We start from the raw sequence: 144,179 nt of genomic DNA, 5'->3' as shown, positions 1-144,179 counted from the left end.
TTCTTTCTTTCTTTCTTTCTTTCTCTCTTTCTCTTTTTCCTCCCACATCTGGCTGTTCTCAGAATTTATTCCTGGCTCTGCACTCAGGGATCACTTCTGGAGGGATTTGGGGGACCATATGGGGTGCAGAGATCAAATCCACGTTGGCCACATGCAAGGCAAGCACCTTACCCACTGTACCATCTCTGTGCTCTCTCTCAGGCACTGTGCTTTCATTTTCTTTCTGAAATATATGCTTAATTCTTCAGGATCCTTACAAAAATTATTTTTGAGGAAGGCATGAGAAGTAGAGCCTGAGGGAGCTGATCATAACGCTGCCCTAACCCTCTTATATTTCATCATTTTTTTTAACTTTTCAAAATTTTTATAATATCACTTGGGCTGGAGCGATAGCACAGCGGTAGGGCGTTTGCCTTTCACGCGGCCACCTGTGTTCAATTCCTCTGCCCCTCTCGGAGAGCCCAGCAAGCTACCGAGAGTATCTTCCCTGCACGGCAGAACCTGGAAAGCTACCCGTGGAGTATTGGATATGCCAAAGACAGTAACAATAAGTCTCACAATGAGAGATGTTACTGGTGCCTACTCGAACAAATCGATGAGCAATAGAATGACAGTGACAGTGACATTGATTTATAATACTAAACTTCTCATTACTTCACTTACAATAAACTTATTACGTTAGTGTTGACACAGCTATTTCTCATGAATTATCAGTAGATTCAGAGATAAAAATTTCCCAGTCCATGTTCGACATTTTTGCTTGTAGATAATTTCTGCTTGAAGTATAAGAGTATATTCTGTGGTGAGACTTTAAGAAAGGCTGCAAGAGCACTGTAGAGATATCAGTGTTTCATTTGGGTGTGGATATCGCATGACTAGCTCTGGTTATTCTGTAGGAATTGTGGCTGTACCCTCTGAGCCTTCCCCCCCCCCACAAACTTCACCATTACTACTACACTTCAAAGGCAGATATTTGAGGGAAAGAAAACCAGATGATGTTTGGTCTAACTGAAAGAAGAAGCCAGTTAATTATAAGATGTGTATGGGGGGTTGGAGTGGAGGTCAGGGGTGATTATCACAATAAAACAAGTAGGAACTGGTGCCTCTGACTATTCAGCAGGGTCTGTGGCAGAAAATGAGGCTTAGCTACCTTGCCTTTTATTAACTACAACCTCCATTTCCTTCCCCCTTCCCATCACATACACCATTGGTAAAGAGTTACTACATAGAATAAAGGACAAACTATTTGCGTAGTTGTGGGAGGGGGACTAGAACAGATAAGCAGTAGTGCTGAGCCTAAAGGAATGCGCTGCTCTTCTTGGCAGCATTTTCCCTAACAGACTCTGTGCTGTAGCCCCCATAATTCTGTCTAAGCCTGAACTTTCCCTAGCGGATGTTTCCTGCTTAGGCCTGACTCTCTTAGCTGGATGTATATCTGTCTAAACTTAAACTTTCCCTGGCAGGAAGTTTTATGCTTTCCTGCATATTTGCAGTTCTTGTGACCTTACCCTAAACTGATTTACTCAGGATACTGCCTAGATTTTAGGTCCTGCATTTATGGGGTGAATACCCACAACAGAGAACTGGCCACAATAGATCAGGTCCTGAAGAAAATCCAACAGTCTTTTATGGGAGTTCGGAGACAGCCCTTCTCAGACACACCCCTTTGGACTCTAATTCTCTGAAAGGCCAACAAGTTATGTGATAGTTTTCTAACAGACAGCTCCAGACATCATGAGGAAGTTACACTTTGGGGAACCAAAATTCTTCTGGCTCTTTGACTTCTACAGCTATGATCAGAATGAGGAGGAATGAGGTAAAGAGAGAGCGAAAAAGGAGAGAAGGCAGGAAGAATCACCCAAATCCAGATTGCAAACTCTGTCTGGAACCAAACTCACCCAGACACCTTGATCTGTATGTGATAGAATGAACTTCTGGACATGAAATTCCCTGCAGTTCAAAGGGACATTAGAAACAAACTCATCTCCTTTGATGGCTCTCCAATAATGAGGTTCTTCACTCCAGCTGCTTCCAGAACAATCTGGGCGAGGACAAGTCAGGGCAATAATGTGCAAAGCAGGAAGGGACCATATGGATTTTAGTAGACACAAGTGCCACCTAGTCTGCATTAATCTTTTTTGGACCTCTCCCAAATGTCCTGTCAGTGGCTAGAGTGGATGAAAATCTTAAAGGAAGGTCTACACCTCCTCTTTGCTCTTTGTGGAACAAAACTGTATTTATCCACCAGTATTTATTCATCCCAGAACCCCCCAGGCTTCTTCTAGGAAGAGAGGTCCCACCTTGTTTTTAGTTGAATCCTAAATATTATGAGTATTCATTCTGAGATTGAGAAAAGAAGGGGTAGGGGAGTAGAGAAGACACAAAACTGAGAATTTATTAGCCGTGATTAATTCTGAGGTCTGGTCAAATGACATTCCAGATGAGCTATTCCAGTCACTATCATAAAAGTACATCTTAAGGACTTTTACAGTAATAATAATCCTTAATGCCAAAAGAAAGAAGTGAACTAGCAAGAAGACCCTATTAAAATATTGTTAAAATTTTGATTCTTAGTACCTAGCAACTCCCCTTGAAATAGCTCCATTTAAAAGAGAGAAAGAGAGAGAGAGAGAGATGGAGAATCTGATTTGTCCAAAAATCTGTGGACAGTTACTGAAGTGTTACTGTACACATCCACCATTCTTGGTAAAGTTCCCCAGAATTTTGCAAGTTTACAATATTGTTCTGGAGTATTTGGGGGGAACACAGAGATGATTGGACTACACCCTGAAGCATACAAGGACTGCTATTTTGAATAGTGTTTGGGTGAATCATCTTTGATGTCAGGGATTCAAACCAGGGGCAGCTGATGCAAGACAAGCACCTTAAAATCTGTACTATCTGTCCAACATCCTACACCAGCATCTGACCTGGGCAATCCTACCCCAGGAATTTAGAGTTTGCTCCCATATTCTATGGATAGTCCCTAGACTTGAACAATATTGTAAACTTGCAAATTTCTAAGGCAACTTAGTGATCCCAAGGGTCTAATATTTGGAGTTTCATGTTGACCCCGGGGGAATGAGGTCTCTCCTAGAAGAGGGTTCAGGCTATAAGCTAACTGCCACCACTTATCACCAAAAAGCAATCATGTGCATTTATGAGGCTTATAGGATATTGATATCATATAGGATATTGCTTATTATGGGTACTGAGGTACAGGATTATGGTTATGCCTTTGTTTGATGCCATTAAGAATTAAGAATAGGAAGTAAAGGGCTGTACTTGCTAGGATCTGAAACAAAATAAGGCCTTGCTTATTTAAAACAAAAGCTCCTGAAAGCCCCAGGATAAATGGAATGGAATGGAAAAGTCACTCCACTACTAAGAAAAAGAGAATAGCATAGAGACTATTCACAGAATTTGTGAGCCTTATTAAAGAGCTGACTGAAGATTTATCTTAGAAATTAGACACAGTAGCTCAGAGGTGGCTGAGATGCCTTAGGACAATGGCTGCTAGAGCAGCATTGATAGAGTAATCATCTAATAAGGTTGAAAAAACCCTCTACAACATTGAAGCTAAAGTTATCTTTAAAGGTGACACTCGACTGGCCAAGCAAGTGGAGCTTCTACACCTCAAAAGATACAGTGACCAGAATACAAAGAAAACCTATAGAATGGGAAGAATATTCACCCAATACCCATCTTATAAGGGGTTGATATCAAGAATTTACAAGGCACTGGTTGAAATCTACAAGAAGAAAACATCCAACTCCATCAGAAAATGTGGCCATGAAATGAAGAGAAACTTTCTCAAAGAAGAAATCTGAATGACCAAAAGGCACATCAAAAAATGCTCATCACTACTCATCAGGGACATGCAGATCAAAACAACAATGAGATATCATCTCACACCACAGAGACTGGCACAAATCCAAAAGAACAAAAGCAACCGGTGTTGTTGGCATGGATGTGGGAGAAGGGGACTCTCCTTCACCACTGGTGGGAATGTCAAATGGTTCAGCCTTTTTGGAAAACAATATGGACTCTTCTCAAAAAACTAGAAATTGAGTTCCCAGCAATACCACTTCTGGTATCCTGGAGATGCAAAAATGTATAGTAGAAATGACATCTGCACTTATATGTTCATCGCAGCACTGTTTACAATAGACAGAATCTGGACAAAACCTGAGTGCCCAAAAACAGATTACTGATTAAAGAAACGTTGGTACATATACATAATGGAATACTATGCAGCTATTAGAAAAAATGAAGTCATGAAATTTGCATATAGGTAGATCAGCATGGAAAGTATCATGTTAAGTGAAATGAGTCAGAGAGAGAGGGACAGACATAGAAAAAATGCACTCATTTGTGGAATAAAAAGTAACAGAATGGGAGAATAACACCCACGAATAAGGAGAGAGAAAGCAAAAAGGAATATCCTGCCACATAGGTGGGGTGGAGTGGAGGAGACAGGGTGGGGTGGTGGGAGAGATGCTGGGATCACTGGTGGTGGAAAATGGGCACTGGTGGAAGGATGGGTACTTGATCATTATATGACTGAAAGGCAAGCACGAAAGTTTGTAAGTCTGTAACTGCACCTCAGGGTGATTTACTAATAAAAAATTTTCAAAAAAAGAATAATCGTCTAAACTGATTATGGGCAGATCCTGGATATCTTTACTCCATATCAGGTACCCATCAGGCCCCTCAGGGATGACTGACACCAAGGATGATAATTGTGACAATATGACCTTCTTAATCTGGATTCCTTTCTTCAACTGAGAGAAAAGAGCTGTGCTAAAGTAATCACCCTGATACTTACCAGCAGGAAAGAACTCCATGATCTACCTTTAGGCAATTCTGATTTTGTGTGTGTGTGTGTTTATGTGTGTTCTCATGGGAGCAGCTGTTTTCAAATGGAGATTACCAGGCAACCTGTTCAGTAGTGTTCCTGTCTGACCCATTCAGGCTGGGGAACTTCCTCCAGGGACTTCAGCATGATTAGCTTAACTGGTCTCACTAATTCAAGGTCTCTAGAGAGCAGAGAGGTGAAGGACCACTATTTATACTGACTATAATATGCCTGTCTAGTTCTCGGTGCCCATGCACAATCTGGAAGGAATGGGGGTGCACATAGCTAAAAACTACTCCACTTCATTATTGGTCCCAAATTCTGAAACTCTTGTGGTAGTTCATCTATGCCAGTAGTACATGGCAAAGGACATCAGAGGATAGATAATGAAACAACTAAGGGAAATTGAATGGCAGAATAAGCATTTGGGATGAGCACGGGGCATTCCTGCCTTCATAGGATCATTAATATCCAACTTCCATGATTGCTTGATGTTCAAATCCCAGTAATCCCAGGAGGAAGGAGAATGGGCAAAGATATTTGGGAGGTTTATGCTTTAAACCCCACAAGGCAATCTATCTCAGACATAAACTCCATTTGTTAAAATGTAAGCAATAGGCCTTTCCGCTGCTGCATGAGCATGATCCTGGAGGCCAACTGAACTACGTTGGACACTAGAAGCTTCCAGAGATGCCTCTGGACTGTGAACTGAGCCGCTGCCCCATGCAGTGCCGAGAGGTAGGATTTCTCTCTCCAGGTTTTTCCATCTTATGAGTACCACAAAAGGGAAGTAAAAGTTTGCAGTGATGCAATTTCTGGAAGAATTTTCCCTAGACTTTATACAGAAATCCAAAACCATGCGGCCGTGGGACTTAACATCACATGTCAGCAATGTGAAACGGTTCCTTTTTAACAGGTCTGATTTTGGGGGAAAACTCCACACAATAACAGTGAGTTTTTTGTTGAAATACTGAAGGTAATCAGAGTAGCAGCCATTTCTCTAGACTGTGAACTAAGCCATAGCCCCACGCCGGCCAAGGAGAGGAAATATCCCTCTTTCCCGGTTGTTTCCCATTTTCGGGGAGAAACGCAGCGTGGTGTCCACCATATTATGAGGTCTATTAAGCAGATACAAACTGGGCAGCGTGGAAAGGGTGTAAAAAAAAAGGAAAAAGAAAAAAAAGAGTTATGTACTTGGAGCAGCAGGACTTCATATCTCTTCATTCTCAGCAATTGAAAACTAATTATCAAATGCTTCCTTGGCAGTAGGGTTGTCTTTTTTTGGGGGGAGGGGAAACTCCAACAGCAACAGTGAGTTTTGTGTTGAAATATGGAACGTAATCAAGGTAAAGAGAAAATGAAGTGAAATTCATCAGTTATGCAGGTGGGGGTGGGGGGACAGGAGGTGGGAGGTATACTGGGATTTTTGGTGGTGGAATATGGGCACTGGTGAAGGGATGGGTGTTTGAGTATTGTATAACTGAGACATAAGCCTGAGAACTTTGTAACTTTCCACATGGTGATTCAATAAAATAAAACACACACAAATGTAAGCAATAGAACTTGTCATTTTAGGAAGGACAGTTTCTCCTACCTGGGGATATTTATAGGTAAAGAACTCTACCATCATATAGAATGCTTTTGTCAAGTTTATTTCCTGGGTAATGTAAATAAGATTTTGTTGGAAGAAGAGGGGAATGGAGTGACACAAGTTAATCTCTGTAATCTAACAGGTCCTTTTAAAGTTCACCCACTAAAGATGTAGTCAGTTAAATTGATAATGGAAACTACTGGAGGTGGGGAATGGTAATAAGAAAGTTTAGGTCAGAATTATCTTTGATCCCTCTCCTGTTCTGTGGGCAAATGGCAGGTCAGCAGAATTTCTCACTCACATATACATAGCCCTGGTCAGAGAACCAACCAGGGTACAGGAACCAGCCACAGATCTCAAGAGAAAGGACCAAAGCAAATGTCATAATACATGAGGAAAAGGAAAGAGATCTGGACAGTTCAAAAGGACCCAAAACTACCTATATTGAACATCTGGAATTTTGTATGCAATCAATTAGGGAATGAAACCATTTTCAGGGTAATAGGAATCCTCAAAAGTCTAGAGCCCTCCCATCAGCTCAACCTGTTCAAAGAAAGGGAATGTATACCCTAGAGAATACTGGCAAATTGACTTCATTTAGTTTTCTTCCTCTTGAGCTCTAGGTGTCTTTTTAGGTACCTTCTCAGGATTGATAGAGACACTGCCCACCCAGACAGAAAGAGCATCTGAAATTGTGATGACCTTTTTCATGTAGAGCCAAACCTACAGAGTGACAATGGACCCCCATTAGTTATCAGGTGAACAGATGGTGGTAAGGCCTTGGGATGAAATCTTTCTATCACACATTCTAGAAACCTCAGTCTTTTAGGAAAGCTGAAAGGGCAAATTAGATTTTAAAACATACTCTGAGTCACTTTGTTAGGAAACATTTTGATTCTGATGGGAACTTGTACCTATTGCCCTCCTTATAGTTCAGACTGCTCTGAGATATCACATAAGGCCCAGTGCATTTGAGTTCTTATACGAGAGGCACTTTCTATATTGCGACTTGGCCACAGATTTAGGGGCGGCATCCTAAATGCAGTCTACCATAACTTTGGAACAAGTTCAGCAGGTTCCCTAAACATATAGACAATATGTGGAACCCCAACTTCAAACTAGGAATATAATAAAACTTACTCGCCAGATGATTTGGTGCTTGTCAAGATATATGGAGACAGATCAGACTTACATTTAGCATCTTTATGAAATATCCTCTTACCCTTCTCTCCACTTAGTATATGGTGCAGAGAAAGGGCTAACAAGACCCTGGGATCAACAAGCTGGAAACACTACTGATTTTGACCCTGGAGAGAAAGGAGGTGCCTTGGAGCATGGAAGACAGGAACAGCATGACATACTAGTGATTTTAGTAAGGACTGCAAATTCTTCCTCATGAGAAAATAACCTGATATGAATACTTATTGCCTACACATCTTGTGGGTCACAGTTCTACAACACAGTGGGAACATAGGATCCATTCTTTGTCACACCAAAAATTCTTGTAGATTTCCCCAAATTTCCATACATCATGTTACTCTCCATGAAAATATTCGTTATACTTCCCCATTTATAATATCCAAACAAATGAAAGAGTGGGCAATTTTCTAATAAATATCTCTCAAAATTAGGCCACAAGGGGAAATAGCCAGTGCTGAATCTGTCAACCTCATCTGAAATCAACCAATCTGAAACCTCATCCCAGTTAGACACCATGATGAAAGTTTACCAAATCACAATTTCCTCTCTCCTTTGACCTTAGAATTCTCAATTCTATAAAAATCTCTCTAGTAGCCCTTTGTCTGTAAGTTCATGGGGGAACAAAACCCACCTTTATCTCTTAGTTTAACTCCACTCTAGTTAAAACTACCTAGCAGTTCCCTCATATGCAACTTCATGAGAGACTGTACCCCTAGTTATAGACCCACGTAGCCTACCATGGACTCCTTCGCAGTAGTAAAATGGTATTAGACATCCTCTCGGTCATAAAGGGCAATATATTCAAAGTACTCAACTGATTACATATCCTTTGTCAACCTAAATATTCTTCTTGTACACTTAACAAAACCCATTGCTATCTGGACCTCTATAAGGACCCTGACACTAACGGTTTAGGGTGCTCTGGTTGGATATTAGGTCAGCCCCTATAAGAATTTTACTTAATTTCAAGGCTCCTCCAGCTGATGTCAGTGGGCCCCATGGGTGGCTTATGTGAAGCAGGAAGGAGAAAGATGGTCACTTTATCCCCTCCGCCTCTGCCACCCAGAGGGTTTCTTGGTTCTTGTCTCACCTCACAGAAAAGAATTTCAGGAGTAGACAAGCAGTGAAGTGAAATAGATTTTATTTGGAGGTTTTTTGAAGGGGATGAAGTAAAGTGGGAAAGAGTGGAGAGTAATGCACTCAAGAGAGAACCCGGGCCTTTCCAAGAATAGAGAGAGCTTCTACAGACATTTCGGCATTAGGACATGAAAGCGTGAAAGCACATATCTCAAGAGGGGAGATGTGAGTGACACATGTGCTCAGACACCACATGTGCTCAGCCACGTAGACACAAGCAGCATATGAGCTCACGCGGTGTGCCCTTCCTTTGTTCAAGGTGGCCTTTATAGGGTTTCTCCTACCTACTCCCATCTGGGGCTTCTACTTAGGTAAAAGTTCATTGCTAAAGAGGTTGCCAATGGGATTAGGGTTGGGAATGGTGATGGTCTTCTTTAAAATTCCTTCCTGGCCTTTTGTTTCTGCTGGAGCTTCTCTGGGTTTGTTGCTAGCGCCAGGTGAGGGTCTTATTGGGCCTTAGTTCCTGTCTCCTGCAAGGTTGGCTTTCTCAACTTCAGGGATATCACTTCCCAAGAAATTTACTGCCATTGCCTTGGGAGGGGCCTTCCCTATCTGCCTGTCTAAATCACAGCTACGACAATCAAATTTCATATTCACCTTAGCAAGACTCTGATGATATAACCTGCTCTCACTCCTCGCCCCAACCCACAATATTCTCTAGGTGCTGGAAAGCAGCTCCTGAAGAAAATCCTGGGGTGACATTCATACCCATGTTACCAAACCTAGCCTGGTAATGTAGGACACCTACAAATTTCCTCAATGCTCGTCAAAGTTATGGAAGTTTATAGCTTATGTATATGTAGATAATCCTCTCCATGGTGAGGGCTAGAGACCCTGAATACAGAGGACATCAGACATCAGAATTTTTAATATCTTCCATAAATCCCACAGTCCAACAAAGTGAACCTTTGAACTGACACTGAGACAACAGCGATAATTGCCTCAACTGCCCCAATGGTGGGTTTACCCTCATGAGACTACCGTCAGAGCTCTTTCAGCATCACCAAGTGTGGAGCATAGCAACAGGCACCAAAACAGGTAAGATCTGTCCCTACATAGCAGATAAAACCTGTCCCTGCATAGTGACCCAGTAGGGAGTGTCTGGGTGCATTTTAGTAGCACCAGGTATCCAGTGTTGAGTCTCATCCCCCAAGAATTGTCACCTAACTGCATTCCCAACTGCAGCATCTCGCCTTAATTGGGCTAGGGCAAAGCAGAGTTGGAAAGGTCAGTAGTGCTAAACTTTATGTGATTGGACCATCCTCTTAAGCCAAGAGCCTCTATAAAATATGTGTATAATTGGCAATAAAGCGAGTGGCCATCAGCAGTCTCCCAGAGTGGTTTCTCCACGCACCCATCATCCTTTGCCTTAGATCTGCCCAGACCCAGAGCGCAACGTGTCTGGGCACGTTGTGGAAAAACTATTCCCCAACAACAAGGAAAATAGCTGAGATTGAGGAGGACTTGAGAAGTCACTGAATTCCCTAGCAAATGTAGTTATGGAATCTCAATAGCTCTGGATTATCTGTTAAATTTGGAAGAAGGAGTCTGTGCAGTCATGAGTAAAACTTGCTTCACATACATCAAGAACTCAGGTCAGATTGATACTCTTCAAAGCAATGTATGAACAAGCTGCATGTATTTAAGATCAAGGATAAGGCCTCAGGGACACCTTCATTCACTGTTCACAGGAATAACACGGCTCTTGCCTTTCCTTAGAGCACCTGTAGCAATCATATTAGTATTACTCTTCAGTCCCTGTCTGGGGGAAAATTTACCTCTTCTCCCTTCCAGGCTGTTCACCTTAAAATGATCCTTTAACAAGGACATCAACTGGTTCCTGATCAGACATTCCAGACATACTCCAGGCAGCCTCATCTCCTGCTTGACAGAAAGCAAGAGACTCCGAGGAAGGACTGAAACCTTGTCATCATAAAGCACCTCCAGAAGAACCCATTGTCCATTTCCCCAGATGGTTTAGTATCTGAAGCATCTGAGGGTGGAATGTTGGAGCAGATGTGAGCTAGGACAGGCAGAGAGTGGAGGTGAGAATTAATGCAACCAAAAGGACTCTCCTGAAGCCCTCCGGAATATTGCCACAAATTGGGAAATATTTCAAAACCAAATACCACAGGGTGTGACATTTTAAGTCCAAGGATACCAAAAACAACAGCAAGAACAAGACCAGATTCTTACAGATTGCTCTTCCTGAGGGTTGGAGGGTGCTACTTGCAGCTGGGTCATTCATCCTAAGGGATAAGACCACCTGGAATTAGGCACTTACCCACTTAAGAGGCAATTAGCAGAGAAAAAGTTGGGAAATGCCAGATACAGGAAGAAAGGAGGATAGATAAAAGCCCACACAGCATGTTTGGTGTTGCTCCCATCTGCAGCCAGCCTAATCAACACTCAGAACATCTTCTAGTCAGTACTATTTTTCTATTCTTTACCTTCTCTGTCTCTCTCTGTCTCTCTCTCTTTCTCTCTCTCACTCTCTTTCCTTTTTGGTCTACAGTCTTTGAAAGGCCCAGCTACATTTAGGTATCACTCTGCACGCAGTGCTAAAGGAGCTGGGGATTGTAACCAAATCAGTTGCATGCAAATCAAGCACCTTACTCACTGTGCATCTGTCTGACTTCATCCATTTTTTTAAAATAATATCTGTCACAGTGTCCAATGATAGTAGGATATTCACACACCTTGGCTGTGGTATGTGCCATTTTATACTTTTTTATTATTTATTTATTTATTTATTGAATCACCATGTGGAAAGTTACAAAGTTTTCAGGTTTAAGTCTCAGTCATACAATGCTCGAACACCCATCCTTTCACCAGTGCAATATTCCACCACCAAGAGTCACAGTATACCTTCCCCCACACCCCCACCTCCCCGGGCCCACCCCCTGCCTGTGTAACTGATAAATTTTACTTTAGTTTTCACTTTACTTTGATTACATTCAATATTTCAACAAAAAAACTGACTATTATTGTTTTGATTTTCTCCCCTAAAAGTCGAACCTGCTGAATAGGAAGCATTGTTTTCCATTGCTGAGAATGAAGAGCTATGAGGTCGAGTGGCCGCAATAACGGCCGCACGGTTTTGGATTTCTGTTTCTTAGTATTTAAGTAACTAAGTCCACAGAAATATCTTCCAGAAATTGCATCCTTGCAAGCTTGTACCTCTCAGCTACTTTATATTCCACATATGAGTGCAATCTTTCTATGTCTGTCTCTTTCTTTCTGACTCATTTCACTCAGCATGATATTTTCCATGTTGATCCAGTTATATGCAAATTTCATGACTTCATGTTTTCTGAAAGCTACATAGTATTCCATTGTGCAGATGTACCAAAGTTTCTTTAAGCAGTCATTTATTTTTGGGCACTCTGTTTTTTTCCAGATTGTGGCTATTGTAAACAGTGCTGCAATGAACATAGAAATGCAGATGTCATCTCTACTATACCTTTTTGCCTCTCCAGGATATATTCCCAGGAGTGGCATTGCTGGGTCAAATGGAAGCTCAATTTCTAACTCTTTGAGAATTGTCCATATTGTTTTCCAAAAGGGCTGAACCAGTTGGCATTCCCACCAGCAGTGAAGGAGAGTGCCTTTCTCCCCACATCCACGCCAACATTGGTTGCTTTTGTTTTTTAGGATGTGGGCCAGCCTCTGTGGTGTGGGATGATATCTCATTGTTGTTTTAATTTGCATCTCCCTGATGATTAGTGATGTTGAACATTTTCTCATGTGCCTCTCAGCCATTCAGATTTCTTCTTTGGGAAAGTTTCTGTTCATTTCATCACCCCATTTTTTAATTGGGTTGGCAGCTTTCTTCTTGTGGAGTTCAACTAGTGCATTGTATATCCTTGTTATCAACCGTTTATCAGATGGGTACTGTGTAAATATCCTTTCCCATTCTGTAGATTGTCTTTGTATTTTGGTCACTGTTTCTTTTGAGGTGCAGAAACTTCTTAGTTTGAGATAGTCCCATTTATTTATCTCTGTTTTCACTTGCTTGGCCAGTGGCATGTCAGCTTTGAAGATACCATTAGTTTCAATGTCGTAGAGGGTTTTGACGACCTTGTCTTCAATGTACCTTAGGGATTCTGGTCTGATGTTGAGGTCTTTAATCCATTTCTATCTGACTTTTGTACATGGTGATAGGTGGAGGTCTTAGCCCATTTTTTTTTAATGTAGCTGTCTAGTTTTGCCAGCAGAGTTTGTTAAACATGCTTTCCTTGCATCACTTCACATTTCTTGCTCCCTTATCAAAGATTAGATGATTGTATATTTGGGGGTGTGTGTCAGAGTATTCAACCCTGTTCCATTAGTCTGCATCTCTGCCTTTGTTCCAGTACCATGCTGTTTTAATGACTACCGCTTTGTAGTAGAGATGGAAGTTGGGGAGGTTGATTCCTCCCATTTTCTTTTTCCCAAGAATCACTTTAGCTATTCGTGGGGGCTTATTGTTCCATATGAATTTCAGGAGAACTTGCTCAATTTCTTTGAAGAATGTCAAGGGTATCCCTATAGAGATCGCATTGAATTTGTACAATGCTTTGGGGAGTATTGCCATTTTGACAATATTAATTCTTCCAATCCATGAGCAGGGGATGTCTTTCCATTTCCTCATTTCTTCTTTTATTTCCTGAAGTAGCGTTTTGTAGTTTTCATTATACAAGTTTTTTACCTCCTTAGCTAAGCTGATTCTGAGGTACTTGATTTTTGAGGAACAATTGTGAACGGGATTGCTTTTATCATGTCGCTTTCTTCTTTCTTATTATTTGCATATAGGAAAGCCATGGATTTTTGGGTATTGATTTTATAGCCTGCAACTTTACTATACGAGTCTATTGTTTCTAGGAGTCTCTTGGTAGAGGTTTTAGGGTTCTCTAAGTATAGTATCATATCATCTGCGAATAGTGAGAGCTTGATTTCTTCCTTTCCTACCTGAATGCCCTAAATATCATTTTCTTCCCTAATTGCTATTGCAAGTACTTCCAGTACTATATTGAACAGAAGTGGAGAGAGTGGGCATCCTTGTCTCGTCCCTGTTCTCAGAGGGAAGGCTCTTAGTTTTTCCCCATTGAGGATGATGCTTGCCGTAGGCTTGTGATAAACGGATTTGACTATATTGAGGAAGGCCCCTTCTATACCCATTTTGGCAAGAGTTTTCATCATAAACGGGTGCTGGATCGTGTGAAATGCTTTCTCTGCCTCTATTGATATGACTATATGATTTTTATCTTTTCTTTGTTGATATGATGGATTATGTTGATTGATTTCCGGATGTTAAACCATCCTTGCATCCCCGGGATGAATCCCACTTGGTCGTGGTGTATGATCCTTTTGATGAGTTGTTGAATTCTATTTGCTAATATTTTGTTGAGAATCTTCACATCTGTGTTCATCAGGGATATTGGCCTGTAGGTTTCTTTTTTCCTGGTGTCTTTGTTTGCTTTTGGTATTAGGGAGATATGGGCCTCACAGAAACTGTTTGGGAGGGTTTCTGTTTCTTCAATTTCCTAGAAAAGCTTGAGAAGAACTGGCAATAAGTCCTCTTTAAATGTTTGGAAAAACTCGCTAGTGAATCCATCTGGATCTGGGCTTTTTTTTCGGGAAGAATTTTGATTACCATTTCAATTTCCTTGATATTAATAGGACTACTCAGGTACTCCAGGTTTTCTTGGTTCAGCCTTGGGAGATTGTAGGAGTCCAGGAATTTATTCATTTCTTATAGGTTCTCTTGTTTCTTGGCATACAGATTTTCAAAGTAGTTTCTGATGATCTTTTGAATTTCTTTGGTTTCTGTTGTGATGTCATTTCTGATTAGGCTTATAAGGGTTCTCTCTCTGTATTTCTCTGTGAGTCTTGCTAGTTGTTTATCAATCTTGTTTATTTTCTCAAAGAACCAGCTCTTGGTTACATTGATCTTTCAGATTGTCTTTTGAGTTTCCATATCGTTGATTGCTGCCCTAAGTTTTATTATCTCTTTCCTTCTGCCTGGTTTGGGCTCCTTTTGTTGGTCCTTTTCTAAGGTCATGAGCTGTGAAGTCAAGTTATTTATGTGGGCCCTTTCTTCCTTCCTGAGATATGCTTGCAGAGCTATAAATTTTCCCCTTAATACGGCTTTAGCTGTGTCCCACAGGTTCTGGTATCTCGCGTCTTCATTCTCATTAGTTTCCAGGTACCTTGTGATTTCTTCCTTTATTTCCTTCCTTATTCACTCATTGTTCAACATCAAGCCGTTTAATTTCCAGGTGTTTGATTTGGTTTTCTGCATCTGTCCATGATTATCTTCTATCTTCAGTGCATCATGGTCTGAAAAGATAGCTGGCACAATGTCTATCTTGTTGATTCTGCTGAGGTATGTTTTGTGTCCCAGCACATAGTCTATTCTGGATAATGTTCCATGTGCACTGGAAAAGAATGCGTATTCCTTTTTTTTTGGTATATAAAGCTCTGTATAGATCTATTAGCCCTCTCTCTTCTATTTCTTCATTCAAAGCCAGTATTTCCTTGGTGAGTTTTAATCTTCTTGATCCGTCCAGAGGTGATAGGGCAGTCCTCCCTATCACCTATAGAAGTCTCCAACTATTATTGTGTTACTCACAATGTCCTTCTTAAGGTCTGTTAGCAGCTGTTGTAGGTATTTAGCTGGTCCTACATTGGGTGCGTACACGTTTAGGAGTGTGATTTCTTTCTGCTGTACATATTCTTTGATTGATAAAAAATGGCCTTCACTATCCCTTCTAATCTTTTTCAACCTGAAGTCTATGTTGTCCGATACTAGTAAAGCCACCCCAGCTTTTTTTGAGGGAGTTGTTTGCTTGCAGGTTTGTTTTCCATCCTTTGACTTTCAGTCTGTGTTTGTTCTGGCTATTCAGATGTATTTCTTGCTGGTAGCAGAATGTTGGTTTCTGTCTCTGAATCCATTTTGCCAGTCTGTATCTCTTAATTGGTGAATTAAGGCCATTGACATTGAGAGAGATTATTGTCATAAGGTTTTGTGACATCTTTCTGTAAGTGTTTGTTGTGTTTGTCGCGCCACCAAGTTCATACCTGTTTAAAAGTCCCATAATATACAATTCTCAAAAAACTTGAGGTTGAGCTCCCATTTGACCCAGCAATACCACTGCTGGGAATATATCCCAGAAAAGCCAAAAAGTATATTCGAAGTGACATATGCACTTATATGTTCACCGCAGCACTGTTTACAATAGGCAGAATCTGGAAAAAACCCGAGTGCCCTAGAACAGATGACTGGTTGAAGAAACTCTGGTACATCTATACAATGGAATACTATGCAGCTGTTAGAAAAAATGAGGTCATGATGTTTGCATATAAGTGGATCAACATGGAAAGTATCATGCTAAGTGAAATGAGTCAGAAAGAGAGAGACAGACATAGAAAGATTGCACTCATCTGTGGAATATAGAATAATAGACTATAAGATGAACACCCAAGAATAGTAGAAATAAGTACCAGGAGGTTGTCACCATGGTTTGGAGGCTGTTCTCTCATTCTGGGCAACTCAGAGAAGGGAACAGCAAGTAAAATGTGGTTGTTGGTCATGTGGGGGAAAGATGATGCGGGCCAAATATAGACTAGAGACTGAACACAATGGCCACTCAACACCTTTATTGCAAACCACAACACCTAATCAGAGAGAGAGAACAAAAGGGAATACCCTGCCATAGTGGCAGTGTGGGGTGGGGGGAGACGGGACTGGGGAGGGGGGGAGGGATGTTGGGTTTACTGGTGGTGGAGAATGGGCACTGGTGAAGGGATGGGTTATCAAACTTTGTAAGGGAGAAACATGAGCACAAAAATGTATAAATCTGTAACTGTACCCTCACGTTGACTCACTAATTAAAAATAAACTATTAATTTAAAAAAATAAAAAAAATAAAAGTCCCATAATATGGCGGATGCTGCGCTGTTTCTTCACACAGAGGGAAGAAAAACCAAGGAAGAAGGATATTTCCCCTCCTCAGCTGGTATGGGGCAAGAACTTAGTTCACAGACTGGAGACAAGGCTGCAAGCACCTTCTGGGACCAGAAATAATGTATCTGGTTCTGGATCTTGGTCATTCAGCAGCAAAGTGGCCGTGCAAAAGCATGGCCACCCGTGTCGAATATCGGCAGCGAGCAGGTATCGGCCCTGGCCCAAGACTCCCATTTTATTCTTAAGACCTATAAATTAGTTCATATGCACTCTTGAATGACAATTTCATTTTAATAAAAATAAAGTTTTTTTTAAAATATCTGTTACTTTCCTGCTTTCCTCTGGTCTCCTGAGTGAATTCATCTTACTTGGGAAGATAATGCCCAAGGCAAAACAATACAGTCACATCTACCTGAAACAGTGTCTTTCTTGCTAGTCAGAAGCAACTCAGAAGATTTTCACTCTTGCAGAAAAAAAGGTGAAGAGTAAGAAGAGGACTCGGCATTTGCTTCTTACCAGAAGAAGCAGCTCTACCCTGAGCAGTGAGACTAGTCCCCATCTAATATGAACACTAACGAATCTCTAGTGTTACAGGATGCCAGGGTGATTTAGATTGATTTGCTATTTGGGCATTATATGAAAAATTACTTTTTTAGTTTGGAAACAGTAAAAACTTTTCCGTATAAATTTTATGGCAACTTTTTACCATTTTGGTTTACAAACGCTCATAGGCTGCTCTGTTTTCAGACAGGAAAGAAACCTATGATTTATTTTTAACAGTGTAAAACTGAGCCTAAGAAACTTTTGTAGGTAAGACTGCTTTTGATTCACTTTTCCCCATAGCCTGGAGATGAGACCTTATTTTCAAATGACTAGTCCTTGCATTATTGAATTTTACAGAGAAAAGAAAGTGAACTTCAAGGAAATCAGCCCAGGGGGAAATTTTTTTATTCTGTTTCTGGTACCAACTGGTATGCAACTCATTCTTCTTTTAACTGTGTATGTCTGCTCCCTTTCATTCCTTTCTCATGAAAACCCCTTCTTGTGACTCTGTGGACATGAGTTCACCATCACCAAACTACCAACTAATTGCCAATCATGTTCTTTCTTGACTTGTCACCTGGTTTCTTATGGATTTGCCCTCTAAGTAGCAGTGAAATCAGACTCTGATGGTTACAAGTACAGAAAAGAAAAATTATTTTACTCGTTCTTCCCAGCGGTGCTGCATTGAAGGCTCTGCTCTTTCAGGGTAAGGGGTATGAGACCCATCATTGTTACTGTACTTGGCATATCAAATACACCACGGAGAGCTTGCCAGGCTCTGCTGTGTGGGCAGGATGCTCTCGGTACTTTGCCAGGTTCTCGAAGAGGGAGAATTAGGTTATAAGAAGTTGTGTGGCTGCAAATGCAGTCACGTGACCACAAATGCGGCTGCACACTTTCAGGAGTGTTGTTTTATAGTCTCTGGATTTTGCCCATTGATGAGATTACATGGCGCTGGGGGCAGTTTTTGGGTGTGGCTGCCGAGCTACTGGAAAATGGGGGGTCTGGGTGGAGGAGGCCCAGTCCCAATCTGAGCAGGCTTAGAGATCTCAGCCCTGGGTCCTGCACACCTGGGTTCCTCTGCCCAGTTCTTTCATGAATGAAGCTCATCGGAACGTGTGGAGAGAGGCCTTGAGCATGGCTGTGGCTGGGTTCCGGAGGTCTTCGGCTGCAGGGCCTCTGCTCAGGGAGGGGAGGGAAAGTCAACCCGCCCCACTCTGAGGGGCCCTGGTGAAGACAGCCCGGTGAAGACAGCCAGGCGCGGAGGCAAGAGGCTCTGCATCTCTCTCTTCTGGGATGATGTTTTATAGTCTCTGGATCTTGTCCATTAATTGATCCTTTCAATATCACGATCACAATCACAAAATCCCGTTAATCGTCGATTTCTCAAGTGGGCTCAGTAACCTCTCCATTCATCCTTTCCCTGAGATCTTAGAAGTATCTCTCGACTCGGCCCTCCCAACGATGTCGCATTGGAGGCTCTTTCAAGGTGAGGGGAATGAGATCCAGTTTGTTACTGGATTTAGCATATGAATATACCATGGGAAGCTTGCAAGGCTGTCCCATGTGGGCAGGAAACTCTCAGAAGCTTGCCAGTTTCTCCCAGAGGGAGAAGTAGGCTACAAGATATCTTCTGGGAGCTCACTTTTAAGTTTCTGGATGTTGGCCATTGATGGGATTAACACACACCTGGGTTCCTCTGCCGGTACCTTCATGCGTGAGACCCGTCCGAATGTGTGGAGAGGGGCCTCCAGCATGGCTGTAGCTAGGTTCCAATGGTCTTCGGCCGCCAGGAGCTCCGCTCAGGGTGGGGAGGGAAGCTGGAGCCCCTCCCCTCCGAGGGGTGCCGGGGAAGACAGCCAGGCATGCTGGCAAGACACTCTCTTTTCATTGCTATAGCCCAATAATCAGTATAATAAAATGGCATTTTGGGGGGTGGCTGACCTACACTTATAGCCATATTTTGGAGTGGCATGTTCTACTACTAACATTAAGCAGCAAATGCAGAATATATGTTCTCACAAATATTGATATCATCAAAAAGGAATCAATATAATTTTGTAGAAACCGTAGCCATCTCAAGTTAGTGACTTGTGAAGCTAGTAAAGTAAGAGGCATCTGCGTGATGTTGACTTCCCGCCAACTTCCAATACCCCACAGTAGTGCTTCTGAATTTAATTGTGCTGTACAGTGTCTTGGCACTTAGAGAATCACAGACCAATTCAAGACATGTTGAGGCTAGAAATAGTTTTGAAGAAAATTAAGCCAGTGTTATTGGTGGCAAGTGATAGGAATTTGTGAACTTCATGTTAAGATAAGTAATCATGATTTTTTTTAAAAAATCATTGCAAATTTCAGTTTGTATCTTATGTTTTCAGCTATGAAATGTGCCTGTCAAAGTGGCAGGTGGGATGGGGTAGTAGTGAGGGATGAAGTATGTGAACACTGGTGAAGGGAAGATGACACAGGTGGTAGAATTGGTGTTGAAATATTGTATGCTTAAAAATCAACTACCAATACTTTGTAACACACTGTTCTTTAATTAAATAACATTTTCAAAAGAAAATTAGATACAAAGTCTTCAAAGCAGTTTGGGATCATCCAAGTGGTTGTCTAAACAATTGAGGACATTAAACAGACCTATATTTGTTAATGACCAAAAAAACCTTAATCTTAACTTTGATGTCATCTACAGATAATTACTACAAAAACTACTGGAGCATCAAACTACTACTAGATCTATAATATAAGACATATGTTAACTTCAAAGAATGTTTAAACTAAGTCATATTAATATAAGGTAATACATATCCTCCATAAAAATATTATTTTTTTGCAAACATTGTCATTATTAAAAGTACTTGGCTACATCAACACATTTATCTTCAGTTTAATCTCATGGAATACTATCATTATCCTCATTTTATTGATGTGTTGTCCAAAAGGCACAGAAACAACTGAATAGAAAGGAGGAATTTTACTGGCACGAAAACATGTTTTTTAAGCTGAAAAACGTGTAACTAGAACAAAATGGAGAATTAGTTTTGAGAAGAAGTGGGGATCTTATTTTTATGCCCAGCAGAACTAGGGTGAAAATAGTTTATACACATTTATCAGTTATTCAGGATTCATGAGGGGGGAAAGTTAGCATGAACAGTTGAAGACATGCAATGGAAACGTACCACATGTCCAGTATGGCAGAGAAACAAAGTTGGAGATACGGAGAGGTGTGGTTTTTAGTTGACAGAGAAAAGAAAGTTCAGTGAAGACTAAGAAGTGCTTCAATCCACTTTCCTCACTGATTGGCAATGTATGGTTAAGTTCTTGGTTTCCTCATCAATAGAAAAGTGCTCCCAAGGTTCTTTGTCCATTCAAAGACTAAAATAAGGTGAGTTTCCAGGAAGGGGCTATTATATCCCCAAACTACCAAACTCAGGGACTCAGATAAATACGCCTTTACTTTTTCCAAACACAAACAGTCCTTCTAAACTGGGGAGAAGGAAAGGAATGGGAAAAGCTGCAAAAAAACTTCAATGAATAAATAGCTTAAAAATTATTAAATGTGCTAAGGATTCTGCAAGGAAGTTTACCTCATCACATCCTCTTGGCAATATTGAAGATGTTCTCTCTTCATCATATCAAATTTACTGATGAAAAAACTGAGGCTCAGAGATACAGAATCTTTTAGTCAGGATCTATAGGCTAACAAAGAGCAGATTAGTAGATTGTCTAGTCTATAACTATGAATGTATTCTTAACTACTCAAATACTGCACAGGGTTTACAAAACTTGATCTGTTAAACAATATGCTTCAGTTCCAGGAACTAGAGAGAGTTTTCACTGATAATATTGAAAAACTTCATCTGTTTTTGTATAAAATATAATGGTGACTATGATCTTCATTTGGAACCTCATGCACAACTGGAATGATAGTATGAAGAAGTCAAGAAACATGATCTTTTTTTGACTTGACTTCTTGTTTAATCTGCTTAGTGGAATTTAAAGAAATTTAAATGTCAGCAAGAGGGAGTGGGGTGTTATCTTTAAGGGATGGATGGGGTATATTGAATTCAGTTCCAGACTCTGTGTACATGCCCTCAGCACCATCAGATGGGCCCTGGGGGCTCCTACTAAGCCTGAGCAACATTGCAGGGCCAACCCAAGCTCTAAACCCTACAGCTTCCCCCAACTCTAGCAAAGCTGACAATACCCCAACTTTTATTTAAGTGACAATAAGAACTAAATTTGCAAAAAGCAGAATCAAAGGCAATGAACATGTGTTAAATTTCTATGGTATACCAATGAAATTTACCTCATTTCTAACTCAGAAAAAAACCCAGACAAGAAAGCCTGGAGTGTTTTGTTTTGGTTCCGTTTTTGTTGGATTATAGGTAAGGAAACTAAGCTTATGTGGTTTAACACAGTAATCCATCACAGTGAGATGACTGTGAGTGAAATCTCCAAGCGGAAGCTCTCATCCTGAAAAATTTTTTAAGATAAAACTTATAATGCAAACATCAAGGAATGATTACATGTGAAAAATAACATACAGATCACTGTCCTATAATTCTTTTTAAATTGTAAAGAAATAGCATCAAACTGCTAATTTGAAGATCTTGTTTCACAGAGAAAAAGGCAAGCGATCAGGTTAGAGAAAGGTGTGTTCCTCACATCTCCCAAAATACCACATACATATTTGGAGAGGTGGCAGTTTGGGCCATACCTGGTGTACTCAGGGCTTAATCCCGACTCTTTGATCAGAGATCACTCTTGTAGGTGATCAGAGAGATGTAAATAGTGTCAGGATTCACAACATGGTTAGTTACATGCAAGGTAAGTCCTAAACCCTGGATTATTTCTCAAATTCTCCAACACACATTTTAAGAATATTATCTTGAACTAAAAGCAAGAAACCAGGCTATATCTTGTCTGTGGATCATTCCCAAATACAGCGTTTAGACTGAAAAATAAAAACAAAATACTACCACTAAATTTGTATTAAATCTAATTTTTGTAGACCTAAAGTATTTGAAAGGTATGATCACAAATCAGTTTATGCAAAAATAAAGTTTTGGAGATATAAACACAAAGACAGAAATATTAAAGAATAAGAAAGAAGAAAATAGTAAACAAAAATTAAAAGGAGAAGAAATAGAAAAATAAAGGAAAAATAAGAAATTTAAAATTCATTTTATTACCACAATTTGTCAGAGGAACATATTATTTTTTTATTGGTATTTGTCAATATAATCTATGAACTCCATATTTTTCTCCAACAGAAACTGACATGTACCTGTTCAAATAAAAATAGCTGTCACAAAGTCACCTAGGTACACATAGGAAACCCCAAGAAAGCAGACTAACTGAGACCTACTGAAAAGAAATGATGCTGTTCTGGGGGCTGGAGCAATAGCACAGCGGGTAGGGCGTTTGCCTTGCACACGGCTGACCCGGGTTCTAATACCAGCATCCCATATGGTCCCCTGAGCACCGCCAGGGGTAATTCCTGAGTGAAGAGCCAGGAATAACCCCTGTGCATCGTCGGGTGTGACCCAAAAACCAAAAAAAAAAAAATAAATGTTGCTGTTCCATGGTAACCTTTATATAAGCTAAAAAAAATTAGAAAACCTTTTTGTTTTCCTTTCCATTTTTTTCCACATTAGCATTCACTTCATGTGATTATTGTTAGAATAAGTCATTAACTTGTCTTAAGAGAGTATAAAACAGTGTAAACACAGAGTATGAACTTCAAACTAATGTTGTCTAGAATTGTTACTATTAGCAGTCTCATTTTTATACCCATAGAGCAATGGAAATATACCCAAATGCCAACACAGCTGACATTCTGTGTAAGGTGCATGTAAGAAAAGTAATGAGATGGTGCTTAGATCAACACTTGTTTGCCTGTATTCCAACCAAGAAGCTCTATTTCTGTAGGAACATCTCTTTTTTCTTAAATTTTATTTAATCACCTTGAGATAGTTACAAGCTTTCATGTTTGGGTTACAATCACACAATGATCAAACACCCATCCCTTCACCAGTGCACATTCCCCACCACCAATATTCCCGGTATACCCCTCCTTTCCCACCCTCCCCCTGCCTCCATGGCAGACAATATTCCCCATACTCTCTACTTTTGGGCATTATATCTGCAACACAGATACTGAGAGGTCACCATGTTTGGTCCATTATCTACTTTCGACACACATCTACCATCCTGACTGATTCCTCCAGTCATTATTTTCTTAGTGATCCCCTTCTCTATTCCATCTACCTTCTCCCCTCTGCTCATGAAGCATGCTGCCAGCTATGGGGCAATCCTCCTGGCCCTTTTATTTACTGTCCTTGGGTGTCAGCCTCATGTGATGTTATTCTATACTCCACAAATGAGTGCAGTCCTTCTATGTCTGTCCCTCTCTTTCTGACTCATTTCACTTAGCATGATACTCTCCATGTCTATCCATTCATAAGCAAATTTCATGACTTCATCTCTCCTAACAGCTGCATAGTATTCCATTGTGTAGATGTACCAAAGTTTCTTTAACCAGTCATCTGTTCTAGGGCATTTGGGTTTTTTCCAGATTTTGGCTATTGTGAACAGTGCTGTAATGAATATATAGGCACAGATGTCATTTCTGCTGTGCTTTTTTGCATCCTTGGGATATATTCCTAGAAGTGGTGGGGTCATATCGGACATCTTTTAAGCTTTTAATTTCATCATTTTTGTTTTTACAACAGCATTCTAACTGTTAGAGGACACAGTGCATCAAAATTGAGTCTGAAGACAGAATTTTACTTATGAGTACTAATTTACTTCCACTTTAAACTTAAGAGCATTTTGCTTTCATGTAATATTTAAATCCAAAGACTTTGCAACAAAGAATATATAAAAAAGATAAATCCAATGTGTCTGATTTCATTTGCTTCTTTCTGGTATTTTAAAGAAAATTCAAATCATGTATGAAGGATGCCCAGGAAGAAGGAAGCCATGGAGATGTTAAGAGTTTTTTTTTTTTTTGGCTTTTTGGGTCACACCTGGCGATGCACAGGGGTTACTCCTGGCTCTGCACTCAGGAATTACCCCTGGCCGTGCTCAGGGGACCATATGGGATGCTGGGATTTGAACCCGGGTTGGCTGCGTGCAAGGCAAATGCCCTACCCGCTGTGCTATCTCTCCAGCCCCCAAGATGTTAAGAGTTTAATAAGAAGTACTACCTGATAGTGTCTCATGTTCCTGCCCCAGCCCAAAGCAACATGGCTACTATATAATGTAGAATACTGAATACTTCTAATATAAACCAGAAGCTTGAGCACAGATGTGTTGTTTTACACAATTAACCCAAATAAACCTTGATATGTACTACTCTTGAGATTCTTCTTAGCAATTCTATTTAACAATAATTGTATTGCACAGTTTATCTTCCCAAACAGATGGATAACTCCTTGTAAAGATTACTTTTATATTTGAATTGGCACAATACTTATTCCTTTTTGTGCTTTCTAGCATAAGAGTCTTTAAATTACAGTTTAAATGAATAAGTTACTCAAATTCAGTGATTATTTAATGAATATTCACTACTTATAATGTCTTATGTCAAACCTATGGAGAAAATAGAAATATGAGAAATAGTATCCATCTTAAAGTGTTCATAATTTGATAGCCTAAATAAGACTCACTAGAGAACCAAACAGATGAAAAATTATTCATATTTATGGATGATTAATAATGAAAATAAAATGGAGATTGTAGGAGTACAGCCCCTATCTCCTGCTCTCATCCTAGAACCTCATGATGTCTAGGATTATTGACTGTATGTGGCAAGTGTCCAGACATTGCTTGGGGATTGAAACAATAAATGTAACACAAGCTGTCAGATTTGAATGAGAATGTAGAACTTTCGAAGTTTAACCTCCTCATATTACAGATAAGAGTTGTTCTTTAATAAGGTTCCTCCCATCCTCCTTCTACATTTTTCAAGTCCCAGGTCATATTTCATCTTCTGGCAAAGTTTTCTCTCTCTGTACACAAAGTAACCATGCAGCACAATGAATTATCAAGACTCAAGTTATTTTTTTCTTTCTTGTCTTTGTTTCTCTTCTCTCACTCCTTTCTTTTAATTTATCCTTTCTTTTTTTCCTTCCATGCATTCTTGTCTTTCTACTTTTCTTCCTTTATTTCTTTATATTTTGGGGGCACTATATATGTTAGGTACCATTCACTTACACTAGTTTTAAAGTCAATAACCAATTTAGGTACCATGATTTATAAGACAATTAATGATATGTTCTCATGTATACAATGTTCCAACATCACACCCTCCACCAAAGTGTTCCCTCACTTCAGTCCTCCCATCCCCCAAAGTGTTTTAAATTACAAAATGCTACAAAGATAAGATACAATAAAATAATAGAACTAAATACACACTATTAAGATTTATCAAATATTTACATTATGCCACCTTTTTTTAGTTCTTTATTTAACCATATATAGTGAAAACTTGCTTGAAAAGTTCTGCTCTATTTGGTGGTAGTGGGAAAGTAGTGGGATGACTGGGCTCATTGGGAAGGCAAGGTTGAGAAGTTAGCTACAAAACTATCCTTGAAAATTTGAAAGCAATGAAAATATTTTGGAAACTGTTTTTTGTTCCCCTTCATACATCACCTCAGCCCATTTCACATTTAACAACTAGACTGCTGTTTTATCTCAGACTGAAGCTATCTGGCACTGTAATGCAGCTTCTCCATGTTTAAGTCTTGTCTCAACAGTCAACCTGATTGCAAACTCCCAGAGGACAAGGGCCAGGACTTACCCACATTAGTCTTCTGCTCAGCACACACCGGGGATTCGTTTCATTTAATAAACCAACGTATTTCTGTAAATGTGGAAAAGATTCTTGTTTTAACTTTTTAATAAGAATTTCTTTCTCAAATTATTAATTTGTTATGTCTTCATTTATCATCTGGTCTTCCCAAAAATGTTGTAAGTGTAGCAAGTCAAATTTACATATGATCTCTAACATGTTTCAAAGGGATTCTCATTACAACAAGGTTGAAAAATTGCTGAAGGCAGTTTCCAACCCCATCTGCACTTACCATCCTTTAGGGATTCATTAGACACATATTCTTAGTTTATTTTGAAGATAAACTATTGCAACATCTTCGTGGTAGGGCAGATGTAATCTTCCCTGGACAGATCCTCTGCAGATGCTTAGTTGCATGGTGGAATTGAATGTCTCAAAGGTCAATAACTCTTCCTATCATTTTTCATTAAAGTGCTTGGAGCAGACAGTTTCTGGAAGAAATAATTACTTGAAATCTGGCACGTGATTCTTGTTCACCTCGGTGAGTTAACCTTGAGCATTCCACTGAAAAGCCAGCTCTTGACAGATTTTTGTAGGAGTTCCATCTCACACCTTGGGACAACTTTGAAAAACTACATTTCCAAAGCCAGAGAGTCAAAGACTTGGTGCAGGTACTATATACTGCAATCACTAAGCATGAGGGTAAGCAGATATTTCAGACAGGGAACAAAAGAGGAAATGGACAAAGAGAACGACCATGTTGCTTGCGTCATAAAATTGCTTTGGTTGAAAACCTTTACTAGAAAGAGGTCAAAAAAGTTACTGTTATTCGAAACTTCAAGTTTTAATGATATCATCTGACTCTTAATCACAATCTACTTTTAATTAGACACCTGTGGAGTTGCTCTTCCTCACTAACAAAACCTTGCAATCAAAATCTAGTTTCTATAGCCAGAACTGGAAGGTTCTATAAAGCAAAGGCAGGATCAGGATGTGGAGAAACAGGATTGGTGCTTCCTGGTGATCTCTTTCATACTGAGCCAGAATGTAAACCACCAGGAACATTAGAATAGTTGTTCTCTGGCAGAACTATAAAACCATTTGGAAATTTTCCTAGGGAAGAAAATTTCTTGGTTCAGGTTGTTTACTAATTGAAGTCTCTTTGGTTATAGATAAATTGAACTACTCTAGCTAGAGTGCATGGTGGAATGAAATAGGACTGGCTTAAGGCACAACAAACAGATGAGTAACACATATCTGGAGAAACTAGAAGCCTCCATCCCCAAGTGCTTCTTCCATGTTTTCTCTAGAGAAGGATTAAGCAAAAGAAATATAATTATAACCACTTGTGTAATTTGAAATTTTCTATTCACCATATTTTTAAGTAGAAAGCATTAATTTCAATAATACAATTTCTTTAATTTGCTGTATCCAAAATGTCATCATCTAAACCTACAAAGAATAATTAATTCAATTTTAAATCAGTTTTCACTTTTTGAAAGGCCATGTGAATTTTACCCACACAGACAGAACATCTTACTTTACCCTAATCCCATTTCAAATGCTGACAAACAACATATAAGTTCATACTGGTGAACATTGCTTTATAAGGCACCTATTTATTACCAAAAGTACCTGGTACCTGGTACCAGTAAATCCTAGCTCAAAATCCCAAATTTCTGGGAGTAAAAGACATGACTGGGCCAACTTACGTCTACATTTTGCATTTTTAAAAATTAAACTGTAAGTCTAAATTGCAACTCTCTGCTAATAGAGTTGGAGAATCTGGGTCTCCTTCTCTAAGTCTGACTGACAAAATGTAACCAGAAGGTCTGTATCTCATGTGGGGAAATCTGAACAGATCTTTGATTTTCTCCTTGTCACAGTGATGTTCAAATTTATAGGGTATCCTGTAAAACAGCTTCTTTACAAATTCCTTTCCTACATCTACCACTTTAGCTCTCCCACAAAGTTCTCTTCTTTCATTAATTCATTTTTTAGCAAATAAGAATTCAGTGCCTACCATTATAGAATGGTATTGTATATTACTTAAATCCATGTTTTGGTGTGTGAATTTGAACAAGGTAATTCACTTTTCTGTGATATCTGTAAAAGGAGAATAATTACAATTACAATACCACTTTACTGAGTTGATGGAAGGAGAGGACGCTCTAACTTATAGCTCTATCGCTATAAGCTCTGAGTATATGCTGATGATCATGCTTATCACAGTAGCACTGTAGCACTGTCCACTGTAGCACTGTCATCCTGTTGTTCATAGATTTGCTCGAGCAGGCATCAGTAACATCTTCATTGTGAGACTTGTTACTGTTTTTGGCATATCGAATACACTACAGGGGGCTTGCCAGGCTCTGTCTGCAGATGGGATATTCTCGGTAGCTTGCCAGGCTCTCCGAGAGGGACTGAAGAATTCGAACCCGGGTTGGCCAAGTGCAAAGCAAATGCCCTACCCGCTGAAACGCCCTACCCGCTGTGCTATTGTAAGACCCTGAATTCAGATTCTGGAGACAGATACTGTAGAAAAAAAGCAATAATATCTGGTTCATGGAGATACAATCCAAGGTAGACTTTGTCTTAAGTCTGTCAACATAACAATTTTAGATTTAAATCATTATATTTTTATAAAATCTCATTTCCTGCTTACCAGAAACCCAGATGTCTGACTTTCTGATTTGGGGCCAGATTCGTTAAAAGAAGCCCATCTGAGTCAGTCAATGTTTTTCAGTCCTTCAAATCCAATCCAATCCAATCCAATTCAATGATTTAATGCCATTAAACCTACATACCTGGGTATGTAGGAGTGGAATTTGGGAAATGGGTGATGGGTTGGCTGTTTCTTAAAGGATAGCAAGGGTAAAGAAGTTTCAACATTGTCTCTGAATATAAAATATTACAATAAATTAAAAAATTAAGCCACTTAGATCCAAATTAAGTAGAATCAGAGAGACCAGAGTAGAGAATTTGCATGGCATTGCTAGATTTGAGTGACCATCTCAAATCAGTATTTTGGGGAATATGATCTACATTCTTTCACAAGCGTATGTGAAGTGGTAATGGAAATTGTTCCAGAGAGGCAGGCTTAGTGGAAACATCTGACTAGGGATGGAAAAAGCAGATTAGGAATGAAGGCTGCTGAGGGTGTGTGACTATCATAGGTCTCACTTAACACATAAATTAGTTCCTAGAAGAAAAGGGCCTTTTATATGAACTTTATAGCCACCTCCTAATCTTTGCTCACCACAGGTAACTTCCCACTTTATAGAGGATTGTTGGCAAATCTATAGCACCTCAGAGACATGGGCAGTAGAGGAGCAAAGCTGGAGGTCAAATTCATAGGAAAGAGGCTATACAATGCCCTGAGGACCACTGAGTGCCATTCTAAGGTTAGAGAGTTGAAAAAAATGAGTGATGACTCATGGGGATCTCATGGTGACAAAGGATCAATTGATTGAGACTGACACTTTCAAGGATGTCATTCTGGAGGCCACACAAATACTTCATTAGGGATGCTAAATCGATCAAACTCTATTTCATGGCTTCATATGTAGATGACACAATGACTTTATAGTATATACCAAATAATTACATGCATTCATACATGCACATGTGCATATTCATTCACAAAAATAAAGCATGTTTGTTTAGTTGACCCTAAAGAACATGGGTTGGAACTTTCCACTTATTCAAAGATTTTTTAAAAATTACTTCTTATACATTCTTCAAAGAAATGGATCAAGCAATCCTAAAATTCATATGGAATAACAAACGTCCAAGGATAGCTAAAACAATTCTTGGGAAAAAGATGATGGGAGGCATCACCATCCCCAGCCTCAAACTTTACTACAAAGCAGTAACAATTAAAACAGCATGGTACTGGAACAAAGGCAGAGCCGTAGACCAATGGAACAGGGTGGAATATCCCTACACACAACCCCAAATGTATGACCATCTAATCTTTGATAAGGGAGCAAGAGATGTGAAGTGGAGCAAGGAAAGCCTCTTTAACAAATGGTGCTGGCACAACTGGACAACCACATGCAAAAAAATGGGTTTAGACCTTGACCTGACACCATGCACAAAAGTCAGATCAAAATGGATTAAAGACCTCAACATTAGACCACAAACCATAAGGTACATTGAAGACAAGGTCGGCGAAACCCTCCACGATATTGAAGATAAGGGTATCTTCAAAGGTGACACGGAACTAAGCAATCTAGTAAAAACAGAGATCAACAAATGGGACTACATTAAACTAAAAAGCTTCTGCACCGCAAGAGATACAGTGACCAGAATCCAAAGACTATCCACAGAATGGGAAAGGATATTTACACAATACCCATCAGATAAGGGGTTGATATCAATGGTATATAAAGCACTGGTTGAACTCTACAAGAAGAAAACATCCAACCCCATCAAAAAATGGGGCGAAGAAATGAACAGAAACTTTACCAAGGAAGAAATACGAATGGCCAAAAGGCACATGAAAAAGTGCTCTGCATCACTAATCATCAGAGAGATGCAGATCAAAACAACTTTGAGATACCACCTCACACCACAGAGACTAGCACACATCCAAAAGAACAAAAGCAACCGCTGTTGGAGAGGATGTGGGGAGAAAGGGACCCTTCTTCACTGCTGGTGGGAATGCCGACTGGTTCAGCCCTTCTGGAAAACAATTTGGACGACTCTCAAAAAATTAGATATTGAATTCCCATTTGACCCAGCAATACCACTGCTGGGAATATATCCCAGAGAGGCAAAAAAGTACAATCGAAACAACATCTGCACATGTATGTTCATCGCAGCACTGTTTACAATAGCCAGAATCTGGAAAAAACCCGAATGCCCCAGAACGGATGACTGGTTGAGGAAACTTTGGTACATCTATACAATGGAATACTATGCAGCTGTTAGAAAAAAGGAGGTCAAGAATTTTGTAGTCAAGTGGATGGGCATGAAAAGTTTCATGCTGAGTGAAATGAGTCAGAAAGAGAGAGACAGACATAGAAAGATTGCACTCATCTATGGTATATAGAATAACAGAGTGGGAGACTAACACCCAAGAACTGTAGAAATAAGTACCAGGAGGTTGACTCCATGGCTTCGAGGCTGGCCTCACGTTCCGGGGAAAGGTCAACTCAGAGAAGCGATCACCAACTACATTGTAGTCGAAGGCCATGTGGGGGAAGGGAGTTGCGGGCTGAATGAGGGCTAGAGACTGAGCACAGCGGCCACTCAACACCTTTATTGCAAACCACAACAGCTAATTAGAGAGAGAAAACAGAAGGGAATGCCTTGCCACAGTGGCAGGGTGGGGTGGGGGGGAGATGGGATTGGGGAGGGTGGGAGGGACACTGGGTTTACGGGTGGTGGAGAATGGGCACTGGTGAAGGGATGGGTTCCAAACTTTGTATGAGGGAAGTATAAGCACAAAAGTGTATAAATCTGTAACTGTACCCTCACGGTGATTCTCTAATTAAAAATAAATAAATTAAAAAAAAAATTACTTCTTATTCCACATTCAAGGATACAATCAAGCAGAGATGTAAGTCTGGTTAAATCTCTAATTGCATCTCCTCAGGTTTGTCAAAGGTCAATTGTATTTACAAAACTCAAAGCAGGAAAGAGTAGTTGTGATTGGCGACTCAGAACTTTGGCTGTGGCACAAAGTTGAATCAGGGAGAAAAGTAGAATCTCTTGCTTTGTCCTGCCATTTGGCAAGTATACCACCCCAGGCTTCAGATTCTGCTCTTAATTTCACCATCTATTCCACAGAAAGTTCTAAGATTTTCCTCAGTTCCAGAGATTCATGTCATGTCTCTGAACTCCTTTCTTCAAGAAGGTTCAAGCTTCTTAATATCCCCGGTTCCCTTGATAAAGGAAATAGTGGAGTACCATAAAAAAAAGCAAAGTTCCTTATGATAGTTCTGCTTGAACCTGGACACAAGTCCCTAAAAGAATTCCAAGAAAGGGGTCTTTCCCTTTCTTTCTGTCTGCCTTTCTCTCTCTCTCTCTCTCTCTCTCTCTCTCTCTCTCTCTCTCTCTCTCTCTCTCTCTCTCACACACACACACACACACACACACACGCACATGCACATGCACAGGCGCACACACACACACACACACACACACGCACACACACACACACATACACGTACCTCCACCGTCATTCTGGGCTTTGTCCAAGAACCTTCAGAGTGAAAGCTAAAGAAAGATAAAGAGGGGAGAGGCCACACTCTGCCTCTCTCAGCTGGCTTTCCAGACGGTGCCTGGAGCACTGCCAAGTAGAGACTAATTACCCTTCTTCCCGCTCTTCCTCATCTCCTTGAGGGAAGCAAAAATACTTTAGTCTTTCAAAGATTTTGAGAGGGCATTGTCTTTAGGGCTTTTCCCATGCATGGGGTGAGGATAAAAATAAAAAAGAAATAAAGCATTCCAAGACCTTTATTGCTCTCCACACTGGAGAGCGGCTCCTCACTGGGAAGAGGGTTGAGGGTTGCAATGTTTAAGACTCCTCCTCACAAACCCCTCTAATCCAAGGGGGTTAGGAGAGAGTCACTTAAAGGAAGGATAACAAGCAAGAATTTATGTCACTTCTCCTTAGAACTGGCTGTTCTGGAACAAAAGGAACATGATCGGTTTGGGATTTTCTATTAACTGACTTTTAATTTTACTTGCAATTTAGGAACATGGTTATAATAATGTTCAGTTTTATAGTTCTGATGTATAAAGTTAACTGCATCTCCATCCCACAAGGTGCCAAAGGACAAGGATTTGTCTTAATTTAATATTGTATGTTACCTTCTTTTGTGTATACATATACTACAGATTACTGAGATAATTAAATATCTGTTCTCTCTTTGACTTATTTCACTTAGTGTGATGCAATTTAGTTCTATCCAAGTTGCATAAGTTGCAATCCTTTTATGTTTCCTTAAAGATACATAGTGTTTATTTGTGTATCTATAATTTCTTTAACTATTAAATTGTCATTGGACATTAGATTGCTTCCATATCCTTCTATTGTACTTAACATTACAATGAACATCAGTGTTCATACATCTTTCTATATTACTAGCAAAAAACCCAAAACAATAATCCCATCAAATGAATAAACACTTAGCCAAAGAGGATATATCATTGACCAGTATGCATATGAAAAAGTTTTATTACTACTTGTCATCAGGGAAATACAAGTCAAGATGACAATGAGATATAATCTCATGCCCATGAGAATGTCATATGTCAAAAAGATTAACCAACCAGTGTTGACAACTTTGTTGAAAAAAAACATTTTTCACTGTTTGTGGTAATATTAATGATTCCAGCCTTTATGGAAAATAGCATGGAAACATCTTCAGTAATTAAGAATAGAGTTACCATATGACCTAGTGATGCCACCTCTTGACATCGATCCCAAGAACACAAAACAATACGTTTTGTTTTTGTTTGGAGGTCACATCCAGTAGTGTTCAGGATTTACTTTAGGCACTGCACATAGGGATCACTCCTGGAAGGGTTCAGGGCTGTCTGGAGTGCCAGGAATTGAATCTGGGTTGGCTGTATGCAAAGCAAGCAACTTATCCACTGTGTCATCTCTCTAGACCCACAAAACAATTTTATTGCATGAAGTTTTCTAATCATTTATTCTTCCATTCATTTGCTTATCTTTCTTAAATTTTTTGATTGAGTCTATGATTTTACAATACTGTTAATGATGCTTTCACAAATATATATACACATACATAACAACATATGTATATCACAAATCACAAAATCCCGTTGATCGTTGATTTCTCGAGCGGGCTCAGTAACCTCTCCATTCATCCTATCCCTGAGATTTCAGAAGCCTCTCTCCACTCGGCCTTCCCAAGGATGCCACACTGGAGGCTCTTTCAGGGTCAGGGGAATGAGATCCAGTTTGTCACTGTCTTTAGCATATGAATACACCATGGGAAGCTTGTGAGGCTGTCCCATGTAGGCAGGAAACTCTCAGTAGCTTGCTAGTTTCTCCCAGAGGGAGAAGTAGGTTATAAAATAGCACTTCTGGGAGATTGCTTTTAAGTCTCTGGATGTTGGCCATTGATGGGATTACACACACCTGGGTTCCTCTGCTGGTTTGGTACCTTCATGCATGAGGCTTGTCTGAACGTGTGGAGAGGGAACTTGAGCATGGCTGTGGCTAGGTTCCGGTGGTCTTTGGCCACCAGGAGCTCTGCATGGGGTGGGGAGGGAAGCTGTAGCCCATCCCCTCCGAGGGGTGCTGGGGAAGACAGCCAGGCATGTGGGCAAGAGACTCTTTATATATATATATGTATATATATATATGTGTATATATATACATACACACACATACATATATATATATATTTAACCACCTACAAGATGGTCAGACTTCTTCGTCAAAACCCTGAATGAACGGTTTGAGGTTCTTCATGTTCCTGGAGTGAGCAGATACCATTGGGCTACACTAGCACATGACAGGGACGAACAAAGACATTACTGGTGCCCGCTCAAGCAAATCGAAGATCAATGGGATGACAAGTGCTACAAGTGTTAACAACCTAGGAATCAACAAGGAAGATAAAAGTCTTAGGCAGGATTTGCTCTTTCTCTACCTTAACATTTCTTGATCATCTCTTATTTGGCAGTGAGAACCATAGAGAATATAGAATACTAGGGTTCACTAGAGGAATTGAGAAAAAATGACCCCATATGTGTGAGGAAACTGCAATGCTCCTCCTCCCTTTCAGACAGCTGTCATGGAAGACAATTCTGATTCTCCTGATCTTTAAACCCACACTTGGTATCTAGTCCTTTCTCTAATTCCATTCCAAAAGCCTGGATTCAGGAAAGAGTTGTGGTTTAATTTTTTGGTTTTAAGTTTAAGAGCAAAATTTCCTCTTCACTGAAGGGTGATCCGTTTTTGTCCATTTTGGACTTCAACTAATAAATAGGAAGAAGTCCAACTATATTTGCATACAAACAAAATATATTAATAATAAAATAAGGAGATCTACTCATGAAACACCAGTCCTCTTTCCTATAATTGAATACTTGATCATAGTTGTTATTTATTATTGCCTTCTCCAACTACCCCTTTGAATTCCCTTCAGTCTGCATCTCAGTCATGGTTTTGTAACTGTGGGTGTGATCCAAACATTTATTATTGAAGTTTGAACACTTGGTCTTACATAGACAGTTCATGTAATTTTCTTTAGTATTGTTCTTGACCTCAGGGCCAGAGCAATAGTATGGTGGACAAGCCCTGTAAGTGGTAACCTGGGTTTGATCCCCAAAACCCCATGTAGTCTGGCAAGGTCAGGAGTGATCCCTGAGTGCAGAGCCAGAAATAAGCTCTGATCATCACTGGGTGTGACCCACCCTCAATATGTGTTGGATTTGACCTTAATAAAAGACTTTATGTGATATTGATATGTTAAAATATTTTACATATATAATCATTCAAAGTGACCAAAATATATTTTTGTGCATATTTGCTCTTCATTTCTGACATAAACTCCACTGAAATCCTTGGGATTTCATAACAGTTGAAAGTAATTAAGTTGCTTTTTATTATGCAAATGAGGGAACTTTGGAAGAACAACTGGAAGAAGGGTTAGTTGCAGGTAAATTAACCTTACCTGGATTCTGATATTCTCAGCAGTGTGATAATATTGCTAGATGTCCTGAGAGACCTCTGTGTTCCAAACAGGTTTGAATTTCCAAAATAGATGTCAATTTCATACAAGCTTGGCTTAGATGATGTCATGCATAACATGAAGGCAAATCATTTCAACAGGTATCACTGTATCACTGCCATCCTGTTGTTCGTCAATTTACTCAAGTGGGCACTAGTAATGTCTCTATTCCTCCCAGCCCTGAGATTTTATTTATTTTTTTTCCTTTTTTTAAAAAATTTTTATTGAGTCACCATGTGGAAAGTTACAAAGTTTTCAGGTTTAAATCTCAGTTATACAATGCTCGAATACCCATCCCTTCACCAGTGCTCATATTCCACCACCAAGAATCCCAGTATAGCTCCACCCCGCCCCCCCACACCCCTAACCCCCCCCCAGCCCCCACACCCTTAGGCCCCCCCCCGCCTATGTAACTAATAAATTTCACTTTACTTTCACTTTGATTGCATACAATATTTCAACAAAACTCACTATTATTGTTTGGAGAGTTTCTCCCCTAAAGTCAGACCTGCTGAAAAGGAAGCATTAGATAATTTGTTTTCCATTGCTGAGGATGAAGAGGTATGAGGTCGAGTGACCACACTTAGCGGCCTCTCAGCTTTGGGTTTCTGTAATTTAGTATTTTAGTAACTAAGTCCAGAGAGATATCTGCCAGAAGTTGCATCGTTGCCAACTTGTACTTCTCAGTTCCATTATATTCCACATGTGAGTGCAATCTTTCTATGTCTGTCTCTTTCTTTCTGACTCATTTCACTCAACATGATACTTTCCATGTTGATCCATTTATATGCAAATTTCATGACTTCATGTTTTCTGACAGCTACATAGTATTCCATTGTGTAGATGTACCAGAGTTTCTTTAACCAGTCATCTGTTTTGGGGCACTCTGGTTTTTTCCAGATTCTGGCTATTGTAAACAGTGCTGCAATGAACATAGAAATACATATGCCATCTCTACTATACCGTTTTGCCTCTCCGGGATATATTCCCAGGAGTGGTATTGCTGGGTCAAATGGAAGCTCAATTTCTAATTTTTTGAGAATCGTCCATATTGTTTTCCAAAAGGGCTGAACCAGTCGGCATTCCCACCAGCAGTGAAGAAGAGTCCCTTTCTCCCCGCATCCACGCCAACACCGGTTGCTTTTGTTTTTTGGGATGTGGGCCAGTCTCTGTGGTGTGAGATGATATCTCATGGTTGTTTTGATCTGCATTTCCCTGATGATTAGTGATGTGGAACATTTTCTCATGTGCCTCTGAGCCATTCGGATTTCTTCTTTAGGAAAGCTTCTGTTCATTTCATCACCCCATTTTTTGATCGGGTTGGCAGTTTTCTTCTTGTGGAGTTCAACCAGTGCATTGTATATCCTTGTTATCAATCCTTTATCGGATGGGTACTGCATAAATATCCTTTCCCATTCTGTAGATTGTCTTTGTACTTTGGTCACTGTTTCTCTTGAGGTGCAGAAGCTTCTTAGTTTGAGATAGTCCCATTCATTTATCTCTGTTTTCACTTGCTTCCAGCCCTGAGATTTTAGCAGCTCTTCTTACTTGTCTTTCCCAACAATTGGAGGCTCTTTCAGGGTTAGAAGAATGAGACCTATTGTTACTGTTTTTTGCCAGGCTCTGCAGTGCCGGTGGGATACTCTCGGTAGCTTGCTGGGCTCTCCAAAAGGTATGTATACATCTGCTACTGTATTTGGGATATGAATACGCCCTGGGGAGCTTGCCAGGCTCTCCCAAGCGGTAGCTTGTCAGGTTCTCCAAGAGGGAGAACTATGCTATTAGATGTCGTGTAGCAAGCTTCCAGAAGCTTGGTTTTATAGTCTCTGGATGTTGGCTGTTGATGGGATTGCACGGTGCTGGGGGCAGTTTCTGGGTGTGACTGCCTAGCTACTGGAAAATCTGGTGGAAGAGGCCCAGTCCTGATCTGAGCAGCCTTGGAGATCTTGGCCCTGGGTCCCACATACCTGGGTTCCTCTGCCAGTTCCTTCATGCATGAGGCTCATCCGAACGTGTGGAGAGTGGCCTGGAGCATGATCACATGTTTCACCAGTTACTACTTGATAAATTCTTTGTCTTTCTGATGACCAGAAAATATGTAACTAAATTTTGGGATATGTAAAATAATTTAAACATGAGTTCTTTAAAATTTAAGTATGTTCTGTTTTAAGAAGTAAAGATAAGTTGATACCAAGAAGTCTTCAAAAGTCACAAAGATGGGATTAGTGGTGTGTGTGTGTGTGTGTGTGTGTGTGTGTGTGTGTGTGTGTGTGTGGGGTGTGGTATATTAGTGGTACGTGATGTATATATATATATATATATCACTCCATGTTAGAAGGTGATATGTCATTGTTCTCCATTTGTTATATGTCCACATATAAATCCCCAAAATGTATGACTATGTTGCCTTACATGGCAAAAGAGACACTGCAGATATTTATAAACTGAATCACTTAGAATGAAAGCATTATATCTTGAATTATTCTGGTGTGCTTCATATAGTAATATGAATCCTTAACACTTCCCTTGTTTTCATTAATAAAGAGAGGTATAATCAAAGAATTAAAATCAGATAGATGTGACATTGCATATTCTGGAGATAAAGGTAAAGATTGAGGTTAAATATTGCAGACAATCTCAGAAGCTAAGAAAAGACAAAATAAATAGAATGGAGTCCTTCAGAAAAGAATGTAATCCTTCTGACACTAAAATATGTCCATTTTAAGACTTGGACATTCTGGCCAACAAGACAATTGGACTTATCATCTACAGAAGCTTCTACTACAACTTGAAGAGAACTTGAGGGTCTCTGTATCATGCTGTTAAATAAGTCAGAATAAAGAAGACAAGTATTGAATGACCTCATTCAGAGAAAGAAAACGAGGGAATAGGCAAGGTCCAATGAAAACAAAACCTTAGATGATGATAACACAACTGAGATAACTTAAACGTGGGAGAAAAGGATACTCTGGTCATGGAGGGACAGTGACACATTGATAGTGGCCATAGGGTGTTAACAATGTCTGATACATGTAAGCCTTACACTCTCTAAACCTTGAAAATTCATATATATATACATATATATAATTGGTTCCAGAGAAAAAGTTAACGTTTATTGAAATACCATTCAATTGAGCCCTATTTAATTCTATGTGCATTCACGGTGCACATATCACATGCAATACATTCTACCTGAGGACAGGTATTCCACCTGCACATGAAGAGCACTATACTATGCTTCAATTCAATCTAGCAAACTGTGACCACAAAGGTGGTGAACAATGCTAATGGTCATAGGTTGGGCCAGTGAGTTTCTAATTCCTGATATTAAATTATAATTCCCTCTATTATAGTAATCACTAACTCTGCTGCTCACATTCAATTAAATTATTTCAGAGAAAAGAATTTTAATAGCAGTCACATGGATATTCAAGTAAACTGCACAAGGCAATCAAATTTTTTTTTTATTTTTTTATTTTTTTTAAATTTTTTATTGAGTCACCATGTGGAAAGTTACAAAGTCTTCAGGTTTAAATCTCAGTTATACAATGCTCAAATACCCATCCCTTCACCAGTGCTCATATTCCACCACCAAGAATCCCAGTATAGCTCCACCCCACCCCCTCACACCCCAAACCCCCCCACGCCCCTAGCCCCCCACCCTAAGCCCCCCCCCCGCCAGTGTAACTAATAAATTTCACTTTACTTTCATTTTGGGCAATCAAATTTTTAAACTGATTCAATCATTGAAATTTTATTTTAAGGATAATATTTTATTCTCTAACTCAGGTCTGGATAGAGTCAAAGTCTTGAATGATCCTTTTATCTGTTCCCCACTTAAGTTTTCTGGAACCCCTTTTTCCTTTAAGTGGGTACTGACTTCAAGGTGGCCAGACTGAGAATTTGCAAAGCAAAAATAAGTCAAGAGGAAACAATGTAATTCATCAGGGCCTCATTCATACACAGTCTGTTGAGATGTACTGTCATTCTCCATATGTGCGGGAATTGTGTTCTGCACATCTACCTTAAGTTCTTAATGAATCCTGAATTGTTGTTCTCAGGAGAAATACAGGGTTAGTTTCCTGGTAGTTTCAGGACTTATTTTCAACTGATCCCAAATCTCTATATCTGTTTCTGTTTAAAGATACATCACTGATTTATTAGCATTTAACTGAACACTGAGCATTCAACATCACCTTAATTCATTCCTGAACAAATGTTTTCTAACATAAGTATTTTTCTGTTTGACATATCGCAACTTTTTTACTCTTAGGAATACTAGGCAGAATTTCAAGAGCAGACCTGAAATATACCCATTTTATTTTTTGTTGTTGTTTAAAAAATGTTCTTATCCTTTTTGGAGACATTTTAAACATACATAATGTACCTATACAATAGAATCGGTAACAATTAAAAGAATGAATACTGATACTTACAGAAAACAAACTTTAATAGTCATATGTATGAAAGGAGCTATAGGCAGATATAAAGAGCATAAGCTTTTTTATTGCATGTCTACAAAAATTCTAGTGATTTAAAAATTGGTGATTTCTTAAGAAGGAACAATGAGAAAAAAAGGGGAGGCATTTCAAGGATAACAAGTAAACTTCGGGGATAAGGAACATGACAGTTATTTTGATTGAGGTTGTGGTTTCATGGAGTTATGCATCACATGTGCACTTTAAATATGTGAGCTTTATGTTATGTTCATCATATATAAATAATATGTCAAACACAACAGCAAAATCCCAAATACACTAACAGTAAAGTTACAAATAAACAGCACAAAAATGAAGTTGCACTGCAATACCACTGAAAGCTAGCTCCAATGTACCAAATTCATTCCACCTTCCACCCTGATAGTAATCCAATCCTGCCTGCCTGTAGAACTGAGTTCCCTCTCCAATTTCTCTTCCTGTTACACTAGAACCTGCTTCCTAAGTTAAGTTTACTCCACCCTATGCATTCATCACCTCTTCACCTCACTCCCTAAGAGATAGCACAGCGGGTAGGGCGTTTGCCTTGCACGCGGCCGACCCGGGTTCAAATCCCAGCATCCCATATGGTCCCCTGAGCATGGCCAGGGGTAATTCCTGAGTGCAGAGCCAGGAGTAACCCCTTTGCATTGCCAGGTGTGACCCAAAAAGAAAAAAAAAAAACACCTCACTCCCTACTCATACTTCTGTTTTTCCCAGGTTTCAGCACATTGCGTACCCTTTCTGCACTATCACCATGTATGAGGTCAGAAGGTTTCCTGTGACTTTAGTTGTATAGGCACCAGCCCAGCTCAGTTGGAACTGTAGACCTAGCTCCATTCTGCTGATCTTGCAGATAAATCATGACAAAGGCAGCCTCATAAGACTGTGCTACCTTCCAGAAATTACTAGAATAATAAGCTCTAGCCTGATTATGAATGGGAGGACAGATAACTTCTGAGACTATCTAGGACTTATAACTTCACACTGAGCACCCATAAAGCACCATAAATAATTTTTAAAAATTAATAAATTTAACTTTTTCAACAGGGAACATCAAATAAATAAACTCTTGGCCAAAGGGAATATATCATTGACCAGTAGGCATATGAAAAAGTGTTATCATAACTACTTGTTATCAGGGAAATACAAGTCAAGATGACAATGAGATATAATCTCACACCAATGAGAACTTTGGAAGAACAATTGTGAGAAGGGTTAGTTGCAGGTAAGTTAACCTTGGATTCTGATATTCTTAGCAGTGTGATAATATTGCTAGATGTCCCGAGGGACCTCTATGTCCCAAACAAGTTTGAACTTCCAAAGCAGAAGTCAATTTCAGACAAGCTTGGCTTAGATGATGTCATGTATAACATGAAGACAAATCATTTCAACAGGTACTATTTGATAAATTCTTTGTCCTTCTGATGACCAGAAAATATGAAACTAAATTTTGGGATCACTGTCATCCCGTTGCTCATCGATTTATTCGAGCAAGCACCAGTAACTCTCATTGAGAGACTTATTGTTACTGTTTTTGGCATATACAATACGCATGGGTAGCTTGCAAGGCTCTGCCAGGCAGGCTCCATACTCTCAGTATCTTGCCGGGCTCTCTGAGAGGCACAGAGGAATCGAACATGGGTCGGCAGTGTGAAAGGCGAACGCCCAATCTCTGTGCTATAGCTCCATGAGTTCTTTAAAATTCAAGTATGTTCTGTTTTAGGAAGTAAAGACAAGTTGATACCAAGAAATCTTCAAAAGTCACAAAATATAAACACAAATGGCTTACTCTATAATTTACATGTTAGTAATCTCTTAAAAACTGGATTAATGGCTGCCAGGTGAGATACAACAATCTTCACACACTTTCTTCTAAGAATATAGTTTTTGATCATTTTAGCAAACTATAATAAGTAATATAAAATAAATATTCAGGCCTCTATAAGCACAGGCTTGAAGTAGTTGGGAAAATTGAAATAATGATGGTGGGAAGGTGCAATGGTGGTGGGATTGGTTTTGGAATATTGAATGTAACAAATCATCATGAAAAACTACATAAAATAATTTTTTTACATGCTGAGAGATTAGTACAAGGGTAAAGTTTATGCCTTGCATGTGGCTGACCCCAATTTGATCCTGGGCACCAGAAACAGTTTCCTAAGCACTGCCAGAAATGATGTCTGTTTTCAGAGAAAATCGCATATGAGCCATGTGTGACCCTAAGACAGGAAGCAAAACAAAATTTTGAGGAAAGCTCTGACTTTTAAAAGTTGAGCAAAGTACTGTTGAGTACCTATTAGATTAAAGGAAAATTTAAAAGTTCCCTAGTAACATATTAAAATGAAGAAACATACTCAGTTACAGTAAAAGTAGCACCAATGTGCAAGTTCCTAGCAATACAAGTTTACATAGGAAAGAAAATTCAATAAACTCAAATCAATAATTTAACCACACAACTTGATAAGAAATCCAAAGTAACTATAAGTAAGAAAATAAAAATTAAAGCAGAAATAAATAATTCAAAAGTAAAGAAAGCAATGCAAAATGTCATTAAATAGGGGTTGATTTTTCTCTTTTTTGTTGTTTTGTTTGGGGGCTACACTTGGCTGTGTTCAGAACGTACTCCTGGCTCTGCACTGAGGGATCACTACTGGCTGTGCTCAGGAGTGTTTCTGGGGATTAAACCAGGGTCAGCTGCAAGCAAAGAAAGTGCTTTTGTAGTATCTCTCCAGTACTAAGATTTTCAAAAGAATGCACAAAATTGACAAACCCTGAGTTAGAATCATGAATAAAAAATGAAAACAAATAAATGTGATTATAGATACAATTGGAGAATTTCAACAGATAGAGCAGTGATACAAAAGGAGTTTACTGTGAACAACAACGTGTCACTAAGATAAAAAATAAAAAAAAACTAGGAAAGAATGAATTCTTAGAATTATACAACCTCCCAAAATTTAATGTCCAGCATATGGAAACAACCCAATGTCCAATAGAAGATGAATAGATAAATAAGTTGTGGTATATATAAACAATGGAATGTTATGTAGCGTTAAGATAAAATCATGCAATTTGATGCAACTTGACTGGAATTGGAGAGTATCATGTTAAGTAAAATAAGCCAGATGGAGAAGGACAAATACCAAATAATCTCACTCTTCTTTAATATATATATGATACATTATATATAATAAACAGTATCAAAAATGATAGCAAAATTTTTGCCCTCCCTTACAAAATTAATAATGCCAAGAAATAGAAGGCAGTAGTGGATGGGGCATGGATGGTGAATTGAACTGGAAATAACATAGGGACATTGGTCAAGGTTTAGAGCACTTTGATGGTAGTAGGGTAGGTAACTGCATATATCAAAACCATAAACATTAACACTATTCAGTGGTGGAGAGGTCTCGACATGCTGGTATAAGATTTGGTATAGTAACACTGGAACTATAAAACAACTTGAATATGATTGTAAACTATGATACCTCAATAAACATGCAATCAAAATTATAATTAGTAGGTTCATACCACCACCATGTAACCTAAACTATATTTAAAATATTTAAAGATAAAATTATACAATCAAGAGTGTAAGATGTGAAGCTAGTCAAAGGGAAAGTATAATATATAATTAATGATATACTGTCACTGTCATCCCATTGCTCATCGATTTGTTCAAGTGGGAACCAGTAACATCTCTCATTGAGAGACTTATTGTTACTGTTTTTAGCATATCCAATAGCATGGGTAGCTTGCCAGGCTCTGCCGCGTGGGCAGCATACTCTCAGTAGCTTGCCGGGCTCTCCGAGAGAGGCGGAGGAATCAAACTCGGGTTGGCCAGGTGAAAGGCAAACGCCCAACCGCTGTGCTATCACTCCAGCCCAATGGTATACTATACATAATAATATAAAATGATCACTTGTATCACTTGTCATCCCATTGATCTTCAACTTGCTCGAGTGGGCGCCAGTAATGTCTCCATTCATCCCTGTCCTGTGCTAGTGTAGCCCAATGGTATCTGCTCACTCTAGGAACACAAAGAGCCTCAAATCATTCATTCAGGGTTTTGACGAAGAAGTCTGACCATCTCCTAGGTGGGTGGCCACGTGGTCTTTTGACATCCCATAGAATTCAGTCAGTAACAGCTCTAGTCCAGTGGTCGTCTCTAAATTGCATTATGTGTCGGGCCCATCTGATTTTAGATGCCTTGACAAACGAGGCAGCATCTTTAATTCTTGATTGTTGACAGAGGTCGGAACTCCAGATTTCTTCTCTCACTTGAGTGAAATGTGATATTCCAAGCATAACTCTTTCGATTCCTCTTTGAAAGACCCAAATAGTGTTCTCGTCCTGTTTTCGTAAAACCCAGGTCTCTGAGGCAGGAAGAACGGTAGAGTTGAAAAGATGTGTCCAGAGCCAGAGGTTTTTCGTCCTCTTAACCACTTCTTTGACACTCTTGAAGGCCTTCCACGCTGCTCTCTTCCTCCTGTGCAGTTCTGCCACCAAATCATTCCTCATGTTGAGTTCTTGACCCATCATTTGGAGATGTTTGTTTCATTAAGAGCAAATGAAACATCAGGGACTAGTTCGTTTCTCATGAACATTGTCTTGGTGAGATTCATCTGCAGTCTGACTTTTCCACACTCGCATTCAAAGTTGGCCAGCATTGTGCTGTTTGGCTAATGTTTGGTGTTATTAGAACGTGTCATCAGTGAAGCAGAGGTGGTATAGTTGCCAACCATCTATCTTCACTCTCATTCCTTCCCATTCTAGTTGTTGCATGGCATTCTCAAGGGTGGCACTGAAGAGTTTAGGTGAAATTGTATCACCCTGCCGAACCTCTCACTTTAGGTCAATGATTACTTCCTTGTAGAATGGTGAGATCCTGGTGGTGGATCCATAAAACAGCTCACAGAGGATCCTGATGTACTGTTTGAATGTCCTGTTTGGCTAAGGCTTTGATGACAACTTCTGTCTCAACAGAATCAAAAGCCTTCTTTAAATCGATGAACATTAGACAGAACGGCATCTTGAAGTCTCGCAAAACTTCAATGACCTTGGTCACCATATGGAAATGGTCGATCATGCTGAATCCTTTTCGGAACCCAGCTTGCTTGCATGGTTGTCTTACACCTGGTGTTCTTCCTGTTGAACTCAGGATGACTTGAGTGAACAACTTGTAGACGATGGACAACAGGCAGATTGGATAATAGTTGCTGATGTATCCTTTCTTGTACAATAGGATGGTCTTGTAGGAGATGGTGGTCCGATTCCATTTGGAATTTTGGGACAACAGCGACATCAGTAAGGCAAAACCTTTGATTGAATATGATGTGGTCAATTTCGTTGTGGAACTGTCCACCGGGAGACTCCCATGTCCAATGTTTAGATTCAGCCTTCTGGAACTGTGAGTTACCATGGATGGTCTTGGTCGACTTGAACTCAGACTGTCTCTCACCCTGTTCATTCGATTCTAGGCCATGGGTCCCGATGTGGAGTTCTTCGCGCAACCTTCTTCATCCTATCTTGGCATTGAAATCACCAACAGTGACCTTGTAGAAGGTGTGGTCTTCTTTACAGAACTTCTCAGCTCCATGTAGAACTTCTCAATTTTTTCTTCATCGTAGTTGGATGTTTGGTGCATAGATGACAAAGATAGAAGCTGCCAGCAGTGAGCCACATCTATTCAAGTGTAATCATCTAATTTGGATTGTTAGGCATTTGAATGAATCAATGCTCCTGGCCAAGTTTGTGTTGACAAGGACACCGACACCACTGACGCCTCTACTGTCACATGTTCCGAGGAACAGTTCTTCTCCAGTGTCGAAAATGGCATGGTGTGATCGATGCCTTCTTGTCTTGGTCAGACCAATGATGTTGTACTTGATCTTCTGCACTTGCACCATCAGGTCCTTTATGGATGCTTCTGATGCCAGCATATGTGCATTGAAAGTACAGACAGTGGGGGACTGGAGCGATAGCATAGCGGGTAGGGTGTTTGCCTTGCACGTGGCCAACCCAGGTTTGATTCCCAGCATCCCATAGGGTCCCCTGAGCACCACCAGGAGTAATTCCTGAGTGCAAAGCTGGGAGTAACCCCTGTGCATCGCCGGGTGTGACCCAAAAAGAAAAAAAAGAAAGAAAGTACAGACAGTCATTTTAGTCCTTCTTCGTTTTGGCAGTCTAGTTCATCCCTGAGATTTTATCAGCCTCTCCTTGTTCATCTTTAATGCTGCCATATTGGGGCCTCTTTCAGTGTCAGGGGAATGAGGCCAATTGTTTCATCATTTTATCATATAAAATGATAAAATATCAATGATCTCTTCATGAACAAAGATCTAGAGTAGTTCTTGAACACCACCTTGAGGGGCCTCAAAACTGATGCATCCATCCACACACAACAAACTGAATTTATTTCATGTATAAAATATAAAGAAATATAATAAGAGAAAACAAATGGCCAATGATAAGAGTTTGAAAGAAGTTTTGTGTGGAAGAGTGGAAGAGAACCTTGAGACATTAGTAGAGGAACATTAATGCTTTGTTGTGCCTGTGCTGTTGGAACATTGTATGTCTGATGTTATTAACAGTACTGTCAATCAGTGACTAGATAAGAAGTAAAAAGTTAAAGATAAAAATTGCTACCAAAGAGAGAAAACCCTCATAGCATTGGTTGTTCTGAAAATGATAGGTATTTACAGTCAAGGAGCTGGGATGTGCACATAGGCTACTTAAATTTGTCATTGTTCCAAATGTGTCTACAAATGAATGTGAGTACCACAAATACTGCTTTAGGAATTACAAATAAATGTTGTGAGCAGTAGGGTTTTCACATAAAAAAATAAGCATTATGTTGGGGCTGGACTGAGCTATCAGGGCAAGCCCATGTAGATTGTACCATACAACAGACAAGAACATTTTCCCCCTTCAAACTGCCTTCAATTAATAATTTCAGTATATTGAAAGGGGTAGTTTTCCTTTTCTCACAGAAACCTGGCTGGTCTTTGACATGCAGATCTCAGGTGCTAGCCAGGCCTGATCTTTGACATTGTAGATTGCAGGCTCTGGCCCAGCCTAGTCTTTGAGATGTAGGTTTCAGGTGCTGCCCAGTTTGTAATTGAAATGTAGATTTCATGTGGCAGCCCAGTCTTGTCTTTGGGATGTAAATCCAAGTGCTTATAGCCCAAGAAAGCTTTCTGTTTTGGTTTTGTATCTTCTTTCTGGAGGCCAAAATTACTGGCCTGCAGATGCAAGGAAACAATGCATATTCTTCTGCCTCAATGTTCTTCCTGTAACTTCTTTTGATGCCTTTGATGATGTCACTGTATTGTGCTTTTAAGGGGTACCATGATAAATAAAAGAAGATCATGGGGCTCTCTACCTTTGTCTCAGAGTCAGAGAGAACCTAGACCCTCCATGACATACATTTCTTCTGCATTCCTTGTCTCAGCACCTCTGGCTGCACGCATATTCACACAACACATTAAATTTGATTGATTGGAGGTGGTTACATAGTTGCTTACCAGCTTGATCAAATACTGGGACATGCACAGCAGTATAGCAGCATGCATAAGGAAGGAGTCTTGAGGGTCACCACATTGCTGTGTAAGTTGCCAGGGAAGTAGCTACCTTGTTGCTGATAGCTTACCATGTGAGATCACCTAAAGAGTCACTGTCACTCTGGCTTTATCCTGGCAAGGAGACATGTTTTGATAATCTGTTATTTTAAACGGTTCTATTAGCTACAAGAGAATTTGCACTTAGTCTTGGTTACATACTCGTATGTCATGTGACTTTGACAAATACTTGCCCCCAATTTCAGAAGGTTGTTAGGAGTTCATTGTCTTCATCTTCTAAACCAGTTTCATTTTCTAGAGGATTCCAGGTTCAGCATGGAAATTGATTGGAAAAGATGGCCAACAAGAGAGGCTGAGCCCCTTGTTCCCTCAGCCCTTGCTCCAGGACAGCTCAGAACTAACCGTGATACTGCCAGCCACAAGGAGATGGCATTCCCAGCATTTTGGACAAAGATAAGCAAACTGGATTGAGAGGTACCATGGAGGCAATAGAAAGAAGTGACAACATTTACATTATTTTGTTTTGCATTGTTTTGCTTTGTCGTTCACATTTGGCTGAATTTAGGACTAACTCCTCACTTTGTACTCAGTAATCACTCCTGGAGGAGCTGTGGAACCATGTAGGACTCAGGAGATTGAACCCAGGTTGGCCACTTACAAGGCAAGCATCATGACTGCTATACTGTCTCTCCAGGTCTAATGACACAATTTATAGCACTTCCACAAGCAATACCCCTGAGGAACTCATACCTAATGTTTGTTTTTATTTTGTTTTATTTGTGTTTTTATTGTAGGCATTGTAATTTACTATGTTGTTAACGATGGGTTTTATAGCATATAATGTTCCAACACCACATCTTCCACAAGCGTTTGCTTCCTCCTCCACTACTGCTTTAGTTTCCCCCCAACTCACAGTTCTATAGACTGTTTCTCAAATTTTGTTCCTTTTGGCATTTGTTACTCCCTTACTTTGTTTCTTCTATGCCACATATTAGAGAGATCATTTTGTATTATGCCTCTCCCGATTAACTTCACTCAGAATGATGTGGTCCAGAGTCATCCATGTAGTGCTAAGCTGCTTGATTTTATTTTTTTCTTTTAGGTTACTGGTATTGATGTTGGTGGGCCCCACGGGTGACTTCCGTGAAGGAGGGAGGAGAAAGACGGTCACTTTCTCCCCAGTCGCCTCTACCACCCGGGACCCAGAGTTACTGGTTTCTTGTCTTCGCTCGCAGAAAAGAATTTCAGGAGTAGATAAGCAGTGAAGTAACAGATTTTATTTTGAGGGAAGGAGGAAAGGACAAATGGAAAAGAAGAACAGTAGGAGTAATGCGCTCAAGAGAGAACTCGGGCTTCTCCAAGGGTGGAGGAAGCCCTACACACATCCTAGCACTGGACACGAAAGCATGCAAGTACACATCTCAAGGGGAGAGATGCGGACGACCACATGTGCTCGGCCACGTGGGCACAAGCAGCACATGGACTCAGGCAGCATATGCTCGCACTTCCTTTGTTCACGGTGTCTTTTATAGGGTCTCTTCAACATGCCCCCACGTGGGGCTTCTTCCCAGGTAAAAGTCCCTTGCTAAGAAGGTTACCAGGGAGGTTGGGAGTGGTGATGGTCTTCTTTAGGCTGGATCACATTTTAACCAGATTAAGGGAGAGGTTGAGGGAATTTGAGGAACTTCATGGGGAGGGGTCCTGTTGGATATCATTGGTTTGTCCTTTCTCCCCTTGCCACTAGGAGCTTAGGTATATCAGTCACGCCCATCAAAGTGCTCCCGAGTCACTCCCATTCCTTTGTTTATCTGTAACCACTTCTACCAGTTTATCTGCTCTTCCCTTAATATGACTGCTAATTTGTAAGGTCAGAACTTCCTAGGACACTGAATATTATAACATTGCCTTTCTCTCCTCTTTATGCCTTTTGAATAATTTACTTTAAAGCTATGTCTTTTTTGTATAGACACAAGAAGACAATATCATGTTTTTGTAACTTGGGACTTAATTGGCCTCGAATATTATTCCCTCCCGGGCATCTGCTTTCTCCACTTAAGCCTCAGTTGCCCTCAGTTCCTAGCACCCCAAAGTAGGGTCCCCGACGTGGGACGGGAAGGATCCAGGGCAAGCGGTGAGTTATGTGCTACCCTGGCTTCGAGATGGGCCTGGCCAAAGTGCCTAATTCTTAACTATAAGTTAAGAGCTTGATCATAGACAAATGCTGTCATGATCCAATAGTAATTATGAGACTGGGACCCTGCCAGGGATAGGAAAGACTGATCTGGCCTGAACACTGTAGTCTGAGATTGAGATGGCCCCAGGAGAGCAATTCTATAAGCTTTAATGCATCTCTTATTGTGTCCATACAAAATTATTAATATTATGAATTCTTATATGTTTGCTGGCTGAGGAGAAGAGAAACACATTCATGGGACTCTGACCTTGGGTGGATCCTCCTGCTGAAAGAGAATTAAGTCCTAGGAGAAGCATCCCCTGAGGGAAAAGAACCTTACCCTATTGCTGACCACACCTATGTGTATGCCCCAACCACCTCATGCTGTGGAGATTTAACTAGGCTGTAAGAGTGGGTTGGGGGGCCAGATCCACGGGGGCCAGATCCACAGATCAGAGAGAGAGAGAGACCGAGAGCCGGGAAAGAGGCAGAGAGAGAGAGAATGAAGTAGGATGGGGGAGAAAGAAGCAGGAGGAGAATCAGAGGAGAATGGAGAGAGAGTTCCAGAGGAGAGTGTATAGAGGGAAGATTGGAATAAACTGCAAGTGAGACCAACCATCTCCGTTCCGTCCCTTGCCTCGCCGCCCCTTTCTTTTATTTTTGTGTTTTACACAGGGTCCAACCTCCTCAGGGTCTGCTGAAAGTCTTATCAGGTCTGTTTTCTGTATCCACAAGGTGGGTCAGTCTCAGGATTCTCCTTCCCAGAGACTTTGTTAATCTGTTTCATTGCCAAGGGCCTTTACCTATCTACCTGCCTACATCAGTATTACATTGCATAATGTATCATAGTTTCTTTATCCAGTCACTGTTCCTGGGTTCTTTTCAGATTTGGGTTATCTTAAATGGTGTACCAGTGAACATGGGAGCACAAATATCTTTTCAAAATAGTGTTGCAGCACTTCGGGTAGATGCCAGGAACTGAAATCCTGGTTTATATTGTTAGGGCAGGACTGCCCTGGGCAGGGCCAAAGCCAATGAAAACCGTATATTTTCCACTCAGACCTCTGCTATCTGCTTGCTCCAAGAGGAAAGTGCAGGCTCCTGAGCCACAACTATATAAGGGTATAATCTAAACAAATAGCCTCCCAGCCCGGGCTCAGCCCTCGGCCCAAGCAGGTGCTTTGCAATTGTGCCCTGTAAATCTATAGGCTGGACAAGCAGATGGGCCTAGTGGAATTGGAGGGAGAGGCATGTAGAATTATGAACTTATTGACTAGGGAATGCACAGGCTTTTGCGCTTTCACCGTAATGGCGGACATGGGCCTACATAAGTAACCCCTGCGCCCTGGGTTGGGGCCTTGCCTCGAACATGGGACCTGCGTGTCGCTGTGTGCATGTGCACGACCCTGGCTAGCCAGCTTAATAAACTACCTGCTTGCTGATTGCATTCCTGCGTGGTACTTGTCAGCGGTCGGAGATCCAGAACATACCCTAACAATATGAAGCTCAATTTGTTTTTTTGAGAAGTATCCACATTGTTTTCTAAAGAGGTTAAACCAATTGACAGTCCAACAAATGGTAAATGAAAATTCTTTTTTTCCTACATCCAAGCCAAAACTAGATTTTTAATTGTTATTCTTTGAATGTATAGCAATTTCACTTTTGTGAGGTGATATCTCATTCTTGTTTTAATTTGCATTTACCTGATGATAAATGATCACGAGTATTTTTTATGCACTTCATAGCCATTTGTATGCTTTCTTTATGGAAGTGTCTGTTCATTTCTTCTCCCCCATTTTTTATGGGGTGGGGTTTTATTTTCTGATTTTAAGTTTTGCAAATTATTTCTATGCCTTGTACGTTAACCCTTTATCAAATGAGTGGGAGTTAAAATATTTTCTCCTAATCTATTGCTTGTCCTTCTATTATGATCAATCATTTCTTTGCAGTACAGAAGTCTCTTAATTTGATGTAATTCAATTTGTTTACATTTGCTTCTATTTCCTTAGAAAATAATATTGAGTCCTTGACCGTAACTCTAGATTCAGTGTCATTAGAGATTCTCTTTTGACTTCAATATAATTTATGGATGAAGTCTGATATCAAGAGCTTCAGTCTATTTTGAATTTACCTTTGAGCATGGTGTGAGATAATTTTTATGTGGCTGACCAATTTTTCCAAAACCACTTGTTGAAGACATCTACTGCTTTCCCTTGGATGGTTTCTCTCTCTTCCTTCTGTATTTTGGCTCTGAGTTGGGCACCCATGAGGCACTGTGCTGCCACTGTCCCACATGCAGACTCGGGATCCCCTGCAGCTGGTCCCCACTACAAGCCTGGCAGCCTCGCCCTCCTCCACCCCCTGCCTTGAAAAGCTGCTTGGAGAGGGGTGATAGGAGTGAAGCAAAGGTATGAAGAGAAGGATCCACCTGGAGTTGAGGAACCAGACTCCTGCCATGCCATTCCAGAACTTGTCCTGGACAATCGCAAATCAAATGATGGGAAAATTGAGGGCTTAAAGGATGAGTTTTTGAATTTAGATTTACTTAGTTTAATTAATGTATGCTCGATTTCAGTTTTGAATCTCCCCAAACTACCTAAATTGAAAAGTGTGTGAACTCAGTGAAAAATAGTCTGGAGATCTGTATATGTCAGCAGAAAATATCTTAAGTGGAAATAAACTTTCCCGAAAGATATCAGCACCTTGGAACCTTTGAAAAAGCTGAGGTGTCTGACTTACCTGGATGGTTATGACTGAGAGGATGGAGACGCTCCTGTTTCAGATACTGAGGTGGATGCTGAAGGCCAAGAGGAGGGAGAAGCTGAGTGGGAGGAAGAAGAGGAGGATGGTGAGGAAGAAGAGTTTTAGGATGAAGAAGATGAAAATGAAGAGAAGAAAAAAAGCCAGAAAGGTGAAAAGAGGAAGAAAGAAACAACTGATGAAGGAGAAGATGATTAAGACTTCAAATATACTGCAAAAACAGAACTGTTTAGTATTGGTTGAACAGGTCTAATGGATTTGGTGGTTATGATTTTAAAAATAACTTCATAACAATGAATCTATTTTACAAAAAGATTATCTGTCCTATAAAAAGGAGACTGAAAGGGAGGAACAAAATGTTCGCCCCCAGTCACAGCTATCCATGCTACAAGAATCTCACACAAGTCTAAAAATGTTTATGACAATTTGCAGAGGGGAGGGGTTGTGAAATCCCCAAGTCTGGTTGTAGAAGGAGGAAAGTCACTGGAACTGTTCTTTGGCATTTTGGGTGTGTGGGCTTTACTGCTCCTGCTTAGGCAGACAGCACGCCAGCTGCCGTCAATAAACACAATGCCAAATTCTTAATTCGGCTCTAGTGGTCTATGGATTGACACCCCACAACAGTCCCTGGGGATCTGCCTCTAAAAATACCCCTATCTTTTCCCCCAAGAATAATCCCTATTTTGGGAGGCTCGGGAGGGTTTCTTTCTTTTTCACTCCATATAAATGTTTACAGCATTTGGTCTATAACTCTAAAAATGTCAGGTATGATTTTTATAGGAACTCCATTGACTGTACAATTGTAATTTTGACAATTAATACATTTAGTTCATAAAGAGAGGACTTTTTTCATTTTTTGTGTCTTTTTATATTTCATTTAGTAGTGACTTATAGTTTCCTTTGTATAATACTTTCACCTTTTTAATTAAGTTTATTGCAAGTACTAATTCTGAGATGCAATTGTGAATGGGATTTTTAAAAATTCTTTTACAACAATTTTCACAAATTTTCTTTTACTGAAGTGTTTTTTTGATAATTTCATTAGCCAATTCATGGTAACAAGCAATATAAAATAACAAATGCATCATGAACAACTTTGTAAATCATGGTGTCTAAATAAAGTGGGAAAAATTCTCTATTTCATTGTTTACACAAAGAAATGTCACAGAGCTTTGAATTTGATTTTGTAGCCTGCCACTTTACTGTGCAAGTTTACTGTTTCAAGGAGTATTTTGGTAATCTTTATTTATTTATTTTTTTAATTTTTTATTTTTATCTTTAATCTTCTCATTGGCCTCCTCTCCCAATGAGAAGATCAAAATACTATATAACTTGAACATATAGATTTCGGAGATAGACATGAAAACCTGGACTGGAGCGAGAGCACAGCATGTAGTGTGTTTTCCTTGTACTCGGCCAACCCAGGTTCAATTCCTCCATCTCTCTTGGAGAGCCTGGCAAGCTACCAGGAGTATCCCACCCACACAGCAGAGCCTGGCATGCTACCCATGGCATATTCAATATGCCAAAAACAGTAACAACAAGTCTCACAATGAAGACATTACTGGTGCCCGCTTGAGCAAATCAATGAACAATGGGACGACAGTGCTAAAGTGCTACAGTGCTATTGTTATTTTTTTAATTTTATGCTTTTTGGGTCACACCCGGCAATGCACAGGGTTTACTCCTGGCTGTGCACTCAGGAATTACTCCGGGCAGTGTTTGGGGGAGCATACGGAATGCTGGGAATGGAACCTGGGTAGGCCGGGTGCAAGGCAAATGCCCTACCCGCTATGCTATTGCTCCAGCCCCTCTTTTTTATCTTTATGATTCGAAACCTAATTTATTAAAAATGAAGAGAATGATTTCATACTTTCCAATCTGAATGAAATTTAAAATATACATATTAGAACCCTGATTATATTAAAAAGAAAGTTCATACTTCAGAATCATCCTATTTTTGGGGAGTGGAAAACTCAGGATAATCTTTGTAATACTTATACTTAACAGTATTAAATTATAATAAAGAATTAAACTAAAATTTTCTGCTTTGAAATCTGTTTTAGAAATTTTGAAATAGTTGACTGCAAATTATCAGTCCATGTATATCTCCAGTCACTCCGATGTGTTTTTCTAATTAACTGTTACATTTCCTAAGTTATGAAATGATCAACAGGCTTTAGGCCATATTTTAGGTTTTTCATGATAGCATGTCATCTGCAAATAGAAACAATTTCACTTCCCCCCCCCACATGATATCAGAAATATTTTTCTTGCCTTAATTACAATGGCAAGGACCAATAATGGTGAGACTGGGCAGCCTTATTTTCTGGCTGAAATAAAAAGGAAGGCTTTCTCTTTTTCTTTATTGAGTATGATGCAAGATGTGAGTTTTTGATGAGAGACCTTACCTATTGATTTGCCTGTGTATATTAAACCATCTTTGCATCCCTGAGATAAATTCTACTTGATTGTGGTGTATGATCTTTTGATGTATTGTGCATTCAGTTTACTAATATTTTTGAAGAATTTTGCTAGCATTTATCAGGGATACAGGTTTATAGTTTTCTTTTTTTAAATGATTTATCAGTTTTATGTATAAGGATGATGTTTGCCTCATATAAACTTGGAGAATTCCTGTTTCTTCACTTTTTGGAAGAGTCTGAAAAAGATTGGAAATAGGTTTTCTTTAAAATTTTTGGAAGAACTTGTTAGTAAATTCATCTGGGCCTGGGTTTTTGTTCCAGAAACTTGATATTACTATTTCAATTTTCTTGATAGGAATTGGTCTGCTCAGGTGCTAATTTTTCTCTTGATTCAGCCTTGTAAAAATGTATATTTTGTGTTCTTCAATTGCATGATATAAATGTTTTCATAGTAATCCCTCATGAATCTTTGAATATCTGTGACATCTATTGTGACATCTCTTGTTATGTTGCTGACTTGGTTTATGAGAGTTTCTCTTTTTCTTTGTGGGTCTAGCTAGTGGTTTGTCAGTCTTGCTTATTCTTTTAGAAAATCAGATTCAAGTTTCGTTTGCTTATCTTTTAATTTTTTTTGTTTCCCTTTCTTTGATTTCTCCTCTAAGTTTTATTATTTCCTTCATCTGATTTATTTGGATTTCCTTAATTTCTCTTTTCTAACTGCTTAAACTTTGCCAAAGTTTATTTATTTGGACCCATTTTTGCTTCCTACTGAATGCTTGCATTCATAGGAATTTCCTTCTTATGGCTTTCTGTGTATCATATGTTCTGGTAATTCTAGCATCTTTTTCATTTGTTTTCAGGAATGTTTTGATATTTTCTCTGATTTCCTCTTCAGCCCGCTGGTTGTTCAGTAGTAAGTTGTTTAATTTCCAAGTGTTTGAGTTTATTTTTATTTTATTGTTGATGTTAGGGCCACACCCAGCTCTCCTCCAGGCTCTGTATACAAGGATCACTCCTGGCAGGTTCAGGGGACCATATGGTGTGCTGAGAATAGAACCTGGGTTGGCTACATACAAACCATACCTACTACTATCTCTTCTGCCTTTTTTTTTTTAAATTTATTTATTTTTAATTAGAGAATCACCGTGAGGGTACAGTTACAGAATTATACACTTTTGTGCTTATACTTCCCTCATACAAAGTTCGGGAACCCATCCCTTCACCAGTGCCCATTCTCCACCACCCGTAAACCCAGCGTCCCTCCCACCCTGCCCAATACCATCTCCCCCCCACCCCACCCTGCCACTGTGGCAAGGCATTCCCTTCTGTTCTCTCTCTCTAATTAGCTGTTGTGGTTTGCAATAAAGGTGTTGAGTGGCCGCTGTGCTCAGTCTCTAGCCCTCATTCAGCCCGCAACTCCCTTCCCCCACATGGCCTTCGACTACAATGTAGTTGGTGATCGCTTCTCTGAGTTGACCTTTCCCCGGAACATGAGGCCAGCCTCGAAGCCATGGAGTCAACCTCCTGGTACTTATTTCTACAGTTCTTGGGTGTTAGTCTCCCACTCTGTTATTCTATATACCATAGATGAGTGCAATCTTTCTATGTCTGTCTCTCTCTTTCTGACTCATTTCACTCAGCATGAAACTTTTCATGCCCATCCACTTAACTACAAAATTCTTCACCTCCTTTTTTCTAACAGCTGCATAGTATTCCATTGTATAGATGTACCAAAGTTTCCTCAACCAGTCATCCGTTCTGGGGCATTCGGGTTTTTTCCAGATTCTGCCTATTGTAAACAGTGCTGCGATGAACATACATGTGCAGATGTTGTTTCGATTGTACTTTTTTGCCTCTCTGGGATATATTCCAAGCAGTGGTATTGCTGGGTCAAATGGGAATTCAATATCTAATTTTTTGAGAGTCGTCCAAATTGTTTTCCAGAAGGGCTGAACCAGTCGGCATTCCCACCAGCAGTGAAGAAGGGTCCCTTTCTCCCCACATCCTCTCCAACAGCGGTTGCTTTTGTTCTTTTGGATGTGTGCTAGTCTCTGTGGTGTGAGGTGGTATCTCATGGTTGTTTTGATCTGCATCTCTCTGATGATTAGTGATGCAGAGCACTTTTTCATGTGCCTTTTGGCCATTCGTATTTCTTCCTTGGTAAAGATTCTGTTCATTTCTTCGCCCCATTTTTTGATGGGGTTGGATGTTTTCTTCTTGTAGAGTTCAACCAGTGCTTTATATACCATTGATATCAACCCCTTATCTGATGGGTATTGTGTAAATATCCTTTCCCATTCTGTGGATAGTCTTTGGATTCTGGTCAATGTATCTCTTGCGGTGCAGAAGCTTTTTAGTTTAATGTAGTCCCATTTGTTGATCTCTGTTTTTACTAGATTGCTTAGTTCCGTGTCACCTTTGAAGATACCTTTATCTTCAATATCGTGGAGGGTTTTGCCGACCTTGTCTTCAATGTACCTTATGGTTTGTGGTCTAATGTTGAGGTCTTTAATCCATTTTGATCTGACTTTTGTGCATGGTGTCAGGTCAAGGTCTAAACCCATTTTTTTGCATGTGGTTGTCCAGTTGTGCCAGCACCATTTGTTAAAGAGGCTTTCCTTGCTCCACTTCACATCTCTTGCTCCCTTATCAAAGATTAGATGGTCATACATTTGGGGTTGTGTGTAGGGATATTCTACCCTGTTCCATTGGTCTACGGCTCTGCCTTTGTTCCAGTACCATGCTGTTTTAATTGTTACTGCTTTGTAGTAAAGTTTGAGGTTGGGGATGGTGATGCCTCCCATCATCTTTTTCCCAAGAATTGTTTTAGCTATCCTTGGACGTTTGTTATTCCATATGAATTTTAGGATTGCTTGATCCATTTCTTTGAAGAGTGTCATGGGTATATTTATAGGGATCGCATTGAATCTGTATAATGCTTTAGGGAGTATTGCCATTTTGACAACCATATGATCATATCAATAGATGCAGAGAAAGCATTTGACAAGATCCAACATTCTTTCATGATGAAAACCCTCGCCAAAATGGGGTTTGGAGGAACTTTCCTCAAGATAGTCGAAGCCATCTATCACAAGCCTACGGCAAGCATTATCCTCAACGGGGAAAAACTAAGGGCCTTTCCTCTGAGATCAGGCACAAGACAAGGATGCCCACTCTCACCACTCCTCTTCAATATAGTACTGGAAGTACTTGCGATAGCTATTAGACAAGAAAATGAGATTAAGGGCATCCAGATAGGAAGGGAAGAAATCAAACTCTCACTATTTGCAGACGACATGATACTATATCTAGAGAAGCCTAAAGCCTCTACTAAGAAACTCTTAGAAACAATAGACTTATACAGTAAAGTTGCAGGCTACAAAATCAATACCCAAAAATCCATGGCCTTCATATATGCAAACAATGAGGCAGAGGAAAGGGGCATGAAAAAAGCAATCCCATTCACAATCGTGCCCCAGAAAATCAAGTACCTCGGAATCAGCTTAACCAAGGAAGTAAAAGACCTTTACAAAGAAAACTACAAAACGCTACTCCATGAAATCAAAGAGGACATGAGGAAATGGAAACATATACCTTGCTCATGGATAGGGAGAATCAATGTTCTCTTCTGCCTTTTGAAATATTAGGTTTTCTTCTTCATGTCTGTTTGTGATTAATTTCCATTTTCAAAGCATCATGGTGTGAGACAATAGTTGTCACAATTTATATCTTAAGAATTTGATCGAGATACATTTAAGAATTTGATCGGGATCCAGGTCTATCTTGGAGAATGTCCCATGTGCACTGAAGAAATATGTGTACTCAACATTTTGAGGATGAAGGGCCCTATATGTGTCTGCTACACGCATGACTTCCATTTCTTCGTCTAAAGCCAGTGTTCTCCTCAATACCCCTATTGCAAACCACAACACCCAAAAGGAGAGAGAGATATCAAATTGGAATGTCCCCGCCACAGAGGCGGGGTGGGGTGGGGGGTGGGATTGGGGGGGTGGGAGGGATACTGGGTTCTTTGGTGGTGGAGAATGGACATTGGTGGAGGGATGGGCTCTCAAACATTGTGTGAGGGAAAAACAAGCACAAAAATGTGTGAGTTTGTAACTGTACCCTCACTGCGACTCACTAATTAAAAAATAAATAAATTTAATTAATTTAAAAAAATTAAAAAAAGCCAGTGTTCCCTTACTAAGTTTTTTGCATAGTTAGTTTACCTATAACGCTGATGTGTCCTACTACTATAGTGTTGCTGTTCAATATCTTCTTTCAGATCTATTAAAAAAAGTATGTATTTTAATGGTAATCATTAGTGAAATATATGTTTAGAATATTTTATTTTTATATGCTTAGAATAAACATATATGTTTAGAATATGTGAGAGTTTTTTATGTATTAGTCCCCTGATCATTAAGAAATGACCAACCTGTCCCTTATAGTCTTTTTTAAACTTGAGCTGTATGTTGTCGCATGACCACCCGGTCTTTTTAAGGGGTTTGTGCAGGTCCTACAATTTGACTAATTCTCAGCCTGAAAAATCAAGAAATATCACATAGTATTCTAAAATTCAGAATCTGTTACCCTCCAACAACATAGTTTGGATGCTACCAAATGCCCACTTGGCCAGCATCACCAAGAAATAATTTCCTGAAACCAGACCAAGATCCTGCATAAACCTAACAACAATGCACAGACTTGGGTGCCTTCAGACATCAGCTTGTCCCAGACCCAGGTCCCGGGTAAGTTCCCATTGTCTTAGAGCAGCATCTAACATGTACTCACAAATAGAGCATGGATATGGCATTGCCAGATGCCTGTCTAGCCCAGCGTTAGTAGAGACTACAGACTCGGCCTCTGAATGCTTTTACACTAGGGGAGAAAGTGGAACCACCCCCATTGATGAGAATATAATAGCAATAGCAGAGTTCCTTGGAATAGCAATATAACTGTATCCCACATTCACATATTGAAACTAAGAGTGTGACAAAAGTCCAGAAAGATACCCACCTACAACAGACCCTTTTAAGTCTGAAAGATACCCACCTACAACAGACCCTTTTAAGTCTGAAGAAGACTTAAGGACATCAATACTAATGTACTTAATGATCTGAAAAAGTATTTGAACAGAGATTCAATAATCTTGAAAAAATCCCATGGGAAATAAATAAAGTAGCTCATTCAAATAGAAACAAATCTACTAAAAATAGCAGCAAGTCTATTTTTATCAGCAACAGAGCACATGAAGCTTAAAATTGAATCAGTGACCTTGAAGGTATGGTAAATAGCTCTATAAATTTAAAAGATTAAATATAAAAGATAATGAGAAAATATGAAAATAAAGAGATATTACTGACAATACTAGGAAGAACAACACCCGAATCATAGAAATTTTAGAAGAAAGAGGGAGAGGGGAAGAAAAGCTAATTGAAGAAAGAATAATTAAGAGGTTCCCCAATCAAATGGGAAAATGAGAGCACTGATCTTGGGCCAAAGGGCCCAAGGAGTGCCAATCAAAGTAAATCTAAGCATTTAATTTAATTCCAACATACATAATAATCAAAATGTGGAGAACCAATGACAGATTTTTTTAAAGCAGCAAGAGATCAGCAGACCCTCACATACAGCAGAAAAGGGATACAATTTATAGCACATTTTTCTTGTGAGACTGCATAAGAAAAGAATGAAATCATATCTAAAATTATTGAATGAAAAGAGCTAACTTGCTCTTCCCAGAAACATTGCCATTCAGTTGTCATTGAAAGAGGCCCCAAAGCAGAATGCAGTAAAGACAGCCACACTCCTATGTTTATTGCAGCACTCTTTATAACAGCCAAGTGTCCAAGGAAACAACCCAAGAGTCTAAGAACAGAAGATTAGATAAAGAAGCTATGGTACATACACAGAATGGATTACTACTCAGTCATAATAAAAGATAAAGATATGAAACTGACTGATACATGGATGGATCTGGAGAGTAACATGCTGAATGAAATGAATTAGGAACAGACACAGAGTGATCTCACTCATATGTGGGATATAAAGACATATAATAGAGAAATAACTAAAGTCCAAAGGTAACATAAATGAAGACCAGGAGAACTTGTACTTAGTAGGAAGCTTGCCACTGATGGGGTTGGGAGAGGGTAAAGGGAAAGAGGATAGGTTAGGAAAGTGACCATCTACAAAAATGATATAGGGGGTGGTCTCTCTGGACCAGGACTAAGCACTGAAAGGAGATAAAGCAACATGTATAATACCCTATACTAACAGTATTGTAAAACAAAGTGCTTAAAAGGTGGGGAGGGGGAAGGAAAAAAGAACAACATACTTGCCATAGAGGCAGGCTATGGGGTGGGAGGGGCAACTGGGGTCATTGGTGAAGGGAAGTGTACAGTGGTCAAGGGATTAGTGGTCAAGGGATTAGGGATTAACACTATAAGTCTGAAACAATCATGAATAACTTTGTAACTTTGTAATTCATGGCAACTCAGTAAAAAAGAATTTCTTTTAATTTTATCTAAAACAGCAGCAAAGCCAACAGGACCAGAAGTGGAGATCCTCTGCCCATTTTTCCCCAATCTCCGCTACTCAGGAGTCACGCCCATAATCCACCTCCTGCTGGCGCCGGATAATTTCATCATTGGCCACCATCTAGGTCACACGGCTTTTTCTCCCAGAAGTGAGAGGCCTCCCTGCCCCAAAATACTCAGCCCTGGCAGCCAAAAACCCCAGAACCCAACTACACCATGTTCAAGGCCACCTCTCCACACACTCTGGCTGAACTTCACCTATGAGTGAATGTATTCCTTGACCACAGCAGTCGACACATCATAAGACACTCCCTACGCATTCTCCATAAGTACCACACCATATTTCATGAGGTTCAAATAGTAGACAACAAATCATGGAGGGAAATATATATATATATGCGTTCATATATACATATTTTCAGATATATACATATATATATATACATATATATATATGGGCTGGAGCAATAGCACAGTGAGTAGGGTGTTTGCCTTGCACATGGCTGGCCAGGGTTTGATTTCCTCCATCCCTCTCAGAGAGCCCGGCAAGCTACTGACAGTATCTTGCCTGCACAACAGAGCTTGGCAAGCTACCCGTGATGTACTCAATATGCCAAAAACAGTAACAACAAGTCTCTCTGAGAAGAGAGGTCAGCCATGTGCAAGGCAAAAGTCCTACCCACTGTGCTATTGCTAATGTAAATATCCATAAATTCACAAAATTAGAAATTTCATATTTTATTTTTCTGGTAGCAAGATGTATACATAGATCATAAAAAGGAAATTGAGAAAAATTCCAATATTTGGAAACCAAACAACAGTTTGTTTAAAAAAATAATTTGATTAAAGAGAAAAATCAAGAAGAAATTTTTAAAAATTCTTGAAATCAGCAAGAAAAAAAACATAAGCTATCAAACCTGTGGGGAAAAAACCCAAAAATAGCACTAAAGGGAAAGTTCATAGCAATACAAGCATATATTGAGGCTGGAGAGATAGTACAGTGGGTATGGCGTTTGCTTTGCACATGGTCTACCTGGGTTTGATTCCCAGCATCCCCTATGGTCCCACAGCACCACCAGGAGTAATTTCTGAGTGAAGAGCCAAGAGTAACCCCTGAGCATTGCTGGGTGTGATCCAAAAAGCTAAAAATTAAAATACAAGCATATATGAGGAAAGAAGAAATGGCCCAAATAAATAACATAACCTTACAGTTCGAGAAACTTGTAGCCAACCTGGGTTATATTGCTAGTGCTGTATATGGTCCCAGAGCACTGCCAGGAATGATTCCTAAGCATAGAGTCAGGAGTACAGCAAATATGATTCCAAAACAACTACAACAAAATAAGAAAAATTGACAAATCCCTAGAGTCATAAAAAAAGAGAAAATAAATAAATATAATCATAGAAGAAATTAAGACACTATAAAAATACAAAGGATCAAAATGCCACTGAGCTAAAGAATCTAATTGATGAATTCTTAGAATCATACAATCTCCCAATATTAAATCAAGATGAAGTAAAAACTTCAGCTGACCAATTACAATCAAGGAAATTAAAACAGTAATTAATAATCTGTCCAAGAACAAAAGACCTATTTCAGATGTGTTCACTAATGAATTCTACCAAAACTTCAAAGAAGACTTAGTGCCTATACTAAAAATCTTCCAAAATAGCAAAAACCAAAAACTAAAAAACCAGAATCCTCCCTAACAGCTTCTATGAAAAATACTTTAATATCAAAAGCAAATAGAGTCCACTAAAACAAAGAAAAGAAAATGCAGACCAATATCCCAGTGGGCATTGATGCAACATTCCTCAACAAAATTTTAGTGAACTGATTCCAACAAATATATCATAATTAAATGAGTTTCATCCTAGGGTGCAATGAAGTTTCAATATATGCAAACAAATTAATATCAGCAAAAGAAAGATAAAATGATTATAATAATTAATCACAAAATCCTGTTAATCACCGATTAATCGGGGCTCAGTAACCTTTCATTTTGTCCTTTCCCTGAGATCTTAGAAGTCTATCTCGACTCCTCCTAAGGATGTCACACTGGGGGTTCTTTCAGGGTCAGGGGAATGAGATCCAGCTTGTTACTAGATTTAGCATGTGAATACACCATGGGAAGCTTGCAAGGCTGTCCCATGTGGCCAGGAAACTCTCAGAAGCTTGCCAGTTTCTCCCAGAGGGAGAAGTAGGCTTTTATCGCTTCTGGGAGCTTGCTTTTAAGTCTCTCTCTGGATGTTGGCCGTTGATGGGATTACACACACCTGGGTTCCTCTGCCAGTACCTTCATGCATGAGGCCTCTCTGAACATGTGGAGAGGGGCCTCCAGCTTGGCTGTAGCTAGGTTCCGGTGGTCTTCAGCCACCGGGAGCTCTGCTCTTGGTGGGGAGGGAAGGGAATACATATATGTGAATAAATTCCAAATTGTGTCTGCCTTCATAGAATTAACAATTAGAGACCACTGGTTGGGATTGATAAAGTTCTTAATAGAGGAACATTAATCAAATACAACTATTCTAAAGGCATTTATGACTAATAACTATGACACACATTACAAAACAAAAGAAAGACAACAACAACCAAAAAAGCTGCCTACAAGGAAAACTTCTCAACACTGCTTTGCTTTTTTTTCTCCCTTTGCTGCCAACATGAGCTCTTCCTTAGCCTCTTGTGTGAATATCTTTCTCCTGTACCTTGGTGCTGATTTCATTGGTGAGATGGAAACATTTATGTCAAAAGACTTCTTCACAATTTAGGCCCCAGCATCAGATGACTTGCATATGCACACTACCTCATAGTTGCTCTGTGGGTTTGGTAAGACAAGTTATCCTAGATTTTAGGTTCCTTCCCTTTTGAATGGGAACAACATAGTGTTCCCAACAACAACATATGTGACAACTTCCTCAGAGGTTGTTGAAAAAACCAAATAACACACTTAGAAATGTGGTTGGCTCATAATAATAACTCAATGATAGCTAGATAATAATTATTATTCACTGTATCACTGTCATCCTGTTGTTCATTGATTTGCTCAAGCAGGTGCCAGTAACGTTTCCATTCGTCCCTGTCAAATGCTTATGTAGCCCAATGGCATACTGGGGGCTCTTCCAGGATTAGGGGAATGAGGACCATCATTGTTAATGTTTCTGGCATATCGAATACACCACAAGTAGTTTGCCAGGCTCTGCCGTGCTCGCAGGATACTCTCAGTAGCTTGCCAGGCTCTCTGTAAGGGACGGAAGCTTTTGGGGCAGCCTGCTTTCTGAAAACTGTGACCAACATGCCAGCTGCAACTATCAATTCTTCTTGCTCTGGCAGGTCCATGCTCCCCCGGCACACGTGCCCCCTCTGCCCTCACCCTCCACCAGGTATGTCTTTATTAAATTGGGGCCTGTCAATTGAGAACTTTAACAGACCATACATACAAAGGGAAAAATAATTTGGAAGAAAAATTCTTACTTAAGCACTTTTTAAACCCCAAGAAAGTGGGGTTTAAATCCTTAAATGTAACAGTCCAATGTGGTTCGTGAATGAACATGTGAACTTAAAAGTCATATTTAGCAGTCACATCTTAACAACCTCTGTTTAGTTTTTAATTCTTTTGGTGAGGCAAAGTAGTTTTTATTGAAACTCATTTAGAAAGGTTTGAGGGGAGAGAAAGAGAAGAGTTCATGAATCCCATGAAGAGACAGCCCTGAGCCCACGTGGGCTGCAAGCTTCTCATTCACAAGTCCGCAGGGAACCAAGATATCTGGGCTGCCTGGCTTCCACCTCCTGGTCTTCACGCAAGGGGAGGATGCTCAGTGGGGCCAGTGGGGCGTAGGAGCTGGATTCTCTAACCAATTTAGTGATTAATTCCAGGTGCTGTTTATTTCAAAGTGCAAAAAGCAACACCAAGAGCTTAGGGAGGAGAGAGCACACCAGGGAACTTCTCTGAAGTGTGCAGAGCCATTGCCACTGCTCAGTCAGGGACTGCTTTGTCTGCCTGGGCTAAACACTGTGCCATTTTGTGGAAAGGGCACTTTTACCCTCATCCTGGGCGGCTTGGGGCTGTGTAACTTTAGAGCACATCCATAAATGTGCTTAGTTTTAAAAGAAAATGTGCTTAGTTTTTCTTCTTACATTTTAGAAGTGGATGATTTAAACTTGAAGCCAGCTTCACTGTCTTCCAAGAGAAAATGGTTATTCACAGTCTTCTCGAAAATATACTCTTAAAGCACAGTGAGAACAAGGTGGTTATCAGAAGTTGGGATAAAATTAGGAGGGCAGTGTTAGCCTTATTAGATCTAGTTTCTTGTCAATATTTAAAGTGACTACCATTCAATTTCCTTCTGCCTTCCTCTCGCCCCATCATGTGCACACACCTAGGCACAAGCACACACACACAACACACACACACAACACATCTATGTTCTCATGTTCTGTTTCTGGTGTCAATAGTTTCAGGAGATTTAAATAAATAACTTTTCTTTTTCTTTTTGGGTCACACCCAGCGATGCTCAGGGGTTACTCCTGGCTTTGCACTCAGGAACTGCTCCTGGCAGTGCTTGGGGGACCATATGGGATGCCGGGGATTGAACCCGGGTCGGCCTCGTGCAAGGCAAATGCCATACCTGCTGTGCTATCGCTCCGGCCCCTAACTTTCTCTTTCTTTCCTGACATACTACAACCCTTGCTTCTTCTTTTTTTCCTTGTTGATACAGGTCAGCAAGAAAATATATAATCCATCATCTTGTTTGAAAGTGTAAATGCCCCAGTGTGCAGCACCTTCCTTGCTGACTGATCCCTTCAGCTTGAGCCCTGGAGAACACCTGATAGGAGCAACCGCAGTCCCACTGTGCACCTGCAAGCTGTGTAGCACGACTGGGCGGCTGCATGGGATGGGAGGATGCCAGAGAAACAATTTGTTCCTTTCTTGGATTGCCACATATTCCTGTTTCCAAAAAAAAAAAAAAAGCAGCATGTCTTAGGAAACTTTGTTTTATGTGCTCTTAGATACAATAGAAAATAATGCAAACAATTCCAAAAAGACTGGAAAGAAGCTTGCTAATATGTCTAAGTGATGTAATAACTATTTTGGAGACTTTGGTTCTAAGCCTTAGCAATTCAAACAAGGGGCTTATTGAAGTTAATGAATAAAAATGTTAACCAACAAGGCTCTTTTGAGGTAAAATTCAAGGGCATATTTGCAGACTTTCCAAAGCTGAAGTTTTGGACAGTCCTACTATATTGCTGCATCAGAGTGAGTCATCTCCAGCCTGCTTTACTTTCATTTTTTTTTGCTAAATATTCTAAGTTAGATGAAATAAAACATCTTTGGTGAAGTAAGTCACACCTAGCCATACTCAGATAGTTCTCTTGTCAGTGCTCAGGGACCATATACAGTGCTGGGTATCAAACAGGGATAAAGTTTGTGTTAACCTTCTGATTCCTAAGACATCAATTTGATCCACCGAAATCACATACTACTCCAGGATATTTTAGGAATAGTCCAACCAGTTATAATAGAGGGTCACTATTAGTGGTCAACTATGGGTTGCAATAAGTTACCCATAATTTTGTTTTTCTGTGATTTCTAATTATTTACAGGATACTTAAATAAATTTATTTAAATAAATTATTTAAATAAATCTAAGCTCATGTGCATGTATATGTATTCATGCATGTGAAATATATGCATATACATTCATTACATCCTTGAGATAAGCAGCGCTGAATTCTCTAACTTTTTAACATAAGTGCATTTTATCAGATATTGCTTTCTGGGGGGGTCCTGTCTAGCATTAAAACATTGAGAGTCCTGGTAGTGAAAAAAAAGTTTGCTGTAAGAAATCAATGTTGACCATTTTTATATTTCTAAAAATAGAATAAAGCAAAATTACAAAAAAGAAATATCCAAGCATCTCCTGCACGTGTTGATGGGCATTGACCTCTGAAGTGACCCAGAGAATCTAACATCCTCAGCCCTCTTTTTACTGCTCTTGTCTTCTCTTAAGAGAATCACCTTAAATAGACCAACTTCAACAAGAATTTTTGTCTTTACCTTGTAAAAGTATCTTTCCTAAAGAAAACATATAAAGTAGCCTTATCTCACATCACTGCCAACCTTCTAGGACAAAATATAACCTCATATTTGAAGGGTTACAATGCATCCTACAAGCTCTGCTATTGGCATAGGATCAAAGCAAACTCTTTATTTTTGACTCCTACTAAACATTCAAGTTTTAATGTTGTGATATTTTTTAGGAAGGCAAAGTACTTTAATTTAGGAAAATGGAATATATGAATGGAAAGAAATGGAAGGAAAAGAAAAGAAAAGAAAAGAAAAGAAAAGAAAAGAAAAGAAAAGAAAAGAAAAGAAAAGAAAAGAAAAGAAAAGAAAAGAAAAGAAAAGAAAAGAAACATACATAGAGAAGAAATAACAAATTATCAAGGACAACAGAAACTGAGAACTGGTCTAGAAGACTGAACTGACCACATGCAGGGAGCAAGAGGTGCCCAAACATTGTGTGCATGCCCGCTCTCCTTTATAGTATGGCAAATCATTGTGCTTCAAATAAAAATAAATAAATAATTTATAAATGAAATAATCCAAAGAGAGAGAGAGGGAAAGAGAGAAAGGTGTTAGAAGGAGAACGGGGCTTCATAGACAGAAAGAAATTGCCCAGCTACCTATGTTCCATGTTCCATTACCACACCGCCAGCCACTGATCATCCACCTGAGGTCACTGAAGCTCCATTCTCTCAGTTTACACAAACCAAAGTGCTCTACTTCCCTTATTCCTTGGACTACAACAATCCCTTACCTTATTCCCATCTTTGCAAACCTCATCTGTACTTCAAGACTTCCCTGCATCCCTAGCCGTCAAATAGGGGTGAAGGGATTCAGTGAACAATTGTTTTCCTTGAGTAGATCCTATGAATCACTAAACAGCAAAAAGATCATCTTTAAGACTAAAAGAATATGTATTTGAAAAAGTAAGTCTGTGAACCATCAGACGAGTTTCTTAAGCATTATTATTATTTTGTATGCTGCTTCACCAGTTCCCCACAATTGGGAGACCTCAGCTCCTGTCCACCTTGAATCCCTTCCCTGGGACTATTTTTCTTCTATATACCACTTGGCTTGGTAGTCTTCATTTGTCTCCTCAGGACTTCCACTGCGGCAGATCCATACTCATGTTTAATTACATCATTTGAGTCATTTGTTACGGGTTATTCTTGCCTGCTCAAGCAAGGTGTAGACTTGCTGAGATAAATATTATATATTTTCTGTTATTTAACTGTACACATTCCCTTTCTCTACCGCTCTACTAAGTAGAGAACAATGAGGGCCTCTTCACATGTTTTTTAAAGACTAGATTTAGGTTCTCTCCTACTGCGGATGCCAAAACAGAACTCAACACTTTTAGAGTTGATCTGTTCAGAGTGTGCTGCTGAGAGATCACTCCTGTCAAATCGCAAACTCTCACCAGACCTGGGGTCCATCCCTGGGATCCCTCTCTATCCCTGCACAAGTCACCAGTTCACTCCCTCTGTTGGCCATCAGATGGCACCATGGTTCCACAGGTCATCAAGGCAGCTGGGAGGGCAGCTATTGCTGCCCCTCCCAAGGTGGGTGTCAATCACATGAAAGGATTTTCCAGTCTCTTAATGTCCTTAGAGAGTCTCTTGGTTGCCGGAGGAGGTCACTGATTGAGACTGTGTATATCTGCAGGCTGGATCTTGGGTTGCTCCCCAACCATCAGAAACGTGTCACTTGAGGGTACAATACATCTATGTGCTGTGAAACGATTTAGGAAAGCAAACGTTCAATTTCAACCTTTTAGCACTGTATCTAAAGAGTTTCTGATTGCTTCAGATCCACAGATTCTTATAGTTCCCATCTACCCCCATCCTACTTTATCCTAATTTGAGAAGGACCAAACACTTGATTAGTATGCCCTACAGAAACTCATAGGAAGGCAATCAGAGGACCTTCTGCCCCAGAAGCCACATTTTACCAAATTCTATAGTGTTCTCTCCCTAGGGTCACTTTGACAAGCTTTTCCATCAAACAAGAAATCAGAAAAAAAACATATTTACTTAGAACATTTATTTTTGTTTTGTTTTTCATTTTTTTAATTAAAGAACTGTGATTGTAAAGTTACTGATAGTTGACTTTTAAGCATATAATATTTCAATCCCATCACCAGAGTTGTCTTCCCTCCACAAGTGTTTCCATATTCCCTCCCACCCCAACCCCCACCTTGACATCGCCTATCAACTTGACAGGCACATCACAAAGTTCCACTTGTTTCAGCTTGGATCTCATGTTTTCAGTTTTGTTGAGTCTGTGTTTGTAGATTAATATATATGTATATGTATATATATGGCTATACCACAACCATATCACAAGTATTACTAAATCCCTGATACCTGTTCACCCATTACTTCCCCTTCTCCTCTTCCCCCTTGATTTCTTTTCTTTTTCTTTTCTTTTTTTTTTTTTTTTTTTTTTTTGCTTTTTGGGTCACACCCAGCGATGCTCAGGGGTTACTCCTGGCTTTGTACTCAGGAATTACTCCTGGTGGTGCTTGGGGGACCTCCTGGGATGCCGAGGATCAAACCTGGGTCTGCCGATTGCAAGGCAAACGCCCTATCTGCTGTGCTATCGCTCCGCTCCCGCCCCCTTGATTTCTTTCTTTCTCTGTTCTTATACTCTCTAAACACTGGGGTCAAGCATGATCTAGGCACCCCCCTTTTACTATATGTCTTCATACAGTATTCTATGTACCACTGAAAAGTGAGATCATCCCGTGCTTGTCTTTCTTCTTCTGGCTTACTTAACTCAACATGGTATCTGAGGACATTTATTTTTGAAAGTATGCAAACAAGGTGGTATGAGTAATCATGATTTCATTTCAGTGAATCTTCAGAAAGTTCTGGCTCCCCCAGTTCAACACTGAGATTGGTGGTCTCGCATGGCACTCTCTTCCTTGACTGTGGATCTGTATGTTATTCTTTGTTAAATATTTCTAGGATGGTAAACAACATATGGATGGAATTACTAATGGTGATAAAGAGGAAGCAAAAAGAAACTACTTAGAACAATTTACTGACAAAGTAAAAGATATTTAGTTTTCACTTTAAAACCACATGATCCATCAACATGATGGAACTGGAAAACATCATGTTAAATAAAGTAAGCCTGAAGAAGAAGAATAAACACAGGATGATATCACTTATATGTGGTATTTATAATAACAGGATGACAGAATCCAATGTTGTAAAAGGGGGAAGTCTAGATAAACCTTGGCGCCAGAGTTTAGGGAGGAAAAAGAAAGAAAGAGTGGAGGGGTGGGGGAAAAGAGACAACTGAGAACAATGGAGGTCGGGTCAGGGTATTATGGTACAAAAAAAGATGGTGTTAAAGAATGATTGAGTCAAATATCCAAGTGACAAAACACTGGAACCAAGGGAGCCAACCTTTAACAGCTGAACTTAGAAAAGTGCTTATCAAGAGGAAATGTTTGGGGGAGGGTTGGGGGATTATTGGAGGGAACCTGGAAACATTGGTGGAGAGAAGTTGATCCTGGTGGTGGGACTGGTGCTGAAATATAGTACATCTAAAATTCAACTACAGGGCTGGAGTGATAGCACAGTGGGTAGGGCGTTTGCCTTACACGCGGCCGACCCGGGTTCGAATCCCAGCATCCCATATGGTCCCCTGAGCACCGCCAGGGGTAATTCCTGAGTGCAAAGCCAGGAGTAACCCCTAGCATTGCTGGGTGTGACCCAAAAAGCAAAAAAAATAAAATAAAATAAAATAAAATTCAACTACAAATTACTTTGCAAATCACAGTGCTTTAATAAAAAACACATGATCATTCTGGTATATATGAAGTGCATGACAGTAGTCATGTAAAAATACACAGAGCATATAAGAGGTGGTCTGTATGTTAAAGCTTATTGCAGTACAAATAATCCCCAGGGTAGTCTAAACTAAATTCCCTGTCATTCTTTTGCTCCCACATACACCTTTCATTTGGGTCAGAGGTGAAGTTCCCAACCCACTAAAATTGAGGGTAGCATGTTCCAGACCATCGTGATCTGAATTATAATTGTCTGTTGTGCCACTGCACTTACAGATTCTTCTTTGGTGCTAATAATCTCTGTACTATAGATTCTGGTTAAACATATGTGAAGGAAAGGATTCCTCTTCCCCTTGGATGTCTTCCATGTACAGTGGCTCTTGGAAACACACTTTACACTGTTTAGCTTCTCACTAAGCTTTATGAACATCCTGGGAAGAATTCACAATCAGATTTCCTTTCCCAGCACCACTCCAAAATTGTCCATACCCCTTCAGTCTTGGTTAAAGAGGGTGGTTGATAGCCCCTTCTCCCCATCAAGTTCAGTTGGTGTCATGACACAGAAACTCTCAATCTTCTCTCTCTAACTCTTCCTCTTCCTCTCCTCAAATTTGTATCCCTAAACCTACTTTGCTATTTTCCCCCGCCAAGCAAGTTCCTACATGTTCTAGGATAGAGAAAAATTTAAAAAACTAAAATCATAATTGTGCTCATCATGTTTGCTGCGGTCAAAATGCATAAGAGATTCTTTATCTCTATTTTTCCCCCTTCATTAGGGGTCATAGAGGCTAGCACTATATTTGGAACATGTCCAGATACTTAATAGAATCTGAAAGGTCCCACAGAAGTCAGGTCCCCACTGTGGTATCTACTAAAAGGCCCTGCCCTCTACCCCACCCCATCATAAATTCTTTAAACAGTTTCTCTGCTTACTATTTCTTTATAGGAAGGAAGGAAGGAAGGAAGGAAGGAAGGAAGGAAGGAAGGAAGGAAGGAAGGAAGGAAGGAAGGAAGGAAGGAAGGAAGGAAGGAAGGAAGGAAGGAAGGAAGGAAGGAAGGAAGGAGGGAGGTGGAGGGAGGAAGGGAGGGAACACCACACTTGCTCATGAATGAGTGAATGAACAAGTAATGATTTTGCCTCTACATCATCTGTTCAGTATCCCACATTTCTCTGAGTCTCCGTGCCTAGGCTACTCTGATATTTGGTTCTTTTACTTGGCTTTCTCTGCTCAGATTCTGGACATATCTTAACCCTCCTCTACCACTTCATCAACATCTACCACCTAAATCCTCCCAGCATCCTGATTCTCCTCAGAAAAGCCCTTCTCCAAACAAACCAAGTAGTGAGCTTGGCAAAACAGTTTAAACCAAACCACACTGTCTCTTTGCAGCACTAATCACGATTTGTTATATTTATGAGATTATTTATTTAGTGACTATGCTCAACAACTGCTTTTTTCTCACCTTTGTGTTGCAAGTCCTTATCATAGTGATTCATGTACAAGAGGTGAATCATATGTATCTGCATTTGATGTTTGCTATGACTAAGTATAAGTAATTCCCTTCAAATCTTTTAAATCTGAAGTAGAGGGTACAACTTACAAAACAGAAGTAAGGTAACAGGTCACTAAGAATTTTTCTAAGCAGTTCAGAGCAATTGCCCTATAATTTCTTACTTTTTAAAGCCAAATTACACATAATTGGAGTCATTATTTTATAGCTATATCATGATTTTCTACAGTGGTCACTCAGGTCAGTTGAGGAGTGGATAAAAAAGGGGAGAAGTACTTATTCAAGAAAGACGTAAAAATATTTCTCACCACTAACTAATTTCTACCTTCTAACCCTTACCTTCATCTCAAGATAGAAAAAAAATCCCCTATCACAAAAAAAACTTCAGAGTTAATATTATGATGGTCTATTTTTACTTATGCTATAAGATTAGCAAGATAATCTTGGATCCAATTTCCTAGAATTTGGGATGGTAAAATGAAGGGTGGGGTTTCATGCAATCTGATCTTTTAAAGTAAGGTAGGGGAGTGGGTTATGCAATTTGATCACTTAATTTACTTAATTTTTAATTTTAATTTTTGAATTAAAGCACAATGATTTACAAAGTTATTCATGGTTGAGTTTCAGACATACATATTGCAGCCCCAATCACATCACCAGTGTCAACTTCCCTCCAGCAATTTTCCCACGTTCCCTGCCATATCTGCACACACCCCACTCCACCCCTATTCCCCACCCCAACCCAGAGAGCCTGCCCTCTTGACAGACACCTTCTAAGTCCAGTTGTTAAAGTTTGGGTCTCTTGGGTCTAATGTTCTGTGGTTTGGATATTTGGCCCTATCATTCTTAATACCACCTTTGTACCTTAATCCCCTGACCTGGCCCCCGCTGCTTCTCATCTGTCTCTTCTCTCCATCCCTTCCACTCTTTCTTTCCTTCTCCAATATACTCTGGGGCCAAGGATGATCTGGGCATACCCCCTTTACAACATTGCATTCTGTCATCCTGTTATTATAAATACCATGTAAAAGTGGTATCATCCTGTGTTTATCCTTCTTTTTCTGCTTACTAACATGATTTCTTCCAATTCTATCCATGTTTGCAGCAAATTACAAGATTTCATCATTCCTTAGTTGTATACTATTCCATTTTTGTGTGCATATATATATCACATCTTCATGACTCATATATGCAGCCATATATATCATATCCATATCTAACATGTATATATGTACATATTGATGTACATATATCACATCTTCATGATCCATTTATCTGTCATTGAACATCTAGGTTGATTCCAAATCTTAGCTATTGTACTTACTTCTGCAATGAATAATAGTGTGCATTACACTATTTTGAATATTTTTCTGTCCTGGGGATAGAAACCCCCAAAGTGGAACTGTTGAGTCATATGAGAGCTCACTTCTGAATACCCTTAATACTATTTTCTATAGGAATTGGATCAGAGACCATTCCCACCAGCAGTGGATGAGGGTTCCTTTTCACCATCTCTCTCTCTCTCTCTATCTTTTTTTTAATTGAAATACCATGAGAGCAGTTACAAAATTTCCGGTTTAAATCTCAGTCATACAATGGTGAAACACCCAACCCTTCACCAGTGCACATTTTCCACCACCAAAAACCCCAGTATCCCCCCCACCCTGAACCCTCCACCTACTTGTATGACAGACGATTTCCATGTTACTTTCTCTCTACTTTGATTACATTCAATATTTTGACACCAAACCCACCACTATTATTTGGGATTTTATTCCAACACTCAGATCTGCCAAAAAGGCAACATTAGACAATTTGTTTTCTATTGCTAATTATGAATTGCATATGATAATGTGCGACCACTATTGTGGCCATGCGATTTTGGAATTCTAAAGTTTTAATAATTAAATCGGGAGGGATTTCTGCCAAAAGCCACTGTGTTTCAAGCTTTGTTTCTGTGATCATGGCCAATAAACAGCTCGATCAGCAGCCAGAGGGCTCTTTTGTGAGCTGGTTCCGCCCCCATCCCATGAGGCCCCGTGTTCCTCATCACTTCGGGCCCCTCCCTGGCTGTCCCTAGGCCTCTGGAAGATAGTGGAGACTGAGCCTCCAGGGGAAACAGGCCAAGGCACAAAACCCATTCTCACCTGGTCACCACATCTATATTAAGAGAGATTGGTAACTAAGGTCTTAGTGACAGAAATAGAATTAGAATTCAGCTCTCTCTCCCAGAAACAGATATCACTATCTTGATTACAAATTTTGGAGCTTATTTAGTTTTGGTTTTTGAAATTTATTTTATTAGATATTAAGGTATCACAATTTACAGTTATTACTAGGTGAATATTAGGGGTACAATATTCGGACACAAATACATTTATTTCTAAAATTAGTTAACATTTTAATGCATTTTGTTCTAGCAAGCAGAATATAGTAATACAAAGAGGATGTTTGTTGACAAGAACAACATGCTTATTAACTACATATTGCATATTCACTTGGGTTTTCTCCAAGAAGCCTCAGAGATCAGGATTTGAGTAGAAGCAGTTGGTTCTGAAAATGACCACAAAAGAGAGTGTTTCTGATAATTCCAAGGTTGAGCCTGCTGAGTAAGTAATCAACAGCTCAAATTTGCCCTCAGTTGAGTTTTCTTAAGAGATTGATGACTGATCAACACTTCAAACTTCAGTGTTAGCTTTTTTTTATCAGGCCTTCTATCTGGAAGCAGAGCGGCTATGTGGGAAACCAGGGGTCATGAAAACCAGCTGTGTCACCTCTAAGGTATATAAAGGGATGTTCACACATTCTTCATCAACCCTTGTTTAGGTCATGTAAAATGAAAAGTTATTTGAGCCAGAAAACCAAAATTTACATCCCTGTAACTGAAGGATCTAGAGGTTTATCTATTCAGTAGCTAACAAACACTTTTTGTTAATTGACCAGATATCAAAAATTTAAGTTTTGTGGTAGTCTGGTTCCTATCAGGACTACTCAATTCTGGTGTTGTAGTGTGAATACATCTGTGTAGACAACATGTAAAGAACAGAACCTGGTTATGTTCCAATCAAATATTACTTACAAAAGCAGGGAAAGTCTTGAGTTTGACTACAAGCCTCCATTTTTATAACCCCTCATTTAAACATATGTTAAAATTGAGGAAATCCACAAAACACATCTTCTCAGTCGGGGACTTGTTTCTGAGTTAGTTTGGCATGGCATGGGAAGGCCTTCAATTAGAAATCATTCCAGGACTTCCAGTCTCAGATTGTAGAGTTTTATCTAAGTGAGTTGATAAGAAGTTAGATCCTAGTCACCAAAACACTTCGGGAGCAAAGAACTGCATGGAATGTAATCCTTCTCTAGTGATGTCATTATTCTCAGTGAAGGTAGCTTCAAAGATAGTCATGAAATACCACACTGTAGAAAAACAGTGATGGCAGTATAAAAGGTGTGGAAAATAGCCTGGATCCCTACCACTGCCTCCCACCCCAACACAATGCTTCTGGTTTTATGTACACACTGTGTTGGAAATCTTGTATGTGTATCTTCAGATCAAATTTTAGCCTTCTATACCCTGTCCCAAGTTTTAAAAAGGAATTATATAGACTATAATAGCAAGGAACAAATTCATGCCATCTGGCTTCCTCTTTAGTTCACCTATTAGAAGGGGCATGAGAGTAACACTTTCTTATTTTAAGTTATTTTTCTATGTCCCTTATAGAGTGGGTATAGTTAATTGGTTGCTTCCTTACCAAAGTGTTTTGCTAGTTCATTCTGAAACTGTCCACTCTCCTTGTTCCTTGATGCATTAAGGGTGGCTCTGAAATCACCCTGGCACTCTTTCTTATCTACATTCTCACCACAATTTTGTAAAAGTCCCTTTATTAAACACTCCCTCCCCTGATCACAGCCACCAAATTATCCAATTTCAGCATGTCATCTGTTTACTGCTGTGATCTAAAATGCCAATATGTGTAATATGTGTCCAAAAGTGATGTGAGCTGTGGAATTCTGGAGAGAAAGCAGGGTCCCCTATTGAGTTGTACAGAGAACTTGAAGATAGGATTTGAGTCACTGAATGTGGGCTTGAGGATGGAATTTGAGTCACTGGACAACTATTTAGAGAGGACATATCTGAAGACAGAAAGTAGATGGTGGTATGCTTCTGGCAATGATCAACTTTAAATCCTTAACCCAAACCTCAGCAAGAAGGGAAACCCAGGAAATGTAGTCCAGGTGCTGTATTGAAGCCAGGAAAACCTGCACTCCAAATGGGGAAAGAAGTTGCTCCTGATTTGCCAAATTAGCACATTCATCAGGATTGCTAAATAGTGGGAGAGAACAGGCATGTTCCCAAAGGAACACCAGGCTCCAATACAGAGCATGGCCACCCTGAACATCTGTAGAGTTGTCAATGATAGGTTGTCCTCCAAAAAGGATATGGAGTCAGATTGAGGCCCAATGTTATGGACAAGTACCACCTGCCCTTAAGGCAAGAAAGAGCAGAAAACTGTTGTTGACAAATTTCAGGAGTAAGGTCCTCACTCTTGGTGAAGCGTGCTGGGAAGAATGCTGGTTCTTTGATCACATGCACATGCAACATCCAAAGTGTGTCCCTCATCTCCTCCTCAGTACAAAAACAAAAAAAATGGAAAGTACAGCACAGAAACACACAGGCAACTTTCAAAAGCCTTTATGTGTCATTTCCAAATGAATTACATGGCCCATTGAGCAGCCTTCACTGTGGATTATTTAGGCACTATTAGAGTCAGGACGCCATAAATTGGATGTGAAATTCATGCAGGTTTCCTGTAGTTTATCAAGCTGGTGACTCCCTAAGATCAGAAAACAGAGCAAGAATGTGCCTAAGAGCTAAAGAGGCAGGATATGGGAACTTTCTAGTTAATACTGGATTTAGAACATAAGATTTAGTAAATTGTTGGATTAGCCCAAGGATATTTTGAGGAGGTATCTGGTTCTTCTACTTGACCTCTAAGGCAAGAGATGTGGCCTCTGGTAATGTTTTATGGATTCATCATGCACAGCATTAATTTTTTCCTACAAGATTTATGTTTTTAAAATCTATGCTGACTCTTAAAGTCTTGAAATTTATTACCTTTGAAATAACTGCGCTTCCTTTAGTTCATCCTAATTTGTACTTTTTCCAGGAATATCTCTACATTAGATATCCTGAAGAGTTTCTCTTCTGTCTATTCCTACTCATAAATTCATTAGACTTTGATCATACATGTTAGTCTTATTCATCCACTTGTGTGTACTTACTGAATTCATGTTATGTACTCAAGGGCTTCTCCCCCAATTATTCATATGATTGTTTGGGTCACTTTTTTCCTGTTATTTTCCTGACTTAAAAGAGTTTCATTGATATGAAAAAGTGGAATGGTCTGATCAATATTCTCTTTCCATTAATGAGGGAGCTGTAGCATTAGGGACCTATGACAGGGCTACAGTCTCTACAGCAGAGAGGAATATTGCAGTTTCCAGGTATGGATTCAAATTTTAGTCTATATCCTTCCAACCTATCCTATTGCTCTTGGGCAGGCAGGTGAACTTCCCTGCCTTTTCTTATAATCAGCATACTAGAGAGGTAATGTCACACCTCTTAAAAACCAGAGGAATTAAATATGTATACTTTCTTTTCTTTTGGGGGGGGTCACAGCCAGTGATGCTCAGAGGTTACTCGTGGCTCTGCACTCAGGAATCACTACTGGAAGTGCTGGGGGACCATATGAGATGCTGGGGATTGAACCCAAGTCGACTGCATGCAAAGCAAATGCCCTACCCACTTCACTCCAGCCCCAAATAGGTATATTTTGGTGGCACACAACATGGAATACAATGCATCAGAACCCTTGTTTGCAAAAGCAAGGTCTTTCCTGTATAAGAAGACACAGAATGATAAATGATGCAGCACAAAGGTAGGAAGGTGGGACTTAGAAATTCCCCTAACATAATGTGAATCTTGAAGAGAAAGCAAAATTAGTGAAGCTCATACCCCCCAGGGGAAAAGTGAGCATTGTCTTTCTAATCCAAGTTGCTCTCAAAGAAATATTATGCTGAACAACTCTATCTGCAGAGCCAGGAAAGAAATGGACACTGATATGCAAGTGTTATATTCATGCCACTTTTGGTAGATTGCTATTTTACCAAATTGTTGGACTGTGTGTTGATTTTTTAGTGTTTAATCTCCCTCTGACCAAAAATAATTTTTTTAGAATCTTGATATGGATATGGAAGCATAGAGATATATTTGGTGCCCAATTCACAACAAAACTCTTGCTAAATTAGAGATTCCCAGGTTTCTTTTTTTAAAAAAATTTTATTGAATCACCATGTGGAGGGTTACATAGTTCTCAGGATTATGTCAATTATACAATACTCAAACACCCCTTCACCAGTGCCCCTATTCCATCACCAACCACCCCAGTATACCTCGCCCCCCCCCCCGTCTCCACCCTTGTAATTGATAAGTTTCACTTCGTTTACGCTTTATCTTGGTTACATTCTATGTTTCAACACATAACTCGCTATTGTTGCTGGGGTTTCAAACAAGTCCCATTGTTTGTTACATAACTTTTCTATTTTTTCCCCCCTCGTCCCGCGCCACCGAGTTCACACCCGTTTAGTATTCACCACGCTGCCTGACAAAGGAAAAAAAAACCGGAAAAGATGGTTATTTCCTGTCATCAGCCGGCGTGGGGCTCTGGCTTAGTTGATAGTCTGGTAGAAAGTCTGCAGTTTCTGGAATCAAAAGTAGTGTGCTGGTATCGGCCCCGTCTCGAGATTCCACCAGCGTCCCGCTGTTCCATGTACATAATACTTTATTCCCTTGTATCCCATTCCCATGCCACCAGGTCCGTGTCAATTTAATGGACATCATACTATGGTTAACGCCACGCCGCGTTTCTTCCCGAGAAAGAAGGATATTTCTTCTCAGCTGGCGTGGGGATATGGCTTAGTTCAATCTAGAGAGATGGCTACCCTTTTGGTTGCCTTCAATATTTCAACAAAAAACTTACTATTCTTGTTAGGGTTTCCCACCAAAGTCCGACCCGTTAAAAGGGAACCATTTCATATTGCTGATGATTAGATGACATTAAGTCATCTAATTTTGGGTTTCTGTATAAAGTCCAGGGAAAATTCTGCCTGAAATTCTATCGCTACAATCTTTTACCCTTTTATGGTGCTCATAAGATGGGAAAAATTAGAGAAATACCGGGCCCCCGCACGGGCGGAAGTGGGAAAGCTCCCTTGTCCTCCTCAGTCATACTGGAGCGGCGGGCGCGGCGAAGTGGGAAAGCCCACGTGGCTGCACTCTCTTTAAGTGTCCGAGGTGGGCAGAGACCGGTTCTTCCCCGCCCTCGATCTCCCGCCAGCCGCGCCGCGCATTAGGGTGCGTGTCTCCATTTTGTGCTCAGAGAAGTGGGGTGGAGGCTGTGCTGTGCCCAGGAGAGGTTGAGGGAGAGAGAGAGAGATTAAAAAAAAGAGAAACGCCGGGCCCCCGCACGGGGGGCCTGGCGAAGATGCTCAAATCACATACTGCAGGTTGTTGAGTGGGCTGCTGGTGTCCAAAGCAGCTCCCTTGTCCTCCTCAGTCATACTGGAGCGGCGAGCATGGCCGAGATTCCCAGGTTTCTTAAGAAAAATAAGTCTAGTTAGGTATTGCAGATTTTGAAGAGTGATTCAGAGTTCTAGATCTGGGTGGAACCTGGGAAGGGACCCATAAGAGAGAGGCTTTTATGTTAACAAGCATCCCAGGTTACTAGACAAGTTCAGATTTCTCCTGCTTCCTACTTGTATTATATGCAGTGACCTAATGTACACATCCCTTGAATATTTTTTCACAAGATTGATAGTAAATGAATTATGCTATGTGCTGGATTTGGGGCTGACTTTCTTTAGAAAAGAATGAAAGTTGAAGGCCCTTAACCCTATGAGGTGTGTGTGTGTGTGTCTGTGTGTGTGTTGAAGTGTGTGTGTGTGTGTTGAAGGAGCATTGTTATGGTAACAAGCATGATCACACAAAGAGTGTGAAATTAGGAGTGAAATTAGGACATGCCTCCAAAATTAGCCTTGGTAGAACCTCCTCAGTGCTTGTTTCTCTCCTGTGAAGCTGGGGACTACCTCAGTGCTTTTCTCAAATGCTAGTTCTTTTGGGTCATGTGTTTTAACTACCAACTTGCAAAATAATATGATGACCTGGGTTCCTCAAGTTCCTCAAGTAGATCAGATAATTCTACTTTAAGAATTCTAAGACAACTTAATCACCAAGACCTTCAAACCTTATAGTATATAATCTTGGGGCCCAGCAGAGGCAATTTGGATGGCAACCAACTATAATACCTCATCTTTCCACTTTCGTGTATCAAGTGTTAATTAAAATAATACCAATACTGTCTTAGTTATTTTTTGGTTTTTTGAGGTGCAGAGGCATACCTGGAAATTCTCAGGGGTTACTCCTGGCTCTGCACTCAGAAATCACTCCTTACAGTGCTCAGGGATGCATATGGAATGCCAAGAACCAAACCTGGACTGGCTGAGGGCAAGGCAAGTGCCTTACCCATTGTACTATCTCTTTGGCCCCTACTTTGGTTCTTTAATCTGGTCCACAGTGAGGACCAACTACATGCAGCAAGCTAGTATAACTCATTTATACTTAAGTATAAGGCCAAGCTGAGGACAAATAAATCTGGAAAGTAGGGTTGAAAGAGAGAAGGGGGATGAATGGTGGAAGAGAAAAAGGAAAAGAAAGGAAGAAAGAAGAGAGAAGGGAGAATGTGGGAGAGGGAAGATGTGGTGGTGCTAGAGGAGGTCTGCTTACACTAAGTACTCGGGCACCCCTCTGAGGAATGTTGCCATTCCTCAGGAACATTGCCTTAGCCAGAGGCCAGTAGGAATCGATACTCTAAAACATGCGCATGCATAACAGTATGCACAGATCATACTTCAGAAGTCTGTTCCTGACTTCACTACGAGTTTGAAGTTCTTTACCTTCTGACTAAAGTCTTAAATCCTCCCTCCCTCCAACAGAACTTCACCTGGTGCCTACCAAAGATTTTTTTATTCAAAAATAATATTTGTGGAGAGACAGCTCTGTGGCTCTGAGGAGCTCTGATCAGGTCTGAAAACTTCTAATAGGCTGGTTCTATGTAACCAACCTCTGCCCATCCACAAGCCCATCCATCTCTCATGGCTCCTTTTTCCTGAGATACACACTGCCCCCCTCACACACCAACAGGAACCAGGAAACAGTGAAGCCAGCTTTTGGCAGAGTAATGAATAACCCCTCTCAGAAAGAATCAGGCTGGGCCAAGGCTGTCTTATTCTGAATTTAGTGCTGCTTTGGCTTTTTGAAGCTACTCAAATCTTTGTTGCTCTCTTGTAGTTCTTTCTAAGATTTTCAAAGATCTATTTTTTTCTTCATTTATTTCTTGATATCTTTTACACTCCAAATCTCCACAAGCCCAGGCCTTTAGCATTTCTGTGGTGCCACCCCCCTTGCCATTGATCCAACGATAGGACTCACTAATGCCTTCCTCAGATGTGTCGGAGGTAGCCTCTGAAGGGATTCCTTGCAGTAATGCTGCCTCTCGTTGTAGGACCATTCCTCCAGCTTTCAAAAATTAGGTAAGAAATAGAGAAGATAGAGAAGGTACAATCAATCAGTAGGAGTCACAGAATATGGTCCTTGCTCAATAGTGGGTGACAGTTCCTGTGAAAGAACATGAAGCAGAAACCAACTCCCTGCCATCAAGAACCTGGGCTGCCATTGTGCTGATTCTTCTTCACTCTGCAGATACCACACAGACAGGGAATTTAGCCAGTCTTCTTGAATACAACAACGAAGATGCCTAGAGATGATGTGCTTTCTTGGTTTCCCACAAAGGCACAGAGATGAGCCAGGATTCTGTCAGTGCTTCCTGCTGACGCAGCTGGAGCGCCAGGTAGGGTATCTAGAACCGAGCGCCCTGTGACTGAAACTTGCAAGCTGAGCAGTAGCGTGATCAAAGTTGTTTCTGGAGGAGGGTCTGAAATCCATGAACAAAATAAAATGCAGGAAAGGATAGTAAAGATTAACTTGCTATCTAAGGGACTGTTGAAAGAATGAATATGATGAAGTAACCTAGTGTGTATAAATCCTCTTCTAGAAGATAAAATCAACCCTTTTTGTAAGAGGAGCAGATTAACTTTCTCTGTGAACTTAGTGACCACAGCCCCAAAATCAATTTAAATCAGTTCCTTCTGCTTCTCTACTATCATCAAAGTCTTCTGTCATTACTTTAACGAGGCCACTAGGCTGGAATTTTAAACATTCCCCTCTGTACAATCACTGAAAGTTCTGACTGAAAATTTTCAAGTTTACCAACACACTCTGTGTCCTTGACAATGCTACTCCGAGATTTTCTTAGCAACAGCTCATGATTCCTTTCGAGGGATCCTGCTATCCCATCCAGGGGGGATACCAGCACCTTAGTTCATTCTTAGTGCTCACTCACTTACTTCCTTATCACTCAATTGATCTTTGTTGATGCGTTCTCTGTGCCAGGCATTGTTCTAGGTCCTGAAATACAAGGATATTCTCTTGTTCTGCAGCTTATAATCATGGGAAATTAGATAGATTTGGTCTAAGTTCAGCCTGTCCTTTTACCCTTTCAATTCACCAGCCAGTCAAAACATCCCCAAGCTGGGAAAGACAAAATATCAGTTAAATCATCACAGGACACTTGGGAGGAAGAGTGCTAGAGAGCACCAATAGGGAGAATGGAGACCTTTTAAATTAAGGGCTGAGGCCTGAATGGTGAAATAGTGTGTAGATTTTTAGAAACCAGAGAATAAAAATATTAGGAAGAGTAGAAAACTAGTACAGTCTCAAAAGCAATAGCTGTCTTCCCCTCTTCAGAAGTCAAAGAGAGGATGTGGCTACAATCAGTACATGAACAGATCTGAGATTTCCACTAGAAACTTGGTTTGTGGCCAACATTTATTCTGACTAGTAAATTATTATTTCTAATCAGAAAAGTGTACCAGAATTGTGGCATATTTACAATATCATTATGCTATATGAATGAGGTCAGAAAGGGAGAGAGGTTATGTAGAGCTGTGTGAGCAATAGCAAGGAGTTTGGATTTTATCTGAAATTTAGTGAAAAAATCTTTGGACATTTTTTTAAGAGTAACGGATTCTATACTGTTTATTTATTTATTTTTTATTTATTTATTTATTGGTGAATCACCATGAGGGTATAGTAACAGATTTACACATTTTCATACTTGTGTTTCCCTCATAAAATGTTCGAGCACCCCTCCCTCTACCAGTGTCCATTCTCCACCACCAGTGAACCCAGGATCCCTCCCACCTCTCAATTCCATCCACCCCTACCCACTACACCCGTCCCCTCTCCCCGCCTTTGTGGCAGGGCATTCCCTTTTGTTCTCTCTCTCCTTTTGGGTGTTGTGGTCCCGCAATAGAGGTATTGAGTGGCCATCATGTTCAATCTACAGTCTACTTTCAGCACGCATTTCCCCTCTCGAGTGGGTACTCCAATCAGAGCTTACTTGATGTTCCCTTCTCTATCTGAACTGCTTTTTCCCCCAGCATGTGAGGCCAGCTTCCAAGCCATGGAGCCAACCTCCTGGTGCTTATTTCTACTATTCTTGGGTGTTAGTCTCCTACTCTGTTATTTTATATTCCACAGATGAGTGCAATCTTTCTATCTTTGTCTGTCTCTCTCTTTCTAACTCATTTCACTTAGCATGATACTTTCCATGTTGATCTACTTATATGCAAAATTCATGACTTCATCTTTTCTAACAACTGCTTAGTATTCCATTGTATAGATGTGCCAAAGTTTCTTTAACCAGTCATCTGTTCTCGGGCACTCGGGTATTTTCCAGGTTCTGGCTATTGTAAACAGTGCTGCAATGAACATATAAGTGCAGATGTCATTTCAACTATACTTTTTTGCTTCTCCAGGATATATCCCAGAAGTGGTATTGCTGGGTCAAATGGGAGCTCAATGTCTAATTTTTTGAGAAGCGTCCATATTGTTTTCCAGAAGAGCTGAACAAGTCATCATTCCCACCAGCAGTGTAGAAGGGTCCCTTTCTCCCCACATCCACGCCAACAGTGGTTGCTTTTGTTCTTTTGGATGTGTGCCATTCTCTGTGGTAAGAGGTAGTATCTCATAGTTGTTTTGATCTGCATCTCCCTGATGATTAGTGATGCAGAGCATTTTTTCATGTGCCTTTTGGTCATTCGTATCTCTTCTTTGGAAAAGTTTCTGTTCATTTCTTCGCCCCATTTTCTGATGGGGTTGGATGTTTTCTTCTTGTAGAGTTCAACCAGTGCTTTAGATACCCTTGATATCAACCCCTTATCAGATGGGTATTGGGTGAATATTCTTTCCCATTCTGTAGATTGTCTTTGTATTCTGGTCACTGTATCTTTTGCGGTGCAGAAGCTTCTTAGTTTAATATAGTCCCATTTGTTTATCTCTGTTTCCATTTGGTTGATCTGTTGTGTGTCATCTTTGAAGATATCGTTAGCTTCAATATCATGGAGGGTTTTGCCGACTTTGTCCTCAATGTACCTTATCGTTTGTGGTCTGATGTTGAGGTCTTTAATCCATTTTTATCTGACTTTTGTACATGGTGTCAGGTCGAGATCTAAGCCCATTCCTTTGCATGAATCTTTTGACATTTCTAGAGAAATGAGTAAGGTGAATGTTTTCTCTCTCTCTCTCATTCACTCTTGCTTTGTGTGTGTGTTTATGCACACACTTAAAGCAAACTGTTTATACTAAAAACAATAGCCTGAGCTGTTATTTAGAACTTGGAAGGAAGTATCTGCAGTAGTTCAAATGGATTAAATGTTTTGAGCTGTGGCAGAAAATATGGCTGTGGAAAATTTAAAAGTAGATGTAACAATTCCTAGAGGGGGGGGACTGTGGGAGACAAAGGGATGAGAAAGAGATTACTATACATTTTATTTCAGCAAATACATCATCATCATCATCATCATCATCAACATCATCCTGTTGATCGTCGACTTTCTTGAGCGGTCTCATTAATGTCTCCATTTGTCCAAACCCTGAGATTTTAGAAGCCTGTCTTTACTCGTCCTTTCCAATGATGCCATATTGGAGGCATTTTAGGGTCAGGGGAATGAGACCCAGCTTGTTACTGATTTTGAGATATTAATACACCATGGGGACCTTGTGAGGCTCTCCCATGTGGGCAGGAAACTCTCAGTAGTTTGCCAGGTTCTCCCAGAGGGAGAAGTAAGCTATAAGATAGTCATCAGGGAGATGCAAAGCAAAACAACAATGAGATATCATCTCACACCACAGATACTGGCACACATTCAAAAGAACAAAAGCAACCAGTGCTGGCGTGGATGTGGGGGAAAAGGGACGTTCTTTCACTGTTGGTGGGAATGCTGACTGGTCCAGCGTTTCTGGAGAACAATATGGACAGTCCTTCAAAAACTTAAATTGAGCTTCCGTATGACTCTGCAATACCACTTCTGGGAATATATCCTGAGGATGCACAAAAGCACAGTAGAAATGGCATCTTTACCTATATGTTCATTGCAGCACTGTTCATAATAGCCAAAGTCTGGAAACAACCCAAGTTCCCTAGAACAGATGACTGGTTAAAGAAACTTTGGTATATCTACAAAATGGAATACTATGCAGCTGTTAGGAGAGATGAAGTCATGAAATTTGCTTATAAATGGATAGACATGGAGAGTATCATAAGTGGAATGAGTCAGAAAGAGAGGGACAGACTTAGAAGGACTGCACTCATTTGTGCAGTATAGAAAAACATCACATGAGGCTGACACCCAAGGACAGTAAATAAAAGGGCCAGGAGGATTGCCCCATAGCTGGAAGCCTGCTTCATGAGCAGAGGGGAGAAGGCAAGTAGAATAGAGAAGGGATCACAAAGAAAATGATGGCTGGAGGAATCAGTCAGGATGGGAGATGTGTGCCGAAAGTAGATAATGGACCAAACATGATGGCCTCTCTGTATTGCAAGCCATGATACCCAAAACTAGAAAGTATGGGGAATATTGTCTGCCATGGAGGCAGGGTGAGGGTGGGAATGGGTGGGGTATACCAAGGATATTGGTGGTGGGGGATGTGCACCAGTGGAGGGATGGGGGTTTGATCATTGTGTGATTGTAACCCAAACATGAAAGCTTGTAACTATCTCATGGTGTTTCAATAAAACAAAAAAAAAATAAAAATAAATTTAAAAATTAAAAAATAAAGAAACTATGGTACATATACAAAATAGAATATTACTTAACCATAATAAAGATGAAACCATACAATTTCCTGCTATATAGATGAATCTGTAAAGTACCATGGAGTGAAGTTGAGTGAAGTTGGTCAGAGAAGAGGAACAGACACAGAATGATTTCTTTTATATGTCAGATACTAAGAAACACTCATTTGTTGTAGGAGAATAACAAATACCCAAAGGCAACATTCAGGGAAGAGGACAATATGACATTGATGAAGAGATGCTGTTACTACAGAGAAGAATGGAGTGCTGAAAGGAAGTATAAGTGTCTACCATAGAGGCAGGCTGGGGAGGCAGGAGGGTACTGAGGATACTGGTGGAGGGAAGTGGACTCTGGTGAAGGCACTGATGCTGGAACACTGCATGCCTGGAACTAAATCATGAATTACTTGGTAACTTTGTAACTCATGATGGTTCAACATTTTATTTATTTATTTATTTATTTATTTATTTATTTATGTTTTATTGAATCACCATGTGGAAATTTACAAAGGTTTCAGGTTTAAGTCTCAGTTATACAATGCTTGAACACCCATCCCTTCACCAGTGCACATATTCCACCACCAAGAATCACAGTATACCTCCCCCTCAGCCCCCAACCCCACCTGTATAACTGATAAATTTCACTTTACTTTCACTTTACTTTGATTACATTCAATATTTTAACAAAAATCTCACTACTATTGTTTGGAGTTTCTCCCCCCAAAGTCATACCTGCTGAAAAGGAAGCATTTGGTAATTTGTTTTCCATTGCTGAGAATGAAGAGATATGAGGTCGAGTGGCCGAAATAGCGGCTGCACGATTTTGGATTTCTGTATTTTAGTATTTTAGTAACTAAGTCCAGAGAAATTTCTGCCAGAAATTGCATCATTGCAAGCTTAAACCTCTCTGCTACTTTATATTCCATATATGAGTGCAATCTTTCTATGCCTGTCTCTTTCTTTCTGGCTCATTTCATTCAACATGATACTTTCCATGTTGATCCACTTATATGCAAATTTCATTACTTCATCTTTTCTAACAGCTGCATAGCATTCCATTGTGTAGATGTACCAAAGTTTCTTTAACCAGTCATCTGTTTTTGGGCACTCTGTTTTTTTCCAGATTGTGGCTATTGTAAACAGTGCTGCAATGAACATAGAAATGCAGATGTCATTTCTACTATACCCTTTGCCTCTCTGGGATATATTCCCAGGAGTGATATTGCTGGGTCAAATGGAAGCTCAATTTCTATATTTTTGAGTATCGTCCATATTGTTTTCCAAAAGGGCTGAACCATTCGGCATTCCCACCAGCAGTGAAGGAGAGTCCCTTTCTCCCCACAACCACGCCAACACCGGTAGCTTTTGTTTTTTTGGATGTGGGCCAACATTTTTTTCAACATTTTTTTAAATCTGACAAGTTTTGGCACCATACTGCCACTAATTTATCAGTCCTTCTTTGACTTTCATAAAATACTAAAAGTTTTTGTCTCTTTACCACATCTGCAAAATGAGTTTGATGTTTATTTAGTCAATCTATTATATCATGTTTATTTAGTTAATTTATATTTATTTAGTCAATCTATTATAATAAAGACACTACAATGGTTTAAATAAGTTATATGCATGCTTTTTCATTAAAAATGTAAACTTAAATGGTTCAGGAGTAATAGGACTGCTTTAGAAAAGTCAGACTAATTATTAATACACTTCTGCTGTGGTTATTTGTACTTTCTACTTCTGGATCCAAGGACAAAACAAGACACAGAGTTTTCTTCTTTAAAAATTACCTAGAATTGCAAATGTTACTGTGTTTATGGATTCCACTGATCCATGACACAGTCATTTGACCTCTTAGTTGCAAAGAAATTTGAAAAATTTAATTTAAATGTGGATAATAGTGCACTGAGCTCAAGCTGAGAGTGGGCTAAAGGGAGGAGAACAGAAGGGGCAATAGTAGTAAGTAGAAAATGAAAACAATAAGTATGGGGAGAAAGTATACCAAATACAACATTATCTTAAAATTTCTTTTTGGCCATTCAAGAAAGAAATGTTCTCCAACCATTACACAATTGTTCCTAAACTTTGCCTTCATCCTGTTGACATTTTCTTACTCCAAATAGTCAACTTGTTATTTGGCATATTTCATGATCTACAGCTCATTGAGATCTGGATTCCTATGACATATTTCATATGAATTATCCTGGTTATATGATTTTTTCCACATTTTCATGATTACCCTCAAAATCTTAACTTATAAGCAAGATTTGTGGGTAATTATATTGTTTCTTTAATGGCCTCTCTTACTTTGCATTGTTATTGTTTCTGGCTACTGGTAGTATTTTCACTTGGGTTTGCTCTTTTTAATTTTTTAGTTATACTTCCTTTAGTAATCTATTTTCCTAATTACTGAAACATTTGTCTGGCAATGTCTAACACTTTCTTTTATTTCCCAAAGCTTCCATGCCACAGTATTCAATATAGAAGAGAGAATTAAGGACAAGAGAATTAAGGACAAGTCTTCTGCATCACTTCATCTTTCCCAAGTTTTTACTCTAAGTCAAAGTCATAGGCACCGATTTCCAGCAGGTTCTTTCTCATTACATCTTTCTTACTCTAGAAGGAAACTACAGCACCTTAATCTTGCACTTGAAAATGGCCAGGGAAATGTGCATTTCTAGGTTTCTTTCTCGGATTTCTCTCTGTTAATCTCTAAAATCTGGACATTTCTAGCATGGTTTAGTTTCACTCGGGAAACAACCAACCCAGCATTTAACTACCCATAAACTGTTTTCTCTGTCCTTTACAATAAGTTCCAATCTTTTTGGATTGTCATGGGTTTTTGTTTATTTATTTACTTTTTAGTATATGTGACATGCAACATGGTTACAATAGTGTTAAATTTTATGGTTTTGATATTCAAGCTACTTCACCACCACCAAACTGTCCAAGACCCTCTACCATAAGTGCATAAGACAATCCACCACTATTATTGTATCATTTCTACCTATTCCTTGATGACTTTCATTATCCAGGTTCTTGCATGGATAGATAAGTAGAAAGAACAAAGTGTACTGAGCTGAAGAAGAGGGGAAGGAGCCGCAGATAACACTGAGAAAGCTCAGAGGCTTTGCTGCAGCTGTTGTTCTGGGGACCACAACTAACTAATGTCTGAGCCATTGGAAAATGGCAACAGAGAAAGGGGGTGTAGCCAGCTGGCTGGTGACCCTCAAAAACAAGAAGATTCTGGACTGATTGCTCTTTAGAATAGTCCTCTTGGATAAAACAAGCAGTGAACTCCCATCAAATACAGCCTCTGCTCAATATAGGGAAGAAAGAAAAGGAGCCCCCCTAGGTATTAATTTCCAGTATGTGGGTAAAGAAGACAGCCAGCCGTAGGGAGAACAAGTGGCCAGGAGTTCATTGACATTATAAATACTGCTTCATGGTGAGAAGGGGATCCTGTCAGATCCTGGAGGCCCTGTTGAAGCAGGTGGGGTAAATCTTTGCTTGACAGAGCTGATTAAGATATCTGGTATTTTCTAGATGAGTTTATAATAGAGAAATCAATGCCAAAACAGTTAAGAGCATCCAAAAGAACTCTACAGATCTTCAGTATGAGAGACTCAAAATGAGTCATCATGATTGAGGTGGACCTAAAGTCATTCTGATTTGAGTTTTCTTCAGGTGAGGAACAAATATTTGAAATCATTTACGTCAGAAATTAAAACTGTAAATACTTCTACTGCAGATATAAATCCACAATTTAACCAAAGGAGGTGGTGGGGATAATTACTGAATATGATACAGACTTTATCTCTGCAGGAAAAAATAGTTTATCCTATAGCATCTTCCATATCAAATGATATTAAGTTCCCACCACCCATACCCCCCATACAAACTCAGTTCTATGGACAAAGTATTTAGTTCTGGTGAGGTGGATAATTTTTTCCCTTCATATCTTATTTTTAATCTCATATTTGGAATAGATCTTTTTATTTTTTCTTTTATTGCAGAGGTGGTGATGCCTATACATGTAGTTGAACAGAGCAAATTTACTAGAATTACACAAAACTGAAAATGATAAATTCATAATGTAATTTTTTTCAAAAACTATATTTTATTGTGGGTACATAATTTAAAAAGTTAATATTGTTGAAATTTTTAAATTAAAAAATTATTTAATCACCATGAGATAAAAAGTTACAAAGTTGTTTATGATTGAGTTTTAATTGTACAATGTTCAAACACCTGTCTCTTCACCAGTGTCCTCTGCCCTCCACCAATGTTCCCGGTTTCCCTCTCATTCCCCATCCTGCCTTTATGGCAGACATTTTTTTTTTCATTTTAAGTGCTCTGACTGGCAATGCTGTTACTGAAAGGGATCATGTCTATCAAATCAGTTCCTTTCAGCTCCAGTTCTTGTCTAGAGTTATTTATTTTACAACTTCCCAACACTAGTTCCACTCTCAATGTTCTCTTCCCTCCACCAGTTTACTCAGGTTTCCTTCTGGTACCCAACCTGCCCCTTTCTTAGGCATATAACAAAGTTATTTTAAATCACTTGCTCCAAAAAAACCCCTATAAAGGAATGGGAAAGAGAATTATCAGAAAGTAAATCAATTAAGGTTAATTTGTGATATATATTTTAATCTATCTTAGCCTAGTAGAGGACAAACATGCACCATTAGTGAGTGCCATACTCAATATTGCAAGTTACTCCTATCCTTTAAAGAATCTCTTTTATTACTTTTTGTAAAATTGGTTTCAAGGCTATGAAATCCCTAAGCTGTTCACTGTTCATAAAATCTGTAAAGTTTCTTCAAATATGAACGATAATCTAGCTAGTTATAATATTATTGGTGGAGGTGATGATTTCACTGATTTCATGGACTATATCCTTCCATATTCTTCTGGTTCATAAGCTTGTGTGAAAGGTCTGCTGCATGTCTTATTGGATTTCCTTTGTATGTAAATTCCTTCCTTGAACTTGCTGCTTTCCTTATTCTGTCTCAATTTTTTTTATTTTGTCATTTTGAGTATAATGTGTCATGAAAGTTTCCTAATTGGTCCTATTTTTGCTGGGACCCTCCAGGGCCTCTTGGATCTCAGTGCCTGCAATCCTCAACCTGGGAAGTTCAAATGGATGATTTCTTTAACTTATTGTTTCTTCATCACATTTGCCTTCCTGTTCTTCAGGATTTTAGATGATTCTTATACTGTTCCTCTTGAACTCATCCCATAGTTTTCTGGTATACTGTTTATTTCTTTTCTGACTATTTCTCACATTCTACTATTTCCTAGCAGTTTCCTCCTCATCTTGGAGCTACTATATCTTTTGTTCAATTGCTATTCTACTATTCAAAGACTTTATTGAGATATTTATATTATCTACCATGCTCTTTATTTATGCCACTTCTGATTCTAGTAGTTTGTTCATTTTGACTCACACTATCTTGTACCTTGCTGACACCTATACTATTGTTCCTTTAAGCTCACTGGCCATCCTCATCATTGTCTCACTAACGGTGCTAAAGAGTTACTTAGTTGGTAGGTATTTCTGCTTTTGGTTATACTGTTTCTGCTCATTGAACTTGATGGGCTTCTATGTGTTTCTGAAGACCTCCGGAGCCTAGCCACAGCCATGCTCAAGGCCCTTCTTCACATGTTCGGATGAGCCTCACGCATGAAGGAACCATCAGAAGAACCCAGTTGTGTGGGACCCGGGTCTAAGACCTCCAAGCCTACTCGAATTGGGACTGGACCTCTCTGCCCAGATTCCCCATTCTCCGGTAGCTAGGCGGTCACACCCAGAGACTACCCCCAGCGCCGTGTAATCCCACCAACGGCCAACATCCAGAGACTATAAAATCAAGCTCCCGGAAATGCGATGCACCTTATAGCCTACTTCTTCCTCTGGGAGAACCTGGCAAGCTATTGAGAGTTTCCTTCCCACATGGGAGAGCCTCAAAAACTCCCCATGATGTATTCATATGCCAGAACCAGTAACAATGATGGGTCTCATTCCCCTGACCCTGAAAGAGCCTCCAATGCAGCACCATTGGAAAGGATGAGTAAAGAGAGTATTCTAAAATTTCAGGGCTAGGATGAATGACGGCGTTATTGAGACCACTCGAGAAATTGACAATGGCATCATGATGATGATGATAATGATGATGATGATGATGAAAATTAAAAAGAATTAAAAGGAGCATCTGAATTGCATTGATATATTTAAGGCAGCCATTCTTTTCTTCCAACATAGATCCTGTCACAGTTTCCTGCACAAATACATTATGACACTGATAGGAAGCTAGGAAATGAAATAAACTTTTATTGATACAAAGTCAAATGTATTTTTCCACCTGATAGATGATCTTCTCCACTTTTTAAACTTACAGTCAGTTTTCTACAGCTTTTGATAAGCTGTCTCTGGCTTGAGTCTTGTGATGCTCCTTGTCTCTATCCCTCTGGAGCCACAAAACCACAGTATTTTCCCATGGACCAACCCTCTTAAAGCATTCATTCAAGCCCCGTCACATCTGGATTGTATGCCCGTTCAGAAAGAGGAGTTGGCAGGCAAAGAGTGTTGGCAAGGAATCTGGAGGTAGAAGGGGCTGACAGTGAAATATCAGTCGCGCTAGCCAAATCAGATTTGGACTCTAAAATTAGTTTCATGATGTCACCCCAGAGCAAAATAATTTTTGGCTCTAGGAGTAAAAATTTTCAGATGGAATTCTACAGAAGTCTGTTAGAAATACTTTGCATGACAAGCGCTATTAATATTTCCAACTAATTGCTCTCAGTTTTGTCATCTCTGTGACAAAAAGATCTAGACAGATCAATTAAGGAAAATGGATTTTCTCAGTGCCACCTTCAAATTTCTGTAAAATAAGTCACCCTTGACCTCTTACCCAGTTAAGAATCATGGGGCTAGGACTTGGTCTACAGTCTCTGTTTCTGGCGCAGCCTATTGACTTGCTGAAGCTCATCAACAGAGGCTTGGGGATGAGATACAGAGAGAAATGCATTTTATCAAGGTTTAAGGTGATGCAAGATCTGATTCAGCATGCATGCTTTTTTTTTTTGCCTTTTGGGTCACACCTAGCGATGCACAGGTGTTACTCCTGGCTCTGCACTCAGGAATCACTCCTGGCGGTGCTCAGGGGACCATATGGGATGCTGGGAATCGAACCCGGGTCGGCCGCGTGCAAGGCAAACGCCCTACCCGCTGTGCTATTGCTCCAGTCCCTCAGCATGCATGTTTTAGCGAGTTGACTTAACTTTATGTAAGAAAGAGTTGCAGAAAGCCCAGCATTTTGCTTTTTGAATATATACATTGAATTTTTGAGTGAAATCGACTTTTCAAGTGTGTCTCATGCAGGATGATTTATCTCTCTCATTTTCCACAGAAAGATCAAAGATCACCATGAACCAAAATAGTGGACACCAAGAATTCAAACCCATAGCATTTGGCTCATAGCTTAAGTGAAGCCTTACAGACAGAATACCTTTGAACTTGTATCTGTAAGGAAACCCCTACATATAAAGACTTAAAAATATATGAATTGTCAAAATCAATACAAAGTTAATTGTTTCAGTTCTTCTTTAGGGGACACAGTTTGGGATTTGGGGTGGAAACATTTGAAATATGGTGGTGGGAAGGTGCAATGGTGGTGAAATTGGTATTTGAATATTACATGTAATGAATTATTGTGAACTTTATAAAAATAAACTTAAAAATAAAAAAATATGAATTGTTCTTCCATACATCATAGGTAAGAGGCTTGGTGACTAGAAATCACATAGCACCTGTTGCTCCAGCAATCGCCTGAAATAGCTAAGATCAGTGAAAGTGATTGAAATGTAGGAAAAATTAAGAAAATTCCAAGATTCAAGTCATGGAGGGGAAGTCCCACCCCGTATGTAAATAAATAGGAATTTTTACACATGCAGAGCAGAATAAATGTTCAACCAGATCTGAACTGCTCTTCAAACTGAGCTGGAAATTGTCTTTCAGATCATATTTCCTCATTGCTTTTTGTCTTATCTATTTTTCTTTCTTTCTTTCTTATGGCTATTTTTAACAAATTAACTTATCATCAAGAAGTTTTTCAGGAACTATTATATTCCTGTTTCTATAGTAGGCATTCAGTAATAGTAAAGAACAAGATTGGCAAGAATTCCAGTTCTGGAACTTACAACCTAAGTGGTGAGATAACCTGGGGGGAGGGGTGAGTCAAAGTTGACAGTCCATGCTATGTTACTAAGAGATGATTTACTTTTTGCGGGGAGGGGGGTTCCCGATCTTTTATTTTTAGTTTTGAGAGATGTACATTCTTTTTGCAATTCTTTAAAATATGTTTTTACTTGTTTTGTTCTTAATAAATGACATCTTTAGACTAACGGAAAGCTCCTCTTGGCTGAAATTCTAATAATCTACCCAAAATTATAAATGTCAGAAAAATGACCAGTGCATAAACAACTGTCACCAATTCAAGTCAGAATTTGAGTACACCAGTTGTGACCTCTGGGTCTAAGCTTATGGGCAATAGGACCTCATTTGTTTTTAAGCTTCGCAGTAGTCCCACAATCCCTCCCTAAAGAAAAGACTCTTCTTTGAAATGATAACATTTTTCTGGTGATCGATTATAATTTGGCACCTCACATCAAGAGATTAAGTTTAGAGAGAAGGTCTATCCAAGTCCCTTCGAAAGCACTTTAGTTACTAAAGTGCAGTTACATTTGTAATAAGGAATAAAATCCAAAGCCTGCTTGAAACTCATCTTAGTGCTTTATACTCAATCTAGGAAAAGAAGCCCCAGAGACAGTCCTGAACTATGCAGCTTTTTTAGGCTGTGGATGAGAAACCACCATTTTTTACTTGATGCCTAATTCAACCTACTATGAACAATGTTTTTCCTATACCTGCCAAAAGTATTTCCTCTGAGACTTCCAGCTGTACCTCCTCTTTGAGTCTTAGAATTCTGCTCTAAAGGAATATTCTCAGCCTGGGAAGAGTGGGAGTCGCATTCAGACAGGTGTCACTGGGGATTTCCTATGATAAGAGACAGTGATAAGAAGGAGACTGAGCACCTCTTGTTTCCAAGTCCACAGCACCACCACGCCTCTCTCAGTCTTCTAGAAACCTGGAGGCAAGTTTTCTATTTCTCTTTTGAAAAACATAAGTTCCAATCATAGTATTGGAAGCGTTCCTAAAAGCTGTTAATATTCATTCTTCAACATTTTATAAATCTCCTCTAATGTGTCTTCTTATTGAAACCAGGCAAATTTCACATTCCTCTTTCTTCTTTTCTACCATTTTGCTCTCCACTCCCTAAGCAGAGGATGTGTGTGTGTGTGTGTGCATGTGCATGTGTGTGTCTGTGTCTGTGTGTCACTGTGTCTCTCTGTGTGAAAGGGTACATGAATTTGACTTTCTGTTTATGTACAGGAATTATTGTCGAAGCAATAATTTCCCCCAACAACAATATAATTATGAAATATTACCCAAACACATTGGGTATTAGTAAATGTGCCATTTCTGGATACTGGCCAGAAGCTTTGGCAGAAACAGGACTCAAAGGAGTAGAAAAAAAAGAGAGAAATTATGAACATGTCTCCCCTTCAGTTCTACAGATGAATTAAACCACATGTAAGTTTCTAGTAAAACACAACAGAAAGGAACAGCTCCCAAGCATATGTTTCAGAGCAGAAGTCTTGTCTGGGATATTTTGAAAATTAGCGACTGAAATATATAGCATAAAGTCCAGGAGCATGTGGAAGTGATTAAGTATTGTTGCCATGTACAGTAAGAGTTGTTAACTAGCACCTTACCACTGGCTACTTAGAGACAGGATTTGAGTAAACATGGAGCTGTGCTCAATAACAAAACCAGGGGTCATGAGAACCTGGTCACCAGGGTGACATTTATCCTTAGAAAAGAGTTGAAGTTAATGATATGACAAATCCACAGTAAAACAAACCCTAGAAGGATGGCAGCAAAGAAACCTCTTCTACAGCATTGTAATTGTACATGACATAACTCAGAGGAATCTCTGACTTCTCTTTCTGGCTTTAGCACCATGTCATCATAAAGAAGTTCTCAAAAGCGAGGCATGCTTAGAACTCTTGTATTTGATCACTAATAAATATTTTCATAAATATGCTAAAGAAATATTCATTGAGTAAATATTATGAATAAATATCTATTTTTATTAAATTAAATGCGGGACCCAGCCCCTGCAGCCAACCTCCACTACCCACCCACCGCTGTGCTCCAGGCCATTTTCCACATGCTCCGGCAGAGCCTCACACATGAGAGAAGTTCTACGGAACCCAGGTAATGCGGATGTTTATGATCTTGGACTCTGGGTTCAATGGGACCAGGAGCAAAGATCTTCTGCCTGCCTCCCCCAATCTCTGGTGACCCAGGGGTCACACCTATAAGCCAGCTTCTGCTGGTGCCAGATAATCTCCTCATCAGCCACCCTCCAGAACTCATGGCTGCTTCTTTCAGAAGGGAGCATAAAATGAGGCCCCCAGAACCATGCCACCAGACTCCACACCAGGGGTGCTCCAGAGGAGGTGGGTGAGAGCCCTCCTCGCCCCAAGGGACCTAACCCCAGCAGCCAACATGCTCCAGGCTGCTTTCCACACGTTCAGGCCAAGCCTCATGCATGAATGAACATCTTCCTGGGGATATATATATATATGCCTCTTGGAGAGCCTGGCAAGCTACTGAGAATATCCTGCATGCATAGAGGAGCCTGGCAAGCTCCCTATGGCATATACAGTAACAATAACAGGTCTCATTCCCCTGACCCTGAAAAGAGCCTCCGATCATTGGGAAAAATAAGTAAGGAGAGGCTGCTAAAATCTTAGGGTTGGGACGAATGGAGATGTTACTGGTGCCTGCTCGAATAAATTGATGAACAATGGGATGACAGTGATACAGTAAAATGTATTAAATACATTAAACAATTAAATAACAGATTTTGTCCCAACTCTGATAAAACACTACCTAATGAAAATAGAAAACTTATAATGAAGTATAACAAAGTATATTAACAATACAAGATATGATACTGGAAATAAACATGTAAACAGTAAGCAAATAATGCAAATAAGAACCTTTTAAGGACTCAGAGTAGAAAGGCATGAACATTATGACCCATAATAACTTGAAAGTGATAGAATTTGAATTGCGCTATCAATGTGTGGAGAAGAAAATACATTCCAGTAGAGATATACTCACATTAAAGTCGCTATGAGATATTTCCTATTTTCCCCATTATGTACAATAAGGGGCTGGAGCGATAGCACAGCGGTTGGGCATTCGCCTTTCAGGTGGCCGATCCATGTTCGATTCCTCCGCCCCTCTCAGAGAGTCCGGCAAGCTACCAAGAGTATTGCGCCCCCACGGCAGAGCCTGGCAAGCTACCCGTGGCATATTTGATATGCCAAAAACAGTAACAATAAGTCTCACAATGTGAGACGTTACTGGTACCCACTTGAACAAATCGATGAGTAACGGGATGACAGTGACAGTGACAGTGATGGTGACAGTACAATAAGGGCACTGCAAGATAATTGTGTAAATATTAAGTCATTGGGGTCCCTAATATATACTGATAAGTATCCTTAAAATAGTTTACCAGGGGGCTGGAGTGATAGCACGGCGGGTAGGGCATTTGCCTTGCACATGGCCAACCCGGGTTCGATTCCCAGCATCCCATATGGTCCCCTGAGCACCTCCAGGGATGATTCCTGAGTGCAGAGCCAGGAGTAACCCCTGTGCAGAGCCAGGTGTGACCCAAAAAGCAAAAAAAAAAAAGTTTACCAGGGCACATCTGTGCAATGAGATGACTAGAAGATAAAGCAAGGAGCAGTGATCACTGGCAAGCTCTGATGTCCTCAGGAGAAACCAACCCTAACATTTCAGTCTTTAATTCCCAACCTCCAGAACTGTGAGAAAAGAAAGTTCAGTTGTTTAAACTAATCAGTCTGATATTCTGTTATGGAAGGCAGAAGAGATTAATACATATGGCTTTTCTTATTTTAACTGTAACTGCAAATTATATTAATATATATATATAAAATAGTTCATTTATTATTGTTTTCTTAGAATAGAACTAAATTATTTCATTATTTAACTGTTAGTTAATTGTTTAATGTATTTAATACATTTAATTTATATTTATAGTCCCACATTAAATTGGCCACAATTTCCTTTCTTAAATTGTTTTATCCTGTTGGTATTAATATAGAAACATACATAAAATGATTTGATTCTCTGTTTTGAAAAGTTTGAATAGTATCTAATAAAATTTTCCTATAAAATCAATTTTCCTGGTCAACCTTGACCATGATGTGAGAGAATATACTTTTTAAAACCTCAAGGAACTTTTATGAAGTTAAACTCATATATAAGATTTTCATTTCTCTGCAAGATAATTTTATTGTTACACTTTACAGTATTTTAAAAATTTTGTTTGGGATCATTAAATAAGAACTAGTTGTATTCCTAAACAGCATAAACACGATGCTAGAAAAAAGAATATCATTAACATTTCACTACATAAAGTTCCTAGAGTTATATCTCACAGCAAAATATGTTTGAAGTAATATATTTAACCACTATAATTGAGACCAGGATGACTGAATATAATCGTCATATAAGCAGTATATTTTGAGTACATTTCGATAACTTCAGCATTATATGACACTGAATTTTTGCAAATAATAAAGTGGCATCATAGCCAAAACTTGTGTCTAAGAACAGATAACTGAATAAAGAAGGTGTGGTATATACACAAAATAGAATATTACTACAACACCTCACACCCCCAAACACACGCTTGGTATTTCTAGAAGTTGAAGCAGCCAGGCCCACCTTCACAGCCACTGCTCTGTTAACTTATTGTCCCAGACCATAGATTCTGAAATCTCTGGACCAAGCAGCCTCATAGAGAGCCACTCAACACCCCCTAATTCCTCAATATTGAAATTTCAGTAGCAGCACACCAAATTGGGAAAGTAACTAAACTTGGCAAACAAAAACAATAACACTGAAGGCTCACCTAGCAACAAACAGTTCAGTCAATTCTTGTGTGTGTGTGTTCATGTTTTATTTTTTAAACCAGTATAACCATGTTCTGGGTACTGTGGATTTATAATAAGTACTGAGATTTTGTTTTCTAACTCTCCCAACTTTATTCTTCTTGTTCAGAATTAATTTGGTTGTACTAAATCCTTTGTCTTTTCATATGTATGTACACGCATATATATTTTTAAGAATCTACTTTTATTTTGAGGCATTCTACTGAGATTTTGATTAGTTGATTATTCTTTTTTTTTGACATTCAATGTCTTTTTTTCCTTAGATAATGACTTAACCCTGTGATGAGATATAACAATCTTCAAAGAAATTGATTTTTTATACTTACTGATTTTAATATTGAAGCTTTGTCATTTAATCAATTTTAACTCAATAATTTTATCAACAATAGTGGCTTTTGTCTACATTAAAACAAATTAAAAAATAAAACAAATTAAAAAAATTCTCAGTAGACAATTTTTAAAGTACCATATAAAAATGATTCATGTTCTTAAATGTTAAATAATTGAATAACTAGAATGAAAAAAACATTAGGGGCCACTTCCCCCCGCCTGCACCTTAGGCATCTCCTCGGACCCTGAGCCGCCCCACCTCCCCCAGCATCATCTGTTCCTGAGCCACCCTCCAGCACCACTCCCAGTTTTTTCCCTTTTCCAGGTTTCTGGCCCCCACCTCGCACCCAACCCACATTGTGGTAGTGGGTGTGGCCTCCGCAGAAGTGGGTATGGCCTATTTGGGGGCTGCAGTTATTTTCCCCTTTCCTGGCACTCGGAAATCACATCTTCATTTCCATTACCTAATTCTATGGAGATTATCCTGGCCATGCTGAAAAGTTCCCAGAAAAAAAGTTCCCAGAGCTGGAGAATGCAGGTTTCCAGATTCAAGGAGCCCTAAGAGTGCCAGCTAAAAGAGACCTTAAAAGAGACAATAGTCCAGTATCGTATTCCAATTGCACCATAATACTGGCATCACTGGAAACTCTACAAGTCTAATAAAAAGAACACATCCTCCAAAGCTTTACCAGAGACTTCACCTAAGCCGCTAAGGAGCAACTGAGAAGAGGGTAATACTAGTAATGAGCTGGAAGGTTCCATCACCACACTATTACAAAAACATGAAGAAACAACGAAAATCCCCACCACCAGGAGAAGATGATGAAAAGGGTCCAGGTGCCTCAATGAGCATTACCCACAAATATGGTCTCTCCAATAAAGAATTCAGAGATGAAATACTGAAGATATTCAATGAACTCAAAGAAATGGCTCAACAGACATCCAGGAAAGTAAAGGAGGACATGAAAGAAATAGTGGAATGGACAGCTTAGAAAATACAGGAGGAAATGAAAGCAGAAATTAAAAAGCTACTAAACAAAGTGTCATGAATTAAGGATTCTGTAGATGAAATTAAAAACTCAGTGGGTACCTTCAATAGTAGAATGGCCACAGCCAAAGACAGAATCAGTGAGCTTGAAGATGAGCTGCAGGAAGCTTACAGGCAAAACACACATTGCTGCACAAGCATGATCCCAGAGGCCAACTAAACTACTTTGGGCACCAGCAGCTTGCAGTAATGTCTCTAGATTGTGAACTGAGCCACTGCCCCATGTGGCACCAGGAGGGAAAGGTTTTCTCTCTCTCGGCTTTTCCATTTTATTAGCATCACAAAAGGGAAATGAAATCTTGCAGTGATGCATTTTCTGGCAGAAATTTCTCTGGACTGTGTTACTAAACTACAGAAATCCAAAACTGTGCGGCCGCGACAGCCGCATATCTCTTAATTATCAGCAATGTAAAACATTATCAAATGGTTCCTTTTCAACAGGTCTGACGTTGGGGGTGGGGGACTCCAAACAATAATAGTGAGTTTTTTGTTGAAATATTGAAGGTAATTAAAGTAAAGTGAAATCTATCAGCTACACAGGTGGGGAGAGGGGGGAGGTATACTGGGATTCCTGGTGGTGGAAAATGTGCACTGGTGACAGGATGGGTATTGAGCATTGTATAACAGAGACTTAAGACTGAAAGCTCTGTAACTTTCCACATGGTGATTCAATAAAAAATAAAAAAAGAATATCATTGCTGAAAAGTTCTCAGAGCTGGAAAATGCAGGTATTCAGATTTAAGGAGCCCAAAGAGTACCAGCTAAAAGAGACCCTAGTTAAAAAGACTCTAAGGCATATCATACTCAGAATGATGGATGCCAGAGAAAGAGATACAATGCTGCAAGCAGCAAGGTCAATGAAGGAAATCACATACAAAGGAGCACCCCTTAGATTTATAACAGACCTATCAGAGGAAACCCTTCAAGCCCAAAGACAATGAGGGGACATAATGAATAACTCAATGAAATGAATGTCTCACCAAGAATAATTTATCTGGCTAAATTCTCACTCAAACTTGAAGGAACAGTACACTATTTCATGGATAAACAACAGCTCAGGGACTTTATAGACTCAAAACCAAACTTAAAGGACTAATACACACACGCACACACCAAAAAAACCCTACAAGCACAACAAACCCCTATAGAAAGATGGCACACAACCCATGACAATAATCTCTCAATGTCAGTGGCCTAAATGCACTAATTAAAAGACACAGAGTAGCAAAATGGATTTAGAAACTAAACCCAACATTCTGCTGCCTACAAGAAACACACCTGAAGAGTCAGAACAAATACAGACTCAAAGTCAAAGGATGGAAAACAATCCTGCAAGGAAACAACTCCCTCAAAAAAGCTGAGGTGGTCATACTAGTATCCGACAACATAGATTTCAGGTTGAAAAATATTAGAAGGGACAGCAAATGCCAATTTTTATTAGTCAAGTGTAGGATAACATAGCTTCAGGTAGTTTAGGTTTATTGGGTTACTCCCATCACAGTGCTCCCATTCCTCTGTGTTTATTTGTAGCTTCTTTCTTAGTGTTCTGTTGACTTGTAAATAATGTTTTTCTCTTCTCCTTGAGTCCTTTGTATAGTTTATTCAGAGCAAGTCCTTTTTGTATGGACACAGGAAGACTTAACAAATGTTATGATTTTGTAACCTGGGAGTCATTTGACTCTACATGATATTTTCCTCCAGGGCATCTGTTCTCTTGACCTAAGCCTCAGCTGCCCTGACTTCCTAGCATCCCCAAAGCAGGGTCCCGACGTGGGACGAGAAGGACCCAGGGCAAGCGGTGAGTTGTGTGCTACCCTGGCATCGATATGGGCCTGGCCAAAGTGCCTAATGCTTAACTATAAGTTAAGAACTTGATCATGGACAAGTGCTGTCATGATCCAAACAGTGATAACTAGATTCGGATCCTGCTAGGGTGAGGAATGATTAATCTGGCCTGAGTGCTGTGGTCTGAGCCCGTGGCAAGATGTTGCCAGGAGAGCTGCCTTGCAAGCCTCAATGTATCCCTTGCTATGTCCATACAAAAATAACTAGTATTAAAATGTTAATAAGTTCCTGGACTAAGGAAAAGAAAAAAACCTTAAGAGTGAGGAAGGGCTTTGGAATGCCCTGCCCTCAGGATGGGCTTTCTTATGTTGATTTTGCTACCTGGCTGGGTGTAGCCTAGAAGGTAAGGTGGGAGAGAGAAGGAGGAGGAGAGAGAGAAGCCAGAAAGAAGCGGCAGTTGATCCAGAGAGAGGATGGAGCTGGGAGTGTGGGAAATGAGAAAGACGGAAGATTAAATAAATGGTAACTAATCAGCAAATAGCTTGGTCCTCATTCTTCCTTCACCTGTCCTTGGCCAATGGCTGTCCCGATCCATCCCACACACTGTGGTTCCAGAGCACCGAACGCGGGTGGTGAGACAGAGCCGCCCGGAGAGCCCACGAGTGCACTCGCCCCTCAGTGAGCCTTAGTTTTTTACAGTCAAGAGATATGTACAGCAGGAAAAAAATCACACTCCTAAAAGTGTACGTGCCTAATGAGGGACCAGTTAAATTCTTAAAACAACTGCTAACAGATTTTAACAAGAATATTGCTAACAACAGTAGTAGTTGGAGACTTCAACACTGCCCTATCACCTCTAGATAGAGCTACAAGATTAAAACTCAGCAAGGAAACACTGGCTTTGAAGGATAAGAAAGAAGAGAGGGTTAATAGATCTATACAAGACTTTGCATCCCCAAAAGAAAGAATACACATTTTTGTTTCCAGTGCACATGGAACATTTTCCAAAATAGACCACGTGTTGGGTCATAAAACATGCCTCAATAGAATCAGAAAGATAGAAATTGTATCAACTACCTTTGCAGACCACGATGCACTGATGATAGAAATCAACCATGCACAGACTGATAGTGGGAATGCCGAATGGCTCAGCCCTTTTGGAAAATAATATGGATGCTTCTCAAAAAATTAGAAATCGAGCTCCCATTTGACCCAGCAATACCACTTCTGGGAATATACCCAGAGGTGCAAAAAAGTATAGTCGAAATGACATCTGCACTTACATGTTCATTGCAGCAGTTTACAATAGACAGAATCTGTAAAAAACCCGGGTGCCTGAGAACAGGAGACCAGTTAAAGAAACTTTGGTACATTTACACAATGGAATACTATGCAGCTGTTAGAAAAGACGAAGTCATGAAATTTTCATTTAGGTAGAGCAACATGGAAAGTATCATGTTAAATGAAAAGAATCAGAAAGAGAGGGACAGACATCGGAAGATTGCACTCATTTGTGGAATGTAAAGTAACAGAATGGGAGACTAACCAAGAACAACAGAGCTAAGTACCAGGAGGATTATTTCACAGCTTAGAAGCCAGCCTCGAATGCTGGGGGAAAAGTCAGCTCAGATATAGAAGAGACCACCAAGTAAAGGGTGATAGCAGGCCTGCTCAGGATGGGAGAGGTAGGTTGAAAGTAGACTATAGATTGAACATAATGGCCACTTAATACCTCTACTGCAAACCACAACACCCAAAAAGAGAGAGAGAAAAAGGGAATGCCCTGCCACAGAGGTGGAGGTGGGGGTGGGGAGGGGTAATGGGGTGTGGGGAGAGGGATACAGGGACTATTGGTAGTAGAAAATGGGCATTGATGGAGGGATGAATACTCGATCATTGTATGACTGAAACAAAAGCACGAAAGTCTGTAAGTCTGTAATGGTACCCCCACAGTGATTCACTAATAAATTTTTTTTAAAAGAGAATATATTAGGGAAATTAGCAGCAAATTTGAAACCATCAGTAAACCTGAAGATGACTCAATTGATATTATCTAGTCTGGGAAACAAAAAGAAATTTGTAAAAACTATATGGACAGAATCTCACAGACTGTGGAATACCAATGGAATACTGAGGGAGAGAGAAAAGGATTAGAAAAATACTCAGGGAAGTAATAGTTGGAAACTTCCCAAACTTGATAAAAAGCATAAAACTGTACAACTAAAAAAAGGAGGTGGCACACTTGTGATGAGTGAGATATTGGAATTATGTGCATGATAAACCACTATTAATACTATGTAAACTGAAGAATCTTCATCAATAATTAAAAAATAAATAAAACTGCTTATCTACACACCCATATCCCACAGTTGCTGCCATATAAAATCATTGGACAGCTTTCCAGATACACGACTAATCTCAGACCAGATGCAAGTCAAACTGCTAAAGTGCAGGAATACACTGGTCTCCTGCCTGAAAACTCTGGGGCACTGTCTGGAAGAAGGCAGTGGAGTCTATGCCCCAACAAAGCACCAGCAGTCACACACACATATCTCAAAACTGTCACAACCCAATATCTCAACCCCACTGATTCACAATTAATATCTGCACAGAAACCAAACATGAAAATTCCAAGTACATCAGTTTTCTGAGAAAAGTAAAATCTCAAATACAGGGAAATAGAATAAAGTTCACACCAGATAACTCAAATGAACCTCTACAAGCCAAAAGAAAATTGAGTGATATGTTCAGAATATACTTAGAGAAAATAATATTCTATCAAAAATCTCCTACATGCCACCTTCATGGCAGGACCTGACGAGCTACACGTGGTGTATTTGATATGCCAAAAACAGTAATAAAAATGGGCCTCATTCCCCTGACCCTGGAAGAGCCTCTAATATGGTGGCACTGAGAAGGACAAGCAAGGAGAGGCTATAAAATCTCAGGGCCGAACTATGCTGCCAAAATGAAGAAGGACTAAAATGACTGTCTGCACTTTTAATGCATGTATGCTGGCATCGGAAGCATCCATCGAGGACCTGATGGTGCAAGCACAGAAGACTAAGTACAACATCACTGGATTGACCGAGACAAGAAGGCATTGATCACAGCACACCATTTTCGACACCAGAGAAGAACTGTTTCTCAGAACATGCAACAGTAGAGGCATCGTTGGTGTCGGTGACCTCATCAACATGAACTAGGCCATGAACATTGATTCATTCAAATGCGTAATGATGCGAATCAGATGCTTGCATTAGAATAGATGTGACTCATTGCTGGCAGTTTCTATCTTTGTCATCTATGCACCAACATACAACTACAACAAAGAAGAAATTGAGAAGTTCTACATGGAGCTGGAGAAGTTTCATAAAGAAGACAACACTTTCTACAAGGTGGTTGTCGATGATTCTAATGCCAAGATAGGATGGAGAAGGTTGCCCGAAGAACTCCACATAGAGTCCCACGGCCTAGAATGGAAAGAACAGGGTGAGAGGGTGAGAGACTGAGTTCATCATGTTGACCAAGACCATCCATGGTAATTCTTAGTTCCAGAAGGCCAAATCTACAATGAAATTGACAACATCAGATTCAATTGACAGTTTTGCCTGACTGATGTCGCTATTGTCCCAAAATTCCAAACAGGATCAGACCACCGTCTCCTTCATGTGAAATTCTGCCTCACGGAGCAGGAAGAAAGGGCTGCAAAGTTTAAGAGAACTTCTAGAACAAACACCAACTGGGAGCTCTTTGGCACTGTAGCACTGTAGCACTGTCATCCCATGTTCATTGATTTGCTCAAGCAGGCAACAGTAACATCTCCATTGTGAGACTTGTTACTGTTTTTGGCATATCGAATACACCATGGGTAGCTTGCCAGGCTTTGCTATGTGGATGGGATACTCTCGGTAGGTTGCTGGGCTCTCTGAGAGGGAGCTTAGGTACTATTGCAGCAATATGGGAAGATGCCATCGTTGATAACATCAAAGAGGAATACGATTGACTGGTTCAGCACCTCCACAATTGTGCGAGGAACATTGAGAGAGAGAAAGAAAAGATAGCTGTCTTCGGAAACAATTGAGCTCATTCACCAACGTGGTTTCACATGAGCCTCAGGCAATTACAAGCTAATGTCTGAGCTCACAAAGCTGTGCAGAGAAGTGATAAAGGGAGACCTCAAAGAGAGAAGAGCAGCAGTGTTGGCCGATGCAGCAGAATCTGGGAAAAGTATTCACAATGCTCACCTGTCCTTCGCCAACTATAAGACCAAGCTGACTGCCCTCCGACGTCCTGATGAATCTATCACATCTTCCAGAAGGTCAATGGAAAAGGATATCCACGACTTCTACTCTTTTTTTTTAATTGAATCACCATGTGGAAAGTTACAAAGCTTTTAGGCTTAAGTCTTAGTTATACAATGCTCGAACACCCATCCCTTCACCAGTGCACATATTCCACCACCAAGAACCACAGTAAACTGCCCCCCCACCCCCAACCCCCCAACCCCCACCCTGCCTGTGTAGCTGATAAATTTCCCTTTACTTTGATTACATTCAATTTTTCAACAAAAAACTCACTATTATTGTTTGGAGTTTCTCCCCCCAAAGTCGGACCTGCTGGAAAAGAAGCATTTGATAATTTGTTTTCCATTGCTGAGAATGAAGAGATATGAGGTCGTGTGGCCACAATAGCAACTGCAAGATTTCGGATTTCTGTATTTTAGTATTTTAGTAACTAAGTGCAGAAAAATTTCTGCCAGAAGTTGCATCATTGCAAGCTCGTACCTCTCTGCTACTTTATATTCCACATATGAATGCAATCTTGCACTATTTACAATAGCCACAATCTGGAAAAATCTGGAATGTCCAAAAACAGATGACTGGTTAAAGACTTTGGTATATCTACACAATGGAATACTATGCAGCTGTTAAAAAGATGAAGTCATGAAATTTGCATATAAGTGGATCAACATGGAAAGTATCATGTTGAGTGAAATGAGCCAAAAAGAAAGAGACAGACTTCTACTCTTTGATAGCCACATCCACCTGCCCATATACCAAATTCTGCAGGATGGATATGTCATTCCCAGCGTTCTCCTTTCCAAAATCTGATATGTCATTTCATAAAGAAATGTACAACACCCAGTCCAGACAAGGTCGGAATCTACCTGAAGAATCTGCCACCAGTACTCATCAATACACTAGCTTGGCTCTTCACATGTGACTGGTCTGAATGCCAGGTTCTGTCCCAATGGAAAACCATCAAGACCTATTGTACAAGAAGTGAGACATCCATGACATCGGCAAGTATCGCCCAATCTGCCTGTTGTTCGTTGTCTATAAGTTGTTCACTCGAGTCATCCTGAATAGGGTTAGCAGAACACTAGACATAGGACAACCATGAGAGCAAGCTGGGTTCCGAAAAGGATTCAGCAGGATTGACCATATCTACAAGTTTATTGAGGTTTCATGAGAGTTCATTATGCTGCTGTCTAACGTTCATCAATTTAAAGAAAGCCTTTGATTCTCTTGGGACTGAAGCAGTCATCAAAGCCCTAGCCAAACAGGGCATTCAAATTCAGTACATCAGGATCCTCCGTGAGCTGTATTACGGATTCACCACCAGGATCTCACCATTATACAAGGAAATGATCATTGATGTGAGAGATGGGTTTGGCAGGGTGACACCATTTCACCGAAACTCTTCTGTGCCACCCTCAAGAACATCATGTGATGACTGGAATGGGAAGGAATGGGAGTGAAGATAGACGCTCTGTAACTACACCACTTCTGCTTTGCTGATGACATCATTCTAATAACATCAAACATTAGCCAAGTGGCAAAAACGCTGGCCGACTTCAACCGTGAGTGTGGAAAGGTCAGACTGCAGCTGAATTTCATGAAGACAATGTTCATGAGAAACAGACTAGGGATAGGAAAGACTAATCTGGCCTGAGCACTGTAGTCTGAGATCGAGATGATCCCAGGAAAGCAATTTTATAAGCTTAATGCATCTCTTGTATGTCCATACAAAATGATTAATCTTATGGATACTTATATGTTAGTTGGACAAGGAGAGGAGAAACACACCCATGGGATTCTGCTCTTGGGTGGGTGTCCTGCTGAAAGAGAATCTGTCCTAGAAGAAGCATCCCCTAAGGGAAAAAACTTTACCCCTATTGATTGTGACCACACCTATGTTTAAGTCCTGACCCCTGATGCTGGGGGATTTAAGGTGGCTGTAAGAGGGGGTTTGGGGAAGAAGAAGAGAGAGAGAGACGGGAGTATTTAGAGAGGAGATTGGAATAAACTGCAACTGAATCCAACCAACCTGGCTCCGTTCCTTCCTTCGCTTGCCTCATCATCACCATCAACTTTCCCGGGGTGGGAGAAGTGGCCTACCGAACGCAGGCACGGGAGAAATAGAGCGCCAGTGCCCGCTGCCAGTGCCCGTTTTGGTGCCGTGCCCCTCCTTCCCTCTTCTTTTTTGTATGTTTACACAGGCTGGACACGTAATGCGATTTGGAGATGACAACTGGACCAGAGCTGTTACTGACTGGATTCCATGATATGTCAAAAGAAAGCTTTACCACTCACCTATATGATGGTCAGATTTCTTCATCAAGACCCTGAATGAATGGTTTGAGGCTGTTCGTGTTCCTGGAGTGAGCAGATGCCATTGGGTTACACTCACATGCAACAGGGATGAATGGAGACATTATTGGTGCCCACTAAAGCAAATCAATGAGCAACGGGATGACAAGTGACACAAATGATACAACTCACACCAAGAATCTATCTTCCAAAGCTATGACTCATATTTGAAGGATAAATTAAACAGTTGTTGGATGAATGAAAGTTGAAGGTATTTCTTGCATTATACCAGCTCTGCAAATAATACTGTATGTCCTATTAAAAATTAATATGTAAACAAAACAACCTAAATCCTCATATGAAAATGAAAACATAGTAGAAGAATAACCAATGTCTGGAGGCAATGGAAGTGAAGAGCAGAACTGGTTCTTTGTAGGAAGCTTGCCACCTGGGACAGCAGGGAAAGGATAGGACAGGGAAGAGAATATAATAACTGTGTTAGAAGCAAGTGGTATTCTAATACGATAACTTATCAGGAACTGTAGGGTGAACCACTCTGTCTAGAGGGAAGAAAAAGAGGAAAATAGAAAAAGTCAATAGTGCTTGCCAAGAGGCACACTGGTGGAGGAGGGTTATAACAGGGGGAACAGGATGGAAATTTGGAACATTAGCAGAAAGAAGTGGACACTGGTGTTAGAACATTGCACACCTGAAACTTAATTATTCATGTAATTTATGGTGATTCAATTTCAAAAATGCAAAAAAAAGAAAAATAATTTTTTAAATGGCAACAAACTCCTTTATATTAGTAATCTCCTTAAATGTCTATGAATTGAACTTGCTTATCAAACAAAACAGAATGGCTGGGTGCATCAGGGTAAAAAATCCAATCTTCTGCTGCTTACAGGAAACACACTTGAATTTCAATAGTAAGGAAGCTTGAGTGAAAACATGGAAAGCAATCGTAGAAGATAATGGTGTATTTTAAGAAAGCAGCAAAAGCCATGTTTGTGTGATATCAAATAGAATTCAAGCTAAAGCAAATAAGAGACAATAATAGAAATTACATACTGGTTAAAGGATCAATATATCAAGATACTTAACTTTAATCAACGTATACACACCAAATGAAGAGGAAGCAGAGTTTATAAAGCAACTTCTAATGGTAGATACATCAATATATCTAATAGTCGTAGATACAACACAATAGTAGTTAAATAACCTTCGACACCCCAATTTCATCATTGTACAGATAAATCAGACAGAACAGTAACAGGAAACAGGAAACAGATGAGGAAATGGAAGAACTGGGTCTAACAGTCATGTAGAGGGTGCGCTACTCACTCCACCCCCAAAGCCTTTCTTCAGTGCACATGGAATATTATTCAGAATAGACTATATAAGAGGGCGCACTTTGAGTGTCCATACAAAGAGAAAAATATAACTCATATCAAGTATCTTTTCATACCACAATGCCAAGGTAAAAATTAACCGTGAAAATATTGAACCAGTGAAAGGTCTAACATTCAGAAACTAACAAAAGAATTATTAAAACTTATATAGGGTCAAAAAATAGAAATACTCTTGAAAATTAATGAGAATAAACCTAAACAATACAGCAAAATAAGTACTAAGGAGAAAGCTTATAGCAGGACAGGCTTGCATCAAGAAAGAAGAAAAGTACAAATAATTTAATACCACAGCTTGAAACACCCCACCAAACAACATATATATCCCCAAATAAGTAATTGGAGGGAAACAGTAAAAATTAGAGCAGAAATCAATTATATGTAAGCCAAGAAAAAATACACAGTGTCAATAAATCCAGACAGAATTTGGTTTTTCAAAAGAATAAGCAAAACTGACAAACTCTTACCTAGATTCATGAGAAAAATAGGTAAACCCAATAAATCTTATCAGAGATGAATATGAAAATATTACAATAGATGCTTTATAAATACAAAATATCATAAACAACTCTGTTACTATAAGAGAGAGAACCTTGAAAATGGAATAATTCTTAGAATCATACAATTTTCCAAGACAGATTCAGAAAAATATAGAATCTGAACAGGACAGTCATGAGGATAGTGAAATAGTAATCAAAAATCTCTGAAGAACAAAAGCCTAAGATCAGATATTTTCACTAATGTTCTACCAAAACTTCTAAGAAAATTTATGACCTATGCTTCTCAGGTTATTTCAAAATATTGAATAAACAATTCTTACAAATAGGTTTTATTAAGTCATAATATCTGAATACCAAAAATAAATGGAGATATTACCACAAATAATTGGTACTATCCTGAGAATTGACTACTATCCTGAATTAAAAGTAACACAAAGATCCTCAACAAAATCCTAATAATTTATTGCAATGTTGTGTCAAATGGACATTCGTCAAAAGGACACCATGATCAAGTGATATCCATTCCAAGGTTTTTGTCATACACCATGTTAACAAAAGAAAAAGTAAAAAGATTATAATAACTGATGCAGAAAAAGTTTTAACAAAATTAAATATTCATTCATGATTTAAAAGAACAAGAAAAAATAGGGATAGAAGGAATGTGTCTCAATGTAGAAATAGTCATTTACAACAATTCCAGAGATAGCATCATGCTCAAAGGTAAAAGACTGAAAGCCGGTCTTCTGAGACCAGGTACCAGACAAGAATATTCAATACCTGATTGCAGAAGAAAGCCTTTCAGTTTTTAGCCTTTGTTTAGTATAGTCATCAGAGTCTTCACCTCATCATTCAGGCAAGCAAAATTGTTATGTACTTGAGAGAGAGTACAGGAGGTTTGGCACTTGCCTTACATGCAGCCAAACCTGGATTGATCCCTGGCATCACATATCATCTTCCAAATAACTGTCAGGGAACAATCCTGAGCTCAGAGAAAAAGTAATTCCTTACCACTACTGAGCACTAATGGCCCCCAAACATAACAAAATGGAGTATTATATACATCTAGGGAAGTTATATACAAATTTATAAATATGAGAATTCCCATAACATTATCAATATGGAGGCCTGGAGTGTCTCTAAGGGCTGGGGTGCTTACTTTGTATCTGGGGGCTCTGGCCTGATGGCTGGCACAACATGGTCCTCCTATCACCATCAAGAGTGACTTTTAAGCTCTGAGTTAATAGCAACCAGTCACTGTGGATTCTGTCCCAAAAACAAAGCAAAAGAAAAAGTGAATTCTCTTCTGAATAGAATCAGAAGTACAAGGGACAAAATTATAATAGATACCATAGAAATAATAACCTCTTATTGAAGGTTGTAGTAACCTTCAATAAGAAACTTTATGTCAACAAATTTGATAACATACAGATCTTTAGATAAACACAACCTAACAAGACTGAAAACTAGAATAGAAACTATGAATCAACTGATCACAAGTAATAGCAATAATAAAGTTCCCAAGCAGAAGAGAAAACACAGCAGGCAGAGTGATTGCCTTGCAAGTAATCAACCCGGGCTTGATCATAGCACAACATCCATCATGCTTGTGGTACCTGAGCAATGCCAAAAGTGTTCCTGATGCACAGAGACAAAAGGAAGCATAGCACAGCCAGATGCAGTGCGGTCCATCCTAGCTGCTCCCCAAAGAAACTTCCAAAATCCAAAAAGTTTTCAACCAGATAGCTTTATCAGTAAAATTAACAAAACTTTGTTGTTTTATTTTATTTTATTTATATGAATCACTGTGAGATACAACTACATACTTACAAACTTTCATGATTATGTTTCAGTCATACAATGATTGAGAGAGAGAGAGAGAAAGAGAGAGAGAGAGACATAGAATGACTGCACTCATTTGTTGACTATAGAGCAATGGAATGGGAGACTAACACCCAAGGACTTTGTTTTTAAAAACCATTTTATTGAAGTATTGGCATTTACAATATTGTTAAAAATACTTTTCATGCATGCAACTTCCCAATCCCACATCTATCAACAGGATTCTTTTTCCTCTATCAGCACCCCACTGTTTCCTGATAACATTGTAAGTAAGCTCTTCCATACAAATGGCATCTTTACTTCTGGTGATTTTGATCATTTGCTGTTCTCTTACTATTTCCGTTTTATCTCACAGATAAGAGAAATCTCTTTTATTTTCTCTTTTTTTAATTATGGAGGAAATGACACTTACCCATATAGATAAATAAAACTAATCCCCAGAAATTGAAAAAAATCTATAAATCAGGAGTCAAAGTTATAGTACAGTTGGTAGGGCATTTGTCTTACACAAGGCCAACCTAATTTAAATCCCCCATTAAGCCTGTCAAGAGTGACCCCTGAGTGTAATGCAGGGTACAACCCAAATACAAAATTAAACAAAAAATAAATGATGAGGTAGTTTTGTGACTGGATCTGCAGTACAGCAGGTATGGTGCTTGCCTTGCATACAGCCAACCTGAGTTTGATCCCCAGCATTCCATATGGTTCCCTGAGCACTACCAGGAATGATTCCAGAGCACAGACACAAAGTAAGCCCTGAACACCATCAGGTGTGCCCCCCCAAAAAAAGAATTGAAAATCAATGTTAAGTTGATAAAGCAAATGTATAGAGAAAGCATATTTTTACAGGTAGTTTTTAAAACTTTTTTTTAAATTGAATCACTGTAAGGTAGACTCTTACAAAAATGATTGGATTTCAGTCATACAGTGTTCCAACACACAACCCTCCACCAGAGTACATTTCCCAGCACCAACCATGTCCCCAGGTTCCCTCCCATCACTCCCCACTCCCCACCCCCACCCCCTGCCTGCCTCTATGGCAGGTATTCTCTCTCTCTCTTTCTCTCTCTCGCTCTTTCGCTGGGTCGCTTGCTCTCTCTCTCTCCTTCTCTCCCTCCCTTTGGGCATTGTGCTTTGCAATAGTGAAACTGAAAGATTATCAAGAATATCCCTTTACCTACTTTATCCCTCAGATCTTGTCCAGCATGAACATTCTCAGCTAGTCTCTTCTCTATCTTACCTATCCTCAGCCCCCCACACACTTGTGGTTAGATCCAATCATTGACCAGTCCTCCTAATGCTTGTTTTCACTGGCCATGGATATTAGTTTTCTACTATATATTTTTAATTTAATTTACAGATACTTTTTTTTGGTTTTGCTTTTTGGGTCACACCAGGTGATGCACAGAGGTTACTCCTGGCTTTGCACTCAGGAATTACTCCTGGCAGTGCTCAGCGAACCATATGGGATGCTGGGAATCGAACCTGGGTCGGCTGCGTGCAAGGCAAATGCCCTACCCGCTGTGCTATCACTCCAGCACCTTAAATTTACTTTTTAAGTAATTTTTTAAAAAAGTTTTGGCACCGTAATTTATAGTATTGTTAATGATAGGATTTCACACCACCATCCAGTGTCTGATTCCCTCCACCACTGTCTCAGTGTCCCTTCCCCTTCAATACCCTCTCCATTCACAGATCACTGTTAAGTCCAGCATGACATAGCCATTTTATATATGAGGAGCCAATGTAGGTTTTAAAAAAGAGGACAAACAGAATATGGTCGCTTTATATTAACTATGGTTAACAGAAACAAATGCAAACTTATGTGGTGCGTAATAGGCTAATTAATGCAGTAGGTCTTAGGAGAAGGGAGTCAAGTATTAAACCTGACCAAAAAAAATGATAAGAGGAAGATTCTGGAGCAGTACTGAAGGCCCCTGAGATCAGATTCAGAGAATTTGCACTGAGTCATAGTAGGTGCATTTTCTTAAAGATAAAATTAAACAAACCAAGTGGCTGACTGAACGTCATCCACTAACTTAAATTGTGTTACTCTCCTCCCACTTCCTCTCTTGTCATCAGGCCTGCTTGCACAAAACCATTATCTGCACATGAGCAGGCCTGAGGATTCAGAAACTCAAACTAGGATCATTTCCTGTCCACCAGCGGCCATGAAGGGGCCAGAGGCACTGGATCGTCCTTGGGAGGGTGGGGCCGCCAGGGGATGCTACAGAGTGACTGCTGGGTCGTGCTCCTCCATGCCCCCCCCCGGCAGCAGTACCAGGCTGTTTTCACTCAGGGTGCCCCAGAGGGGGGTGGTTGAAAACTCTCCCCGCCCCAAGGGACCCAGCCCAGGATGTTGACCTCCACTATCCAACCCACTGCAATGCTCCAGGCCACTTTCTGGATCTGGAAATTATAAGACACTTCCTACCCATTTTTCATAATTACCACACCATATTTGATGGAGTTCAGACAGTAGGGAACAAATCATAGAGAGTAATATATATATATATATATGTGTGTGTGTGTATATATATATATATATATATATATATATATATATATATATATATATATAACTCTTGGGGAGCCCAGCAAGCTACTGAGAGTCTCCTGCCCACCTGGGCAGAGCCTGGCAAGCTACCAAGCTACCCGTGGCATATTCAATATGCCAAAAACAGTAACAATAGGTCTCATTCCCCTGACCCTGAAAGATCCTCCAATCATTGGGAAATCGAATAAGGAGAGGCTGCTAAAATCTCAGGGCTAGGAGAAAGAGACGTTACTGGTGCCTGCTTGAGTAAATCGATGAACAATGGGAAGACAGTGATACAGTGACAGTGAATTTACAGATAATTTTTAATTAGAGTATTGAGGAAAACATGAAAGGATATAAAAAGGAGAACTGTGTTCAAGAGACAACACAGGCAGCTAAGAAACTGACAAGCAAGTGAGACATATGTAGAGATGTTCGAGATGTTTAAGATGTTCAAGATGTTTACTCTTCAATAGGCTTGAAGAGTAAACCTATTGTTTTGGTTTTGTAATCATATCTTGTGACATGGCAGAGTTCCTTGCCCCCACTCCTGGCTGTTTTCACCAGGGCTCCTTGGAGGGGGTGGGTCGAGTCTCCCTCCCTGCCCCAGCAAAGCCCCGATAGCCGAAGACCTCCAGAACCCAGCCACAGCCATGCTCAAGGCCACTCTCCACATGCTTGAACGAGCCTCATGCATGAAGGAACCAGCAGAGGAACCCAGGTGTGCGGGACGCAGGGATGAGATCTCCAAGCCTGCTCAGATTGGGACTGGGCCTCTTCCATCCAGATCCTCCATTTTCAATTGCTAGGCAGTCACACCTACAAACTGCCCCTGTTGCCATGTAAGCCCATGGATGGCCAACATCCAGAGACTATAAAACCAAGCTCCCAGAAAACGATATCTTATAGCCTAGTTCTCCCTCTCAGAGAAATTGGCAAGCTACCAAGAGCTTCCTGCCCGCATGGGAGAGCCTGGCAAGCTCCCCGTGGCATATTTATATGCCAGATATGGTAACAATGATGGGTCTCATTCTCCTGACCCTGAAAGAGCCTCCAATGCAGCACCATTGGTAAGGACAAGTAAAGAGAGGCTGCTAAAATCTCAGGGCTAGGACTAATGGAGACATTACTGGGCTTGCTCGAGCAAATCGATGATCAGCAGGATGATAGTGATAGTGATAGTTATCTTGTGACATGTCCTTTTTGCTCAGGGGACACTCCTGGTTCTGTACACAGGAATAACTCATGGCAGTGCTCAGGGGACCATATGGCATGCTGGCCCTGTGCCAGGCAAGCACTTACCCACTATATTATCTATTTTACTGCTAAATTTAATCAAACTTTTAAAGAACCTAAGTCTATGCTACTTAGATTCATAACATTAAATAAGGAACACTTCCAATTACATAATATGAAATCAACATAAGTCAGACAAGGAGATCAGAAAAAAAGAAAACCTGAAAAATTTCTCTTATAAACATAAAAGCAAAACTTCTCAGTAAAATAAATGTAACATTAATTGATCAACATATCAGACGAATCAGTTATTATAAGCAATCATTATTCAATAAATAAGCAAATCAATTTATGCAATCATGACCACACCACATATTGGGTATAATCACAATAGATGTTGAGAAAACATTTTACAAAAATCATAACAGATCTTTGACAAAAGCTCTTAAAATGGAGAAAGAAGAAACATACCCCAGCTAATAAAAGCCATATACTATAAACTCGTAGAAAACATTATATTCAATAGTGAAAAACTTAAAGCAGGTAGGGAACTTGCCTTGCACATGGTCAACCTGGCATTCCATATGAGGTATTCCATATGATTCCTGAGTACTGGTAGGAGTAATTGCTAAGTGCAGAGCTAGGAGTAACCCCTGAGCATTGCCAGGTATGGCTATGGCCCAAAAATAAATTAATAAAAATAAAATAAAGTACAAACAATTTTCTTTATTATTACTTCTTTTTTATTTAGTATTAGACATAGTTGTGGAAGCAGTTAGACAATAGAAGAAATCTATATCAGAGGGAAAAAAAACTAGGTCACTTTTTCTAGCCACATATGCAGGTACTGTGGTCCTTGCCTTCTGTTGAGGTGACAGAGAAATCTAAGAGTTGTAAAGGGGGAAATAAGTCTGAACCTTTGCAGATTTGATACCTGTGGTGGTAATAAAAGTTAGTTATCTACATAGATAATTAAGTGCATATGCAAAACCAAAACATGCATAAGTGAATGCAGTGGTCTAGGATGGAGTCTTGGATACTTAGTAACTAGGTTACAGCATGATGAATCTGCATAAAATATCAAGGAGGAGTATGCAGAAAGGAAGGAAAAACAGAAAAGATGCTGGAATCACGGAAGAAAGACATTGTTATGCTAGGTTAAGACCAGGTAGAAGATGAATTCTTTCCTCCTTTCCTACCTCCAGCCTCTCGTGCAGACAGATAGTGAAGAGCTGAGCCTGATGAAGAATCAGGGAGAAGACCCCGTTTCTGTACATCCAAAGAGAACAGTTAAAAGGAACATACCCAAGCTGGATACTCAGAGATTGCTTTCTAAGAGAGGGATTCCAGCATCAAGACATGTGTTTGAAAAGGCAAAATTCAGAGGTCAAGGTTGTGAGGCTAAAGACTTGAAGACCCTAATCAGACTTCTGGAGCACTGGGCACATCAGGTATTACCTAAACTGTAACCTGAGGAGAGTATTGACAGAGTCAAATACCTGGGAAATAAAAAAGAAAATAGACATTTAAAACAAATTTTATTTGGTCTGCTTCTTGTACAGGAAGGTTTTATTAGCAATAATGATGTCGAAGGGGGAAATAACTTCAACTGCTTCTGAGTTAAATCCCTTTTGTACAAATTCAGCTGGAAGTGTGAAGTTTGCATCTGTGTCAAGCAGAAACCTCAGCGATGAGCAGCCACAAATAATTGAGAGAAATAAACAACTGGCTTTGTGAAGAATGCAGGCAAAGCTACTGAGCAATAGCCCTCCAGAAAGAACTGCTTGTAGCACACAGGGTATAGTCTGCTGAGGGCCAACAGGAGCTGGAGTCAAGTGGATTTAACAAAGATAATCTAGCTAATCCAAACGATGATGTCACTTCTAGCACTTTAAATGATGTGGAGGAATTACAATTATAGAAAGCACCTGAAAAATATAGTATACTACTGAGATTATAGGCCTGATTAAATTAACTGGCTATTCTCCAAATTGTGTATTTGGACACTCTGTATTTCTTCTATTTTGAGTGAAATTCCTTATGTATTAAAAATTTTTATAGATTGTTGTTTAAAATATTTGTATATATGGGCCATAGTGATAGTACAGTAGGAAGGGCACTTGCCTTGCATGTATGGCTGCGAGATACATATGGTCCCCCAAGCTCCACCAGGAGTGCTCCCTGGATTCAGAGCACAGGAGGAGTGACCCAAAAGACAAAAAAGTAGAATTTTTATAAAGCTTAAGTAACTTATTAACTTTAGTAAAATCTGGCCTCTTGATGTTTGTCAAAACTTCATAAAATGATTAGTAGTTAGAAGGACAGCTTCCACTAGTGTATTATTGATTGTCTCTTTCACTAAATTGGGTGGACTGCAGAAATAATTTATATAGATTATAAAAGTCAGTTAAAAATCTTAAAAGTAAAAAACAATTATTATTTGAAGATAATATATACAGAAACCCCTAGTGACTCCATAGTTGAATTTTTTTTATAGCTGAAAAACTATCAGAAACAATGAGTACAACAAAGTGGCTTATTGACTAATTGAAATTCATTTTTGAAAGGGTGGGAAAGGTTGAGCCTTACCCAATAGTGCTTAGAGGTTCTCCCTGACTCTGTGCTTAAAAGGGACCCTGGAAGTACTCAGACATGATGCTGGGGATTCAAATCAGAGTTGCTTCCACCACTGTAGACGCGTGCAAGGAAACTGCCTTATCTCCTACACTCTCTCTCTCAAGCCCATGAAATCTCTTCCCCTCTTCATCCTCCTCTCCATCCTCCTCCTCCTCTTCTCCTTCTCTCCCTTCCCCTCCTCTTATTCCTCCTCCTCTCTTCCTTCTTTTCTTCTCCCTCCTCATCCTCTTCTCCCCTCCTTCTCCCTCCTCCTCCTCCTCTTCTCCTCCTCTTCTACTTCTCTTCCTCCTCCTCTACTACTTTCCCTCTTCCTCTTCTCTCCCTCCTCCTCCTCCCCATCGTTCTCCTCCCTGTCTTCCTCCTCCTCCCCTCCTCCTCTCCTTCTCCTTCTCTCCCTCCTTCTCTCCTTCTCTTCCTCTTCCTCCCCATCCTCCTCCTCCCCCCTCCTCCTCTACTTCTCCTTCTCTCCCTCCTCCTTTTCTCTCCCTCCTCCTCCTCCTCTACTTCTTCTCTTCCTCCTCCTCCCCATACTCCTCCTCCTCTCTTTCCTCCTCCTCCTCCTCCTTAACTTTCTCCTTCTCTTCCTCCTTCCTGGAACTTGGGTTGGCCACATGTAAGATATGTGCCTTGCCCACTTTACTATCTTTACAGCTCTTGTATTATTCTTATAGCAAATAATGAATAAGAAGAAATTAAGACAGAGAAAACATTTATAATGGCAAGAACCAAATACCTAGGACTAGTGGTCAGAATAAATGGATCTTGATGTGAATTATGTGAAAGACAATTACTGGCAAGCTGGCTAATTACAACAAAAGTAATCCCTGGGCTCAGGAAACTTTGGTGCTTTACTAGAGAGAAAGGGAAGGGGAGTAGAGGGGTAAAAATGAGTAGTGTTTTTGGTGGTGGACTGGCAATGAAATTTGATGGTATGGGTGTTGCAAATTATAAACATCTAGAAGACTGAAGTTAGACTTGAAATTATATTATATTATAAACCAATTATAAATCAATAAAATTTTATTTTATTTTATTAATTTTTTTGCTTTTTTGGGTCACACCCGGCAATGCACAGGGGTTACTCCTGGCTCTGCACCCAGGAATTACTCCTGGCAGTGCTCAGGGGACCATATGGGATGCTGGGATTCGAACCTGGGTTGGAGGCGTGCAAGGCAAATGCCCTACCCGCTGTGCTATCGCTCCAGCCCCTATATTAATAAAATTTTAAATATAATAGGATATGCATCCTTAATCAAGTCACCAATTTCTGTATTTCTGATGCCATATTTGTTAGCAGGCTTAAGTGTGTCTTCTAGCAGTACAGCTCATAGGTCAGAGATATAAAACTTTCATGAAAATGATTGAAATTGAAAGTCCTCATGATCCATTCCTTCAGAAAAATCAATTTTTCTTACCTGATTGGAATCCCCAGTGCCAATGTCTCAAACTGGGCATAGAGAAACTTCTGGAAAAAATATAAACCATTTTTAAATGATCAATATGAATTTTCTGCCTCTAAAGATTTCTTTTATGGGAAGTCACATTGATATTCAGAAGCTTTCACTATGCTCTATGCAGCTTACTCAGGAATTCTTCACATGAAAGCATTCGTTAGAAGCCCTGGTTGGTGACCTGGAATAAATCCTAAAGTAGATAAGGCAGAGGAGTAAAACCATGTGGTCAGCCAAGGAGAGTGATCATGAGTCTGGGGCAACTTCCTATACGTACTTCTTAGGGTTCATATCTTGGGAGGGATATCTTGGTTTTGATAAGCATCTTCTCCAGATGGTTCTTAATTGTGATTTATTATAGCTCCACTTCATCAATCACAGCTCTAATCCAGTTAATTTCAGAAAGCTGATAACAGATATTATGGCTTCTGACCATGGAGCTTCATTTATCTTATTGATGTATCCCTGAATTGCTTCTTAAGGTTTTTACTCAAAAAGTATTACCACATAGATATTATAGTCATTATTAAATAAATTTTCTAAAGACGAGTCAAGTAAATTTATCTAATTCTTATTTTAGACATGAAAAATTCATTATCAAGGAAGAGACATCTTAAATCTTTCCTGTTCTTTCCAGTCAGACTCGAAAAGACACTAAAATACAATTAAAAAACATACTCTAATTTTTTTCTAAATGGATATGTAAATGGTGCCTGCTCAAGCAAATCAGTGAACAATGGGATGACAGTGCTAGAGTGCTAGATTATCATTTTGAATTTATTATCATTTTAACCATCAAAATTGGCATTTTAAGAACCAAAATACTTGAATTGATATATAGGTTTCTGCCACAAAACTAATGGTAAAGTATGTGCTATGTAAGTCCAGAGTTAGTGAGATCAATGTAGCAATGTCATAATAAGCTATATTTATGGAGTATCTAAATATCCATCACTTATCACAAATTTGAGATAATATATATCACTATACACACCACTGGGAGAGCCTGGCAAGCTCCCCATGGTGTATTCATATGCCAAAACCAGTAACAATGATGGGTCTCATTTCCCTGACCCTGAAAGAGCCTCCAATGAGGCACCATTGGGAAGGACGAGTAAAGAGAGGCTTCTAAAATCTCAGGGCTAGGACAAATGGAGACATTACTGAGACCACTCAAGAAAATCGATGATCAATGGGATGATGATGATGATGATGATGATGATGATGATACACACCACTATAATATATTATCACCATATCCATTTTTACAGGTGAGGAAATTATTTAAGAAAAATTTAGAAAAACTTGCCCCAGGCACACAGTAGAATTATATTCCAAACTCAAGTCTGTCTTTCTTCCAAATTCAATATGCTATGTAGACAAGTCTTTAAAAATGTATACCATTTTACATATACCCCTTTTACATATACATATACCCCTATGAGCCCCACTTCTTAATCACTGCAGTCATCTAGGAAAAATTTTTCTATGATACTTTTGTGTATGTGATACTCTACTATGGACAGATTGTTGGTGCCTCTTACCAAACTGATTGAAGGAAGGGTGAGTTCTGCCTTAAATTTGTCAGTCTATAGGTTGGATAGTGGCCCATAAAGTGTTTCAAACTAAAGAGCTTTTCCCACAAAGAGTAATTATGATTCATTTAAGCCGATGAAATTCCATTTATCTTGGACTTTAATAGAAGACACATGGGCCCTGAACACCCCAGTCTTCCTTCCTCTCCGGACTGCCAGCCGAGTGGCCGGCATGCTAACCCCAAGCACCGTAGCCATTCTGTCTTCCAGCCCAGAGGGAACAGGAATACTGATCTTCAAGGTCCCTCTTCCATACCACCACAACAACAAACAGCGCAAATCCCAACCGCAAGCAGAGGACGATGAAAGGAGTCCAGAAACCTCAATTGGCGTTTCCTGCAAAGTTGAGCTCTCTGATAAGGAATTCAGAGTAGAAATCCTCAAGATGCTCAATGAACTCAATGCAAAGATTGACAACTTCAAGGAGGACCTGAAAGAAACTATACAACAGACAGCCGACAAAATACGGGAAGAAATGAGAGCAGAAATAAAAAACCTACAAAAAGAAATGAAGGATTCGCTAGACGAAATAAAAAACTCTCTGGCTGCCCTCAACAATAGAATGACTGCAGCAGAAGACAGAATCAGTATGCTTGAAGATGAGCTGCAAGAATCCTACAGGCAACAACAAACCATGGCAAGAGACCTCAAAATAGCTGTAGGGCAAATCAGAGTCCTAGGGGATGATTTCAAGATGAACAACATTAGAATCATTGGACTACTAGAACCACAGGGAACCAACCCCAACGAAAAAGCCACAGTCAAACAAATCATTGCTGAAAAGTTCCCAGAGCTGTACAATGCAGGCATCCAGATTCAAGGCACCCGAAGAGTGCCAGCTTAAAGAGATCCTAACAGAAAAACCCCAAGATATATCATAGTTACAGTGATGGATGTCATGAATAGAGACACAATACTGCAAGCAGCAAGGTCGAAGCAGGAAATTACACACAAAGGAGCACCCCTTAGATTCACAGCAGACCTATCAGAGGAAACCGTCCAAGCCCAAAGGCAATGGTGGGATATAGTGAAAAATCTCAATGAAATAAACGCCTCACCAAGAATACTTTATACGGCTAAACTCTCATTCAAACTTGAAGGAATGATACACTATTTCAGGGATAAACAACAGCTCAGGAACTTCATAGACTCAAAACCAAACCTAAAAGAAGCACTAAAGGGGCTATTCTAAGACAAGAAGAACCCCTACAAGCACAACAAACCCTTACACAAAGATGGTGCAAAATCCCATAACAATAATCTCCCTTAATGTCAATGGTCTAAATTCACCAATTAAGAGACACAGGCTGGCAAAATGGATTCAGAGACTGAACCAACATTCTGCTGCTTGCAAGAAACACATCTGAATAGTCAGAACAAACACAGACTCAAAGTCAAAGGATGGAAAACAATCCTGCAAGCAAACAACTCCCTCAAAAAAGCTGGGGTGGCTTTACTAATATCGGACAACATAGACTTCAGGTTGAAAAAGATTAGAAGGGATAGTGAAGGCCACTTTTTATTAATCACGGTATATGTACATCAGGAAGAAATCACACTCCTAAACGTCTATGCACCCAATGAGGGACCAGCTAAATACCGACAACAGCTGCTAAGAGACCTTGAGAAGGACATTGTGAGCAACACAATAGAAGTTGAAGACTTCAACACCGCCCTATCACCTCTGGACAGATCAATAAGATTAAAACTCACCAAGGAAATACTGGCTTTGAAGGAAGAAATAGGAGAGGGCTAATAGATCTATACAGGGCTTTATATACCCCCAAAAAAGGAATACACATTCTTTTCCAGTGCACATGGACCATTTTCCAGAATAGACCATGCGCTGGGCCACACAGCATACCTCAACAGAATCAACAAGATAGACATTGTACCAGCTATCTTTTCAGACCATGATGCACTGAAGATAAAAGTTAATCATGGACAGATGCAGAAAACCAAATCAAACACCTAGAAATTAAATAGCTCGATGTTGAACAATGAGTGGGTCAGGAAGGAAATCAAGGAAGAAATCACAAGGTACTTGGAAACAAATGAGAATGAAGACACGAGCTACCAGAACCTGTGGGACGCAGCTAAAGCCGTTTTAAGGGGAAAATTTATAGCTCTGCAAGCATATCTCAGGAAGGAAAAAAGGGCCCACATAAATAACTTGACTTCACAGCTCAAGACCTTAGAAAAGGAGCAACAAAAGGAGCCCAAACCAGGCATAATGAAAGAGATAATAAAACTTAGAGCAGAAATTAACGACATGGAAACCCAAAAGACAATCTGAAAGATCAATGAAACCAAGAGCTGGTTCTTCGAGAAAATAAACAAGATTGATAAACCACTAGCAAGACTCAAAAAGAAAGAGAGAGAGAGAGAGAGTGAGAGAGAGAACACTTGTAAGTCAAATCTGAAATGAAAAGTGGGACATCACAACAGAAACCAAAGAAATTCAAAAGATCATAAGAGACTACTTTGAAAGTCTGTATGAAATAAAACAAGAGAATCTAGAGGAAATGAATAAATTCCTGGATTCCTACAATCTCCCAAGGCTGAACCAAGAAGACCTGGAGTACCTGAATAGTCCAATTAACATCAAGGAAATTGAAATGGTAATCAAAAGTGTTCCCAAAAACAAAAGCCCAGGTCCAGACAGATTCACTAGCGAGTTCTTCCAAACATTTAAAGAGGACTTATTGCCAGTCCTTCTCAAGCTTTTTCAGGAAATTGAAGAAGCAGGAACCCTCCCAAACAGTTTCTGTGAGGCCCATATCTCCCTAATACCAAAAGCAAACAAAGACACCAGGAAAAAAGAAAACTATAGGCCAATATCCCTGATGAACACAGATGCAAAGATTCTCAACAAAATATTAGCAAATAGAATTCAACAACTCATCAAAAGGATCATACACCACAACCAAGTGTGATTCATCCCGGGGTTGCAGGGATGGTTTAACATCCGGAAATCAATCAACATAATCCATCATATCAACAAAAGAAAAGATAAAAATCATATAATCATATCTATAGATGCAGAGAAAGCATTTCAAAAGATCCAGTACCGGTTTATGATGAAAACTCTTGCCAAAATGGGTATAGAAGGGCCTTCCTCAATATGGTCCAATCCGTTTATGACAAGCCTATGGCAAGCATCATCCTCAATGGGGAAAAACTAAGAGCCTTCCCTCTGAGAACAGGGACGAGACAAGGATGCCAACTCTCTCCACTTCTGTTCAATATAGTACTGGAAGTACTTGCAATAGCAATTAGGGAAGAAAAAGATATTAAGGGCATTCACGTAGGAAAGGCAGAAATCAAGCTCTCACTATTCGCAGATGATATGATACTATACTTAGAAAACCCTAAAACCTCTACCAAGAAACTCCTAGGAACAATAGACTCATATAGTAAAGTTGCAGGCTATAAAATCAAAACCCAAAAATCCATGGCTTTCCTATATGTAAATAATGAGAAAGAAGAAAGTGACATGAGAAAAGCAATCCTGTTCACAATTGCACCTCAAAAAATCAAGTACCTAGGAATCAGCTTAACAAAGGAGGCAAAGGACTTGTATAATGAAAACTACAAAACGCTACTTCAAGAAATAAAAGACGACACGAGGAAATGGAAATACATCCCCTGCTCATGGATTGGAAGAATTAATATTGTCAAAATGGCAATACTCCCCAAAGAATTGTACAAATTCAATGCGATCCCTATAGGGATACACTTGACATTCTTCAAAGAAATTGAGCAAGTTCTCCTGAAATTCATATGGAACAATAAGCCCCCACGAATAGCTAAAGCGATTCTTGGGAAAAAGAAAATGGGAGGAATCAACCACCCCAATTTCCAACTCTACTACAAAGCAGTAGTCATTAAAACAGCATGGTACTGGAACAAAGGCAGAGCTACAGACCAATGGAACAGGTTTGAATACTCTGACACACACCCCCAAATATATGATCATCTAATCTTTGATAAGGGAGCAAGAAATAGGAAGTGGAGCAAGGAAAGCATGTTTAACAAATTGTGCTGGCAAAACTAGACGGCTACATGCAAAAAAATGGGCTTAGACCTCCACCTCTCACCATGTACAAAAGTCAGATCAATATGGATTAAAGATCTCAACATCAGACCAGAATCCCTAACGTACATTGAAGACAAGGTTGGCAAAACCCTCCACGACATTGAAGCCAAAGGTATCTTCAAAGCTGACATGCCACTGGCCAAGCAAGTGAAAACAGAGATAAATAAATGGGACTATCTCAAACTAAGAAGCTTCTGCACCTCAAAAGAAACAGTGACCAAAATACAAAGACAATCTACAGAATGGGAAAGGATATTTACACAGTACCCATCCGATAAACGGTTGATAACAAGGATATACAATGCACTAGTTGAACTCCACAAGAAGAAAGCTGCCAACCCAATTAAAAAATGGGGTGATGAAATGAACAGAAACTTTCCCAAAGAAGAAATCTGGATGGCTGAGAGGCACATGAGAAAATGTTCAACATCACTAATCATCAGGGAGATGCAGATCAAAACAACAATGAGATATCATCCCACACCACAGAGGCTGGCCCACATCCCAAAAAACAAAATCAACCGGTGTTGGCATGGTTGTGGGGAGAAAGGGGCTCTCCTTCATTTCTGGTGGGAATGCCGACTGGTTCAGCCCTTTTGGAAAACAATATGGACGATTCTCAAAAAGTTAGAAATTGAGCCTCCATTTGACCCAGCAATGCCACTCCTGGGAATATATCCCAGAGAGGTTAAAAGGTATAGTAATATACATCTGCACTTCTATGTTTATTGCCGCACTGTTTACAATAGTCACAATATGGAAATAAACAGAGTGCCCATAAACAGATGACTGGTTAAAGAAACTCTGGTATATCTACACAATGGAATATTATGTAGCTTTCAGAAAACATGAAGTCATGAAATTTGCATATAAGTAGATCAACACAGAAAGTATCATGTTGAGTGAAATGAGTCAAAAAGAAAGAGACAGACATAGAAAGATTGAACTCATATGTGGAATATAAAGTAGCTGAGAGGTACAAGCTTACAATGATGCAATTTCTGGCAGATATTTCTCTGGACTCAGTTACTAAAATACTAAAGTACAGAAATCCAAAACCATGCGGCCGCTATTTCGGCCACTCGACCTCATATCTCTTCATTCTCAGCAATGGAAAACAAATTACCAAATGCTTCCTTTTCAGCAGGTCGACTTTAGGGGGAGAAAATCCAAACAATCATAGTGAGTTTTTTGTTGATATGTTGAACGTAATCAAAGTAAAGGGAAAGTAAAGTGAAATTTACCAGTTACACAGGCAGGGTGGGGGGCTGGGGTGGTGGTGTCGGGGAGGTATACTGTGATTCTTGGTGGTGGAATATGTGATCTGGTGAAGGGATGGGTGTTCGAGCATTGTATAACTGAGACTTAAACCTGAAAGCTTTGTAACTTTCCACATGGTGATTCAATGAAAGAATAAATAAAAAAATAGAAGACACATGGGAAAAGAGTGAGTAGCTAGACCCTCCTTCCCACCTTGATGTGGCACATTTATAAACACGCAGAAATTTTTCAAAAACTCATGAGAGACTGAGAGTAAGGGGAGTTAATTATTAAGACAATCTCTGATTTTCCATCTAAGAAACAATTTATGAATTGAAATTTCAGAGGGAATCACGCTAGTGTCAGAAACAAAGGTTTTGGTATTCCGATTCACCATCATGGAATTTCTAGGGAGAGAAGTGTAGAGGGATATAGGCTTGTAATTAGTTCTGCATATTTATCATTCCCAAGCTATGTTTCTTTAACTTTTATTCTAACCCTGTGGGTCTTTCCTGGAATACTGTAGCATGCCTGTGTCTCTGAGTGCATATGTGGCCTCACTCTAAGTACCATTCCTTGTAGTCACTTAATAAGCAAGGAAGCTAATATAGTCACTTTAGTTCCCTTACATGGGGCTGGAGCAACTGAAAAATTTTCTCTAGGACTGGCCAATTGTAGATGCTTTGCTTTTTCCCAGGATATTTCTGGTCACAGCTGAAGGTGCATAATCCCCTGGATGTTTTGTACAACATAGATATAATTTCAAAACTGTGCTTAAAGATCTAACTAATGGAAAAGGAAGGGGTATAGTCCCTGTTTTGCTTTTTGCTTTGCTCTGAGACTATAATGACTGCTTTTTTCTGAAGCAGAATATCCAGAAACCTTCTCAGAAGGTCTTGTAAATTTTGCCAATTGCATCACTATCTAGTGGGTCTGCTTTCTTGTAAGTGTTCCTTGCTTACAAAGTAGCAAAACTAAAGAGAACACTTTCTAGTTAGAAAAATATACAATAAGAAAGAGAAAAAAACTAAGATTCAGCAAACAAAAAAGAACAATTTATTAAAGAAAGTCTTCATCCTCCTTTTTACAGCTTTGGGAGCTGCCTCAGAAAGATGAGGAGTCTTCTGCCCTGACTCGAGTCATGAAATATGTTCCAACAGTGTGCTTGGATAAAAAGGACCAGGCTCATTATCTGTACTTTCTTTGAATGTCAAAGGTCTATGGGCCTCTAAGTGACTTGGAAGAGGGAGAGAGAAATAAGGAATCTGGCAGCCCCCATCTTGGTGGTATGAAGATTGAACAGGACCAATGAAACAATGTTTCTCTTTACCTCCACTCTCCAAGAGCCTAAAAACTTCTTGCATGCCCTGAAACCAGGAAAGTAAGAAATTATTGAGATGCCTTCTTTCATTTGGGGAGAGAAAAGATGCAGATATCATAACTCTTCCCAAGAAAAGCCTAAGAAATTTTTCGTTTTCTTTATTCTGGGGCATATTTTTATCTGAGCAGTGTTACCACCATCATTACCTACTCCAGCTCCCTTATCCAGTCCCACCGGCCTCCCTGTCATTGTTAAAACTCTTGAGACTCATTCCCCAGCACAGTGTAAGGACACAATTGAAGTGTAAGAAAAAATGATGGAGTATCACATGTTGGAGGGGCAGTATAGAAGCTGTCATTTGCTTTTGGTATTTCATCCTTTTGTTCAACATCAATAAATATACACTGTAGACCAACCATGTTTGGGCTTGAGGGCTTTGGACATACCACATACACTCAGGAGCTTTCAATTTACTTTCAGCGATAACATATGGGTCCAATTACAGAAAAGTGTATGGATTCTCAAATTATGACCTAGTTTGAAGTGCAAGTTTCCAAGGCTCCACTCACCAGAGCTTCTGATTCAGAAAGGACCCTAAAGTTGAAATGTTGATGCATTTTTTATTTAAGTCAGAGACATAAAAAGCAATTGTTAATACAATGGGTAGGGCATTTGCCCTGCAAGCAGCCCACAGGTTATGATATGCCATATGGTCCCCCTCAGCACCCCAAAAGGTCTCCTGAGTCTACCAAGGGCTCTGTAGTCCTGAGTGCAGAACTATGAGGAAGCCTTGTGCGCAACTGAGTATATCTCTCTCCCAAAAGAAAGCAGTTAACTCTTGGAGAAACAATACTTTGTGTGGGAAAATAGGTTCATTAGGCAAACACTGAAGAAGTTAGCTTATCTCTATTGCAACCTTTCCCATTACTTCTGAAAAACTTTCCAGCTACCCTCATACCCCACTCTGTCTCTCCCTGGGGACTTAGAGCTTTAGGTCTCATATTGTCTGTATGGTCCCAGATTCCTGAGACCCGGGTCTCACTGCAGTCATTTCTGTTAAACTAGCAGAGAGGCTAAACTACTACACGATAGATTATGACATTCTGAAAGAACCAAATATTTACCTTTTATACCCCTGCTTTGCCGAACTTAGTGCAGACACCCGATCAGCATAGAGCACTACTGGAGTGATAGCACAGCGGTAGGGTGTTCGCCTTTCATGCAGCCGACCCATGTTCGATTCCTCTGCCCCTCTCGGAGAGCCTTGGCAAGCTACCGAGAGTATCGTGCCCACACAGCAGAGCCTGGCAAGCTACCATGGGCGTATTGGATATGCCAAAAACAGTAACAATAAGTCTCACATTGAGAGACATTACTGTGCTCGCTCGAACAAATCGATGAACAATGGGACAACAGTGACAGTGACAGTGATCCCTGCTTTATCTCATGCAAGATGTCCTCCCAGAATAATGACTTGTCATAAGTGAGGGGCACATGAAGATGAATATGGAAGGTGAAATTCTTCCCAAATGTCCTTCCCAGAGAGTCATTAGGCAGCAAGAAGCAACTCTCCAACAAAGGAGAAGGAAGAGAGCTATCCCAACCCATATTACTATACAACAGCCAAAACACTAATCGGGAGGACCTGGAAAAAGATGACCAGAGAACTCTTAGTCATGAGCATTTTTCAGATAACCCAAGGAAGTCCCAGAGATACAGGAAAAGGTGTAAGATCCCTGGATCATCACTGGAGCTACAGTCATTAAATGTACGTCATAGCTATTTATTATTCCTAAGTAGGGGATTAGACAACATTTCTCCGAGCTCACATCTTTTTAAGATACAGCATTATTCACTTACTTCTTTTGTGGCTCAGAGGCCTGAACCTGGGTTTCAGACACATAAGGAATGAGCTTTACCACTCAGCTATATGCCTCACCATAGATAGATTTTATACATGTAAGAGTTGTCATGGTGCTACTTTTCCTTGATCTCCCATAGGTAAAAATCAGAACATACACAAAGCACATCAAATTCCAAGTCTGATTCATATATGTTCAAAGTAATGTCCATGGACCAATTTCAGCTTATTGTAAGTCAAATTTTCATAGATCCTTTTACTGGGAATATGCAGATTTTTTTTAAGACAAGCACTTAACCCTTTCTCTCATAGTCCTACCTTTTTCTTTTATGAACCTTAGTGCTGTTTTCAGTGTCAACTGTTTCTTTTCTTTAGTCTGTTCATGATTTTTAAAATTTTTGCATATCACACATAATATTTGTCTCTTTCCTTCTTATTTTGCTTCACATGATTTCCTCAGGTTACTTTCATTTTACTGTGAATAAAAAAATATAATTTTTAGAATAACTGAATAGCATTACATTATACTAATTTATAATACATTTTTCTAATCAGCTGTCTCCCACCACTCTGGTAGTTTTCATGTTTTATCTATAGTAAACAACCAGGTAATAATCATAGGAATGAATATACCTTTTTCATTTTTTTTCACATATTTTGGATAGTGGCAGAATCTCCTGCCCCCACACCAGGCTGTCTTCACCGGGGCCCCCTAAGAGGGAGGTGTTGATTTTCCCTCCCCGCCCCAAGCAGACAGAGCCCCAGCAGCTGAAAACCTCCAGAACCCAGCCATAGCCATGCTCAAGGCCACTGTCCACACACTTGGAGGAGCCTCACCCATGAAGGGACTAACAGAGGAACCCAGGTATGCAGGACCTGTGGTTGAGATCTCCAAGCCTGCTTGGATCCAGACCAGGCTCCTCCACCTGAGATCCCCCATTTTCCACTAGTTTGGCAGTCACACCCACAAACTGTCCCCAGCACCATGTGATCTCATCAAGGGCTGTAAAGAGCTACCCCAAGCGTGAGGGATGTGTGTTCTCCGGCTCTCCGTGCGGCTCTCTCTCACCGCACACGTTCAGTGCTCTTGAGATGCTGTGTATGGACAGGATCGGGACAGCTGTAGGTGATGGGCAGGTGAAGAAAGAATGAGGACCAGACTGGTTTCAGATTAGTTGCCGTTCATTCAGTCTCTTGTCTCTCTCTCTCTCAACTCACGCACTCTTCTTTCCTAGCTCCTCATTCCTCCATCCCCACTCTCCGGATTCTGTTCTCTGGATTCAGGCTCTCTGGATTCAGACTCTCACTACTTCTCTTGGATTCTAATCCCCCCTCCCTCCCCCAACTTCACTCTCCACCCCTATTTATATCTCTCTACCTTGCCCTCCTGGCTCTAGTTCCACCCGGTCTGGAAGCAAAAACAACATAAAGAAGCCCTTCCTGACTGCCCATGGGCAAAATGCCACTTAAGGTGTTTTTCTCCTTTAGTTATTCTCATATGGACACAGTAAGAGATACACTGAAGCTTGTAGGGCAGCTCTCCTGGAAAAACCTTGCCACAGACTCAGACTACAGAGCTCAGGCCAGATTAACCATTCCTAACCCTAGCAGGGTCCGAATCTAGTTATTACTTTTTGGATCATGACAGCATCTGTCCATGACCAAGCTCTTAACTTATAGTTAATCATTAGGCACTTTAACCAGGCCCATCTCGATGCCAGGGTAGTACATAGCTCACCACTTGCCCTGGGTCCATCTAGTCCCTCGTCAGGACCCTGCTTTTGGGGGTGCTAGGAAGTAAGGGCAGCTAAGGCTTAGGTCAAGAGAACAGATGCCCAGGAGGAAAATATCATTTAGAGTCAAATGATTCCCACATAATAAAAGCATAGCATTTACTACTGTTTTCCTGTGCCCATACAAAAAGGACATTGCTCTGAATATACTATACAAAGAACGTAAGGAGAAGAGAAAAATTATATTTACAAGTCAACCAAGCACAAGAAAGAAGTTACAAATAAGCACAGAGGAAAGGGAGCACTATAATGGGAACAACACAGTAAACCAAAACTACCTGAGATTATGTTAACCTACAAATGGCCAAGATCCAGAGACTATAAAACAAAGCTCTCAGAAGAGAGACACAGAATCTCACACAACAGAGCCTGGCAAGCTACCTGTGGTGTATTAGATATACCAAAAACAGTAACAATATTGGACCTCATTCCCCTGACCCTGAATGCAACAGAAATGAATGGAGATGTTATTGGCATCTGCTGGAGCAAATCGATGAGCAATGGGAATACAGTGATACAGTGATTTTGGATAGTTATAAAAGGAGAGCTGTTGCTGGGTCAGATGATACACACCAAAAGATATATTTAATTCTGATATCAGAACTGTTTTTCTATGTTATCTTATTTTTATTTTGTGTCAGGTAAATATATCTTTCACTGATATCTTTCACAATTTTAAAATTACTTTTGTATATAGGATCTCTGGCGCCACAGAGACCAAACCCAGATGACCCACCTTACTGGCGTCAGATAAATACCTCATCTGCTGACCTCCACTACCTCCACTACCCAGTCACCACCACGCTCCAGGCCACTTTCTGGACTCTCAAGCCGAACCTCACACGTGAGTGAAGCCCCACAGAGCCAGGTAAAATAGAACTTTGTGACCTTGGACTCCAGGCTCAACAAGACCTGGAAACAATGTTCTCTGTGTGCCTCCTCCAATCTCTGGTGCCCCAGATATCAAACCCAGACGACCCACCCTACCGGCAGATAAATAACTCATAGGCTGACCTCCACTACCTCCACCACCCAGCCACCACCATGCTTCAGGCTGCTTTCCAGACTGCGCAGACATATGTGCAAGATACCATAAAACACTAAATACCCATTTTCCATAATTTCCGTACCATATTTGATAGGGTTCAAATATGGTATGAACCACGGGAACACCTGTAAGGGTGATTAGAGGCACCTAAAAAGCTTCCATCCCTCTCGGAGAGCCTGGCAAGCTTCTGAGAGTACCCCGCCTGCACGGCAGAGCCTGACAAGCTACCCGTGGTGTAGTTGATATGCCAAAAACATAACAACAACGGGCCTCATTTGCCTGAAACTGAAAGAGCCCCCAGTACGGCAGCATTAAGAAAGATGAGCAACGAGAGGCTGATAAAATTTCAAGGACGAAATAGACTGCCAAAAAAAAGAAGAACTGAAATGATTGTCTATATTTAATGCACGTATGCTGGCATCAGAAGCATCTATCAAGGACCTGATGGTGCAATCACAGAAGATCAAGTACAACATCATCGGTCTGACTGAAACGAGAAGGCATTGATCACAACACGCCATTTTCAACACAGGAGAAAAACTGTTCTTCAGAACATGCGAAAACAGGTGTAGGTGACATTGATGTCCTTGTTAACATGAACTTGGCCATGAGCATTGATTCATTCGAATGCCTACCAATGCGAATTGAACGATTACACTTGAATACATGTGGCTCACTGCTAGCAGTTTCTATCTTTGTTGCCTACGCACCAACATCCAACTATGAAGAAGAACTTGAGAAGTTCTACCTGGAGCTGGAGAAATTCTATAAAGAAGACCACACATTCTACAAGATCATTGTCGGTGATTTTAATGCCAAGATAGGACTGAGAAGGTCACCTGAAGAACTCCGCACAGGGACCCAAGGCCTAGAATGGAACAAACAGGATGAGAGACTGTCTAAGTTCATCGTGTCGACCAAGAACATCCATGGTAACTCACAGTTCCAGAAGGCCAAATCTAAACATTGGACATGGGATTCTCCCAGTGGACAGTTCCACAATGAAATTAACCACATCATATTCAGTTGACAGTTCTGCCTGACTGATGTCGCTGTTGTCCCAAAATTCCAAATGGAATCGGACCACTTTCTCCTTTGTGCAAAATTCTACTTCACAGAGTGGGGAGAAAGGACTGCAAAATTTAAGTTTAAGAAGAGAACTCCCAGAATGACTACCAACTAGGAGTTCTTTGACACTGTTGCGGCAACGTGGGAAGATGCCATCGTTTACAACATCCACAAGGAATATGACCGACTGGTTCAGCACCTCCATGACTATGAGAAGAATGCTGAGAGTGGAAAAGCCACAAAAAGATGTGTGTTTTCGGAAACTCTTGAACTCATCCACTAACGTGGTTTGGTAGGAGCCTCAGGCAATCACAAGCTAATGTCCGAGCTCACAAAGCTGTGCAGAGAAGAGATAAAGGAAGACCTCAAACAGAAAAGAGCAGCAGTGTTGGCCAATGCAGCAGAAGCCAGGAAAAGTATTCACAATGCTCGCCTGTCCTTTGCCAACTATAAGAGCAAGCTGACTGCCCTTCGACGTCCTGATGGATCTATCACATCTTCCATAAGGGCAATGGAGAGGATTATTCATGACTTCTACTCGGATCTCTTCCAGCCACGTCCACCTGAAGAATACAAAATTCTTCAAGGATGTATATGTCATTCCCAATATTCTCCCTTCCAAAATCTGACACGCCATTTTGTTGGTAAAGAAGGGTAAAGCACCCAGTCCAGACAAGGTCAGACCCGAACACCTAAAGAATCTGCCACCAGTACTCGTCAATTCACTAGCTTGGCTCTTCACACACTACCTATCTGAATGCAAGAGAGAGTATAGAGAATACTGTCTGCCATGGGGGCAGGAGGAGGGTGGGAAAGGGGGGTTATACCGGGGATATTGGTGGTGGGGAATGTGCACTGGTGGAGGGATAGGTGTTTGATCATTGTGTGATTGTAACCCAAACATGAAAGCTTGTAACTATCTCACAGTGATTCAATAAAATTAAAAAAAAAAAAACCTGAACGAACTGTTTGAGGCTCTTCGTGTTCCTAGAGCAAGCAGATACCATTGGGCACTCAACAGGGACAAATGGAGACATTACTTGTGCCCACTCGAGCAAATTGAAGATCAATGTGATGACAAGTAAAGTGATACATAGGATTAGAAAATAATTATTTTATTTTATATGTTGCTGTCCAATTTTTGGCAAATTGTATATCATTAATGAAGATGTTTTTCTTTTCTCACTGTGTTGTGTTGGTACCAAGTCATAACTCAAATATTCATAAAATTGTTGACTTTCACACTTTATACATGGGTTTTCAATTGTATTTCATTGATCATAACATTATTCTTCCAAAGTTATACAGTTTTAATTAGTGACACTTTAGTAGAGTTTGAAGTCAGAAAACATGTATTTTTTCTCCCTCAGAATTAATTTTGCTGTTATAAATTTAATGTAAATTTTAATAATTTCATAAAAAATATCATAGTGTCCTAATATCTTACTCGATGATAGAGCAGCTTCCATGTAGGGATGAGGCCTCAAATTTCACTCTCCATTGTCTCCCCTCATGCTCAGTACAGTCTTGAAGCACTGCTCTTTATGATCCTTGCTGCCACAACAGAGACATGCAAAAATTTCTGTGTACCACAATCAAGGATGTAGAAATATAACAAAACTGCAAACATAGCAGCCAAATGTGCAGCCCCTAAAAGCACCATAATCAAGTGTGCAACCTCTGGCAAGCACATGTGAGCACCACAACCAAAATACAGAACCTCAGCAAATATCACAAACAAGTGTTCATGATCCTCTTCCAGGCATGCCAGTAACAACAAAAACAGAAGAAAAGAAGGGAAAGAGGGACCATATCATTAGAATATTAATGAAGTTTATTAAATATGCACATTGGTTTGGGTGCAACTGACATTTTACTATGTTAACTCTCATTTTTCACTTGCATGGAAGGTATCTCCATCCCTTAATGTATTATTCTGTCTTTTAGCAGTATTTTATTATTCTTTTTATATGAGCCTTCACCTTGTTAAATTTATTCCTAAATATTTAATTCATTTGTATGAATTATAAACAGTATTTTCCTCTTAATTTCTAACTCTATTTCATTATCTGCACATAGAAACTAAACATCTTTTGTATATGGACTTCATAGCCAGTCACATTGAAATACCCATTGCTTCTAAAAAGCAGTTGATGGCATCTTTGAGGTTCTTTATCTATAACATTGTGATCTGCAAATAATAAAAATTTAATTTATCCTTTTAAGTCAACATTTTAAAGGAGTAATTATGATTTAAAACAGAATTAATATTAGTTTAAGGCATACAATATTACTGTACCATACCCACCACTAGAGTAAAACGTTTCTCCAGTACTATACCTGGGTCCCTTGTCCTCCTCCTCCTCCCCAGGCCTGTTTGAAAATTTTAGTTCAGGATTTCTTTCATTTCTTATCTAATCCTTTTGTTTATGTATTATCTCTGATTGCATTCGTGCTTCAAAGGCAGGGCAAAGTAGTTACATGAGACATTATGAGCTCATAGTCAAAACTATTTACTATTTCGTTCTTTGCAGAAAATGTTTACTAATCCCTGCTCTAGACAATCCTGACTACCAAAACCACAAATAACTCTCTCTTATTTTTTATCTCTAATATTCACTCATATCTTTTAAAAAATTCAGTGATATATTTCAAAAGAATTTTATTTCCAAAATATTTGGCTGTTATATGGGTAAGTTATCTAACATATTAGTCTATCATATTGTTAGAATCAGAAGCTAGCCTATTATTTATTACTAGTATCTCAAAATCTGATCACTTTTTAAAGTTCAAAATAGAAACTTTTGGCTTCAAAAAGTTTTCCCCAGTGATTTTAGTTTATATTGTCAAATACTTATCTAACTTTCAAATGCCTCATGATCCATGATTTCACTGAAAATGTGCTTTTTGTCTACGTCCATGTGTTGAATTGCTAACCAGCTTCATTAAAAGAAAAACACCCTCTTTTCTTATGTCACCAGAATCTTGAGAATAATGTTTATTGGTTAGATCATCAAGATTTACTATTGATTAGAGAACTGAAACAATCCAAATTTCCATCAGTTTATCATTACAGAACATTTCATCAGTTTAAATGCCTACATTTTTTAAAGTCAAGTGGCCCACACTCAATACCTCTATTGCAAACCACAACACCCAAAAAGAGAGAGAACAAAAGGTAATTTCCTGCTGCAGAGGCTGGGGAGGGGGGGAAATGAGGAGGGGTGGTGGGAGGGACACTGGGAACATTGGTGGAGGAGAATGGGCACTGGTGGAGGGATGAGTAAATGATCATTGTATGACTGAAATGCAAACACAAAAGTTTATAAGTATGCAACTGTGCCTCATGGTGATTCACTAATAAAAAAATGAAGTCAAGTGGCCCAAAGTCCATGGTGTTGTGGTGTTGGCCAAAGAAGGAAAGATGAGGTTGGTGCTCCAGACACACATAACCCTCTCCTCACCAAAAAGTCCAAAACACTATGATACCACAGCAGTAACTATATGTAAAACATGAGAAGAAACAGAACTTTAAGAGCACTTAAGACTCCATATTGATATAAAAATAAATACAAAGAATTGCATAAAACTTCCATGTAAAGTATAACAAGCAGGCTCAATCTCCCAGAGAAAAAAATAAAATTGAAGATAAAATTCCAATAATAATTCAAATGAGAAAGGATGATGCAAATTTAGGAAAAATAAGAAACTCTTTTGAGAAATGTTTCTCTATTAGAAGAGAAAATATAAGGGTAATATATAGGCCAGAAAATATAGACTAGAAAATAAGGGAATCTTTACTCTAATCTTATAACTATTAAACTCCCAAGCCAAGAAAAGGAATAATTATAAAAGTCCATAAAACTGATAGAACACCCAAATTTCTATATAAAAATACCTACACTAAGACACATCTTTGCTAATATCAAAAGTTAGTAATAAAGAAAATTTTAGGGGAAAGTTATGCAAAATATTAAGTACTCTGATCAAATATTTATTACCTTTCTCAATAGAAAGTACAGAAGAGAATGAAAAGTCGTAGTTACAATACTGAAAAACAAATTTCCAGCTACAAATGTTCTACCTTGAAAACTTACCATTCAACTGTAAAAAATAAGCATTTTTAAGACAACAAAAGTTAAAGGAACTTACTAGATCTAGATCTAGTCCATAAGAAATTTTAAATGGATTTATTTTACAAGAAAAGAAAAAGAACACACTAAAAAAAGCATGATGACAAAAGTAATTCAGAAAAGAAAACATAAATGTGAATACAATGAAACAAAACATCAAAAGGGAGGAAGAATAAGACAGAATCTGTTTAGTCTAGAGATGATAAGTCAATATCAGCACAAGAAGGACTCAGGTATAAAAACTAATAAAACTGCTAAACACAAAATAAATATCTGGTATAATGATACTTAGATTAAAAACGAGAGAGTCACTGAGAAAAATACCCAAATTAAAAGGCAAAGAGAAACTCAAAAAATAACCAGGGGCCAGAGCAATAGTACAACAAGTAGGGCATTTGCCTTGCATAGCAGACCCATCTTCAATCCCCAGCATCCCATATGGTCCCCCAAGCACTGCCATGAGTAATTCCTGAATACAGAACCAGGAGTAATCCCTGAGCATTACCAGATATGACCCCCAAAAAGGCCAAAAAAATTTTAAATAAAAATAAATTTCATAACTATAAAATAACCAGAAAAAAGATGTAATAGTGTAAATTAAACTCTAATAATCATTTATATATGAATGTTCAAATTTTCCAATCAAATGACAGAGTGGTTTACAGATTTAAAAATTAAATTAAAAGCAGGGTCTATCTATATCATGAATACAAGAAACTCAGATCAAAAGATAGTTTTGGGTGACAATTCAAGTGGAAGAGCATATGTCTGGCATGTATGAAGCCTTCAGTTTGATCCCCAACTCCTAACAGCATCTTGAGCAGCACTCAGTGTAGTTCAAGCACCACCAGCCTAAGAACAAACACGTAATTGCCAGACTCAGGCACTAAATCGTTAAGTCCAAATTACGAGACTGTGTTACTAAGTGCAGTGCTGGGTTTCTTTAAATTTCTACAAAAAGAAATAAATTTAAAGAGAACTGGAAAGATATTTCAGGAGTTAAGTAACATGCCTCATACATGGCTGGCCACATGGTCCCTTAGCACCACTCCCAGGAGCAACCTCCATGTAGAGTGTCCCTTCTCCACCACCAGGTGTGGCCCACCCACCTCCAGACTCATGCAAAGCCAGGAGTAAGACTTTTTTAAGTTAATAACAGAAAAAGGAGGGAGCTGCTATTCTGAATCATATAAATTGGACTTCCAGCTAGCAAAAGTAATAAAAATGGATACTATATAATGATAAAAAGGGATCATTCATTAAGAGTATGTAAATTATTAATTACTATGTACCCAAATCAGATGCATCTACATATATAAAAAGTTTATCATGATCACAGTGGACAAGATCTGAGGGTTAAAAGTAGGTAAAGAGATATTCTTGATAACCTTTCAGTATCAATATTGCAAACCATAATGCCCAAAAGGAGAGAGAGAGAGAGAGAGAGAGAGAGAGAGAGAGAGAGAGAATAAAAGCACCTGCCATAGAGGTAAGCAGCGGGCAAGGGGGTGGGTGATGGGGAGGGGATGGGAGGGAACCTGGGGACACTGGTGCTGGGAAATGTACACTGGTGGAAAGATAGGTGTTGCAACACTGTATGACTGAAATCCAATCATAAACAGCTTTGTAAAGGTATATATCACAGTGATTCAATAAAAAGTTTTTTAAAAGCTTATTAATAATGAAGCAAAAAAGATAATAATACAATAACATCAGGGGATCTCAATATATCCCCTCAATATATACCCTTTCATTAACCAATATATCAACCAGAGAGAAAGTTAAGAACTGTTGGCATTAAATGAAATAATCTATTGCATACTTAGTACAACTATAAAAAGAATCATCCATCCATCCCAAAAGAAATATACATTCTCTTTAAGTACACATGAAGCATTCTAAAGAATAATTATATGTTGCCATACAAAACAAGCCTCAATATTATATTTGAAAACTGCAGCATATAAAGCATATTATCTTTTTCTAAATTTTAATTTTTTATTGGCACCATGATTGCAATTCTTGAGTTTTATGCATATACTGTGTTCCATCACCAGCATGTCACTAGCGTCAACTTCCCTCCACCAGTGTCCCTCCCACTCCACCATCCCATTCTCCAATCCTGCCTCCTTAACAGGCACATTTTAAAAATTTTTATTGAGATTCCATGGTTTGCAATACTATTAACAATGTTCAACACCACACCCATCACCACTGTATCTATATGCTTCCCCCAACACTACTCATTCTCACAAAATCAAATTCTGCCTTTGGACATTTGTTGCTATCTCATCATACATCTTTAAGTCACACATAGGAAAGAGATCATTCTGGAAAGGCATATTTTTAAGTTTGGTTGTTGTGATTTGGATCTTATGATTTAAGGCTATGCTGTTTGGATATAGAGCCATACCACTGCTCTGCACCACTGTTATACCCAAGACCCTTGACCCTACCCTATTACTTTCTGTCTGCTTCTTACATGACCCCTAGATTTTCTTATCACAATGATATGAAGTTATAAATTAGCCATCAAAAGAATTTATGAAAAGCACAAATGTTTGAATATTAAGCAGAATAATTCTGTAAATTAAATGAAGCAGTAATCAGAAATTGTCTGGAGACCAATGAAAATACAAAATAAGCTACTAGGTCTTATGAGACAGCAAAAGCAGTGCTGACATAGAAACTTATAGCAGTGCAGGCCCATATCAGTAAATGTGAAAAGTTGTAAATATACAACATTACCTTGTATACAAAAGAACTAGAAAAAGAAAAAGTGAAATAAAAATAAATATAAGAAACGATATAATCAGAGGGAGAGGTACAAACATAGAATGACTGCTTCCGTTTGTTAAATAGATAGATATATACATATATATATATATATCATTGTCACTGTCACTGTCATCCCGTTGTTCATCCATTTGCTTGAGTGCACCAATAACGTCTCCATTGTGAGACTTGTTGTTACTGTTTTTGGCATATCAAATATGCCACAGAAAGCTTGCCAGGCTCTGCCGTCGGGCAAGATACTCTCAGTAGCTTGCCAGGCTCTCCAAGAGGGATGGAGGAATCGAACCCGGGTCGGCCGCGTTAAGGCAAATGCCCTACCTGCTGTGCTATCGCTCCAGTCCAGTCCATACACACACACACACACACACACACACATAAGGCCAAATATATATATATGAGGCCATATATGTATGTGTGTATATATATATATATATATATATATATATATATAACACAGTATGTCATTAATACCTAAGGGCCAGGAAGACAAGTTCATGGTAGGAAGCTTGCCACCAAGGGGAAAGGGTAGTGCAGTTAGGATAGAAAAGGGACCACATGACAATGACAGTTGGAAGTGATCACTCTGAACATAAACTGACTGCTGAAAAGGGGTAAAGTGATATGTATGATAGACTTCCAGTAACAGCATTGCAACCAACAGTACCTAAAAAGAAAATAAGGTAGCGGGAGAGAGGGGGGAGGAAGAGAGAGAGAGACAGAGTCAGAGAGAGAGAGAGAGAGAGAAGAAAAGTGTCTGCCATAGAGGTACATCTACATGGAAAAAAGAAATAATAATTAAAACCCTGGACAACCTAAAAAAATTAAACACAGTTTTAGAATTAGAATCAAACAAACTTTCAATACTGAACCAAGCAAAATGCAATAGAAACCTTGAACAGAACAATTACTAGTATAGAAATCAAAATAGTAATAAAGTCCCTCAAAAATAAAAGACCAGGACCAGATAGCTTTAATAGTGAATTCTGCTAAACTTTCAAAGAGAATTTTCTATCCTTAAGATCTTCCAATAAAATCAAAGAGGGGGAGCAATCCCAAGCATATTTTATGAGGCCATTATTTTACCTCCCAAACCAGATAAGAACAGTGTATACACACACACACACACACACACACACACACACACACACACACACACACACACCACACCACACCACACCTCTGATGAATAGAAATAAACTTCAACAAAATCTCAGGAAATCAAAACTCAAAAGTAAGATAATATCAAGAGTACTCATCAACA

At 39.6% G+C, this 144,179-nt stretch overlaps 2 pseudogenes; both read left to right on the top strand.

Annotated features, from left to right (window-relative positions):
- Positions 1–52,443: 52,443 nt before the first annotated feature.
- On the top strand, positions 52,444–52,991 carry LOC129400828 (acidic leucine-rich nuclear phosphoprotein 32 family member B-like; annotated as a pseudogene).
- A 16,340-nt stretch (positions 52,992–69,331) lies between these two features.
- LOC101542221 (TIMELESS-interacting protein-like) lies at positions 69,332–119,777 on the top strand (annotated as a pseudogene).
- Positions 119,778–144,179: the final 24,402 nt, after the last annotated feature.

Source organism: Sorex araneus, chromosome 1, assembly GCF_027595985.1.
Source record: "Sorex araneus isolate mSorAra2 chromosome 1, mSorAra2.pri, whole genome shotgun sequence".
In the NCBI taxonomy this organism is placed as follows: Eukaryota; Metazoa; Chordata; class Mammalia; order Eulipotyphla; family Soricidae; genus Sorex; species Sorex araneus.
Note: the sequence above shows the minus strand (reverse complement) of the source record. Positions and strands in the feature narration are given on the sequence as shown.